Genomic DNA, 134,272 nt, shown 5'->3' with positions numbered 1-134,272 from the left:
CAGTCAGGATCAAGTCATCCAGGGCTCCAGCTTCTGCATGATATGCTCGGCAGAGTATTGAGGTCTGGCAGCTCTAATCTTGGGCTATGTCCTGGAGTTAGGTTCCAAAGAACTTCCTTTGGACTCCAGTTCATAGTTAAACTAAGTCCTGCTTAGCTATACTTTAACCAATCATTTTCAAGTAAAGTACTACAAAGCCGTATTTTTCACCAATCCTAGCCCCTGATGAAACAATTCTTTAACCAGTCACACCCTGCCACCTTAGTTGATTTAAATCTTGCAAAATTAATTATGCAACAGGTAGAAACAATTACAGAATCAGACAGAGTCCATACAGATAAACAATAGAGAAGTAGGGACCATAAAGGCAAAACACTAAAGTATAGATTTCACCGTCACAGCTGTTCAATGATTCCTGGCCAGACAGAGTGCTGTCAAATAAAGTTTTCTTTAACCATCTTAAGATTTGTTCTTTGAAAGTTTGTTAATGTCGATTCCATGCTAAGTGTGTGTGCGTACATGTGCGTGGCTACCAGATACTTTTCGTTAATGGTATCCATAGGGCTGGCTCTGATGTCCTCTGGAGAGCCCAGGGGCGGCAACCTTGAGAGCCCCTAGCCCATCCAAGGACCTGCCTCCAACTCCTGGGAGCGGTAGGGGGCCAGTGTGGTTGATGGCACCTTCGATGCCAGAGGCGTTTCAGGTGGCGAGAGACCTCATGGCTCTCACGGTACCACCTACATGACAAGACTCCCAGCCAGTGGAGATGGCAAAGGTTCCGCAGGCACCATCAATCCTCAGAGACTTGGCACCAGTCCATCACCACGTTCGTGTTCTCCGACGATGTGATTCATCACTGACAAGGTTTCAATCTCTTTGGCACCGACCTGCATCTTATAGACAGCGGTTGCCATCTCCTCAGCGCAGGTCACCCACACCCCAGTCTCCAGTCCGTTGGCTCTCACCACCGTCCCACTGTCAGTCTCCACCTACATGGTACCACCAATTGCCATGACCCCAGCACCATTCTCCAGCCTTGATGGCAGAGGAAGGCTCTGACAGCTCCTCTATGGTAAGCAAGGGAGGAGTCTTCCCCAGAATTCAAAGGGGGAACCATTCACTGGGGGCACCAGACATGGCAGGGCCCGAGATGGGTGCCTGGCCACAGAGCCAGTGGCCTTATTGGAATCCCTGGGGCCTCCCCATAATGCCAGGGCCATACTCACAACATTCCTCAGTGGGGCCCTCCAAGAAGTTGTCTGCAGTACCATCGGCACCAGGCTGGGACCTGGAATCGGATTCTGACTCTGGTACCTGATGACAGACGTCAGTTGCTGGGTAAGACTCTCTTGGGGTAAAAAGAAAAGGAGTACTTGTGGCACCTTAGAGACTAACACATTTATTAGAGCATAAGCTTTCGTGAGCTACAGCTCACTTCATCGGATGCATTACAGCTGTAGCTCACGAAAGCTTATGCTCTAATAAATTTGTTAGTCTCTAAGGTGCCACAAGTACTCCTTTTCTTTTTGCGAATACAGACTAACACGGTTGCTACTCTGAAACCTCTCTTGGGGTAGTGTGTGTGGCCTAGCCCCTCCCCGGTTTACCTTCGTCTTCCTCTTCCCCTGATGAGGTGGTCACGGGCCCATCTCACTCCCTCCCGATGACTTTAGGGCCCACCAAGAACTGCTTAAAAGGGTGGCCTCAAATCTGGGCCTACAAGCTGAGGAGCTTGCAGAACAAGCAGACAGCCTCTTTGACATCTTGGCACCACCTGTGAATAAAGGGGTGATTAAAGGTAGTAAAAGCCCTGTGGCAAACCCTGTCCTCTTTGCTGCCCATATCAAAGAGGGCTTTAAAGAAGTATTATGTGCCCGCCCAAGGGTATGAATACCTATACTCCCACCCACCCTCGGGTTCACTCATAGTATCAGTGGTGAACAAAAGGACAGGAAGGGACAGGCAAGAGCGATGCCTAAAAATAAGGATGCAAAAATGTTGGACCTCTTTGGAAGGAAATGTATTTGACTGTACGTCTCTAGCTGAGGATATCTAAACAGTAGGCGCTGATGGGTAGATATAATTACAACTTGTGGGACTTGCTGGCAAAATTTAAACATTTCCTGCTGCAAGACTTGGGCCAAGGGTACAGGTCTATTCTGGAGAAAGTCAGGTCAGTAGCCAGGGCCTCACTCCATACGGCTTTGGATGCGGCAGACGTGGCAGCCAGGTCTATGGCTATGGCTGTGTCGATGAGGCAGAGTTTGTGGCTGCAGTCCTCTGGCCTCTCCCTGGAGGTCCAACAATCCATTCAGGACCTCCCATTTGAGGGCAATGCTCTGTTCTTGGAGCAAACGGATGCCAGGCTACAAGGCCTGGAAGACTCCCATGTATAACTCCCTCCACTCCGTGGGGCTTTCCACACCGCAGGCTTCCAGGAAGTCATTCCGGCCTTCTCCCCTACCACTGAGGGTCTCGGGCTCCTTGAGACAAGGCTCCTACAGGAGAAGGGACAGAGACAAGGGCTTCAAACACTGTTATCCCACCCTGTCCTCCTCAGCCTCCCAATCAGGCTCTGCATGTCAGTCAGGTGGCCTGAGACAGGCATTTTGAGGGTGCGCCCAAGGACGGAGTACCAGATTTATCAGATCCAGCCCTCCCTCCCCCACCCTTTTATTTTTCAATCGTTTATTCCCTTTCCGTACTGCCTGGTTCTGAATTACTTTGGACCGCTGAGTGCTGAGCACTGTAACCTCTGGGTACACCCAGCAGTTTTTCTCCCTCCCACCCTACCTCCATGTCCCTCTTCAGAGACCCTTCTCTGGGGCAACTCCTTGTCCAGGAGGTAGAAACCCTCCTAAGGATGGGGGTTGTAGAGGAAGTCCCTCAAGACATGAGGGGAAAGGGTTTTTCTCCCAGTATTTCCTAATCCTGAAGGCCAAAAGGGGCCTCAGATCCATCCTAGACCTGCGTTGCCTCAACAAATATCTCAAGAAGTTGAAGTTCCACATGGTTTCCCTGAACTTCATCATTCCCTCTCTGGATCCAGGAGACTGGTTTGCCGCCTTCAATTTGAAGGATGCTTATTTCCATATCTCCATTTTCCAAGGACACAGAAGGTTTCTGCGCTTTGTAGTGGGTCAATGCCACTACTAGTTCATGGCCCTGCCCTTTGGCCACTGAATCGCCCCAAGGGTGTTCAGAAAGTATGGCCATAGTGGCCACTTACCTGAGGCGTCAAAGGGTGTCCTTACCTTGATAACTGACTGGTCAGAGACAGGTCACAAACTCAGGTGCAATGCAGCCTCAACTTGGTGAGGATCACCTCTCAGGATCTGGGCCTGCTCATAAACCATGGGTAGGCAAACGTTTTGGCCTGAGGGCCACATCGGGGTGCAAAACTGTATGGAGGGCCGGGTAGGGAAGGCTGTGCCTCCCCAAACAGCTTGGCCCCTGCCCCCTATCTGCCCCCTCCCACTTCCTGCCCCCTGACTGCCCCCCTCAGAACCTCCCACCCATCCAACCCCCCCGCTCCTTGTCCCCTGACTGCTCCCTCCGGGGACAACCACCCCCTGGGACCCCACCCCCTATATAACTCCCTCCCCATCCCCTGACTGCCCCCCCCATAACCTCTGGGCTATCCAACCACCCCCTGTTCCCCGTCCCCTGACTGCCCCCCCAAACCTCTGCCCCATCCAACTGCCCCCTGTCTTCTGACTGCCCCCCGGGACCCCTTGCCCCTTATCCAAGACCCTGGCCCCTTACCATGCTGCTCAGAGCAGCATGTCTGGCTGCTGTGCCGCCCAGCTGGAGCCAGACTCGTTGAGCAGGCAGCCCCACCGCCCAGAGTGCTGCCCGTGTGGCGGCATGGCTGCGGGCGAGGGGGAAGAGAAGGGGAGGGACTGAGCGCTAGCCTCCCAGGCCAGGAGCTCAGGGGCCGGGCAGGACGGTCCCATGGTCCGTAGTTTGCCCACCTCTTATAAACTAACAGAAATCAACTGTGTCTCCAGTTCAACAGATAGAGCTTATAGGAGCAGTACTCAATTCTACCCAAGCCAAGGTCTTCCTTCTAGAGTCCAGGTTCTGAGCCATGTCAGACCTCATAACCCACGTGAGAACCCACCTGCTCACAACTGCCCGTGTATGGCTCAAGCTGCTAGGCCATGTGGCAACAGGTACTTACGTGGTCCGGCATGCACGTCTGCATTTCAGACCCCTGCAAGTGTGGCTGGCTTCGATCTACATGCCAGGCAGACACGATTTGGAACAGGTGATCACAGTCCTGTCACACATCCTGGCTTCCCTGAGGTGGAGCATGGAACCCCAATCAGTGTTGGAGGGCATTCCCTTCATGAACCCATGTCCTGCAGTAACCTTTGTCTCCAATGTATCAGACTTGGGCTGGGGAGCCCACCTCAGCGACATCAGCATGCAATTTCTTTGGTTGCAGAAAGATTGTTCCTTGCATATAAACATCAGGGAGCTCAATGCAGTTTGGCTGGCTTGCCAAGCTTTCCTCTTCTTTCTGGAGGGCAAGGTGGTCTGAGTCCTGACAGACAATACCATGGTGATGTTTCACATCAAGAAGCAGGGCAGAGCCTGCTTGTCAGGCCTGTGCCAAGAGGCTCTCCAGCTAGGGGACTTCTGCATCCAGCACGCCATTCATCTCACGGTGTCTCACCTGCTTGGCACCAAGAATTCGTTGGCAGATCATCTCAGCAGGTCTTTCTTGCTTGCCATAAGTGGTCTCTCCACCTGTAGGTGGTCAGCTGCACTTTCCAAAGGTGGGGGACTCCCCACGTGGACCAGAACAGGAAGCGTCACCGGTTCTGCCTGATCCACAGGCTTGACAGAGGTTTCCTGTCCGAAGCCTTCCTGTTCCTGTGGTCGGGAGCAAAGGTTATCCTGATAGCTCCGCTGTGGCTTCATCAATTTCAGCACGCTGTTAGAGCTTTTGGTAGCAGCCCCATTGGAGCTCCCGCTCCAGTCGGACCTGCTGTCGCAGAATCATGGCCTCTTCCTACACCTAAATCCAGCACCCCTCCACTTGACGGCATGGTTGCTGCATGGCTGAACGTGGAGGAGCAGGCTTGCTCAGCTCAAGTTCAGCAGATCTTGGTGAGCAGTAGAAAGCCCTCCACCAGGGCTACCTACCTGGCCAAATGGAAGCGTTTTTCGTGTTGGGTCTTGGGCCAGAACCTACCTCCAAACCAGATCTCACTACAATCCATCCTAGACTACCTATTGCATCTGAAGCACCAAGGTCTGACTCTTTCATCAATCAGGGTCCATTTAGTGGACATCTCGGCCTTTCATCCGCTGGTTCAGGGCAGATCTGCTTTTTTCCCATGATATGACGGTCAGATTTCTGAAAGACATAGACAAAGACATAGACATAGACCTTGCAGTGTGGGTTTGTTACAGACCACCAAATTGAACCAAAGAACAGGATGAGTTACTCCTTAAACACTTGTATGTAATGTGCAGGTAAAAATATTATTATGAGGGACTTCAGTTTGGGAGACTTATGCTGTCAGTCTCATGCAGCCACCAGCACAACATCATTAGAGTTTCTAAAAATGTTTACTTTTTGCAAACCTTTTACCCCTTTTGGGTTCATAGATTCATAGATACTAAGGTCAGAAGGGACCATTCTGTTCATCTAGTCTGACCTCCTGCACAGTGCAGGCCACAGAATCTCACCCACCCACTCCTATGAAAAACCTCACCCATGTCTGAGCTATTGAAGTCCTTAAATCATGGTTTAAAGACTTCAGGGAGCAGAGAAGCCTCCCTCAAGTCAACCATGCCCCATGCTACAGAGGAAGGCGAAAAACCTCCAGGGCCTCTGCAATCTGCCCTGGAGGAAAATTCCTTCCCGACCCCAAATATGGCAATCAGCTAAACCCTGAGCATATGGACAAGATTCACCAGCCAAATACTACAGAAAATTCTTTCCTGGGTAACTCAGATCCCATCCATCTAATATCCCATCTCAGGGGATTTGGCCTATTTACCCTGAATATTTAAAGATCAATTATTTACCAAAATCCCATTATCCCATCACACCATCTCCTCCATAAACTTATTAAGTAGAATCTTAAAACCAGATAGATCTTTTGCCCCCACTGCTTCCCTTGGAAGGCTATTCCAAAACTTCACTCCTCTGATGGTTAAAAACCTTTGTCTGATTTCAAGTCTAAACTTCCTGGTGACCAGTTTATACCCATTTGTTCTTGTGTCCACATTGGTGCTGAGCTGAAATAATTCCTCTCCCTCTCCTGTATTTATCCCTCTGATATATTTATAGAGAGCAATCATATCTCCCCTCAACCTTCTTTTAGTTAGGCTAAACAAGCCAAGCTCCTTAAGTCTCCTTTCATAAGACAAGTTTTCCATTCCTTGGATCATCCTAGTAGCCCTTCTCTGTACCTGCTCCAGCTTGAATTCATCCTTTTTAAACATGGGAGACCAGAACTGCACACAGTATTCTAGGTGAGGTCTCACCAGTGCCTTGTATAACGGTACTAAAACCTCCTTATCCCTACTGGAAATGCCTCTCCTGATGCATCCCAAAACCGCATTAGCTTTTTTCACAGCCATATCACATTGGCAGCTCATAGTCATCCTATGATCAACCAATACTCCAAGGTCCTTCTCCTCTTCCGTTACTTCTAATTGATGCGTCCCCAATTTATAACTAAAATTCTTGTTATTAATCCCTAAATGCATAACCTTACACTTATCACTATTAAATTTCATCCTATTACTATTACTCCAGTTTACAAGGTCATCCAGATCCTCCTGTATAATATCCCGATCCTTCTCCGAATTGGCAATACCTCCCAGCTTTGTATCATCGGCAAACTTTATTAGCACACTCCCACTTTTTGTGCCAAGGTCAGTAATAAAAAGATTAAATAAGATTGGTCCCAAAACCGATCCCTGAGGAACTCCACTGGTAACCTCCCTCCAACCTGACAGTTCGCCTTTCAGTAGGACCCGTTGCAGTCTCCCCTTTAACCAATTCCTTATCCACCTTTTGATGTTCATATTGATCCCCATCTTCTCCAATTTAACTAATAATTCCCCATGTGGCACGGTATCAAATGCCTTACTGAAATCTAGGTAAATTAGATCCACTGCATTTCCTTTATCTAAAAAACCTGTTACCTTTTCAAAAAAGGAGATTAGGTTGGTTTGGCACGATCTGCCTTTTGTAAAACCATGTTGTATTTTGTCCCATTTACCATTGACTTCAATGTCCTTAACTAATTTCTCCTTCAAAATTTTTTCCAGGACCTTGCATACTACAGATGTCAAACTAACTGGCCTGTAGTTACCCAGATCACTTTTTTTTCCTTTCTTAAAAATAGGAACTATATTAGCAATTCTCCAATCATTCGGTACTACTCCTGAGTTTACAGATTCATTAAAAATTCTTACTAATGGGCTTGCAATTTCAGGTGCCAATTCCTTTAATATTCTTGGATGAAGATTATCTGGGCCCCCCGATTTAGTCCCATTAAGCTGTTTCAGTTTCGCTTCTACCTCAGATATGGTAATATCTACCTCTATATCCTCATTCCCATTTGTCATGCTATCATTATGCCTAAGATCCTCTTTAGCCTTATTAAGGACTGAGGCAAAGTATTTGTTTAGATATTGAGCCATGCCTAGATTATCTTTAACCTCCACTCCATCCTCAGTGTTAAGCGGCCCCACTTCTTCTTTCTTAGTTTTCTTCTTATTTATATGGCTATAGAACCTTTTACTATTGGTTTTAATTCCCTTTGCAAGGTCCAACTCGACTCGACTTTTAGCCTGTCTCACTTTATCCCTACATGTTCTGACCTCAATTAGGTAGCTTTCCTTGCTGATCCCTTCCATCTTCCACTCCCTGTATGCTTTCTGCTTCTTCTTAATCACCTCTCTAAGATTCTTGCTCATCCAGCTTGGTCTACAACTCCTTCCTATGAATTTTTTCCCCTTTCTTGGGATACAGGCTTCCGATAGCTTCTGCAGCTTTGATTTAAAGTAATCCCAGGCCTCCTCTACCTTTAGATCCATAAATTCTTCAGTCCAATCCACTTCCCTAACTAATTTCCTTAATTTTTGAAAGTCAGCCCTTTTGAAATCAAAAACCTTAGTTGCAGATTTATTTTTGTTAATCCTTCCATTTAGTTTGAATTGAATTAGCTCATGATCACTTGAGCCAAGATTGTCCCCTACAACCATTTCTTCTATGAGGTCCTCGCTACTCACCAAAATTAAATCTAAAATGGCATCCCCTCTAGTCGGTTCAGCAACTACTTGATGAAGGAATCCATCAGCAATCGCATCTAGGAAAATCTGAGCCCTATTATTATTACTAGCACTGGTCCTCCAGTCTATATCTGGGAAGTTAAAGTCTCCCATGATCACGCAGTTTCCATTAGTATTTACTTTATTAAAGACATTAAAAAGAGCTCTATCCATATCCAAATTAGATCCCGGAGGTCTATAGCACACCCCAAGCACTATCGTAGGAGAGGCTTTACTAGTTTTCTTCCCCAATGTAATTTTTGCCCACACGGACTCTGTCTTATCCATTGCATCGCTTCTTATTTCTTTACATTCTACCTCATCATTGATATACAATGCTACTCCACCACCTTTACCTTTGTTTCTGTCTTTCCTAAACAGCACATACCCTTCAATACCTGTAGTCCAGTCATGACTACTGTTCCACCATGTTTCTGTTATCCCTATAATATCTGGTTTCACTTCCTGCACCAGTAGCTCTAGTTCCTCCATTTTGTTACCTAGGCTCCTCGCATTGGTGTATAAACATCTTAATTTTTGCTGTTTGGCCTCGCTCACATTTTGTACCCTATTAGGCACAGTCATTCTACAGCCAGTATAACCTATTAGACTAGTATCCACACCGCCCTCGCTCCTTATATACATTCTCCTACCCACAGCTGTATCCTTTCTTACTTCGTCTTCTTCCCTCTCAATGCTAAAATCTGGCGTGGAGATTTCCTGGACATCTCCCATTCATCTCCCCCTAATTCCTAGTTTAAAGCTCTCTTTATCAGTTGTGCCAGCCTTGATCCTAGAAGTCTATTTCCTTCCCTACTCAGATGAAGTCCATCCCGAGAGAACTGTCCTCTGTCCGTGAATGCCTCCCAGTGGCCATACATCCCAAAGCCCTCCTTATAGCACCACTGCCTAAGCCATCTGTTGACAGTCATAATCTTGTCACACCTTTGTTGCCCTTCTCTAGGAACAGGAAGGATCCCGCTAAAGATCACCTGAGCCTCAATTTCCTTAAGTGTCTTCCCCAGCCTAGCATAGTCTCCCTTAATACTTTCCAGCGAGAATCTAGCCGTATCATTTGTTCCCACATGAAGGATAATTAGGGGATTCTTTCCCGCTCCCTTTAGGATCCTTTTCAACCTCAGGTCTACATCCCGTATCTTAGCACCCAGAAGACAGCACACCCTTCTATTCTCTAAAAGAAAAGGAGTACTTGTGGCACCTTAAAGACTAACAAATTTATTAGAGCATAAGCTTTCGTGAGCTACAGCTCACTTCATCGGATGCATTTGGTGGAAAAAACAGAGGAGAGATTTATATACACACACACAGAGAACATGAAACAATGGGTTTATCATACACACTGTAAGGAGAGTGATCACTTAAGATAAGCCATCACCAACAGCAGGGGGGGGAAGGAGGAAAACCTTTCATGGTGACAAGCAGGTAGGCTAATTCCAGCAGTTAACAAGAATATCAGAGGAACAGGGGGGGGTGGGGTGGGAGGGAGAAATACCATGGGGAAATAGTTTTACTTTGTGTAATGACTCATCCATTCCCAGTCTCTATTCAAGCCTAAGTTAATTGTATCCAGTTTGCAAATTAATTCCAATTCAGCGGTCTCTCGTTGGAGTCTGTTTTTGAAGCTTTTTTGTTGAAGTATAGCCACTCTTAGGTCTGTGATCGAGTGACCAGAGAGATTGAAGTGTTCTCCAACTGGTTTTTGAATGTTATAATTCTTGACGTCTGATTTGTGTCCATTCATTCTTTTACGTAGAGACTGTCCAGTTTGGCCAATGTACATGGCAGAGGGGCATTGTTGGCACATGATGGCATATATCACATTGGTAGATGCGCAAGGCTCGTTCACCTGCGCATCTACCAATGTGATATATGCCATCATGTGCCAGCAATGCCCCTCTGCCATGTACATTGGCCAAACTGGACAGTCTCTACGTAAAAGAATGAATGGACACAAATCAGACGTCAAGAATTATAACATTCAAAAACCAGTTGGAGAACACTTCAATCTCTCTGGTCACTCGATCACAGACCTAAGAGTGGCTATACTTCAACAAAAAAGCTTCAAAAACAGACTCCAACGAGAGACTGCTGAATTGGAATTAATTTGCAAACTGGATACAATTAACTTAGGCTTGAATAGAGACTGGGAATGGATGAGTCATTACACAAAGTAAAACTATTTCCCCATGGTATTTCTCCCTCCCACCCCACCCCCCACTGTTCCTCTGATATTCTTGTTAACTGCTGGAATTAGCCTACCTGCTTGTCACCATGAAAGGTTTTCCTCCTTCCCCCCCCCTGCTGTTGGTGATGGCTTATCTTAAGTGATCACTCTCCTTACAGTGTGTATGATAAACCCATTGTTTCATGTTCTCTGTGTGTGTGTATATAAATCTCTCCTCTGTTTTTTCCACCAAATGCATCCGACGAAGTGAGCTGTAGCTCACGAAAGCTTATGCTCTAATAAATTTGTTAGTCTTTAAGGTGCCACAAGTACTCCTTTTCTTATTGCGAATACAGACTAACACGGCTGCTACTCTGAAACCTTCTATTCTCTGGATCAGCTCTAGTTACAGGCCTGTCTATTCTTCTCAATAAAGAGTCCCCGATCACATAGACCTGCCTTTTCCTGGTGACTGTGCTATTCTCCAGTCTCTCCCCTGTTCCCTCTGGCTGCAAGTTCTTTCCATTCCTATTTTCCCTTATAATCTTCTTCAACCCATCCTGTATCCTTCTGGGGCTCATATTTGGCCTAGTCTCCCTTGACTCTCCCTTGACTTTTCTTATAGGACTAGCCTCTCTTCTCTTCTTCTTTACCCTTCCATCTTCAACAAGTACCTGCTGAGCCCCTTCTTCATTTTCCAATTCTGCAAACCTGTTCCTAAGCTCTATTTCTCCTTCACTAGCCCGTCTTTTCCTCTGCCTGGTTCTTTGAGTCACGTGTTTCCACTGACCAGTTTCCTCACCCAGTCTCCCCTCAAAATTCCCCAGCCCTGCTTCCATCCGTGAGTCTGAGCTTTTCCCTTCAGATACCTCATGTCTTTGCTCCATCATCTGCTCAAACCCCTTCCTAAACTCAACCAGACTTTCCACCTGCATCTCCAAACCTCAGATCTTTTCCTCCATCAGCTCTATCAGACGACATTTCATGCAGAAAAAACTCTTAGCGGTTCCCCCCTCCAGGATCATGTACATACCACAGCTTCCACATCCAGTCATCCTCAATGTGTCTTCCACTACAGGAGTCACTCCCACAGCTGCCTCCATATCTGTCATCACCTTCCCACCTAAATCCTGTTAATCTGGGAAACACAAGGCACACCAAAAAGACCACCCTCCTAGCAAAAGCAAACCCCAAACAAGCACCACAATCCAAACTCCCCTTGCAAACTCCCACTCAAACTCCCCTGTTTAGAGCTCTGTTTGCTAGCTCCTGTGCCGCTGCAGCTGTCTGTTACAAATTAGATACAAATTAGATAAGTGCAACACTTAGAATGTAAGATCTTGGGGCAGGGACCATCTTTTTGTTCCATGTTTGTATACCACATAGCAAAATGGTGCCCTAGTCTGTGACAAGGGTTCCTAGGCACTATGGCAATACAAATAAGAAAGATGATACCTTATCTAATAAAAAAGGTATTGTACCCAACTTTTTGGATCTCAGTGTAAGGGATAAAGATGAATTGATCACTGGACTGGAAGTTGGTGGTTGGCTAGGATCCAGTGATCATGACCTGATATTCAATCTGGGTAAACAGTGGACATTCCCAATAAGTTATTTGGGAATGTCCACTGTTTGCCCATATTGAATGTTATCAGGTCATAATCACTGGATCCTAGCCAACCACCAACTTCCAGTCCAGTGATCAATTCATCTTAGAAGATACGAAGTTTAGAAAATTGATAAGGGGAGTTAAAGACACTAGGGAAAAATCCATGGCTGGCAGGGCTAAGGACAATCAGAAAGAGTTTAAATATATCAGGAGCAAATGAAATCCTAGTAGTGGTCTTTTATTAGTAGAATAGGCCTTTTACTAGCTAGATATGGTAACATTGTTAATAATGCAGAAAAGGACAAGTGTTCAATAAATATTTTCTTTCTCTGTTTGGAAAGAAGTAGGATGATATGCTTGTAGCACATGAGGATGATTAATTACTTTCCAGCCCATTAATAAATAAGGAGAACGTTTAACAGCATCTACTAAGGATAAACCTATTTAAACCAGCAGGACTGGATAACTTGCACCCCAAAGTTCTAAAACAGTTTGTGAGGAGATCTCTGATTCATTGATGTTAACTTTTAATAAAATTTGCAATACTGGGGAAATTCCTGAAGACTGGAAGAGTGCTAATTTGTGCAAATGCTCAGAAAGGGTGAGCAGGATTACCTGGGTAATTATAGGCTGGTTCGCCTTGTGACATTGCACTCCATATGCTTTATGAAAATATGCTTATGAATGTGAATATGATGTAATTGAAATATGCTTTATGCAAAAGGTCTCTTGTAAGGTATCATTAAAAAGCTTATAATCTACTGAGTGTGTTCATCCTATTTGTAAGCATATATCATTCTTGTAGCTGAAGCTAGAAATATGAAGTATAACGCTGAAGTCCTATTTTAATTTTGCAAAGTGTGGGCCATTAATGGTGGTTTAGAATCTTGATGGCTCCCATTGACTAGAACAATTGGTTGTGGATGGTTTATTTACCTGCAAGCCTTCCTGTGTATGTGTGGGCCAGCCTATGGGTAATGAAGAATGAAGTCTTAAAGTGACATGTGACCATGTCACCTGATAATGAAATCCATCTTAAATCTGGTACTTTTCCATTTGGAAGGAGAGGTGGGGACCCAGAGAGACAAAAGATTCCTGCCTGGTGCCAAAGCTATAAAAAGGGGTGGAGCAAAACAAAGGGGGCTGCTAGTCATGAGACAGCCCCTGCTTTACACCTAAGATGTCTGCTGGAACTAACAAGGACTATACCAGGGGAAAGGATTGGGCCCAGACTAGGAAGGAGTCTAGTCTGTGAAAGCAGTTTATTGGAACATCTCTGAGGGTAAGATATTACCTGTAATCAGTTTCTTAATTTATTAGGCTTTATTAGGTTTATTAGGCTTAGATTGGCATGTTTTTGCTTTATTTTGCTTGGTGACTTACTTTGTTCTGTGTAAAAGAAAAGGAGTACTTGTGGCACCTTAGAGATTAACAAATTTATTTGAGCATAAGCTTTCGTGAGTTACAGCTCACTTCATCGGATGCATTCAGTGGAAAATACAGTGGGGAGATTTATATACACACACAGAGAACATGAAACAATGGGTTTTATCATACACACTGTAAGGAGAGTGATCACTTAAGATGAGCTATTACCAGCAGGAAGGGGGGGGGGAAGGAGGAAAACCTTTTGTGGTGATAATCAAGGTGGGCCATTTCCAGCAGTTAACAAGAACGTCTGAGGAACAGTGGGGGGTGGGGTGGGGGGGAGAAATAACAAGGGGAAATAGTTTTACTTTGTGTAATGACCCATCCACTCCCAGTCTCTATTCAAGCCTAAGTTAATTGTATCCAGTTTGCAAATTAATTCCAATTCAGCAGTCTCTCGTTGGAGTCTGTTTTTGAAGTTTTTTTGTTGAAGGATAGCCACTCTCAGGTCTGTAATCGATTGACCGGAGAGATTGAAGTGTTCTCCGACTGGTTTTTGAATGTTATAATTCTTGACGTCTGATTTGTGTCCATTCTGTCTGTTATTACTTGAAACCACTTAAATCCTACTTTGTATACTTAATAAAATAACTTTAGTTTATTAATGAACCCAGAGTAAGTGATTAATACCTGGCAGAGCAAACAGCTGTGCATATTTCTCTATCAGTGTTGTAGAGGGCAGACAATTTATGAGTTTACCCTGTATAAGCTTTCGAAAGAGTAAAATGGATTTATTTGGGGTTTGGATCCCATCGGGAGCTGGGTGTCTTGGTGCTGGAGGCAAGTAACCTGCTGAGCAGTTTTTAGTTAAAGTCTGCTGCTTTGGGGGCATGGACCAGACCTGGGTCTGTGTTGCAGCAGGCTAGCATGTCTGGCTCATCAAGGCAGAGTTCTAGAGTCCCAAGCTGGCAGGGAAAATGGGCTCAGAGGTAATTTCAGCACATCAGGTGACAGTACCAAAGGGGTCTCTGTGACCAAACCTGTCACAAGCCTGACAGTTTTGGGCATAATAATGGAAAAGCTGTTATGGGTTTCAATTTTAAAAAATGTACAGAATGGAATGTTGTCAATGTTGTTTTATGGAAAATAGCTCTTAAACAAAACCTGATTTCATTGTTTGATGAGACTACAAGTCTGATTGATAAAAGTAACTCTGGTAACTACACGTGTTAATAGACTTTTGGCATTCTGATTAAAAAATGCATAATACAATATCAATAAAGCACATGTTAAATGGATTAAGAACTGGCTAACTGAAAGATCTCAAAAAATAGCGGTCAGTGGGGAATAATTATACAGGGGTGTTTTTAGTGGGGTTTCACAGGGAACAGGTTCTAGCTTCAATCCTATTCAATCTTTTAATCAGTGATCTGGAGGTAAATATAAAATCACAGCTGGTAAAATTTGCAGATCCCATAAAGATTAATGAGTGGTAAATACCTAATGATGATGGAGGGCAGTCATACAGAGTGATCTGGATGAGTGGGTAATTCATTCAAACACTTGATTTTAATAAAGCCAAATGGAAGGTCAAACATTGAGAAACAAGGAGTATTGGCCATATTTACAGAATAGGGAACTGTATCCTGGACAGTAGTGACCAGAAAGCATTGAGAGATTGTAGTGGACACAACTCAGCATGAACACCCAATGTGGTGATGTAGTAAAAAAGACTCTGTGGTTCTTATATATAAACAAGTGAGTAGGACTGGGGTGGTGATTTGATCACTGGAGAAGGTGCAGAGAAGAGCCACAAAATTATTTGAGGGCTTGAGAAAATACCCTACAGTGAGAGGGAGAAAGAGATTTAGTTTATCAAAAAGGAAATCAAGAGGTCCTTGATTATAGTTTTATCAGAACCTTCATGGGGAGAAAATATGGTATCAAAGGTCTCTTTAATCTAACAGAGAAAGACATATCAAGAACCAGTGACTGGAAGGTGAAGCCAAATTCAAACTAGAGGTAAGGCATGTATTTTTAACAGTGAGAGTGATTAACCATTGCAACAAACTAACAAGAGAAGTGATGGATTCTCTATGTTTTGAATACTTCAGATTAAGCCTGAATGACTTTCAGGAAGATAAGGTTTAATTCAACACAAGTTATTGGGTTCAATACAGGAGTAACTGAATGTAATTCTGTGGCCTGTGTTGTACAGGATGGCAGACTAGATTTCCTTAAATTCTGTGAATCTGAAAAGTAATTAACACGTTTTATTAAAATTACTTCCTATACTTTTTATAGGATGTATTTTCTGAGAGCTCAAACTAATGTATTTAATTGTAAATTATTCATTTTATAGGGAGTCCTTGAAATTTAACACTGTATGTGATCTTCAGTCCCAAATGATGAGAATAATCTAGTAATGCAGACTTTTCAATTTCCCTATGTAGCTAAAATCACTACAGTCTTGTGTATTGGCTACATTTGCAGACATTTTAGAACTAATGGTCATTTTTTGCCATTCTTCAAAAGTGAAAGTTGTTCCTTCAGCAGTAGCTTACAGATAATATTGTATTACAGAAAATTCTACCAAAAAAATTGCCCTCTGTCAAAATGACTGTAATATCCTATTGTTCCCAATGTAACTGAGACCACAGGCTGCCCTTAGCAGATATGCCCACTGCCTCCATTCACCTGCACTTCACAGTTTTCTAGTCAATCTCCTGAAAGCGTAGTGAGCCACCATCTTTGGTCAGGGTAGATTGTTTTAACTCCTATTTGGAATAATGAGGGGGTGGCCATTTTGAAAGAGAACGGTAACCTGTGGCCTCAATCCTATTGAAAACTGTAGAGAGAGTGGCCATTTTGAAAGATCAGTTCCTAGTAGAATTGGATGAAATAGAGCATTTTTCTGCTGAAGGAGAAACTTTGAACTATGAAGAATAATGACAAAAATGACCATTAATTTTTAGTACTTTTTTTTTAAGCTAACTGTTACACAAGATCTACTCCAGAAGAAAGGCAGTAGAGGGTTGTATGTGCATGGAGGGCAGGAGGGAGGGAAAAGTGTGTGTGTGTGTATGTGTCTGTGTGTGTACGATCAGTTTAATTATCTAGTATGTTATAGGTGCTTTGCACTGTTGCAAGATGACATAATGCAGCCATAGCATTTCAGGGGATCTGGCCATAGAAATTAAAATAAATAATGAAAGGTTGATACTTCAACTATGGTGACTGTCCTGTAGTGCAACTGTAAAGGAAAAAAGAAAAGGAGTACTTGTGGCACCTTAGAGACTAACAAATTTATTTGAGCATAAGCTTTCATGAGCTACAGATGAAGTGAGCTGTAGCTCACAAAATCTTATGCTCAAATAAATTTGTTAGTCTCTAAGGTGCCACAAGTACTCCTTTTCTTTTTGCGAATACAGACTAACATAGCTGCTACTCTGAAACCTGTAATGGAAAAAAATCAACTGTGTGTTTAAATTTAGTTTAATTCAGTTTTGTATCACAAACACTAAAATGTCTGAAACATATGGTTATTGCATTAGTGTTGCTGTGGAGCAGAATTAAGGTCATTTGGATGACTGACCTATGCATTTCCATACTTGAACATGTTTGGATTTTTTTTATTGTAACCTTAACTCTCAAATTTCTTGGCTTTATAATTTTTTGGGAATAATTACATCTGGTTTTTACACTAAATTAATTATATGTATTCTCAACCTTAACTTCTATCTATATGTGTGTATAACATAAATCAATGTGTGTGTGTGTGTGTGTGTGTGTGTGTGTGTGTGTGTGTACACAAAACCCTTCCCCCATTGTTAAAAAATGTTCTTAGGTTGCAAAGTCAAGCACTCCAATATTAAGAAATACAATATTTACAGTTGCCTGGGCAACCTTAATTCAGCCTCCTCGTGTGTATGCATTGTAATAGTACTTTATTACATGATCAGATACTATTCTTTGAGTAGGTTTCAGAGTAGCAGCCGTGTTAGTCTGTATTCGCAAAAAGAAAAGGAGTACTTGTGGCACCTTAGAGACTAACAAATTTATTAGAGCATAAGCTTTCGTGAGCTACAGCTCACTTCATCGGATGCATCCGATGAAGTGAGCTGTAGCTCACGAAAGCTTATGCTCTAATAAATTTGTTAGTCTCTAAGGTGCCACAAGTACTCCTTTTCTTTATTCTTTGAGTAGTATCCCTATGGGTGCGCCACTATAGGTGTGTCTGCATCCCTGTGCCTCTTATCAGAGATTTTAGATAGCAGTCAGTTCAGCTCACACATGCACTCTCCCTGTCTCGAGGCTATCTAACGCTGTGTGGGCAAACCATCCCCAGCTCCTTCTCAGCCACCCTTGGCCTGAGACTGCGTGATTAGCAGTCTGATTTAGTTTGCAGTTTGCCTTGAATTTATAATAGCTGGTAGAGTTTCCATTTTTCATAGCATCTAATAGAGTTTGTTTTAAAATTTTCCCCATTAAAAAAATATATATATACTTTCATTTTTTCTCCCTGGTCTTGTTGACACATCCCCCTCTCCTTTTTGGGGATCAACTCCCCATCAGGGGCTATGCCTGGCTCCTCCAGGTTCAAATATTGTGTCTCCTGTAGGGAGGCAATAACGATCAGTTATGGTCACTCATGCTGTATTTGGTGCCTCAGAGAGGTGCATGTTTCTCAGAAGTGCACCTTCTGCCAAAAATTGAAGGCCAGAATGCAAGAGTTAAAACTTGAGCTACTCATGATGAAGAGTTCCCTTAGGCCTCTGATCCCAGTCCCGAGATTCCCCCAGAGCAACGGTCACTACTAAGACCATCAACTTCCATGGAAGGAGAGCCTAAGGAAATCCTCTGACTCCTCTCAAGGGCTTCTAAGAAGAGGGCCACAAGTTCCCAAACTGAACTCTTGACTGATCAAAGGAGATCTCCGGCACAATCAGTCATTTTGGCACAGGCACCACTACGGCATGGTACCCATAAGGCTCACAGTTTCTTGGGTACAGGTACCACCATCAAACCTAAAGACCTGAGGGGCACAAGCTCAAAAGCATTGGCACCATCTGTCAGAGCTAAAAGCAAATCATAGGATTATAGAATCAAAGATCATACCACCTCTGCAAAATCGGCGTAGATGCATAAGACTACAGTATCAAGGAACGAGCCCTCTTCTGACCGCTCATCACACAAGAGACCTCATCCCCCACTGACTCCCTTGGTACTGATGAGCCAGTATTGACCATCCCTAGTGGTACCAACCACCATCACGGTATCTCAGGAGTTTTGTTTCTCCAGAGACCTTCTAGTTACTGAGACACCAGGGTCTCCACTGTTCGGTACCAGCGCTCTGGTACTGACTGCATCTTGGTCTCCAGGATCACCATCAGCACCAGGACACTCACCACCAGTTTCCCTCTCAGCTCCACCTTTCTCCAGTGAAGACAGTGAGGAGGATGACAAGCTCTCCTTAGCCTTGTACCACAGCTCACTTGTACAACAATCAGGGCTTTCCCAACTGCAGCCACATATGGAGCCTTAACCTACCTGATATACCCATGGTTGCCACCACCCATGTCCTTTCCTCCACCCCAGTGGCCTTACTTGGACCCATGGGCAGCCTACAGAACTCATCCTTCTAGGTCAGTGGTAACCAACCTGTCAATCATGATTGACTGGTCAATCCTAGAGAATTTCCCAGTCAATTGCGATCTCCAGCTGCATAGTGTAGTTGCAGCTAAGGCAGACTCCCTGCCTATCCCAGCCCTACATCATTCCTGGAAACAGCCAGCGCAGCCCTGGGGATGGGGGGCGGGGAAAGGGAAGAACAGGGGTCTCCCTCCACACACTGCTCCTGCCTGCAAACACCACCCCTGCAGCTCCCATTGGCCAAGAGAGCTGTGGGAGCGGTGCTTGCAGAGAGGGGCAGTGCACGGAGCCATGTGACTCCTGCTTCTCGTCCTCCCCCAATAGGGGAGCATTGGCCCCTTCCGGGAGCGGTCTAGGGCCAGGGTAGACAGGGAGTCTGTCTTAGCTGCAGCCACACTATGCCACCGACTGGGAGCCACCAGACATAAGTGCTGCCCAGCAGGAGGCAGCACCCCAATCCTCATCCCTGAGCCCACTCCTGGAGCCAGCACCCCAATCCCCCTCCTGCACCCCAACCCCCAACCCCCTCCTGGAGTCAGCGTGATAAGAAAGAGTTCAAGGCTCTGGTTGAGGAGGGCATGGCTGCCAGGGCGGCCCTTCAGTTTGTCAGAATGGCTCAGAGCCAAATGTCCTGCTCCTTCTTGATCCGAGGTTTGAAGGATCAGCAAATCTTGCAGCGATCACTGAGATGGGTCCCCCCAGACAGTGTAAACAGTCCACGTGCAGATCACTCATGGGCATAGGCCATTTGCAAGTTTGCCACAGATATGGCTGCAAGGTCTATGGTCTCCACGGTGTCCATGAGGAGAGAGTCGTGGCTCCTGCTGTCTGGATTGTCCAGCGAGGCACAGAACTCCTTACAGGACCTTCTGTTTGATGGCAAGGCCATGTTTGTGGAACAAACAGACTTGAAGTTACATGGTCTGAAGGACTCCCGCACGACATTGGCCTCTATGTCCCAGCCCTGGCCAGGACCAAGTTCAAACCGCAGCAGGCTCCCAGTTATGAGCCCCCTTATAAAAAGTCAAGGGACTATAAAAAGCGCCTGCAGAGGCAATCCTGGCCTGTACCTGAGCCTGAGCCCTCTAAGGGTATGTTGACACTACAAAATTAGGTCGATATTATAGAAGTCGATTTTTAGAAATGGATTTTATACAGTCGATTGCATATGTCCACACTAAGTGCATTAAGTTGGCGGAGTGCGTCCTCACTACCGTGGCTAGCATCGAGATATGGAGCGGTGCACTGTGGGTAGCTATCCCACAGTTCCTGCAGTCTCCACCACCTATTGGAATTCTAGGTTAAGTTCCCAATGCTTGATGGGGCAAAAACATTGTCGCGGGTGGCTTTCCGTGCAGATGCCATACTGCTTTCAGCAGACGGTGCAGTAGGACTGTTAACCGTCATCATCCACCACTTCCGCTGCAACTCTGCTCTGCTGCTATTGTCTCAATAGCGAATTTCTCCATGTTTTCTGTCATGGGCTCCTGGGTACGTGTGTTCTTCCTCGGAAAATGTGTGCAGTGCTAACTGTCATACTCCACCGCTTCCACTGCAACTCTGCTCTCTTGCTCTCATGAATCCACTTCGCAGGTCCTCTCATCATTCTCTATAAATATCTATTCTTGTGGCATCTGTCGTCAGCCACCGCTTCCACTGCAACTCTGCTCTCCTGCAGACACCATACCATTGCAAGCATGGAGCCCACTCAGATCAGCACAGCAGTTATGAGCATTGTAAATACCTTGTGCATTATGCTGCAGTATGTGCAGAACCTGCAAAAGCAGGCAAGGAGGCAACGGCAGCGCGGCGACAAGAGTGATGAGGACATGGACACAGACTTCTCTCAAAGTACAAGCCCTGGAAATTTCGACATCCTTGTGGTAATGGGACAGGATCATGCCATGGAACGCTGATTCAAGCACAGGAGAAACAAGCACAGACTGGTGGGACCACATAGTGTTGCAGGTCTGGGATGATTCCCAGTGGCTGCAAAACTTTCGCATGCGTAAGGGCACTTTCATGGAACTTTGTGACTTACTTTCCCCTGCCCTGAAGCACAAGAATACCAAGATGAGAGCAGCCCTCACAGTTCACAAGCGAGTGGCGATAGCCTTCTGGAAACTTGCAATGCCAGACAGCTACCAGTCAGTCTGGAATCAATTTGGAGTGGGCAAATCTACTGCGGGGGCTGCTGTGATCCAAGTAGCCAGTGCAGTCACTGAGCTGGTGCTATCAAGGGTAGTCACTCTGATTTCTGCAGGTCATAGTGGATGGCATTGCTGCAATGGGATTCCCTAACTGTGGTGGGGCGATAGACAGAACACATATCCCTATCTTGGGACCGAACAACCTTGGCAGCCAGTACATAAACCGCAAGGTGTACTTTTCAATGGTGCTGCAAGCGCTGGTGGATCACAAGGGACATTTCACCCACATCAACGTGGGATGGCCGGAAAAGGTACACGACGCTCGCATCTTCAGGAACTCTGGTCTGTTTCAAAAGCTGCAACAAGGGACTTACTTCCCAGACCAGAAAATAGCTGTTGGGGATGTTGAAATGCCTATAGTTATCCTTGGGGACCCAGCCTACCCCTTAATGCCATGGCTCATGAAGTCATACACAGGCACCCTGGACAGTAGTAAGGAGCTGTTCAACTACAGGCTGAGCAAGTGCAGAATGGTGGTAGAATGTGCCTTTGGATGTTTAAAAGCACGCTGGCGCAGTTTACTGACTCAGTTAGACCTCAGCGAAACCAATGTTCCAATTGTTATTGCTGCTTGCTGTGTGCTCCACAATATCTGTGAGAGTAAGGGGGAGACATTTATGCCATGGTGGGAGGTTGAGGCAAATCGCCTGGCTACTGATTACGTGCAGCCAGACACCAGGGCGATTAGAAGAGCACAACAAGGCATGCTGCACATCAGAGAAGCTTTGAAAAAAAGTTTCATGACTGGCCAGGCTACAGTGTGACCGTTCAGTTTGTTTCTCCTTGATGAAAACTCGCCCCCTTGGTTCACTCTATTTTCCTGTAAGCCAACCGCCCTCCCCCCTTTGATCACCGCTTGCAGAGGCAATAAAGTCATTGTTGTTTCAAAATTATGCATTCTTTATTAATTCATCACACAAGTAGGGGGATAACTGCCAAGGTAGCCCAGGAGGGGTGGGGAAGGAGGGAAGCACCGGGTGAGGTGGTGGATGAGGGAAGGATAAGGCCACACTGCATTTCAAAACTTATTGAATGCCAGCCATCTGTGGCTTGGGCAGTCCTCTGCGGTGGAGGGGTTGGGTGCCTGGAGCGGTGCCCCCCCCCCACGTTCTTGGGCATCTGGGTGAAGAGGCTATGGAACTTGGGGAAGAGGGCGGACAGTTACGCAGGGGCTGCAGCGGCAGTCTGTGCTCCTGCTGCCTTTCCTGCAGCTCCACCAGATGCCAGAGCATATCAGTTTGATCCCTCAGTAGCCTCAGCATTGCATCCTGCCTCCTCTCCTCTTGCTCCCACAACGTCTCATCTTGCTCATCCCTCCTGTCCTCACGTTCATTTTCTGCTTTCCTGGACTCTGCCATTGTTTGCCTCCACACATTCTGCTGAGCTCTTTCAGTGAGGGAGGACTGCATGAGCTCGGAGAACATTTCATTGCGAGTGCATTTTTTTTGCCTTCTTGTCTGCGCTAGCCTCTGGGAAAGAGATGATGGGGCAGCGTTAGTAGCTGCAGGAGGAAAAAAAAGGGAGAGTAGTATTTTAAAAGACACATTTTAGAGAACAATGGGTAGACTCTTTCACGGCGAACCAAGCTGTTAACATTACATAGCACATGTGCTTTTGGTACAAGGTCACATTTTGCCTCTTATATGGAGGGCCTGCCAGTTTGGTGTGAGAGATCACACGCGCAGGGCCAGGCAACCAAATTCGGCTTGCAGGCAGCCATGGTAAGCCACAGTCTTTCGGCTTCTTCAACCTTCATAATGTGGGAATGGTTTCAAACTGCAGGACCCTCCTTTTCCATACCAAGCACCCACTGGGTTGGCCATTTAAAAGGAGGGGCTGCGGTTTTCGGGTTAACGTGCAGCACAAACCCAACTAACCCCCCCCCACACCCAATTCTCTGGGATGACCGCTTCACCCCTCCTCCCACCATGTGACTAGTATCAGGGAAGATCCCTGCCAGCCAAATGCGAACAGCTCAGTGTGAATGCACTCCCCCTCCCCCCACACATGGCTAAAAGCGGGAAGGATTTCTTTTCAGCCACAAGGAAACAGCCCAGCAGGAACGGCCACCTCTGAATGTCCCCTTAATAATGTCCATGGAGGATTTCTGCTCCATCCCCAGTCACGTTAACAGACTTTTCCAGTAGCTGTACTGGCTGTGAATGCATCCCAAGTCTTCAGGAAAAATTAATCATTAAACTCGCTTGCTTTTAAAGTGTGTATTATATTTACAAAGGTACACTCACCAGAGGTGCCTTCTCCAGCTTCATGGTCTGGGAGCCCACCTTGGAAGGGTTGGGAGTGTATTCGCTCCAGGGTGATAAACAGTTCCTGGCTGTCGGGGAGAACAGTTTCTCTGCTTGCCTGTTGTGCACTATCCTCCTCATCATCTTCCTCGTCCCCCAAATCCTCATCCCTGCTGCGTGAGACTCCCCCCTTGCATGTGTCCATGGACAGGGGTGGGGTAGTGGTAGGGGCACCCCCTAGAATTGCATGCAGCTCATCATAGAAGTGGCATGTCTGGGGCTCTGACCTGGAGCGGCTGTTTGCCTCTTTAGTTTTTTCGTAGGCTTGCCTGAACTCCTTCATTTTCACGCGATACTGCTGCAGGTCCCTGTTAGCCTCTGTCCTTCATGCCCTTGGAGATTTTTTTCCAAATATTTTGGCATTTCGTTTTTTGGAACAGAGTTCTTGGCATGGATTCCTCTCCTCATACAGCAATCAGATCCAGTACCTCCCATTTGGTCCATGCTGGATCTCTTTTGCAATTCTGGGACTGAATGGTCACCTGTGCTGATGAGCTCTGCATGGTCACCTCTGCTGATGAGCTTGCCACGCTGGCCAAACAGGAAATGAAATTCAAAAGCCCCTGTGGCTTTTCCTGTCTACCTGGCTAGTACATCTGAAAAGTGCTGTCCAGAGCAGTCACAATGGAGCACTCTGGGATAGCTCCCAAAGGCCAATACCGACGAATTGCATCCACACTACCCCAAATTCGACCCGGCGATGTCAATTTCAGTGCTGATCCCCTCGTCGGGGAGGACTACAGAAATTGATTTTAAGAGCCCTTTAAGTCGACAAAAATGGCCTTGTTGTGTGGACGGGTGCAGGGTTAAATCGATCTAACGCTGCTAAATTCAACCTAAACTAGTAGTGTAGACCAGGGCTAAGGTGGGAAAGCCACCAGTTTTGACGGGATGTCTGGGGGCAACTTACTAGTTCATACCAGGGATCCACCCACAATAAAACTTCCCTTCTCCAACCGGTTGTGTGCTTTTCTCCCAGAGTGGTTGCGGCTGACTTCGGACCGTCTGGTCGGTTACACCCTCCAGTTTACTTGTACTCCACCCACTCCCTCTCCATCCCCATCCCTCTTCAGGGATCCCTCTCATGAGAGCCTACTCAAGCAGGAGGTGATGCGGCTCCTTGGCTTAGGAGCTGTGGAGGTGGTGCCAGCGGAGTTCAGACGCAAGGGGTTCTACTCCTGCTATTTCTTTATTCTGAAGGCCAAAGAGCAGGTCAGGCCTATCCTGGACCTGCGAGGCCTGAACCAGTACATGGTACAGCTCAAGTTTCTCATGGTCTTTCTTGCCTCCATCATCCCCTCCCTGGATCCCAGGGACTGGTATGCCACCCTCGATCTACAGGATGCATATTTCCACATTCATATATTCGAGGGACACAGGCATTTCCTCTGTTTCATGGTTGGGCAGGAGCCTGTCCATCGCTCCCAGGTTATTCACAAAGTGTATGTCTGTGGTAACGGCCTACTTCAGACATTGGGGAGTCCAGATTTTTCCCTACCTCGATGACTGGCTGGTCAAAGGCAGCTCCAGGGTGCAGGTACAGGATCACGTATCACTCCTCCAGTCCACATGCACCACACTGGGCCTGTTGGTAAATGACACCAAGTCCGCGTTAGTTCCGGTGCAGTGCATAGAGTTCATTGGGGCAATTCTGGACTTGGCATTGGCAAGAGCCTCTCTCCCACTGGACAGATTTGAAACCCAAAGGGAGCTCATCAGCTCAGTCACAAGATTCCCCGTGACCACAGCCAGAGTGTGTCTCTAACTCCTGGGTCATATGTCGGCATGCACATACGTGGTTTGTCATGCCAGACTCAGGATGTGGCCCCTCCAGCTCTGGTTAACCTCAGTATTCTCCCAGTCCAAAGACAGGATGGACAAAGTCTTCACCGTGTCCGAACTGGTGATAGCCTCCCTGCGTTGGTGGTCCTCCCCGAGAAACATGCTCCAAGGGGTCCCGTTCAGGGGCCAACCCCCATCTGTGGAATTGGTGTCCGACATGTCTGACCTGGGGTGGGATGTCCATGTGGGAAACCTCCAGACCTAAGGTCTGTGGTCTACACAGGACCTTGCCCTGCACATAAACTTCAAGGAGCTTAGGGCGGTCCATCTGGCATGCATGGCCTTCCACTCACACCTGGCAGGCAGAGTGGTCAGGGATCTCACAGACAACATGGCCTCGATGTTCTACATCAACAGGCAAGGCGGGGCCTGTTCCTCAGCCCTCTGCCAGGAAGCCCTCAGACTGTGGGACTTCTGCATAGCCCACGACATTTGCCTGGAAGACCACCACTTACCAGGCATCTGGAACTCTTGGATGGATTGACTGAGCTGAGGCTTCTCCTCTCAGCACGAGCGGTCACTGCACCCAGAGGTGATGCACAGGATTTTCCAAACATGGGACACTCCCCAAGTGGACCTGTTCCCAACACAGCAGAAACACCAGTGTCCCTGCTTCTGCTCCAGGGGAGGGTTGGGCTTGGGCGCGATCTCTGATGCCTTCCTTCTGTCCTGGGTTGGGCCAACTTTTCTATGCCTTTCCCCGATTCCACTGATCAGCAAGGTCTTGGAAAAGATAAAAACAGACAGGGTCTGGGTCCTCCTGACCACCCCAACATGGCCCAGGCAACATTGGTACGGGACTCTCATGAGCCTGGCAGTTGCCCTGCCATGGCCATTGCCGTCCTGCCTGGACCTGCTCTCCCAGGACCAAGGTTGCCTCCTCCACCCCAACTTAGCAGCACTCCACCTCACAGCATGGCTGCTCAATCATTAGGTCAGGAGGAGAGGACTTGCTCGGAAGGGGTTCAGCGCATCCTCCTGGAGAGCAGGTGGCCCACCTGACAAAATGGTCTCGGTTTTCTTGGTGGTCCGCTTATCGGGGCATCTTGCTTGTAGCTGCTCTGATCCAGCTTATATTAGACTACCTCCTTCATCTTAGAGCCTAGGGCTTAGCGCCCTCGTCCATCAAGGTGCACTTGGCGGCCATATCGGCCTTCCACCCGCCAGTGCAGGGCCACACTGTGTTCTCTCGTGCCATGACTAGCTGATTCCTTAAGGGTTTGGATCGCCTCTTCCCCTAGGTTAGGCCCCCAGTCCCACAGTGGGATCTGAACTTGGTGCTGGTCAGGTTAACTCCATTTGAACTGCTAGCTACATGCTCCTGGTCACACCTCTTGTGGAAGAGAGTCTTTCTGGTGGTAATCACGTCCGCTAGACGGGTCTCAGAGCTCCGGGCCCTGACCTCCAAACCCCCGTACATAGTGTTCCATAAGGATATGGTCCAGCTCCGACCACATCCTTCATACCTCCCTAAGATGGTCTCCGCCTACCATATGGGCCAGGACATTTTCCTGCCAGTGCTTTGTCCCAAACCCCATGCATCCAGTGAGGAGCACCGCCTCCACATGCTGGATGTGAGACAGGCTCTGGCTTTTTACCTGGAACATACAAAACCGTTCAGAAAGTCTTCGCAACTGTTCATCACCTCAGCTGAACGCATGAGAGGTCGGCCGATCTCCACTCAGTGGCTCTCCAACTGGATCACCTTGTGTATCCGTACTTGTTATGACCTGGCAGGAGTCCCCCCACTGCCAATTGTGAGGGCACACTCAACTAGGGTGCAAGCCTCGTCGGCTGCCTTTCTGGCCCATGTCCCTATTCAGGACATCTGTAGGGCTGCCACATGGTCATCAGTTCACACATTCACCTCACATTATGCAATTGTCTCTCAAACCAGGGAGGATGCCGGGTTCGGCAGGGCTGTGCTCTGTCCTGAGTGTCTGTGAACTCCTACCCACCTCCAACAGATATAGCTTGGAATCACCTGTTGTGGAATGCACATGAGCAATCACTTGAAGAAGAAGAGATAGTTACCTTTTCCGTAACTGGTGTTCTTCGTGATGTGTTGCTCATGTCCATTCCACATCCTGCCCTTCTTCCCCTGTGTCGGAGGTGTCTGACAAGAAGAAACTGAGGGTGGAGGGAGCGTGCAGCGCCCCTTATACCGCACCATGGTGGCGCCACTCCAGGGGTCACTAGGGGCACTCCCCTAAGGGTACTGCTAAGGGAGAAACTTCTGGCACCGGTGCACATGGCAAGCACACACACCTATTGTGGAATGGACATGAGCAACACATCTTGAAGAACACCAGTTACAGAAAAGGTAACTGTCTCTTCCATCACTAGACCAGGGAGATTGGTTCTCTGCACGGGAACTACAAGATACCTATTTCCACATATTGATTCAACCATCTCACTGGAGATTGCTCATATTCATCTTCTGTCAGGATCATTACCAGTACAGAGTGCTGTACTATCTATCTGTGGTAGCAGCTAATCTACGCAAATTATGAATCATGATTTACCCATATTTGGATGATTGCCTTCACAAGGCTTGTTCTGTCGAAGATGCCCTAAGGGCCACTCAAAAGACTATGGAGGTATTCTCACGGTGGGGACTACAACTGAATAATAGAAATCGACCTTGACTCCAGTGCAACACTTGGAGTTTATAGGGGTTTATCTCGATGCAGTGAAGGCCAGAGCCTTCCTCCTGCTACACAGATTCCACAACCTGACCACCTTAATAGATACAGTTCATGCCAGCCCCCAAATGTCAGCCAGAAATTGCCTTCAGCTTCTTGGACTCATGGTAGAGTATGTACATACATGGTATCTCATGTGAGACTACACATGTGCTGTCTCCCAGCATGGCTCAAATTTGTATACACGCTAAACAGGCACAGATTAAACAAGTCACTCTCAATGTCCTCCATGGTTAAAGACTCCCTTGAATGGTGGAAAGACCCAAAGAATGTCTGTGCAGGGATTCCATTTACACTGCCTCCCCCAGCATTGATTCTCACAACAGACACATCTTTAGTGGGCTGGGGAGCTCACCTGAGCAATCACAAAGTTTGGGGGAAATGGTCCCCACAGGATCAACGCTCCATATCAATCTCCTGGAATTTAGGAGTCAGTCAGGAATGCTTGTGCTCTTTTCCTACTGTTAATCAAAGATACACATACGAAGATAATGACAGACGACATAGCGTATATGTTTTACATAAACTGACAAGGGGCGGGATGAGAGCACCATCCCTATGTACAGAAGCAATACAATTATGGAATTGGCAATACTGGGTCAGACCAAAGGTCCATCTAGCCCAGTGTCCTGTCTTCTGACAGTGGCCAATACAATTCACCACAACATTCACATATCAGCCGCTTACCTATCAGGAGCATAGAATATAATAGCGGACATGCTCAGTCTCACACGCTCACAGGATCACGCATGGGAAATGGACTGGACAGTGCTCCACAACATATTCTGCTACTGGGGAACCCCAACAATAGATTTGTTTGCTGCTTATGGGAACAAGAAATGCCCCCGGTACTGCTCCAGAGCCAGTCTGGAGAGAGACTCATAGGGGGATGTTTTTTGTCTTTCAATAGAACAGAGAGCTCCTCTATGTCTTTCCCCCATGTCCACTCATAATGAAGGTCCTACTCAGAGAGAGAGAGAGAACAAAAGTTATACATATAGTTCCCACCCGGCCGAGACAAATGTGGTACCTATATGTAGCTTAGCTAGCAATGTGCCCACCAATTACTCTTCAGCTCCTTCTTCACCTCCTCTCTCAGAATGCTGGACAGATCCATCATCTGAACGTACAGATTCTCTGACTCCAGACTTGACTCCTACATGTTTCCAATGCACAGAGAACTCCTGCTGTGAGGAGCTGAAAAAGGTGCTGTTACGTAGTAGAAAATCAATGACTCATCACACTTGCATATAAAAGTTGAAAAGTTTCCAAATCTGGTATTTTGAAACAAATTACCTTAGCATCCTCTCCCCTCCTGCTAATACTAGACTACATTCTAGACCTCAAGAAGATGGGACTATTAGATCAGTAAAAGTGCACCTTTCAGCCATAAGGGCCTTCCACCACAAGACAGATGGATATTCAATATTTGCTCATCCAATAATGATGAGATTCCTCAAAGGTATGGGTAACTTTATTCCTACAAATCAGATGTCCCTCAGCAACATTGGACTTTAATCTAGTCCTCAAAGGCCTAACAAAACCACCTTTTGAACCCATGGCCACATGTCACTTACTCATCTGTGCATGAAGACAGCATTCCTAGTGGCCATCACCTTGGCTCGGAGGATCATGGAGATAACGGCACTAATGGCATACCCTCCCTTCACAATATTCTTCAAGAATAAGGTCACACTGAGACCACACCCAAAGTTCCCTCCCAAAGTAGCATTGTCTTTCCATATGAACCAGCTCATTCATCTGCCTACTTTCTGCCCAAAGCTTCACAGTGACAACAGAGAAGCAATATTACATACGCTTGATGTGAGGAGAGCTTTGGCATTTTATTTGGCTAGAACAAAGGAGTTTAGGAAATCTCCTAAACTGTTCCTCTCAGTTGCAGACAGATCCAATAGATCCACAATATGAAAACAGTAAGTCTCAAAATGGATTTCAAACTGTATTAACTATTACTATTGTGCCCACAATCTGCAGCCTCCATCTAGAGTCCAAACTCATTCCACGAGATCCATCTCCACTTCTGTAGCATTTATTAACAATGTCCCCATCACAGAAACATGCAGGACAGCAACTTGGGCATCAGCTCATACCTTTGCAGAAAATTATGCAGTTACCCATGACTTCAGCTTCACAGTACTGACATCATTAATAGACTTGATGTTGAAGCCTCACCCCTCCATAAGTAGTACTGCTAGGGAGTCACCTACAGTGGAGAACCCATAGAGACTCTACTTGAAGAAGAAAAAGTTACTCACCCTGTGCAGTAACAATAGTTCTTCAAGATGTGTGTCCCTGTGGGTGCTCCACAACCCGCCTTCCTCCCCTCTACTTTGAAGTTCTCAATAAGGGGCTCTGTGGTAGAGAAGGAACTGGGGGCGGTTCGCCCACGCAACACTAGTTAGGTTCAAGGCAAGGCACAAGACAAGGAAAGCACATGTGCAGGCCAAACAAACACTGCTATCTAAAATCTCTGATCAGAGGTGCAGGGACTCACACACCTACAGTGGAGCATCCATCAGGACACACATCTTGAATCATCCTTTCTGCACAAGGTAAATAACTTTTTCTTTTTTCACAGGATTCCTATCTCATTTAGTACACAGGATTGATATGTTGCAACAGTTCAATATTATCCTCATCATTCAGTTAGTGGCTCCTTCCTTATATACTACACACCATCCAAACCCCACATTCTCTACAGAATTATGTATTTCCTCATGGTCTGTTCTATGGTGCTTATCACTATCTGAGTGCTCCATGAACATGAATTAACTGAGACATGAGAGTACTGTTATGCCCATTTTACAGGTGGGTAAATTGAGGCAGAGACTTGACTCATGCCACATAGTGAGTCAGTGGCAGAGTCAAGATAGGAACTCCTGCCTCTCCCATAGCTGTGCTCATTCCTCTGGATCACACTGCCTTATTGCTGGAAGTACTGAGCAGGTACCCACTGATGTCAGTTGTAGTTGTGTAAGCTCAGCACTTCTAAAAATCAGGTCCCAGGTATCTCAATTCAGGCACATAGAAACTAAGGAATGCACAGTTAGTGGTCTCCTCCAAAAGTTTTGATTTAAGCAACCTACTCAGCATCACATAGGGACCCTGAAGCAGAGAACTGAGTTCTCCTGTATGGCTTCCACTTGCCTTAACCATGAGAACATCCTTTTTCTTCTTGCAATCCCCTGCTTCATTCACTCCATGCCTTCCAACTTCTGTGAAAATTAGGCATACGTTTTATAGACAACCACCTCCTTTGCAACACAACCCTGAATAATTCCCTGAGCTCCATCCCTTCTGTGAACTGAATGTGGCACGGGTCCTGTGGAAATAATCTATAATCATGTAACTAAATCATGTTCTGTACCTAATGCATACAGAATAGAGGGCAGAATTAATTTTTAATAGGCACCTAAATTCTGGAATTTTCTAACTTTCCAGTGCTTGACTTTACCATCTAAGTCATATTTTTCATGTAATTTAAAACAAAAGAGAGCTTAAAAAACCAAAACCCTGTAATTTCCTCGTGGTATGTAGAAGGAGGTTGGTTGTTCTGTTTTTGGAGAGTTTTTATTTGATGGAAAAGGTAAAAAGAATTACATCATATGCAACTGTAACAACTTTGGCATCATCATTAGAACTTGAATCCTAAACCTTTAGTAATAGAGCAAAGCTTGAGTTATAAACTAACTTCATTAGCTGGCAGTAGTATATTGCGTCTAGCTTTGGTCAAAATGAGATTGAGCAACATTTTTATGATTCCTATGTGTGCATCAGTTACCCTTTGTATTTTGCATTGCTACCCAGTGATTGTAGAAGGGTTAAAACTGCTCTTGGGACAGATCAGGAGCAATATGAGTCATTTAACTGCCTGGAACTGTCAGGAATGAATGTGTCATTAAAGGACTAGCTGAAGCCAACCCATATCAATGAAGAATCTGGAAAGACGATAGGAGCCTCAAGGACAGATAAATTAACACCTAAGAATGGGAATCTTCAGACAGCAGAACATGTGAAGTCAGCATGGGTCAGTAGTAGGTGAGTAAGAGTTGGCCTTTGCAGAGACTGAGAAGCTCTCACCTGGGACTTACAGAGGGAGACAGCCACAAATGGACTCCATGGGAGCTTGGCTGCCTAATGCATCCGATGAAGTGAGCTGTAGCTCACGAAAGCTTATGCTCTAATAAATTTGTTAGTCTCTAAGGTGCCACAAGTACTCCTTTTCTTTTTGCGAATACAGACTAACACGGCTGCTACTCTGAAACCTGTGATCAGGATAGACTGTCTTAACCTTTGATTTGCTATGCTAACCTAAGGACTTCCCAATGCTGCGTTCTAGCTGACTAATAAATCCTACTCTGTTTTGAAAAGACTGCCTGGTGTCACTGCAAATACTTGCTGAGGTGCATTGGTCCCTGAAGAGTGCAAAGTCTTCGACCAGGAATCTATCTCAGGTGGACTCCCTGAGCAGAGGTCACAGTGTGAAACAGAAGTGCAGAAGCTCAAAGGCTCAATATTGGAGATATTATGGTTGCATGGCTTATCCTTATGGGATGGTGAAAACTGTTGGGGTTCTGGCACACTGAAGGAGTGCCTCCAAAGGACAGCTTCCAACCTGGAGCACATCTCAGATCCTGTGGATCTGTGACACCACCTCACCTAGGGAGGGAAACAATAGGATTGGGTGTCAGGCCCAGAACCCCTGAACCAGTGACTGATAGGTAGTGCCATTCCTGGAAATGATAAGGAAATTCAGCTAAAATGGAGAGAGAGAGAGAGAGAGAGAGAGAGAGAGAGAGAGAGAGGTTTTAAAATACCTGCAGTGACACCTATTATGGAAAAGGGGACATTTATGGATCTAAATGTTAGCTAGAACATCCCAGTATGTTTTCCCATGAATAATGATACCTTTATAATAATTCCCCTTCTCTAGCCATCACCTGGTTTCTTGCAACATCACCCATCTAGCCCCTATTCACAGCCTGTCATTCAGCCTTTCCTTGATTTCCAGTACATCGGCGTTGGTGGCTTCTCGACAGCTTTCAGTCCTCACCTACCCACCTTCTCTTTTGTTTCTCCCATTTATCTTCCATGCCTTCATCCTATCCTGGATTCCTCATCTCACCTGCCTGTATCCCTCTCTTTCCCCATATCCCTAGTTTGTTTCCCTTCCAGTTCCCATTCTTTCCATGACTGCCCCAAGCCTCTCATCCCCCACAGTAGTTCCAACCTTGCTCCCCTTCACAAATCCTCTCCTTTTTCCTCTCATCTTCCTTGTTCCCCAAATCCTTTCCCCTTTTGGATTTCCTCTTTTCATCTGTGTCCCTCCCTGCCTGCCCTTTGACCCCCTTTTCTGATCATTCCTACATTGCTCTTGATCCCTTTGCCCTCCACCCTCACTGTGGCTCCTCTAGGGTTCTGACTATGAGGTCGCCACATTCTCATTCCGACAGCCTCTATGTTGGCCTTTGAAATGGGAGGAGTTGGTTGGGAGTTGCAGGCACTGGAGTTAAAGAGAAGAAAATGCTGAGGTTCCAGTCTCTGCCTTGGGCCCTCCTGGTGGGTAAGTGACCTGTGTCTGCACCTCACAAGAAACCCTCCCCTCTGATGTCTTGGCTGCCTCTTCCCTATAAGGTGTCACATAAAATCCCTGAGCCCAGGAAATTCTATTGTTGTCCCTGAGTATCCCTGAAGAGAAAGTACCTCTGCCATCTCTCCCCACTGGGAATATACTCCTGGTATCCTTCCCTCATCCCCATGGGAATGGATCTTCAAGATCTTTGCTCTTGAATGACACCAACACAGGGCACAAGATGGCCTCATTGCTGCACATGTACTTTGCCCTTTGTTTTCTTACTGTTATGAAGTCTCAAAACTCCTAGGATGGGACACATGGTTAGGGAATGGGGCGCAAATTCTACAGGATCAGAGCCTGTATTGCTAAGCAGGTTGCAGGGGGGTAGAGCACAGGGCACAGCTGGTGCAAAATGGGTTAAAAGAACTGGCTGACTCAGGGAGATTAAGGAATGGGATAAAACAGCCTTTCACGTGTAGGGCACTGGTTTCAGTGCAGCCCCAGTTCTGGAGGACTGAGTGGTTATGGAATGGGATATGAAGCCTTTTACCTCAAAGGAACCAGCTCCAGACCAGACTCACCCAGATCTGGGGGAAACCAGCTGGCTTGAGGTGTTTGTGTTTCATTTCTAAGGCACCATTGTGGTCCAGCCAACATGGGGAACAGGGGGAACCTCAGGCTGGATGGGCTTGTTGGGCTGATCTAGAGTTTGGGGAAGCAAGTGGAAACATGGGGACTGACAGGTCTATGAAGTGCTTCTTTATGTCCTTGAGTCACTGATGGCTGTACTCATCACTGTCCTGCTTTCTCCACAGGACTTCTGCTCCCCATAGTGCAGCCTGTCTGCAGCAAGTCATCCCCGGTTCCAGGCAGTCCATTGTCTGACAGCGAGTACCAGGTCTTCTTTTCTGCTTTGATGCCCTCCTGGAAGGCAGGTGTAGCCTGCCAGATCCGACGTACTCAAGGGTGCCACGACCCTAAAGTCATCCGGCTGGACCAGTTTGAGAACCACGGCTGGATCCCAGAGGGTACAGAGCGTGTGGGCGTATTAGGGTTGTAACATTTGTGTGTTGTCAGTGCCATGCAGAAACAAGCTCAGCATTACCTCTACTGACTCAACCTTGATCTGGGCAGTGTGGTTCCTACTCGTATAGCCCAGAAAGAGAGACAACTCCTGCCAAATTTGAGTCAACACATAACCTATCCTGTTCTAGCACAACTTTTTAGGCTGCTGGGCCACTCTTACTGATGATTCAATTGTTGACCTGGCCTGACATTCCCAGCCTACAGAACCTGGTTCTTTCAGGCTGTAAAGAACCAGGGACTAGAACCCAGGTCTGCAGAACCTAGAACAGTTGATGTTCCTACAGTGCCACCAGGAGGCCATGTAGAAAGACAGCCAGGGAGCACTGTGGAGAGTAGGCACCACAAGATATCTCCCAAGAGAACCAGAGTGATGGTGCCCTGCAGCCCTCTGATTGGCCAAGCACCCTATTTAACCCCAGAGGTTGCCCCAACAAGTTGCCTGGGCAGCTGTACAGACTTTGGCCTGCTGCAGTGCTAGACTTTGCTTGATCGCCTGTCTCCTATTCCAGCTTGACTCTGATCCTGATGCATGCCTCCTGATTCCAGCCTGGTAACTACCTCTGATCTCCAGTCTCTGACTCTGACCCAGACTCTTGCTTACAGGACCTGGCACTTGCAATTCCTCCAACTCCTGCTTCGTGACTACTGTCCAAAGTGGGTAGACCTCAAAGTCCAGCTGTGACAGGCCAGAGTGTACTTTATACAGGTCCTGCAGAGATCCTGTAGGATGTCTCCTGTCCTGCATGGAGCATGCTTTTCTCCACTGTTTCTGAGGGCTCTGATAGGACCAGCAGTTCTTTGACTTCAACCCAAGGGGTCTCCCATTAGACCTCCTACAGTTGCCAGCATTCTACCAGGACCTGAAAGCTGGTCTCCACAACCAGGTCCTCTGTAGCCACTGAGAGATGAGGACTTTCTCCTGGAGCCCCTCCTGCCCAATCTCCAGCTTCATGTGCTGGTAGTGTTATCTTCAGTTGACCAGAAGTTGGTCCTCAGAATCAAGAGCTTCTGGACTATAGAAGGACACTGGACTAGAAGGGATCTCCTGGATCACTGAGTCCAATCCTCTGCTTTTGCAGGCAACCCTGTCATATATTCCCTTTCATAAGTTACAGCCGGCAGGACTGGGTGGTCCCCACCATGCTTTCACCATGCGTGGGGCTGCCCACTTCACTCAAACTTTCTGTTGTATGCTCTAGGCAGTGAAAGCCACCCTGTCCCCTACCTCTCTCATGTTCCCAAATGGGTCCCCTGAGAAGACTTATCCAACCCACCCTTCTCTCTTAGCTGCTGGAGTCTGTCAGGCCTTGGTCCCATGACAACTTCCCACAGCTGCTCTCCACATATCACCTAAGTCCGCCTCACAGCCATGCCCAGGGGAATTCTTCATATATTGAGTGCTCCATATCATCCATTTCCTTGCTCTTTTGCACTCCCTCCCCCAGGGACCCAAGTGGTGGGACATTCATGCTTGGATGGAAGGCCTCTGGCGGGAAAGCATATATTCCATCCTGGTTCCACCATCCACCAGTGATGTAAGCTGGCAGATCCTCCATGGAGTTGTGAGCATAGGCACATTGCTGCTGCATTTCATGGATTCCTCCAACATCCAACCCTTTGTGGTGAGAGGCTGGGGCAGCAATTTTCCTTTCACCTGTTTATTTTTGCCGACTTGATCTAAGGTCCCACATAGTCCTGGGACCTCCTCCTGGCATTGACTAAGATGGCTGTGGATCAGTCCAGGAACAGGAAGCTTAACAGGAAGGCTCTCTCTGACTGTGGGACCATTTTCCATGTCTTTGTCAATTCACACATCCAGACAGAGTTCTATGTGGATTCTTGGCTCCTCCAGCACTCACTGTTCCTATGACCTTTTAGATACATAGAGTTTAAGGCCAAAAGGGCCCAGCAGGTCATCTAGTCTGAGCTCTGTATATCACAGGCCACCTGCACCACCCAGTATTTGTTCACTAAACCCTACAACCAAAATGAGACCAAAGTATTACAGCCCTTTGAGGGGTCATTGCTCTTCTCTAAGCAGACTGATGACAAGCTGCATAGACTCACCTTCCCCAAATTAAAAGCCGATCTCGCCTCCACAGCCATACTATCCTTCTTTCATGCCTCACAACCAGGACCTAGTGAGAAAAAAGACTGAAGGTTATAGAAGACCAATCCTTTTGTTTTCTGCAGCAGCTCCTAGTTCTTACCGACAGAATGACAGTTCTACGCAAACATTTTAATGTGTTTGTCAAGGACTACCATCTTCCAGAGTGCAAGCCTCTTCTACCCCTTTTTTGCCAACTGGTTATCCCCCTACTTAAATGCTTGGTCCTGCATCACTGAAGACCAGTGGGTCTTAAGTATAGTGGAATTGGGAGACATCCTTCAATTTATTTCTGCACTTTTCACCTCCTTTCCTCATCTCTTTTCAGGGGCCATGCTCAAGAGGAAGTTCTCCTTCAGGAGCTGCAATCTCTCCTCTGGTTGGGAGTCATAGTGGAAGGTCCTCCATTTCACAGCGGAAAGGAATTTTATTCTCAATACTTCCTAATTCTAAAAGCAAAAGGGGGTCGCAGACTCATTCTAGGCTTGCAAGATCACAAGAGATAGCTAAAGAAAATAAAGTTTTGTATGGTCCCTCTGGCTTCTGTTATTCCCTCCCTGGATCCTGGAGAATGGTATGCCACTCTCGACTTAAAGGATGCATATTTGCATGTAGCAAAACATCAAAGCCACAAGAAATTTCTCAGATTTTTAGTCAACCAATGCCACTATCAGTTTGCAGTCTTACCATTTAGCCTGTCTGCAGCCCCACGTGTATTCACAAAGTAGAGGGCAGTGGTGCCAGTGTTCTTCAGAAAATTGGGAATTCAAGTGTTTCCCTGCTTGGATGGTCCAAGCCTGAGGTGATGTCCAACATGACTGTTGTCCAATTCACCTTCAATGTATTAGGGTTGTTCCTCAACAGAGAGAAGTCAATCCTGTCTCTTATACAAGAGACAGAGTTTATAGAATCAGTCTTGGACTCTACGAAAGTCAAGACCTTCCTTCCCCAGTTATGATTGCAGACGATGCTGACCATTACTTTAGACCTGAAGGCCCATCCTACCATGACAAATACCTTAGCAACAAGAAGGTCAGGGAAAGGGTGGGACCCTTACTGAATGGGGGAGGCAACCATTGTTCCCTCTAATTTTTCCCACCCATGTGCGGAATGAATTTTATGTGCACCAATATGGAAGTGATGTCACACAGCACCTTCATGTTGGTGCTCATAACAAAATGCATGTAGTGGGTGTGGGGCCGAGGGGTTCGGAGTGTGGGAGGGGCTCAGGGCTGGGGCAGAGGATTGGGGTGTAGGGGTGTAAGGGCTCTGGCTGGGGGTGAGGGCTCTGGGGTGGGGCTGGGGACGAGGGCTCAGGGCTCAGGGCAAGGGCAGAGGGCTGGGTGCAGGGGGTGAGGGCTCTTGGTGGGGGTGCAGGATTGGGGGTGCAGGAGAGTGCTCAGAGGACTCCACAGCAACAATACCTGGGCTGGGGAGGAGAGGTGAATCTCTCTTCTGCGGCAGCTCTGGGGCTGGGGCTGCAGGATAGGCACCCCCTTCCCCCCCACCCACCCCAGCCCCAGCAGGTCCAGGCCAGAAGAGGGTTGCTCCACCCATGCCTGGGTCCAGGCTGGGCCTCCCCAGTCAGAGCTGAATCCAGGCCGCCCTGGCCATGCCTGGGGCCAGACTGCTCTGGTCTGAGTGCCCCGGTGGCACCTGGGGATGGGCTGCCCCGGACTGCACCACAGCACAGTTGGGACCAAAGGAGTTGGGGATCTGGGCTCAGTGGAGGCCAAGGGATGGGCACCCCAGCCACGGTAGGTCCCCGGGTGGGTTCCCTGAGCATATGCGCAGCACTAAATAGGTGGCTGCGCAGCTTACAGGGAATTTAGGAGGCAACATAGTGACAGATGATGTGGAAAAAGCTGAAGTACTCAAAGCTTTTTTTGCCTCAGTCTTCACAGACAAGGTCAGTTCCCAGACTACTGCACTGGGAAGCACGGTATGGGGAGGAAGTGAGCAGCCCACAATGGTGAAAGAACAGGTTAAGGACTATTTAGAAAAGTTGGACATGCACAAGTGCATGGGGGCGGATGCAATGCATCCGAGGGTGCTGAGGGACTTGGCTGATGTGATTGCAGAGCCATTGGCCATTATCTTTGAAAAGTCATGGCGATCAGGGGAGGTCCCAAACAATTGGAAAAAGGCAAATATAGTACCCGGTGCAACACTATTTAAAAAAGGGAAAAAGGATAAGCTGGGGAACTACAGACCGGTCAGCCTCACCTCTGCCCCCAGGAGCAGGTCCTCAAGTAATCCATTTTGAAGCACTTGGAGGAGAGGAGAGTGATCAGGAACAGTCAACATGGATTCACCAAGGGCAAGTCATGCCTGACCAATCTGATTGCCTTCTATGATGAGCTCTAACTGGCTTTGTGTATACGGGGAAAGGGGTGGACGTGATATACTTTGACTTTAGCAAAGCTTTGGTCTCTCACAGTATTCTTGCTAGCAAGTTAAAAAAGAATTGGCTGAATGGACCATAAGGTGGATAGAAAGCTGGCTAGATCTTCGGGTTCAATGGGTAGTGATCAACAGCTCAATGTCTAGTTGGCACTCGGTATCAAGTGGAGTGCCCCAAGGGTTGGTCCTGGGCCTGGTTTTGTTCAACATCTTCATTAATGATCTGGATAATGGGATGGATTACACCCTCAGTAAGTTTGTGGATGACACTAAACTTGGGGGAGAGGTAGATACACTAGAGGGTAGGGATAGGGTCCAGAGTGACCTAGACAAATTGGAGGATTGGGCCAAAAGAAATCTGATGAGGTTCAACAAGGACAAGTGCAGAGTCCTGCACTTAGGATGGAAGAATCCCTTGCACTGTTACAGGCTGGGGACCAACTGGCTAAGCAGCAGTTCTGCAGAAAAGGTCCAGGGGATTACAGTGGACCAGAAGCTGGATATGAGTCAGCAGTGTGCCCTTGTTGCCAAGAAGGCTAATGGCATATTGGGCTGCAGTAGTAGGAACATTGCGAAGAGTCAGTGAGACTGTGGGACTTTTTGCATTGCCAGCTCAATCCACTCAAAGCCTCTCACCTTCCTGGTGTTCAGAATAATCTGGCAGACCAATTTAAGCAGATTTTTCTCACCACAAATGGTTCCTCCACCCAGATGTTTCCAGGTTCATTTTCCAATGGTGGGGCACTCCCCAAATAGACAAAAGTCAAAAGGAAGTGTCATCAGTTTTTCTCTCGAGCAGGTCACAGCCCAGGGGCTCTCATGGATGCTTTCCTGTTGCCCTGGACAAACAAGCTCCTATACTCATTTCCTCCAGTTCCACTCCTGCCCAGAATTTTATTGAAAATCAAGCAAGAACATGCTCGAGTAAGACTCATAGCTCCAGCATGGCCTCAACAAGACTGACTTTTCATTCTGCTGACCCTCTCAGATAGAGATCAATTGACATTATCATTGGACCCAGACCTGATCTCTCAGGACCATGGTAGCCTCCTCCACCCTAACTTGCAGGGCCTCCACCAGATAGCCTGCATGCTCTGGGACTAACACCTCAGGAGGATGTTTGTTCAAAGGGAGTTCAAGATTTTTTTTTAAATAGTAGGAAACCTTCTACTAGGTATACTTACCTGGTGAAGTGGAAGAGATTCTACATCTGGTCCCAGAAAAAAGGTGTTTCTCCTGTCCTGGCACTGATCCATCATGTGTTGGACTATTTGTAATTCCTGAAACAGGAAGGTCTTGCCATTAGCTACATCGAGGTCCACCTGGAAGCTATCACAGCTTTCCACCTTCCAATTGATATCCACTCACTTTTCTCCAATCCTATGACAGCCAGATTTCTAAAAAGTTTGGACCATTTGCATCAACCTGGACAGTGGGTGAATTACAAGCTCTAGAGTCTGAACCTCTGTCTACAGTCTTCTACAAGAACAAGATATGCCTATGCCCTCATACAAAGTGGTGTCTCTCTTCCTTATTAATCAGGGTCAGGCAAGTTTCTTCCCTCAGCCTCATGTTCACAGGGATGAGGAGAGACTTCACACATTAGCTGTCAGGAGAGCATTGGCATTTTACATGGACAGGAATAAACCATTCCAATCATCTTCACAGTTGGTAATTTATGGCAATTTCAGACTGTCCGGTCTCCTCTCATAGAATCTCCTCTTACATATGGTTTATGCTATGACTTGACTAATGTAACCCCTCCAAACAGAGTAATAGCACATTCAACAAAGGCACATGCAGCCTCTGCAGCCTTTTTGGCCCAAGTGCCTATTCTGGACATTTGCAAAGTAGCAACTTGGTCTTCAGTGCCTACCTTTGCCTCACATTATGCCATTTCTCAGCAGTCTGGAGATAATGCCAGGTTTGGACATATGGTCCTTCAGTCTTAACTCAAATAGACTCAGATCCTACCTCCAAATGGAACTACTCGTGAAGTGGAATGGACACGTGCAGTCATTTAAAGAAGAAGAACCGGTTATTAACGTGTTCTATAACTGTTGTTCTTTGAGATGTGTTGCTTGTGTCCATTGCACGACCCACCCTCTTTCCCCTCTGTGTCGGAGTCTGTCCAATAAGAAAGGAACTAAGGGGGGCTGGGGGCAGTTCTGCCTTTTATGCCATTGCACAGCAGCACAAAACAGCAGGGGGCTCAAGTGCCACCCCAACAAGTGCTGCTGAGGGAAAAATTTCTGACAACTGTGGCACTAGATGTGCACATACCTGAAGTGGAGTGGCCATGTAGGACACATCTTGAAGAACAACAGTTATAGAACAGGTTAGTAACCATATCTGTCAGCACAGCCCCACTATTTGGAGTGGAACAAGGCACCAACAAACAAATAAGCCCTGATTCTTGTTTGCCGGAGTGTGATTGTAACAGAGAGCTAAACAAAATTCTGAAACATGCAGTGGTGTTTACTTTTTAGTTTTGTTTTCTTCTGTGATTGGAGAGATTCTCTGTCAACAGAGTCATTGATGTTTCAGCAAACATCTGATTGGGGGCCTGTGACATTCCCCACACGTCTCCTAGTTATGCCTCTGGAGTTCTTCCTTCCTGTCTGGCCAACCTGACATAATGACTGTTCTGCTGTAGGAGAAGTGTGAAAAACAGGCCACACGCCTTCAACAAGTGGGTGCATAACTGATTGAAAGACTGCTCAAAGATTGGATATCAATGGTTTGCTGTCAAACTGGGATGATGTATCTAGTGTAGTCCCATAGGGGTCATTCCTGGGTCCAGTACTAGTCAATATTTTCATTACGGACTTGGATAATGGAGTGGAGAGTATCATAGGCGCCGACTCCGTGGGTGCTCCGGGGCTGGAGCACCATGGCTGGAGCACCCACAAGGAAAAATTAGTGGGCGCTCTGCACCCACCGGCAGACAAGCTCCCCTCACCCCTCCCCACTTCCTCCTCCTCTGAATGCACCACATCCCCTCTCCTCTACCTACCTCCCAGTGCTTCCTGCTCGGCTGCTGCCAAACAGCTGTTTGGCAGTGTTAGCATGCTCCGGGAGGGAGCAGGAGGAGCAGGAACATGTGCTCAGGGAACAAGGGGGGGAAGAGGCAGGGCCGAGGCAGGGATTTGGGGAAGGAGTTGGAATAGGGGCAGGGAGGGGGTGGAGTTGGGGTGGGGACTTTGGGGAAGCGGTTGGAATGGGGGCAGGACGGGGTGGGAAGAGGTGGGGCAGGGGTAGGGTCTTATGGAAGGGGTGGAGTGGGGGCAGGGATGAGGGCAGAAGGGGTCGAACACGCAAAGGAAAGAGGGGAAGTCGGCGCCTATGGAGAATATGCATATAAAATTTGCAGATGACGCCAAACTAGGAGGGGTTGCAAGCACTTTGGAGGCCAGGATTAGAATTCAAAAGGACCTTGACAAATTGGAGAATTCGTCTGAATTCAGCAAGATGAAATTCAGTGCAAAGACAAGTGCAAAGTACTACACTAAGGAAGAAAGAATCAAATGCACAACTACAAAATGGGAAATAACTGGCTCAGTGGTAGTACTGCTGAAAAGGGACCCGGTAGTTATAGTGGATCACAAATTGGATATGAGTCAATGTGATGCAGTTGTAAAAAAGGCTAATATCATGCTGGGAGTATTAACAGGAGAGTTGCATGTAAGACATGGGAGGTAATTGTCCTGCTCTACTCAGCTCTACTGGTGAGGCCTCAGCTGGAGTACTGTTTCCTGTTCTGGGTGCCACACTTTAGGAAAGATGTGGACAAATTGGAGAGTCCAGAGGAAAGCAACAAAAATGATCAGAGGTTTAGAAAACCTGACCTATGAGGAAAGGTTAAACAACTGTGCATTTGAGTCTTGAGAAAAGAAGACTGAGAGAGGACCTGATAACAGTCTTCAAATATGTTAAGAGCTGTTATACAGAGGACAGTGATCAATTGTTCTCCATGTCCATTGAAGGTAGGACAAGAAATAATGGGGTTAATCTGCAGCAGGGGAGATTTAGGTTAGATATTAGGAAAAACTTTCTACCCATAAGTGTAGTTAAGCTCTGAAACAGATTTCCAAGGGAGAAACCCATCACTGAAGGTTTTTAAGAACAGGTTGGACAAACACCTGACTAGGATGATCTAATTTACGTGATCCTGCCTTAAAGCAGGGGCTGGACTTGATGACCAGCCGAGGTCCCTTCCAGCCCTGCATGTCCATGATTCTATGAGTGTTTGAAGCACTGTGTCTGCAGAAACCACTTACCTGTCACATGAAGGAATTTGGCTTGGGTGATGTGGTCAGGTTCCTCATGAAACTCCTTCTCTATTCTGCATGCTTTCAAATCAGGGGGCTGGATAATTTCCATCCCAAAATACTGAAAGAACTGACTCACAAGACTGTGAGTCTCTAGTAGCAAGGATTTTTAATTAATCTATCTGTTCAGGATAGTAGCATATGACTGGAGAGTAGCTAATGTATCTAAGAAAGAGAAAAAAAGTCATCCAGGCAACTACAGACCTCAATAGCACGCAGGGATTTAGAACAAATTGTGAGGGAAAAAATAAGTAAATTAATGGAGGTAAATGGTCAAAGGGCTTTAATACAACGTGGGTGTAGCAATGGCAGATCATGTCAGACTAACCTGATTTCCTTGTTTGAAAAGATAACTGATTGTTTTGTAGATAAGGAAAGTGCAATAGACCTAATATACCTGGGCTTCAATAAAGCATTTGACAAGGTACCATGTGGGACATTGTTAGTTAAATTAGGGAAGATGGGGATCAGTCCAAGCATTGTAAGGTGGATAGGGAATTGGCTAACGGGGAGAAGGCAACAAGTTGTGCTGAAAGGGGAACTATCGGACTGGAGGAAGGTTACTGGTGGAGTTCCTCAAGGATTGGTCTTGGAACCAATCTTCTTCAATAATGTTATTAATGACTTCGGCCCGAAACACAGGAGAATGCTAATGAAATTTGCTGATGATAAAAAGTTGTGAGGCCTTGTCAATACAGAGGAGGTTCAGAATATTATACAGAAAGATCTGGATGACCTTGAAGACTAGATTGAAAGAAATGGGATATGAAATTCAATAGTACAAAGTGCTTGCACTTAGGGTCTAATAATAAAAATTTCTGCTACAAGTTGGGGACTCATCAGTTGGAAACCACAGAGGAGGAGAGAGACTCGATTATGTGGGTCGATCACAGGATGACTGAGTCACCAGTGTGATGTGGCTGTGAAAAAGGCAAATGTGATCCTAGGTGTATTAGGTGAGACATTTCCAGTAGACATAGGGACTTATTCAGGGCCTGCTTTAGGGATGGGCAAGCTGGGCCACTGCCCAGGGTTTGGTATTCAAGAAGGCACCATGCTGGTGCCTCCCACCCACCTGACCTGCTGACAGCCAGCAAGACTTAGAGGCAGCCAGGCAGACCAACCTGCAGGGGGGCAGATGGACCAGCTAGGTAACTAATCCTAACAAGTCAGAGCAGATTTCATCACTCTGGGACTCAGTTAAGAGAGACCCAGTTATTTTGCAGAGGAGTGGAAGCTGAATTCCCCCACCCTGCCACGCCTGGCTGTTGGACAGACGCTGGTGATTAACCATCTTATAGATATGGAGTGGAAATTTGGAGTGACTGCAGGGAGCAGTGAACTGGAAAAAGTGGGAAGTATCTTCTTACAGTTGACATTGGTGGTTAAAAAAGGAAGCCAAACGGATCATGTGTATGTAGAGTTAACATTGCCGCAGTTCTACAGTTTTCTGCATGAGCTGGAATGAGTCAAAACCAGTTTGGAATGTTTCAGCGGAAACCCCAAGGGACTGCATTTATACCATGGAGGGGTAATTTCTCCTTATGGGCCAACATGTCTGATCTTAACTCTGCAGATTTGTAACATATTAGATGAAGATTGCACAGTTTAATAAACAACACTGTCAAATAAAAAAAACCCTCCTCTGAAGCAGGGATGCCCCTCCTTCCCTGCTCCACTGCCGTCTGCAGCCATCGCTGCTCCTGTCCCCCCCACCTCCTCCCCTCCATGGAGCTGCCCCTGGCCAAGCTCAGACCTGGAGCCTTCCTCCTGGCTGCTGTGCAGGGGGGAGGGGAGAGTGATGTTGGGGTATCCCCCTCCCTCCACCTGTGTACCCAGGCTCTGCTGAGCTGGGGTGGGGGTCGGGGGAGCATGTCTGTGCTGGTGCCTCTGGGTCCAGAGTGGGAGCTGCCAGTGCTGCTGTTCAGGCTTCTGAATGCTCTACTTAAAGAGGAAGTGCACTGACACAGTCACTCAGGCACACACACACTCCCCTCTCTCACGCTCACATTCCTCCCAACAAACACATTGCCCCCCCTCACACACATTCTCTCTCTCTCTCTTCCCTCCCGCACCAAAATTCAGAGTTGGGTGCCCAACCAGCACCAGCCACCCAGCCAGTGCTTAATTTGTGCTGGGGCTGAGCCTTGGCACCTCTTCCAATACAAATTAATCACTGAGGGGGAAGCAGTGGGGCCTGGAGGAGATGGGGGCAAGTTATGGGGGTCAGAGGCAATAGGAGGGAGCTGTGGGGGTAGGGGTGATGGGGTGGGGTGCCCCTGGATGCGTCAAAATACAAGTTCACCCAAGGCACCATTTCACTAAGGTGGGCCCTGATTAATGCCATTGTAATGCCACTGGTCAGACCTCAACTGGAATACTGTGTACAGTTCTGGTCACTCATATTCAGGAAAGATGAATTTAAACTTGAACAGGAGCAGAGATGAGCTACTGTAATGATCAGGGGAATGGAGGGTCTGTCTTATGAGAAGAGACTTTTTGTTTAGCCTAGCAAAAGATGGCTGAGAGGGGATATGATTGTGCTCTATAAATACTTTAGGGGGTAAACACCAGGGAGGGCGAAGAGCTACTTAAGCTAAAGGACAATGTTGGAACAAAAACAGTCTGCCTGGCCCAGGACTCCCCAAGATGGATTTGGCTGAAAGTCACTGAATTCTGTGCTAACAAGTTCTGTTCTACGCTGTGTTCCTGTTGACTAATAAACCTTCCATTTTATGCTGACTGAGAGTCACATCTGACTGGAGCATAACGGTGCAGGGCCCTCTGGCTTCCCCAGGAACCCCGCCCAGGCGGACTCATTGTGGGAAGTGCACAGTGTGGAAGGGGATGCTGAACGCTCCAAGGTCAGATCCAGGAAGGTCGAAGCTGTGTAAGTAAGCTTCTTGACCTGGAGACAGTATGCTCAGAGAGAGGAGGCATGCTCCCCCAGAGTCCTGGCTGGCTTCATGCAGAGTAGTTCCAGAGCATCGCCCCGGTGACTCCATGACAGGTGTGGCAGGAATTTGCGTGGATAGTTAACAGATCCCACAAAGCTGCCATATGTCTTGCACATTCTGGGGAGAGGGAATTACTCCAAAATGACTTGGACCATCTCAGGGCCTGATTTTAAGCCCTCTGCTGTTAGAAGTTGTCTGATATACAGCTCAGCTGACAGGCCTGGTCCAATTTTTTTATTATTCAGTTTGAGATCCATAAGAACGGCCATACTGGGTCAGACCAAAGGTCCATCCAGCCCAGTATCCTGTCTACCGACAATGGCCAATGCCAGATGCCCAGAGAGAGTGAACCTAACAGGTAATGATCAAGAGATCTCTCTCCTGCCATCCATCTCCACCCTCTGACAAACAGAAGCTAGGGACACCATTCCTCACCCATCCTGGCTAATAGCCATTAATGGACTTAACCTCCATGAATTTATCCAGTTCTCTTTTAAACCCTGTTATAGTCCTAGCCTTCACAACCTCCTCAGGCAAGGAGTTCCACAGGTTGACTGTGCGTTGAGTGAAGAAGAATTTCCTTTTATTTGTTTTAAAACTGCTACCCATTAATTTCATTTGGTGGCCCCTAGAGTCCAACCCCCTGCTCAAAGCAGGACCAATCCCCAATTTTTGCCCCAGATCCCTAAATGGCCCCCTCAAGGATTGAACTCACAACCCTGGGTTTAGCAGGTCAATGCTCAAACCACTGAGCTATCCCTCTTGCCATAGCATATCCTATCATATCCCCCCTTAGTCTCCTCTTTTCCAAGCTGAAAAGTCCTAGCTTTTTAAAAGTCACTGACGTACTATAAAGCAGTGCTATCAGGGTATGATCATGATCAGCATTAGCCTCTTCAAGGGAGTCTCCATAACCAAATCATCATATGCAATTACATTAACCACCTTGAGTTCCTCTAGCACTTCATGTTTCTGGCACCAGAGATTAAAGCCAACTGTCATTCACAGCCATCCAGATCTGCCCAAAGAGTCCAGAAAGATGTTGAATAGGTGCTTTCTTCGTCAAGTGTTACCAGAGAGAAACCATCTTTAACATCTCAACAGAAAAGAACATTGCCTTTGGCAGGATCCCTTCAGTTGTTGGTAAAAAAAAAATGACAGGAGTGTTGTCCAGGTTTATGGAGGTATAGGCGGTCAGTATGCAGGCAGTTTGCCTGTTTTTTATATAAGTACCATGTTGCTTACCCAGTCTGCCAGTCATCTTACTTTCTTTCAGCCGCCCAGCTCTACCAGTTCGTCAGTCTCTCTTTTAAGTTTCTATCAATGTGACATTTGTCTGAACTGGGTGCCTGGGGTGATGCCTGACAGTTTAGTTCTGCAAACACCTTTTTTTGTTTGCATTTCACTGCCCTAAAGCAGTGGGTGGTGAAGACAAATTCATCTGAGGACACATTGTCACTTCCCACTTACTGTACATTATAGGACTGTTAACCATTATATGGCGCTGTTTGCATTCTTTTACAAAATTATTTATTTCCTTGCAATAAGCACATGTAGCAACATATCCCAGACATTTGCTTTTTTGAAGGTTTCTTCTTCCACAATTCGTGCATTGCTTGTGCTTGTCTTCCTTTGCAGACTGTGGTCTTATTTCTTGTTTTAGCCTGTTTGCCTTTGTTTTCAATGTGGTGTATATCTTCCATTATTTTTAATGCTTTAAATTTTTGTAGCTGTTTCTTTATTTCTTCACTGCTATAGCAGATGTCAACAGCTTGATTAAATTCCAAATCAAGACTGGGGCACAAGGACACCAGAATGAGAGTTGCCCTCACTGTTGGAAAGCGAGTGGCGATTGCTGTGTGGAAGCTGGCGACTCCAAACTGCTACCAGTCAGTTGCGAATCAGTTCGGAGTTGGAAAGTCCACCAGGGGGGTTGCGGTGATGCAAATGTGCAGGGCTATTAGTCACCTCCTGCTATAAAAGACTGTAACTCTTGGTAATGTGCAGGAAATAGTGGATGGTTTTGCAGCAATGGGATTCCCTAACTGCAGCAGAGCGATAGATGATACTCATATCCCCATTTTGGCCCCAGACCATCTTGCGATGGAGTACATCAATAGAAGGGGATACTTCTAGTCCTCTAGGTAACAATACAGCACATAAGGGAAATTGAGGCACACATAGGCTGCATACAAATTTAAAAATGTTATTAAAACTAATGTTGAAAAAATTATATAATACTTAGAAGGAGAAAAGAGTGTCTGCACATCTGAGTATAGTTCTTAGATTATCCACAAATACAAAATTTGTTTTTAAAAGCCATATGATACATAGAGTACATAATCAGCAATAACCCAAATTTAGGCGAATAGATTTAACAATACAGTTTAGATATTAGAATCTGAATACACGGGTACATCACTCATGAAAAGTTGTACAGAGATTTGCTTGTGGAAAGCAAAATATATCGATGAGTGGAGATTGTCCCTCAGTAATTGAGAATTAGGTTGGTTGTCCATTCAGAAAATACAATCCATGAGGCAAGTAAACAATTCCCACTCTGTCACAGAGGTCCAAAGCAGGTGGTCAAAGTAGGCTATAAAATGAGGCACTCCCACAGATTGACATAGGGAGCATATATAGCAGCCAGGAGCTGCATGAGCATTAACTGCACAGAGCTCTCTGTAGTTTAGCTCTAAGGGGTGCTTTGGGTCTCCATGCACATTCAGCATTTTCTTCTACATCGAACAAACAGGTGCCCTTGCCTTAATCTGGTTAATTCACCTGTGGGCAGGGGAGTGAGTTCCCTGTTAATATTGACACCCCTTCTCACCATGTTTCTAGGCCCCGTCTGTTCTGACCTCCCAGATGCCTCATGGTTTCAAACCTTTTGCCAGTTTGCACAGTATCGCTGCTCCAATCGCAAGTACTACACCAAGGTGAGAGGGAGAGGTGGGATTAGAACAATGGCAATGATGGCTTTTTGGGGGGGGATTATCACAGTGGAGCAGAGGGTTTTGGGGGGATTATTGCAGTGAAGGGTATGGGGTTTGGGGGATTATTGCAGGGGAGGGGATTTGGGGGGATTATTGCAGAAAAGGGGTGGGGATTTGGGGGGATTATTGCATTGCAGAGGCAGGGATTTCAGAGTGTGATCAGGGTCCTAGTGGGGATCAGCTGTGGTCACTCAATTAGGGCAGACTGCAAAAAATGGGCAACCAAACCCCAAAAAGCTGGTGGATATTCCAATACTTGGATTTACCAAGACAGCATGAAACAGCTTCTTTATTACTTTATTGGTTACTCAGAAGTCCAAACAACACAGGTCCCTTAAAGTGATCCAGCCTCAGGCCTCCATCCAGGTACCCACGTCAAATATGATGAAAATTTCTGTAAATCTTATTTCATCATATAAAAGAAAAGGTTCTCACAATCCCAAAGGATTGGACACATTACCTCCCAGATTAATGAATGTTCTAGATCTTACCCAAATACACGCTACAGCCAATTCTTATTAACTAAACTAAAATTTATTAAAAAATAAAAGAGAAAGAGTATGGTTAAAACAGGGGTGGCCAACCTGTGGCTCCGGAGCCACACGCGGTTCTTCAGAAGTTAATATGCAGCTCCTTGTATAGGCACCGACTCCAGGGCTGGAGCTATAGGCGCCAACTTTCCAATGTGCCAGGGGGTGCGCCCTGCTCAGCCCCTGGCTCTGCCACAGGCCCTGCTCCCACTCCATCCCTTCCTGTCCCTCCCCTGAGCCTGCCGGGCCCTCACTCCTAACTCCCCCCCTCAGCCTCAAAACAGCTGATTGGGAGGGAGGAGGTGGGGAGCTGATGGGGCTGCTGGTGGGCGGGAGGCCCTGGGAGCGGGCAGGTGGGGAGCTAGTGGGGGGCTGCTGTTGTATTACTGTGGCTCTTTGGCAATGTACATTGGTAAATTCTGGCTCCTTCTCAGGCTTAGGTTGGCCACCCCTGGGTTAAAAGATCAATATACATACAGATATGAGTTCAATTCATTGAGGTTCAGATTCACAGCAGAGATGGTGAGCTTTGTAGTTGCAAAGAATTCCTTTAGAATTCAGTTCATAGGTCATAGTCCAATGTCTAAATCTCATATTCAGGGCATACCAGCATAACTGGGACCTCAGTCTTGCCACTCAAACTTCCCCTGATGAAGTCTAAGTAGATCTGAGATGACAGAATCAGGACTCAAGGATCTTTTATACAATTTCATGTCCTCTTGAATTGGGATTTCCTAGGGGAACAAACTTGGGATTTCCTAGGGGAACAAAAGGTAATTAGGATGACTTTGAAGGAGGTCCATCACCAATACTTAGCTATACGAATTAACATAAGGCCATTTGCTTGTTCCTCCACCATTCACACACATTTCAAAGAGAGATGAATATCCCATGTTTACAATTAATTTAAATGATAGGATGTTCTTTTGACCTCTGAATTATCAGAATACAGCATAGACAGGGACTGTTGATTACATAGTGGACCCTACTCATACATATGTAAATACACAAAAACACAAACATTATCTCCGCACATGTCCTCTGTGGGTTATTTATTTTGCAGGATATTTAACCCTTTCTAGCCATGTGTAACAGGGGGATTATTGCAGTAGAGGATATGGGGATTTGGGGGGATTATTACAATGGAGAGGTGGGGATTTGTGAAGATTATTGCAGTGGAGGTGTCAAGTCTGATTCCCCACTCTGGCACTTGGACTGCAGAAGGTGGTGGCCTGCAAGGACTCTAAAAATTAATACTGGCCACTCCAGGCTTGTATTAGACTCCCAAGGTTATAGCTTTTCTCTGACCTTGGATTGGTAGATGCTGCCACCACCCACGTGCAAAACCTCTTTGAGAACCCAGGAAGGTGCACTTGGGAATTCCTTCCTGTGGGGTACCCTCAAGCCCTTTCACCCCTCCTCTGTGGAAGAGCTAAGAAATAAAAAAAGGAAATCAGCTGTTGCCACCAGCTAATTAAACATTATATGCACAAACCTCTTAGGGGACAAAAATCCAATTCTGTTCTTAAAAAAGGTAAATTTTATTAATTTAAAATAAAAGAGAAGAAAATACATCTGGGACTTAGGCTTTTGCTAGATTTAAAAAAAAAACAATTACAACATTTAAGCATCAAGAATAGCTCTCTCGAAGTCCAGTTTAAAGGTTACACGCAAAACAAAAGCGTCTGGGGTTAGCACAGAGTAATCCACAAGCCATAAAGAAATAAAAGGGATAAACCTAATCGCATCTTCCTAAACATTTCCTGATCTACTTACATGTCTGGAGTTTTAGATGAGTAGTCTCTAGGTATGATACTGATAATGTTTTATAATTGGCCCAAGCTTCTCACAGCATAACTGCTCCCTGTCCGCCTCTTCCCCCAGAACAACAGACAGACAGACAAAAGGGGAGTCTTGTTTCAATTTTAAAAAGTTCTAGTTTTTTTGTTGGAGTATTGCGACTTTTAGGTCTGGTCACTCAATTACAGACATAAAAGTCTCAATACTCCAACAAAAAAACTTCAAAAACAGACTCCAACGAGAAACTGCAGAATTGGAATTAATTTGCAAACTGGACACCATTAAATTAGGCTTGAATAAAGACTGGGAGTGGATGGGTCATTACACAAAGTAAAAACTATTTCCCCATACTAATTTTTCCCCTACTGACACCTTCTTGTCAACTGTTGGAAATGGGCCATCCTGATTATCATTACAAAAGTTTTTTTTCTCCTGCTGATAATAGTCCACCTTAATTGATTAGTCTTTTTATAGTTAGTATGGCAACACCCATTTTTTCATGTTCTCTGTGTATATATATCTTCCAACTGTATTTTCCACTGCATGCATCCAATAAAGTGGATTTTAGCCCATGAAAGCTTATGGCCAAATAAATTTGTTAGTCCCTAAGGTGCCACAAGTACTCCTCGTTCTTTTAGAATACAGGGACAATTTTACCAGTCTGATTCTGGGAAACCTTCCTGGGAAAGAGCATCATCCACTTTGTTAGAGGCTCCTGAAATGTGTTGTATCTCAAAATCAAAGTCTTGAAGAGCTAAACTCCACCGAAGAAGTTTTTTGTTAGTCTCTCTGACTGTGTGAAGCCACTTCAGTGCACCATGGTCAGTCTGCAGGTGGAAATGCCATCCCCAAATGTATGGGTGTAGCTTCTCCACAGCATACACAATGGCGTAACATTCTTTTTCTGAGACTCACCTGTGGCTTTCCCTCTCAGAAAATTTTTTTGCTGAGAAACACAACAGGATTGGATTGTTGATCTGGTCCTTCCTTAAAACTGCTCCTACACCACATTTGGACGCATCTGTGGTTACAATGAAAGGTTGGTCCAAGTCCGGGGCCCTTAGGACAGGGTCAGACGTAAGGGCTGCCTTAAGCTGGTTAAAGGCTTTCTGACACTTCTCAGTCCACTGAACTGAATTTGGCTGTTTTTTCCTGGTTAAGTCTGTCAGTGAGGTGGCAATTTGGCTGTAGTGTGGTACAAATTGTCTGTAATACTCGGCCAAGCCCAAGAAGGATTGGACCTGCTTCTTTGACTTAGGGACAGGTCAATTTTGGATAGCATTTACTTTAGTCTGTAGGGGGTTGATAGTTCCTTGATGCACCTGGTGTCCAAGGTATGTTACCCTGTTTAGACCTATTTGACACTTTTTGGCCTTAACAGTTAATTCTGCCTCCCTTATGCACTGGAAGACAGCTTGGCAGTGTTCCAGGTTTTCTGCCTATGAATCTGAGAATATGGCTACATCATCAAGGTAGGCAACTGCAAATTCCCCAAATCCAACCAGATTTCTAGATATCTACCAGTCTCTGGAAGGTGGTGGCTGCATTTCGCAGCCCAAAAGGGAGCACATTAAATTCATACAGTCCTACATGGGTGATGAAGGCTGACCTTTCCTTTGCAGGGTCATCTAGCAGCACTTGCCAGTACCCCTTAGTTAAGTCTAAGGTGGAGATTAACTGGGCATGTCCCAGTTTTTCCAATAGCTCATCTGTGTGTGGCATTGGATAGTTCTCTGGATGAGTTACAGCATTTAGCTTACGGTAGTCCATGCAAAAGCGGATTTCTCCATCTGGTTTGGAAACCAGAACCACTGGAGAGGTCCATGCACTCTCAGAGGGGTGGATTACACCCATCTGTAACATGTCTTTGATCTCCCTTTCTATTGCGGTTTAGGCTTGAGGAGTCATGCGGTAGGGTTGGGCTCTAATTGCATGAGCGTCACCTGTGTCAGTGGAGTGGTTCACCCATTCTGTCTGTCCTGGGGTGGCTGAAAACATTGGCACGAAGCTGGTGCACAGTTCCTGGATTTGCTGTCACTGCTTACACACAAGGGTCATGGAAAGGCTCATCTCTTCTACGCCACCATTGCTTTTTCCTTCACAGTAGACTTCTTCAGGCCACTCAGGATCGTCTCTCTCCTGGGCTGTAAACTGGAGAAACGTGATTCCTCGGGAATAAAAGGGCTTTAGAGAATTAACATGGTAGACTTTAGGTTTTAGGGTAGGATCTGGGAATGCTATGAGGTAATTAACAGCTCCCAGGCACTCTTGGACCATAAACGGCCCCTCCCACGATGCTTCCATTGTATTAGCCTGGAGCACTTTCAGGACCATGACTTGGAACGCTCTCTGGCATGTTTATCATACCAGGCCTTTTGCTCTTGTTGAACATCCTGTAGGTTTTCTCAAGCAAGGGCTAGAGAGTCTTTGAGGGTGTTTTGCAGGTTGATTACAAAGTCGAAAATGTTAGTTCCTGGAGAAGATGTAACCCCCTCCCATTGCTGCTTCACCAACTGTAATGGCCCCTTAACTTCATGGCCATAAACGAGTTCAAAGGGTGAAAACCCCAAACTGGGATGTGTGTACAGCCCTGTAGGGAAAGAGCAACTGCTGCAACACTAGGTTCCAATCATTAGAGTGCTCATTTACAAATGTATGTATTATGGCCCCCAAAGTCCCATTAAACTTCTCCACTAGGCCATTTGTTTGATGGTGGTAAGGGATGGCAACCAAGTGGTTTACCCCATGAGCTTCTCAAAGATGTTTCATGGTCCCTGCCAGGAAGTTAGTTCCCAAATCCATAAGGATGTCGGAGGGCTAACCTACCCTGGCAAAAATGTCTGCCAATGCCTGGCTCACGCTTTTAGCCCTGGTGTTGCTTAGAGCTACTGCTTCTGGCTATCAGGTGGCAAAATCCATGAAAGTCAGTATGTACAGCTTTCCTCTGGGTGTCTTCTCAGGAAAAGGACTCAGAATATCCACAGCTACTTGCTGAAACGGAACCTCAATTATGAGGAGTGGCTGGAGCGGGGTCTTGACCTGGTCTTGGAGCTTTCCCACCCTCTGGCACACCTCACAAGGCCAGACATAGGTAGAAATGTCCTTGCCCATTTCCTCCCAGTGGAATGACTTCCCCAAATGGTCTTTGGTCCTGTTCACCCCAGCATGGCCACTAGGGTGATCGAGGGCTGAGCTCAAGAGCTTTTCCCAGTACTTAGTTGGAAATACCAGCTGTCTCTGAGGATGCCAGTTCTGCTTGCATCTACCAGAAAGGGTTTCTTTGTATAGGAGTCCTCCTTCTACAACGAACCTGACCTATTAGAAGAGCTGAGAGGTGCTGGGTCATTCCATGCCACCATCCAAGCTCCCTTGAGACTTTCATCTGCTTCCTGCTCTGCCTGGAATGGCTTCCTTGATGCTGGAGACATTAGTTCTTCGCGTGTTATGGACTTGGGCTTGGTCCATGGAAGCGATGCAGGTGATGGGGATGTCTCTGATGACTGTGAACCACTCTCCACTGGTGCAGTAGGTTGTATTTCAGGCTCCGGTTGAGCTTCTTGCACCGGTTTAGCTGCTGCTGCAGGTGAAGGCTCTGTGGCGCCCTTTGGTACTGGCTCCCCTGACTCTGGTGGGGATGCAAGCATGGGCTCTGGTGCTGACTTCTCCACTAGTTCCAGTCCTTGGGCTGGTTCTGGCTGGGTCCCAGGAACTGGATCTGCCATAGACTCTGGTCTGGGGTTTGGTTCCACCACCTCTGGCTGGGTTCCCTGGCCTGTGGTAAAAGGGGACAGAGACTGGGTTCTTGTAAGAGGCTCAGGAATGGGGTTAGGTGTGGAGGCCTGTTTAGCCTGGTTGCGGGTGACCATCCCTGCTCTTTTTGTTAGCCTCACATGATTGGCAGTCTTCTCCCAGCAGCATGGGAATGGGCTAATTGTCATAGATAATAGTCATAAAAGTCCGTATTCTTGACCAGCCCTTGTACTGGACAGGAAACTCGGCTATAGGGGCAAGTTAAAAGAGTTGGCTTTAATGGGTTGCTCCGTCACTTGGGCCTCTGGGTCAATGAATTTGGGGTTCACCAGGGGTTGGTGAATAGCTGACACCTGTGCTTCAGTGTCTCTCCATGCAGTAATCTTCCTCCCACCCACACTCACAGTTTCCCTTTGCTCTGGGGGTATTTGCAAGGCATCTGGGCCTGAAGGCTCTTGGTGGGACCTTGGGGTGATGAGTTGCAATCGGTTGGTGCTCTTGGGGAAGTTGGCCTTCACATGCCCCAGCTCATTACATTTGAAGCATTGCCCAGCTGACTGTGGGCTGGGGTGAGGTGGGTGGTTGGAGAGTAGGGTGGTGGGACAAGAGAGCATCTGAGGTTTCCCTGGCTGTGTGGAGGGCTCCTCCTTGCGAGGTGTGGCCTTGGGCTAACTCCAAAGGTGGGGTGTCATCTCAGGTTGCTCCTTCTGGTATCCCCACCAACTGCTACTCGCTTTCTTCTGCTCCGCCACCTCCACCCATTTGGTTCCAATCTCCCCTGCCTCAGTTACAGTTTTGGGCTTCCCATCTAGGATGTACCTTTCTATTTCCTCAGGAACACCCTCTAAGAACTGCTCCATTTGCATTAGGAGAGACAGATCTTCCAGAGATTCAACGCTTGCTCCTGATATTCAGGCATCTCAATTTATTGCAATGTGGTCAGCATGTCGGGAAAATGCCACGTCTGGTTTCCACTTTAGGGCTCTGAACCGCTGACGGGCATGCTCGGGTGTTAATCCCATGCTAATTCTGGCCTTTTGTTTAAAAAGTTTGTACTCATTCATGTGTCGTTTAGGCATTTCAGCTGCCACCTCTGCTAAGGGTCCACTGAGTTGTGGCCTCAGCTTCACCATATACTGGTTTGGAGGGATGTTGTACCCAAGGCAGGCCCTTTCAAAATTTTCTAAGAAGGCCTCTGTATCATCGCCTACCTTGTATGTGGGGAATTTTTTGGAATGGGGAGCAGTACCTGGAAGAGGACTGTTAGGGCGACGTGGTAGACCCAGCTTAGCCTTTTCCAGCTCCAAGTGCTTTAGTTCCACTTCTGCCTCCAAGCGCTTTGCCTCTCTCCTTTCTTCTGCCTCCAAACGCTTCAGCCACACCCTCACCAGTTCATTCACCTGCACATCCACCAATGTAATGTATGCCATCATGTGCCAGCAATGCCCCTCTGCTATGTACATCGGCCAAACTGGACAGTCCCTACATAAAATGGACACAAATCAGATATTAGGAATGGCAATATACAAAAACCTGAGGGAGAACACTTCAACCTCGCTGGACACACATTAGCAGATTTAAAGGTAGCCATCCTGCAGCAAAAAAACTTCAGGACCAGACTTCAAAGAGAAACTGCTGAGCTTCAGTTCATTTGCAAATTTGACACTATCAGCTCAGGATTAAACAAAGACTGTGAATGGCTAGCCAACTATAAAAGCAGTTTCTCCTCCCTTGGTGTTCACACCTCAACTGCTAGAAGAGGGCCTCATCCTCCCTGACTGAACTAACTTTGTTATCCCTAGCCTGATTCTTGCTTGCATATTTATACCTGCCTCTGGAAATTTCCATTACATGCATCCGACAAAGTGGATATTCACCCATGAAAGCTTATGCTCCAATACGTCTGTTAGTCTATAAGGTGCCACAGGACTCTTTGCTGCTTTTACAGATCCAGACTAACATGGCTACCCCTCTGATACTTGACATCTATAGGAAGAAATTCCTGTCTTCCGCAGTTAGGATTCGGTCTGGGTCGGGGCATCCTTCCATCCTGGCACTGGGATCTTGGATTGGGAAGGGCTGACCCTTCCCTCCTGGGAAATCCCTGGTCCCCCACCCCCTCCCTGCATTTCTGTCATGGAACTGAATGTCTGGGCTTGATCTGGGTCTGTCTTCTCCATGGTGTGCTGCTCTGGGAAGACTGGTTGTTCTAGGGTTTCGGTGCCCGACTGCAACCTCATACACAGGGCTGCCCTACTTTAACCTAGCTATTTTGTTGCCACAAAGCTAGAAAAAAAACCCTGCTTGTTGGACTCCCTGGCTTGGTAGGTGGAATCTTTGGCGGCCTGTTCCCCCTCAGGCAGCAAAGAAAAGAAAAGTAAGAAAAAAAACCTCCCTGGCTTTGCTGGCTGCCAAAAGGAAAATGTATCCTTTAAAAATCCTGAGATCTGTGCTTCTGGTTCAAAATGATCCCACCACTGCCACCATGTCAAGGCTGATTCCCCACTCTGACACTTGGAGTGCAGAAGGTGGTGGCCTGCAAGGACTCTAAAAATTAATACTGGCCACTCCAGGATTGTATTAAACTCCCAAGGTTACAAGGCTCTCTGACCTTGGATTGGTAGATACTGCCACCACCCACGTGCAAAACCCCTTTCAGAACCCAGGAAGGCGCACTTGGGAATTCCTTTTTGTGGGGTACCCTCAAGCCCTTTCACGCCCCCCTCTGGGGAAGAGTTAAGAAGAAAAACAAAGGAAATTAGCTGTTGCCACCAGCTAATTAAACAACATGTGCACAAACCTCTTAGGATACAAAATCCAGTTCTGTTCTTAAAAAAGGTAAATTTTATTAATTTAAAAAAAAGAGAAGAAAATACATCTGGGATTTAGGCTTTTTCTAGATTAAAAAAAAACAATTACAAGGATTAAGCATCAAGAATAACTCTCTTGATGTCCATTTTAAAAGTTACAAGCAAAACAGAGGAATTAGCACAGAGGAATCATAGAATTATAGAAGATTAGGGTTGGAAGAGACATCAGGAAGTCATGTAGTCCACCCCCCCTACTCAAAGCAGGACCAACAGAATCCACAAACCATAAAGAAATAAAAGGAATAAACCTAATCACGTCTTCCTAAACATTTTCTGATCTACTTACATATCTGGAGTTTTAGATGAGTAGTTTCTAGGTATGATACTGATAATTTTTCATACCTGGCCTAAACTTCTCATAGCATAACTGCTCCCTGTCTGCCTCTCCCCCAGAACAACAACAGACAGACAAAAGGGGAGTCTTGTTTCCATTTTAAAAAGTTCTAGCCTTCCCATTGTCTCATTTGGCCAGGTGCCCACTCACTTCTTTTTACCTATGGATAGCAGTGAGACTTTTTAACCCTTTACAGGTAGAGCAATTAGAGAACAGCAACTGAGAGGGATTTTATAGCTATTGGCTGGCTGGGTGTCCATAAAAGGGAGCTACTCTTCCCCCCCTCACCCCTTGCCTGCCCTTCATTTATCACAGAAGGATATGGGGTTTTGGGGGGATTATCACATTGGAGAAGAGGGTTTTAGGGAGTTGCTGTTGCAGTGGGAGGGAGTGGATTCAGGGGGATTATCTCAGCGGAGGGAAGGAGTTTCAAGGGATTATTGCAGTAGAGGGGAGGGGTTTGGGAAGGATTATAGCAGAGGAGGGGAATGATTTGTGGGGAATTAAGGCAGTGAAGGAAAGGGTGTTCAGAGGGAATCATTTCAGTGGGGGAAGGGGGTCTCAGTGGGTTTATTATAGAGGAGGGGAGGGTCTTCGAGGGTATTATCACATGGGAAGGGGGAGGGGTTTTGAGGGGATTATCGCAATGGTCGGGAGAGGATTCTATGGAATTATTGCAGTAAAGAGAAGGGGTTTCGGGGGGATTGTTGCAGTGGAGTGGATAAATTTGAGGGGGTTATCACTGTGGATGAGAAGGAGAGATTATTACAGTGAAAGGGAGGAGTCTGAAGGATTATTGTTGTGTAGGGGAGGGTCTTGGGAGGATTTTGTAGTGGAGCGGGATTTCAAGGGGATTATCACAGTGAAAAGTGATGGCTTCTCTGAACATTATCACTGGAAGAGAGGGGCTTCTGGGAAGGTAATTGGAGGTGGGGATTTGGGGGCAAATTATTGCAGTGGAGGGGAGGGATTTCAAGGACATTATCACAAAAGAGTGGAGGGCGTTTGCCAGGGGATTATTGCAATGGAATGGAAGGGTTTGGGGGTGAATTATGACATTGGAGGGGAGGGGCTTAAAGGGGATAATCACAGTGGAGAGGAGGAGTGTTGTGGGGATTATCCTAATGGAGGGGAGAGAGTATGGGAGTGATGAATGCAGTGGAGGGACCTTAGCGGGGATTTTCACAGAAGAGAGAAGGTTTTTCAGGGCATTACAGCAGTGGAGGGGATGGGATTCTGGGGAGAGGGGAGGGGTTTCAGAGGGATTTTGCAGTGGATGGGAGGATGTTCAAAGGGGAATAGTGCTCTTGAGGGGAGGAGTTTCATGGGCATTATTATTGCATTGGAAAGGAGGGTTTTCAAAGTGATTATCACAGTGGAGGTGAGGGGTTTGGGGGGATTTTCATAGTGCACTTTAGGGGGAGGGGAAGGGGTTGTGGAGATTATAGAAGTGAAGGTTTGGGGTTTGAAAGGATTATTACAGAGGAGGGGAGGAGTTTGGGGAGGATTAATGCAGTGGAGGGGATGGGATTCCAGGGGTTATGACAGTGAATGGGTTTTGGAAGAATTATCTTACTGGAAAGAAGGGTTTTCAAGGGGATTATTGCAATGTGGGGAGAAGTTTGGGACAGATTATTGTAGAGGAGGGGAAGGTTGTGGTTTCAGGGGAGATTATCACAATGGAGGGGAGGGGCTTCAGGGGAATTATTTTAGGAGAGGGCAGGGGTTTCAATGGGATTGTCATAGTGAAAGGAAAGTGTGACAGGTTCCCCGGGTGCAACCTGGAATGGGCGTATCGCTGAGCCCTTTGTCTCACCAACCTGGGCTCCCTCTCACACTGTGATGCTGTGACAAGCTGCAATCCTCTCCAGGTACTGCACTTTAGGAACACAGCCATCCACAGGCAGGGACACCCAGCTGAGTTACATGAATATTTCTCCAATCCAACTCATGAACTAACAATAGAGAGGCTCCATCCAGTTCTGGCAGCTCCCAAGTTTAGGACCCCAGAGCTGTACCATCTTGCCCTGGTCAAGAGCCTGAATTGATTAACCAGTCTGCCCCTTCTGCAAAGGAAAGTGGACATGCACCAGCTCTTGTTCTTGAGCAGATTCCCCAACCACTTCAAACAACACACTGTTTTAGGTAAAATATAAAACAGATGTATTAACTTTATCTTTAGAAAGATAGATTTTAAGTGATTATAAGTGGCATGTATAGAGATCAAAGCTAAGAAATAAAAGCAAAACTGTAATCTGAGTTCTATAAACTGTACAGGAGTTGAATCAAGCAATGTCTCACCCTAATGATATTATTCTTTAAGGCACAGGCTGGGATTCTCTTTTCCAGCCTGGGACCACCTCCCCAGTTCAGTCTTTGTTCTACAGACCTGTTTCCAGTTGTTGAGTAGTGGAGGGAGAGAGGCCAAGTCACTTCCCCTTTTACAACTTCTTCCAGCTTGGTGGAAAGATCCTTTGCTATGATGTGAATCAAACAGTCTCTAATGCCTACATGCTATCTTTGAGAAGTCTCCATTGTATACGGTACCTGGGACAGTCCTTGTGAGTGTGTATTCCCCTTAATGGTCCATCATCAATTTCTGGCTGCCCTATTGTTATACCTGAAAGGCTGATTGTGGGTGTTTCCAACTTCATAACATATTTCAATAACACACACATAGCAAAACTTTATAATTCCACATACAATGCTAGTACATACAATCCAACAGGATATTAATGTTCAACAGATAAAGACTTTCAAAATGATACCTCACAAGGCATACTCTGTACAAAACATATAATAATCAAATCACCATGGTAACTATAGGGATGCCAGGATGTTGCTTTGAGGCACAGAGTGTCACAAGAGGTTCTTAAAGTGGATTATTGCAGTGGAGGAGCGGGGTTTCAAGGGGATTATCACAGCGGAGGTGTGGGGTTTCAGGGGGATTGTTGCAGTGGAGGTGGGTATTACAATGGTTCAGGGATGGATTATCTCAGTGGAGGGATGGGGTTTCAAAGGGATTATTGCAGTGGAGAAGAAATGGTGTGGTGGTGGTTATTGCATCAGAAGGGAAGGTGTGACATACCAGGGGTACAATTCACACTACTGGGCGGCTTTGTCATCCCTGTCCCATAACCTGGGGTGCCCTTTACAATGCCTTGCTGCTGCAGCCTCCAACCTGGACTGCTCACAAACAGTCTCGAGCATGTAAGTCACTCCCAACCATGTCTGTGTGTGTGTGCTGCAGCCAGCCTGCCAGACCTTGGCTTTTACCAGCCTTGGTTATACTGCAGGGTGACCCAAACACAGCCCTAGTCTTAGATTTCCCACCAGAGATGTATGTCCTGTACTGCCCAGTCCTCTCCTGGACAGTACAAATATATTAAGTCTGCTATTTCTTTAAGGGAATAATATGCACATAACTTGTTACCGCCAAGTGGAGTTACCCAGACACTTCATCTTGAACACACTCGATTAGATAAAACACTAAAACAAGTTTATTAACTACAAAGAGAGAGATTTTAAGTGAGTACAAGGAAGGAGGAATAAAAGTCAGAACTGGTTACAAGTTCAAGAAAAATGAAGATAAAATGCTTTCTATGTCTAGCTTAACAAACTATGTTAGATTCAAAGCAAAGTTTTCTCACAACTTGCTTTCAGCAGTCTTACTGACAATCTCTTTAGGTCAGGACTTACACCCCCACCCCTGAGTCCAATGGCTGCTTCCTTTGTCTCTTCAGGTGCAGTGAATGCAATAGGCAGGGAGAGAGTTGGGGGGGGTGTATTGGGATGTTTGTCCCTCCTTTTTATCGTTTTGGTCCCCCTCTTGAAAAACATTTCCAGCAGAGATCCAGTAGCCAAAAATTCTGTGTGGGAGGATATTTCCTGCTGGTTTTTCCCCCCTGTTTAAACTTCTTTTGTTTCCCCTCTCTGCACAGTAACTCTGTTTACTGCTTAAATGCACATTAAGGCAAGCACACATTCCTTCTTTTGCTTGGGCAGACCTGACTTCTGCCTGGACAGGGCTGTGGGATTTGGAACATGGGTTAATAATATCATACAGGGAAATCTTATGACTTCACACAAAGTATTGCCACACATATTTTACCAGGACAATACTGACCAACAAATGAGTTTTTTCAAATGCTTCCTTACAAGGCATAGTCTGTACAAAGGTTATTACTATAGTGTGTAGGGTGTGAATAGTTGAGGGTTGGGGCTTGAGGGAGAGTATCAGTGGAGGGAAGAGGATTCGGGGGATTGTCACAGTGGAAGGGAGGCATTTCTTGGGGGATTATTGCAGTGGAGGGGAGCGGTTTGAGAGGTTATGGCAAGGGACGGGTTTGGGAAGGATTATTGAATTGGAAAGGAGAGGTTTCAAAGGAATTATTGTGATGTAGGGGAGGGGTTTTTGGGGGGATTTTTCATAGTGGATGGTAGGGATTTGGGTGGATTATAAACTGGAGGGTTGACATTTTGGGGGAGATTATTGCAGTGGAGAGGAGGGTGTTTTGGGGGATTTTCTTAGGGGAGGAGAGGGATTATTGCAAGGGTGGGATTTCAGTGAGAGAACCACAGTGCAGGGGAGGGTTTTGCAGAGGGTTATAACAGTGGAGGAAACTGATTGGGAGGGTATTGCAATGTATGGGAGGGGTTTGGGCAGATTATAAGCGTGAAGGGAAAATAATTACAGTGGAGTGGCCGAGGTCTGGTGGTGATTAATGCAGTGGAAGGGAAGGTGTTTCGGGGGCATTTTTGCACTAGAGGGGAGGAGTTTCAGAGAGGGATGTTACAGTTGAGGGGAGGAGTTTCCAGGGGTAGTTGTATTGAGTGGATTATCACAGTGGAGAGGAGGCATGTAGAGGGATTATTGCAGCAGAGGTGAGAGCATTTGTTGGGATTATCTCAAATAGGGATTACTGCAGTAGGGGGAAGGGGTCTTATTTGGGTGTAATGCAGTGGAGGTGTGGGCTTCAGGGGGGATGGTTGCAGTTGAGTCTCTAGATTCACCTTCCTTGCCCCCTGTTCAGCGGATCCTGTGTCCTGAAATGGCTCCCCACAAAGAACCTCGTGCCCAAGGAGAGGTGTTTGATACCATGGGCTTCTGGGCAAAAAGCAACTGGTCTTCCCGTGCTGGGTCCACTAGTGAAGCAGGTACCATGATGCTGGGTGAATTCTATATCCACTTCTGGTTCTTTCTCCACGTGCCCATCTCATCCCCTCTCTTCCCCAAGGCCCTCCCCTGCGTCCTGATTCTTTGAGAAGCTCTCTGCAGGGTTTGGGCCCAATGGGAGGGAAGGGAACATGTGTGAATGCAGTGGGCCATGCAGGTGTGCATAATGGAGCAGGCCAGCATGTTACAAGGTGGGTGTAGGAGTGCACATCCCTGGCATTGTGGGACAAGGGTTGTGTGTGTGCACAGTGTATGGACACATGGGTGGACATGCACCTATCACAAAGAAGTGTGTGCAGTTCAGCAGCCAGTGGGGATGTGAGAGTCTGTGCAAAGCTAAGGGAACATGAATCTGAAAGAGGCCCAGCTGGACAGGGTGTGTGAGCATGTGTACATGCAGTGTGTGTGTTTATTCATAGGGATACACTTCCAAGAAATGAGGGTGAGGTTCAATCCCTTCTTCACTTGCTCTCTGTCTGCTCTTCCCCCAGCACAGAGTCAGGCAGTCCCCAGACCCATGAGTCAGGCTTCCCAGCTGCATCCGGACATCCGTCTCCACTCCAATGTGAACACCATTCTGAAATATGCCTATGCTGTCTCAGGCCAGGAACCAGTGATCAGGAGCCATATCCCCGGCATGCCAGCCCAGAGAAGTCTCGAGCCTGGAGTGGGCCCAGAGGTGGCAGGCCCCCTGCAAGTCCAGTCAGTCACAGCCACCCCTGAAACTTCCCCGTCAGTCATAAGACCCAGTAACAAGACTGGAAGGGCCGCAGAGCAGCACATGCAGAAGAGCATCCAGCAGCTGATCAACTCAGCTCTCTCCTTGGAGGGCTCTCCGGAGATGGAGACCACTCAGGTGCCCCCAGGCACTACACCAGATTCGAAGGGCTCATTCAGCAGTGCCCAGGAAGAGATCTCAGATGCAAGCAGCAGTGGCAGGTAAGGTAAAAAAACAGCTCACAAGTGGGTCAGGGCAGGTGTGGCAGCTCAGCTGACCCCGAACATGCACACCCTGCACACATACACAGTGGGCATTTCTACACTGGAGCTAGTAGGTGTAATTCCCAGCACAGGTAGACAGACCCACACTAGCTCTGATTGAGTTCATGCCAACAGTAGAAATGTAGATGCCATGAATAGTGGCAGGGGCTCACTACCTGAGTAGGTGCCTAGCATCACAGACAGCTACACTTGCACTGCCACGGCTTCACCCTATTGTTAGCATGCTAGCTTGATCAGAGCTAACATGGGTATGTCCCTCGAACTAGGAATTACACCTTCTAGTTCCAGAGTAGACACACTCAGCGAGTGCCTCACAGACACATGCACAAAGAGCTTTCCCCACCCCCCACAGTCATGTACGTGCATAGTGAGCTCCCCACGAACAGCCACATACACACAGTCATGGATGTGCACAATGAGCTCCTCACAAACATGCCCCCCCAGTCATGCACATGCATGGTGGGGTCCCCACAAACACCCTCCCACACCCACAGTGAGCTCCCTACAACCCCCTCTTGTGCAACACCCCCCCATCGTGCATGTGCATGGTGAGCTCCCCATGCTCCCCCTCTCCCACTGTCATGCATGTGTATGGTGAGCTTCCTCATACACACAGATCAGTTATTAAGTTCAATTCAATGAGACTTGATTGGCAGAACATGCTATACAAGTGTGGTCAAAGTGTAAAAAAAAAGAGACAGTCTCCACAGATATCTGCCTGAGGCAGGTAAGATGCACTCAGAATGGGGCTACATGCTGTGTCTGAGGCTTGCTTCTGTGTGCGTTTGTTATTTCTGTTCATTCCTGATCTAGTGACAGGTTGCTACATTATGTGCTGCTATTTTTGCCATTTCTCTCCTTTTCTCCCTGAGTCAGGCCCAGTTTTTCCTTATCACTTTTTGACAAGAAGTCTGTTCTGGTTCTTGACAATTTGTGGAAATATCTTTCTTGCAATTCCTCTTATTTGGGGCATTGGAGTGACAGGAGCCTCTCTGTCTCCTCTCCCATTAGGTGCTCTGTCACTTCCTTTCTGGGTTTAGACTCTGCTTTACACCTCCCCATTTCCATAGCTGCCTTACGGTCACTTATTCTGTGTTTGGTGAGAGTCTGTATTTGTTTGCCACATTTCACAGGGGTAAGGTAGCCGGATCATATGATATTTCTCTACAGGGACCTGTAGCAGTCTAGCTTGTTCCTATTTGCTTTTCCTAGTGACCCATATGTTGGTATTTTAGGTGCTGGTTTAGTTGTTATGCTTATAAGAAGCACACCGAAAGGGGATAAGGCAATATGCCACATTTATTGAGAGTACAATATAAGCATTAAAATCAGGATATGCTTCCATACTCTCTCTCTCTCTCTCACACACACACACACACACACACACACACACACACACACACACACACACACACACACACACACACACACACGTTCTGTGGCTGGATCTAATAGTTACCAATCCTTAGTGTTGCTGTGTCAGTTCTAGCAGTCAGCTGAAACTGCACACAAGGAAGGGGGAAGCTAGCTCTCTGTCAAACACGTTCGAAGCTCCGATGTTGATGAAGAACAAACCCAAAGTCCCATGGCAATACACCCTTCTTTTATAGTAATGAGTTCCCATATATGGACCTTGCTGTGTCACACCGGAGCTGTCAATTCAAAGTTGCTCTTAATTAGCATTATTTTGAGTTGTTACCAGGAGGATCCACAGCTGTTTCTTATCTCATCCCTCTGGCTCAACTCCTTATCTTGTTCTTGGGGTGTATGCCTTTACTTTAGGGTCGTCAATCTGCCATCCAGATTGATTGGATTCTGATAATAAAGTTGGTTCCTCTCGACTCCTCCACTCCCCTCTTGACCATCTAGCCCAGCTGTCTCGTCTCAGTTAATTAGTAAACCATACATTCTTCACTCACACATCAAACAAGTAAATAAGGCAATAATTACAGGCATAAAATTTCTATCCTTCTAAGAACAATCATTAATACAATCAGCAAAGAATAAACTCAGAACAATTTCTTCTTACTAATTCAAGGCTACAATTTCTTCTACTAATTCAAAACTAGCAAAATGGAGTATAAAAGTAAAATAAGCAGAATGGAGTACAATTTACTCAAGACAATTTCTTTTGGCCTACATTGTATCTTGAGTACTTTTCAGTTTTGACAAGACCTGTTTGCCCCACTGCTCAGGAAGCTGGGGTTACTGAGCAAGGTGGGTGATGACACACACAAGTGGATTTTGTTTTAATTTGGATTTGATTTTGGATCCTCTAGCATTTTGTGGCTGAGGGAAGTTTTGCTGCTTTGGCTGAGGTCAATAACCATCTCTGAATGTTGGTCAGTAGGGAGGTCACATCAGTTCGACTCTGCGGCTGCTGTTGCTGGAGTTCCCGTGCACATGCAGAATTTGTTTGTGGAGCTGCACATGTGAGGTTTCTACTGAAGTTTTATTTCAGTCACTGTAGTCAGCTATTAAAGTTGGGCCCCAGATTTCATTCCCAAATAACAGAATGGGTTGGATTATACCATTGAACGTTACAGCAGTCATTTTATTGGTGTGTTATATCTACCTAGCAGTTTCTTCATGTCATAGAAAGCTTTTCTAGCCAATTAGAAGTTTCCTAATGCATTTATTACAAGACTAAGATATGTGTGACTTAGGGTCTGTCCAATAATCATGTTTCTGTAATAAAATATTACTTTGCTTTAGATGTTTTGGGACTGTATCTGAAATATCATGGATTGTTTTGAGTGAAATATCATGAGTTGACCTGTGGGGCCCATGTATTGCAGTAGGTTTATGGGAGGTATAAGTTTCTTAAGAGATCATCTTATATGACCTGGATTACGAGAGTGCTCCAGGGCTGTGTATATGTGAATAGTTAAGGTGCCAGTAGATGGTGCTCAAGAATATGCAGCATTTGTTCCTGGGGCTTGTAGGACCAATAAGACTTCTTGCTATGCATTGCAAATGGCTTCTTTTGTCCGCTCATTACAGCAGCTTTTCACATGGTGTCAGAAGTAAAATATTTTCACTACTTTAATTCTTTGTTGGGGACTGATCTGAAGCAATGAGGTCCAGATCCTCAAAGGTATTTAAGCTTCTAAATTAGAATCTTCTAAATTAGAAGCCTAAATACTCATTACTTTTAAATGTTTGGGGTTGGCAATATTGTATATGAGAGGTATATTTTATAGATTCCAAGGCCAGAAGGGACCATTATGATAATCTGGTATGGCCTCATGTATAACACAGACCAGAGAACTATCCCTAAATAATTCCCAGAACACACATTTTAGAAAATTGTCCTATCTGGATTTTAAAATTGTCTGTGATTAAGGCTACGATTTTCTCAAGGAGGTTGCAGAAGTCACAGATTCCGTGACTTCCAGAGACCTCTGTGACTTCAGCCTGTGGTGGCCAGGAGCTGCAGGGTTCCCCCGCCACCTGTGGTGGCTGAGAACTGTGGCGTACCCCCACTGTCCCCGAGCTCCAAGCCACCATGGGCAGTGGAGGTACCCTGGAGCTCCTGGCTGCCATGAGTAGTGGGAGTGTCCCAGAGCTCTGAGCCACTGTGGGCAGTGGGGGTGCCCCAGAGCTCTGAGCCACTGCGGGTGGCTGGGGTGCCATGAAGTTCCCAGCCAGTGTGGGTGGCAAGGGCCCGCTGCAGTTCCTGGCTGCTCCAAGCTGGGGGGCAGCAGGGGACCCCAAAATCCAAGCCACCAGGAGTAGGGGAATCCCTCAGCTCTGAGCCAGAACTCCCCGGGGCTGGTGTGGGGACCGCGCAACTGCCCATTTTGTCATGCATATTTTTAGTAAAAGTCAGGGACAGGTCTTGGGCTTCCATAAATTTTTCTCTATTGCCCATGACCTGTCTGTGACTTTTACTAAAAATATGTGAGACAAAATCTTAGCTTTATCTGTGATGGAGAATCCACCAGGAGCTTTGGTAAATTGTTCCAGTGATTGATTACTCTCAAGGTTAAAAATATATACCTTATTTCCAGTCTGAATTTGTCTAGCTTCAACTTATTACCTTCCTTGAACTGTTGGATCATATTATACTTTTCTCTGCTAGGTAAGGAACATATCAAGACCACATTATTAAATATTTCTTCCCCCATCTATTTACTTATAGACTGTGATTAAATAACCCCTTATTCTTCTCTTTGTTAATATAAATATATTGAGCTCTTTCAGTGCATAAGACATGTTTTTTAATCCTTTAATTATTCCTATGGCGCTTCTCTGAACCCTCTCCAATTTATCAACATCCTTCTTGAACTATGAACACCAGAACTAGACACAGTATTCCAGCATCGGTTGCACCAGTGCCAAAAACAGAGGTAAAATAGCCTCTATACTCCTACTCAAGATTCACCTGTTTATGCAATCCAAGGATTGCAACTTTTTGCCACAGTGTCACACTGGGAGCTCATGTTCATCTGATTTTCCACCACAACCTCTACATCTTTTTCAGAATCACTGCTTCCCGTAAGCACGGCCTACACTCTTTGTTCCTAAATGGATACTGTGACCAGGGTCCTAGTCAGGAGCCAGCTGTGGTCACTCAATTAGGGTGAACTGCAAAGAATGGGGCAGCCAAACCCCAAAAAGCTGGTGGATATTCCAATACTTATATTTACCAAGACAGCATAAAACAGCTTCTTTATTACCTTACTGGTTACTCAGAAGTCCAAACAACACAGTTCCCTTAAAGTGATCCAGCCTCAGGCCTCCATCCAGGTTCCCACATCAAATATGATGATTTCTGAAATTCTTATTTCATCATATAAAAGAAAAGGTTCTTCCAATCCCAAAGGATTGGACACATTACCTCCCAGGTTAATAAATGTTTCAGATCTTACCCAAATACATGCTACAGCCAATTCTTATTAACTAAACAAAAATTTATTAAAAAACAAAAGAGAGAGAGTATGGTTAAAAGATCGATATACATACATACATGAGTTCAGTTCATTGAGATTCACAGCAGAGGTGGTGAGCTTTTTAGCTGCAAAGAGTTCTACGAGAAATAGTTCATAGGTCATAGTCTAGTGTCAAAATATCATATTCTGGGCATACCAGCATAACTGGGACCTGTCTTGCGACTCATACTTCCCCGATGAAGCCTAAACAGATCTGAGATGAAGAATCAGGATCTAAGAATCTTTTATACAATTTTATGTCTTTTGACAAGTTGGAATTCCTCAGGGAACAAAAGGTAATTAGGATGACTTTGAAGGAGGTCCATCACCGATACTTAGCTATACGAATTAACATAAGGCCATTTGCTTGTTCCTCCACCATTCACAGTACGTTTCAAAGAGAGATGAATACTGAGATATCCCATGTTTACAATTCATTTAAATGCTAGGATCTTCTTTTGACCTCTGAATTATCAGAATACAGCATAGACAGGGACTGTTGATTATATAATGGACCCTACTCATACATATGTAAATACACAAATACACAAACATTATTTCCCCACATGTCTTTTGAGGGGTATTTATTTTGCAGTTTAACCCTTTCTAGCTATATGTCACAGATATATTTACATTTAGCCATATTAAAACACGTATTGTTTGCTTGCACTCAGCTTATCAAGTGATCCAGACCACTCTGTATCAGTGATCTGTTCTCTTCAGTATTTACCACTCCCCCAATTTTTGTCATCTGCAAACTTTGTCAGTGATGATTTTATGTTTTCTTCCAGCTCATTGATAAAAAGGTTAAATAGCACAGGGCCAAGAACCGAGCCCTGTGAGACACCACTAGAAACACGTGATCAATGATGATCCCAATTTACAATTATGTGTTGAGACCTATCAGTAAGCCAGATTTTACTCCATTTAACATATGTCATGTTGGCTTTATATCATTCTAGTTTTTTAATTAAAATGTTATGTAGATTCCATATTTAAAGAATCCTTATTGAGATTACAGGAACAAACCATCCCGATGTGTAGAAAGAATAGTAAATATGGCAGGCGACCAGCTTGGCTTAACACTGAAATCCTTGCTGATCTTAAACACAAAAAATAAGTTTACAAGAAGTGGAAGATTGGACAAATGACCAGGAAGGAGTATAAAAATATTGCTCAGGCATGCAGGAGTGAAATCAGGAAGGCCAAATCACACCTGGAGTTGCAGCGAGCAAGAGACATTAAGAGTAACAAGAAGGGTTTCTTCAGGTATGTTAGCAACAAGAAGAAAGTCAAGGAATGTGTGGGCCCCTTACTGAATGAGGGAGGCAACCTAGTGACAGAGGATGTGGAAAAAGCTAACGTACTCAATGTTTTTTTTGCCTCTGTCTTCACGAACAAGGTCAGCTCCCAGACTGCTGTACTGGACAGCACAGTATGGGGAGGAGGTGACCAGCCCTCTGTGGAGAAAGAAGTGGTTTGGGACTATTTAGAAAAGCTAGACGAGCACAAGTCCATAGGGCCAGATGCATTGCATCCGAGGATGCTAAAGGAGTTGGCGGATGTGATTGCAGAGCCATTGGCTGTTATCTTTGAAAATTTATGGTGATTGGGGGAGGTCCTGGACGACTGGAAAAAGGCTAATGTAGTGCCCATCTTTAAAAAAGGGAAGGAGGAGGATCCTGGGAACTACCGGCCAGTCAGCCTCACCTCAGTCCTTGGAAAAATCATGGAGCAGATCCTCAAGGAATCAATTCTGAAGCACTTAGAGGAGAGGAAAGTGATCAGGAACAGTCAGCATGGATCCACCAAGGGCAAGTCAGGCCTGACTAATCTGATTGCCTTCTTTGATGAGATAACTGGCTCTGTGGATGAGGGGAAAGCAGTGGATGTGTTATTCCTTGACTTTAGCAAAGCTTTTGATATGGTCTCCCACCAGTATTCTTGCCAGCAAGTTAAAGAAGTGTGGGCTGGATGAATGGACTATAAGGTGGATAGAAAGTTGGCTAGATTGTCGGGCTCAATGGGTAGTGATCAATGGCTCTATGTCTAGTTGGCAGCCGGTATCTGGAGGATGGTGTGGACTGCACTCTCAGCAAATTTGCAGATGACACTAAACTGGGAGGAGTGGTAGATACGCTGGAGGGTAGGGATAGGATACAGAGGGACCTAGACAAATTGGAGGATTGGGCCAAAAGAAATCAGATGAAGTTTAACAAGGACAAGTGCAGAGTCCTGCACTTAGGATGGAAGAATCCCATGCACTGCTATAGACTAGGGACTGAATGGCTAGGCAGCAGTTCTGCAGAGAAGGACTTAGGGGTTACAGTGGATGAGAAGCTGGATATGAGTCAACAGTGTGCCCTTGTTGCCAAGAAGGCTAATGAAATTTTGGGCTGTATATGTAGGGGCATGCCAGCAGATCGAGGGACGTGATCATTCCCCTCTATTTGACATTGGTGAGGCCTCATCTGGTGTACTGTGTCCAGTTTTGGGCCCCACACTACAAGAAGGATGTGGAAAAATTTGAAAGCGTCCAGCGAAGGGCAACAAAAATGATTAGGGGACTGGAACATGTGACTTATGAGGAGAGGCTGAGGGAACTGGGATTGTTTAGTCTGCAGAAGAGAAGAATGAGGGGGGATTTGATAGCTGCTTTCAACTATCTGAAAGGGGATTCCAAAGAGGATGGATCTAGACTGTTCTCAGTGGTAGCAGATGACAGAACAAGTAGCAATGGTCTCAAGTTGCAGTGGGGGAGGTTTAGGTTGGATATTAAGAAAAACTTTTTCACTTGGAGGGTGGTGAAGCACTGGAATGCGTTATCTAGGGAGGTGGTGGAATCTCCTTCCTTTTAAGTTTTTAAGGTCAGGCTTGACAAAGCCCTGACTGGGATGATTTAGTTGGGGATTGGTCCTACTTTGAGCAGGGGGTTGGACTAGATGACCTCCTGAGGTCCCTTCCAACCCTGATATTCTATGATTCTATGAACCCTGTTACCTTTATCAACCTAACTTCTAATCTCAAACAGAGATATCAAGTTAGTCTGACAGGATCTATTTTCCATAAACCCATGTTGATTGGCATTAATTATATTACCCTCCTTTAATTCTTTATTAATTGAGTCCCATATCAGCTGCTCCATTATCTTGCTGGGGATCAATGTCAGACTGACAGGCCTATAATAACCTGGGTCATCTCGTTTATCCTTTTTAAATATTGCCACCATTTTACTCATAGACTTTAAGGTCAGAAGGGATCATCATGGTCATCTAGTCTGACCTCTTGAGAACCTCACCTACCCATTAGCTTTCTTCCAGTATTCTGGTACTTTCCCAGTGTTCCAAGACTTACTGAAAATCAACATTAGTGGTCCAGCAAGCTTCTGCAGCCAGCTCTTTTAAAATTCTTGGATGTAAGTTATCCAGACTTGCTGATTTAAAAATGTCTAACTTTAGTGCCTGCTATTTAACATCCTCAGGAGATACTAGTGCAATGGAAATCATCTGTCTTTTTCCCAAATGCAGAACAGAAACTTTTATTGAACACTTCTGCCTTGTCTGCATTGTTGTCCTGCCTGACTGCACAAAGTTAAAGCAAAACAGGCTGTTAAGGGAGAAACCAACAGGAAATGAAACAATGGCAAAGATAAGACATCTAGAGGAAACAACTTCAAAGGAGTTCAATGGCTGGTCCATGGATTGGGAAGTAGGTACCTGCCTGACACCATTTAGGCTGGCATGGTTTATTCTTCCCAAGGCAGACAGCCTAGGATCAGACGGGATCCTAAACCTTAAACCTGCTGGCTTTGGTAAGGAGGGGACTGAGTGAGTTGTCAGCAGACTGAGGCTGGCACCCAGACTAATAGAAAGATACAGGCACTGCAGCAAGCAGGCTGACTCTCCCAGCCCAGAGAGGGAATAAACTGGACCTATCTGAGCAATGGTTATGCCTAGGTAAAGAAATATGTGCATAGGAGTCTTTGCTGTTAGCCCATTTTCCTAAATGCTGTATTCCCTTTGGCAGTTAAATGCTACTTTAATCACCTGTTCTCACAGGTGCCCGGAGAAAAAGGACTGAGGGGTGCCAAACCCAGTTGGGCCTGTTATATTAACACAAATAGTAAACAGGGGACTGCACCCCAGAGATCCAGCCCCAGAGTGGTTGGACTGCCAGTTTCCACGGAGAGAGGTGAAGGAAGGCAGGCCTGCCATCTGAAGGCTGAATTCAAGAGAGACTAAAAGGAGTCTAAAGTACAGCTCTTGCTTCACCACCACGCACTGCACGGAGGCCATGAACTATGAAGGAAAGCTGTGGTTTGCAAAACTAAAACTTCAGGTATGGCCCAACTCTGTAATTCCTATGGCAAGGCAAAGATTACCATAAAATTTCACAAGATAAATCACTCACATTACTGGAAAACAAACAACTCCAGGCTAAATCTCTCCAATGGCACATTAATTTAACTCCTGAGATTATTCATATTTGAAATACAGCAGAACCCCGTAATCTGATTCTCCATTATCATTACACATATTGAATCTATTTCCTTAAGTTAAGTATCCTCACACCTTCTTGTCAACTGTCTAAATGGGCCATCTTGATTATCACTACAAAAGTTTTTTTTCTCCTGCTGATAATAGCTCATCTTAACTAATTAGCCTCTCACAGTTTGTATGGTAACTTCCAACTTATCTGTATGTGTGTGTATGTGTATATATCTATATCTATATCTATATCTATATCTTACTATATGTTCCATTCTATGCATCCAATGAAGTGGGCTGTAGCCCACAAAAGCTTATGCTCTAATAAATTTGTTAGTCTCTAAGGTGCCACAAGTACTTCTGTTCTTTTTGCGGATACAGACTAACACGGCTGCTACTCTGAAATCTCCATTATCTGGCTCTTGGTATTAACCAAACAACCAGCTCACACTGGTGCAGAAGCAGGTGATCTCTCCTGTGGCCACTAGATGGTGCTGCAGACTCTCACTTTCCCATTCTTCAGATTATCCCAAATAATTTTTGATTATCTGATCTGGCTCCAGTCCCAAATAGATCCAATAAATGGGGTTCTGCTGTAACTGAAATTCCACAGGTGCTTCAGCAGAACCAGCTGGTTTTTGCCAATGACAGATAAGCATTGTATTAAAGAGTCTCTATCATTGGGATGCTTTTACAGGCCTTGGATGCCTTCCTGGAGAATGGCCCTTGGAAATCAACCCAGGGGTGAAACTGCAACAATGAGCATGACACAGAACAGCAGTTCCATTGAAGAAGATACTTTAAAAAACAGACTGACAATCTCATGGAGATGGGAGTCTGAAAAAGAGTTACGTATCTAACAGATATGGTACCTGTAAAAAAACAAGCAAACTCTGTTCCTGTTATCATTTATCAACAATTGAAGGGATCCTGCCAAAGGCAAAGGTCTTTTCTTTGCCATAGATGGTTTCTGGTGCTAACACCTGATGAAGAAAGCCCCCATTTGATGTCTTTCTGGACTCTTCTGGTCAGATCTAGATGGCTGTGAATGCCATGTGACTTTTCTCTGGTACTAGAAGCATACCAGAGATGTCAACATGAAGTGCTAGAGAGACTCGAGGGGGTTGATGTAATTGCAGATGACACCTTAGTGTTTGGTTGTGGAGACTCCCTTGAAGAGATTAATGCTGATCATGTACTGCTTTATAGTATGTGTGATAGACCCAGGCCAGTTGGGTACAGCAGCGTAGCTGTATTGGGATCCAGGAAGTGGGCGGGCGAAGCCCGTCCACTGCTAAAGGACCCTCCCCCAGCCAAGAGGGGGGTCCACAGGACCTGGAAAGCCAAATAATTACGGGGGACAACTAATGAACAATGGGGACAGGGGTGCGGTTAAAGGGTCAAACTAAGGGAACCGGACGGCGACACCAAGCAGAGAACCCCGGACAGCACCCACTGCTCCTCGAAGGAGTCAAGGGAGTACAGCAGCGTAGCAGAAGGCAGATATATTGGCCACTGGATTAACAGTTTTCTGCTCCCTGACTTACCAGAGCAGGGGCTGCTCCAGGCTAAGGAGAACACCTGACTCCAATTAACCTGCAAAGAGTCAGGTAAGGCCATTAAGCTAATGTGACCACCTGACTCTAATTAAGGCCCCTCTGATAAAAGGGCTCACTCCAGTCAGGCAGAATAGAGCTAGGGAGCCAGAGGAGAGGAAGTGTGGCTGGTTAATGAAGACACCCTGGAGTCATTGGTAAGGGAGCCCTAAGGTAAGGGTAAAGAAGAGAGAAGCAGGAGAGCTGTGGGGAAGTGGCCTAGGTAAATGTAGCAACTCTGGCAGTGAAAGGTTGGCTGCTAACAGCTGCTACTATTAGGGTCCCTGGGCCAGAACCTGGAGTAGAGGGTGGGCCCAGGTTCCCCCCAACCTGCCACTACAGAAATACCTCCTGGGAGGGGAAGACAGACCCCTGTGGGACAGGAGGCTAAACTGTTTGGGAATAAGCCCATAGGGACAACAGAGACTGTGAGAGTTCTCTCACCAACCTCCTTGCTGGCTTATGATGAAAAGGGCTCAGTAGACTGTAACCTTGGCCCTAGAGAGAGAGAAGGGCTACGTGGAGGGTCACAGTGAGCCTCTGAGGCTAGCATAAACTGCCTAGAAGCACGGGACCCACGGGGACAAGGATGGAGCTCTGCCACATATGTCAGTGAATCTCAAACTGAGTGAGGGAAAAAAATGAGATCATACCCATCAGCTATGTTGTATATCAGACACCTTCTAACAGTACAGGGATTAAACCCAAGCCCTGAGAAGGTCCAAGCTATGTGGGGCATTCCTTCTCCATAAATGTGCAAGACATACAGCAATTTGTAGGATTTGTTAATTCATAAATGCATAGAGACCTTAAGGTCAGAAGGGACCATTAGCTCATCCAGTCTGACATTCTGTCACAAAAGTCATAGAAATGCAGGATTGGAAGGCCCCCAAAGAGACCATCTAGTCCCTCCAATTCTCTTCCCCCCCCCCCACCCCCCCATCGAAGCAGGATTAAGCATACCTAGATCATTCCTGACAGGTGTTAATGTGTCACAGGTCAGAAAATTTCACCCAGTTACTCCTTTATTGAGCCCTATAACTTGTATTTGATTAAAGTCTATCTTCCAGAAAAGCATCCAGCCCTGATCTGAAGACAATAAGAGATGGAGAATCCACTGTTGCTCTTGATAGTTTGTTCCAATGGTTATTCAACCTTACTGTGACAGTGCCTTATTTCTAATTTGAAATTGTCTGGCTTCAATTTCCAGACATTTGTTCTTGTTCTGCTTTTTACTGCTAGATTTAAGAGCTCTACAGTACCAGGTATTTTGTTCCCATAAAGGTACTGGACTTATACACTGTATTCAAGTCCTCTCTTAGTCTTCTTTTGGCTCAACTAAAGAGAGTAAGCTCTTTAAATTTCTCACTCTAAGGCATTTTCTTAAGCCCTTGAGTCAGTTTTGTGGCTCTTCTCTGCACATCCTCCAGTTTTTCAACAACCTTTTTAAAATTTTGGCATCAGAACTGGACACACTGTTCCAGAATCGGTCTCACCAATGCTGTATATGGAGGTAAAATCATCTTCCTACTACTCACTACTTCTCTGTTTATACATCCAAGGATTGCATTAGCCCTTTCTACCACAGCATCACAATGGGAGCTTGTCTGAGTTCTTTGTTGCTACTGTCCAGACTACAGTCCCTCATTCCGTAGGTATGGCCTGCACTCATTATTCCTATATGTCTGAACACACCATTTTGTTTGAAAGGGCACCCAGTTTACCTAAAATATTATGTAAAATTGTGAAGGAACTTGTAACTATTCTATGTGATGCTAGCGAGTGAGCATTGGAAGCAATTTTATAATAAGATTATCAGCCTGGAGCATTTGTATAGTGGGAAATCAAGTCTACCTTTTGATGGTTGATGAGTATTTGGATTACTGGGAAATAAATTCCCTTATATGCAACAGCAGCAGCCTCTGTCATTGAATGCTGCAACGCTCAGTTTGTCTGGCATGGAATTTCAGGGCTCTTGTAATAGATAATGGACCTCAGTTAGCATGTTGGGAATTTGAACATTTCCCATCCTCTCCCTATCACAGCCAGTCTAATGGCAAAGCAGAAGCATCTGTCAAGATTTCCAAGAAACTACTAGAAAAGACGACAAACTGGGATAGTGAAGATCCATGGACAACTCTACTGGGCTGAAGAAATACAGCAACAGAAAGCATGGGTGCATGAACAGCAGCCCATTATAGCATCTCATATCCTGTAGACCCTGGACTCCACTGCTCACCTCAAATAAGCTTTTGAAGCCAGTAGTGGTGGAAAAGGTGACAGACCAAGTTAAAGAGTAGTGACAACAAGCCAAATACTACTATAGCTAAAAGACAAAGAGCTCCCTGAGCTCCATATACAACACCTAGTCAGAGGATAATGAGCTCCTAATGAGAGAGACAAGAGGTGGAGGACTGGGACATGTATGCTAAGAGTAGCAAACATCATACAAGATGATAGTATAAAAACAATTCCACCATTGCAGCTGTTTCCTGAGATTAGCCAAGGAACAGCTGATCTCTTGGAATGATTTAAGTGAGTCCACATGGACGCAGCTACTAGCAACCCTAATGATTTGTCATAATGGTGATGCCAGAAAATCTAACAGCACAGAATTTTCCTGCAGGCAAACAGAGAGAGGGAAAGAGACTCAAAATATCATCACTTAGAATGGAAGAGCAATAAAGTTGCCTAATAAATTCAAAGACTAATTTAAATGATTGTTTCTTTTATGGGAAGAGAGATGTTACTAGTATGCTATATGTCTGTATATCTGGAAACAGTTAATAAAAATGTGCCAGCAGATGGTGCTTAAAAATCTGTACTATTGGTGAGGCCCATGGGCTGTTGAACGGTTGGATCACCTCTAAAGCCAGCATGTCCTTGACCTCTTTCTCCAGATTCTGAGCTGTTTTCCCAGTGACTCTGATAGGGGACACCTGATAGGAGGATTCACTCCCATCTCAGGGAAGAGATCCACCAAGGGGATCCCTTCTCCTTCCCCTTCCCCTCCCAGCCGTCCCTTACCAGGTCCAGGGGTCCCCTCACTCTCCTCCCATACAGCAGCTCGAAAAGGAAGAACCCTGTGGATTCCTGGGGTACTTCCCTGTACCGGAGGTGGGGCAGGTACTTGTCCCCGTCCTGCAGATGCTGATTCATAAGTCCTCAGCATCATCCTCAGGGTCCCATAAAATCTCTACCAGCCTGTTGGACTGAGGGTGATATGCAGAGGCCCAGGTGGGCCAGACCCCACATTTCTCCCACAAGCCCTGGAGCAGGGCTGACATGAAACTGGACTCCTGGTCTGTAAGGACCTCGTTGGGGATCCCCCGACTCTGCTGAAGATGGTCAGCAGCGCATCTGCCATGGTGTCTGCCTCGGCAGAGGACAGAGCCACCACCTCTGGGTAGCAGGTGGTGAAATCCGTCACCACCAGGATGTATTTCTTCCCTGACCGGGTCGCCTTGCTGAGGGGCACTGTGTCCATAACCACCTTCTGGAAAGTTTCCTCTATAATAGGCAGGGGTCTCAAAGGAGCTTCACCCTTATCCCGGGCCTTCCCCACCCTCTGGCAGGGGTCGCAGGACCTGCAGTACTGCTTGACTGCGTCACAGAATCTGGGCCAGTAAAAGCTCTGCAGCAGCTGCTGCCCAGTGCGCTGGATTCCCTGGTGTCCCGAGAGAGGGACATCGTGGGCCAGGTACAATGGCCTGTGGCAATACTTCTGGGGCACTACCAGCTGCCTCCTGATTCCCCACAGTTCTACTTCCCCTTGGGGAGCCCATTCCCAGTCCAGGAATCCCTTCTCCCACAAAAAGAAAAGGAGTACTTGTGGCACCTTAGAGACTAACAAATTTATTAGAGCATAAGCTTTCGTGAGCTACAGCTCACTTCATCGGATGCATTTGGTGGAAAAAACAGAGGAGAGATTTATATACACACACACAGAGAACATGAAACAATGGGTTTATCATACACACTGTAAGGAGAGTGATCACTTAAGATAAGCCATCACCAACAGCAGGGGGGGGAAAGGAGGAAAACCTTTCATGGTGACAAGCAGGTAGGCTAATTCCAGCAGTTAGAAGAATATCAAAGGAACAGTGGGGGGTGGGGTGGGAGGGAGAAATACCATGGGGAAATAGTTTTACTTTGTGTAAAAAGAAAAGGAGTACTTGTGGCACCTTAGAGACTAACAAATTTATTAGAGCATAAGCTTTCGTGAGCTACAGCTCACTTCATCGGATGCATTTGGTGGAATGACTCATCCATTCCCAGTCTCTATTCAAGCCTAAATTAATTGTATCCAGTTTGCAAATTAATTCCAATTCAGCAGTCTCTCGTTGGAGTCTGTTTTTGAAGCTTTTTTGTTGAAGTATAGCCACTCTTAGGTCTGTGATCGAGTGACCAGAGAGATTGAAGTGTTCTCCAACTGGTTTTTGAATGTTACAATTCTTGACGTCTGATTTGTGTCCATTCATTCTTTTACGTAGAGACTGTCCAGTTTGGCCAATGTACATGGCAGAGGGGCATTGCTGGCACATGATGGCATATATCACATTGGTAGATGCGCAGGTGAACGAGCCTCTGATAGTGTGGCTGATGTGATTAGGCCCTATGATGGTATCCCCTGAATAGATATGTGGACAGAGTTGGCAATGGGCTTTGTTGCAAGGATAGGTTCCTGGGTTAGTGGTTCTGTTGTGTGGTGTGTGGTTGCTGGTGAGTATTTGCTTCAGATTGGGGGGCTGTCTGTAAGCAAGGACTGGTCTGTCTCCCAAGATCTGAGAGAGCGATGGCTCGTCCTTCAGGATAGGTTGTAGATCCTTGATGATGCGTTGGAGAGGTTTTAGTTGGGGGCTGAAGGTGATGGCTAGTGGCGTTCTGTTGTTTTCTTTGTTGGGCCTGTCCTGTAGTAGGTGACTTCTGGGTACTCTTCTGGCTCTGTCAATCTGTTTCTTCACTTCAGCAGGTGGGTATTGTAGTTGTAGGAATGCATGATAGAGATCTTGTAGGTGTTTGTCTCTGTCTGAGGGGTTGGAGCAAATGCGGTTATATCGTAGCGCTTGGCTGTAGACAATGGATCGAGTGGTATGATCTGGATGAAAGCTAGAGGCATGTAGGTAGGAATAGCGGTCAGTAGGTTTCCGATATAGGGTGGTGTTTATGTGACCATCGCTTATTAGCACCGTAGTGTCCAGGAAGTGGATCTCTTGTGTGGACTGGTCCAGGCTGAGGTTGATGGTGGGATGGAAATTGTTGAAATCATGGTGGAATTCCTCAAGAGCTTCTTTTCCATGGGTCCAGATGATGAAGATGTCATCAATGTAGCGCAAGTAGAGTAGGGGCATTAGGGGACGAGAGCTGAGGAAGCGTTGTTCTAAGTCAGCCATAAAAATGTTGGCATACTGTGGGGCCATGCGGGTACCCATCGCAGTGCCGCTGATTTCAAGGTATACATTGTCACCAAATGTGAAATAGTTATGGGTCAGGACAAAGTCACAAAGTTCAGCCACCAGGTTAGCCGTGACAGTATCGGGGATACTGTTCCTGACGGCTTGTAGTCCATCTTTGTGTGGAATGTTGGTGTAGAGGGCTTCTACATCCATAGTGGCTAGGATGGTGTTTTTAGGAAGATCACCAATGGACTGTAGTTTCCTCAGGAAATCGGTGGTGTCTCGAAGATAGCTGGGAGTGCTGGTAACGAAGGGCCTGAGGAGGGAGTCTACATAGCCAGACCATCCTGCTGTCAGGGTGCCAATGCCTGAGATGATGGGGCATCCAGGATTTCCAGGTTTATGGATCTTGGGTAGCAGATAGAATACCCCAGGTCGGGGCTCCAGGGGTGTGTCTGTGCGGATTTGTTCTTGTGCTTTTTCAGGGAGTTTCTTGAGCAAATGCTGTAGTTTCTTTTGGTAACTCTCAGTAGGATCAGAGGGTAATGGCTTGTAGAAAGTGGTGTTGGAGAGCTGCCTAGTAGCCTCTTGTTCATACTCCGACCTATTCATGATGACGACAGCACCTCCTTTGTCAGCCTTTTTGATTATGATGTCAGAGTTGTTTCTGAGGCTGTGGATGGCACTGTGTTCTGCATGGCTGAGGTTATGGGATAAGCGATGCTGCTTTTCCACAATTTCAGAAACAACTCTGACATCATAATCAAAACGGCTGACAAAGGAGGTGCTGTCGTCATCATGAATAGGTCGGAGTATGAACAAGAGGCTACTAGGCAGCTCTCCAACACCACTTTCTACAAGCCATTACCCTCTGATCCTACTGAGAGTTACCAAAAGAAACTACAGCATTTGCTCAAGAAACTCCCTGAAAAAGCACAAGAACAAATCCGCACAGACACACCACTGGAGCCCCGACCTGGGGTATTCTATCTGCTACCCAAGATCCATAAACCTGGAAATCCTGGACGCCCCATCATCTCAGGCATTGGCACCCTGACAGCAGGATTGTCTGGCTATGTAGACTCCCTCCTCAGGCCCTTCGTTACCAGCACTCCCAGCTATCTTCGAGACACCACCGATTTCCTGAGGAAACTACAGTCCATTGGTGATCTTCCTAAAAACACCATCCTAGCCACTATGGATGTAGAAGCCCTCTACACCAACATTCCACACAAAAATGGACTACAAGCCGTCAGGAACAGTATCCCCGATACTGTCACGGCTAACCTGGTGGCAGAACTTTGTGACTTTGTCCTGACCCATAACTATTTCACATTTGGTGACAATTTATACCTTGAAATCAGCGGCACTGCGATGGGTACCCGCATGGCCCCACAGTATGCCAACATTTTTATGGCTGACTTAGAACAACGCTTCCTCAGCTCTCGTCCCCTAATGCCCCTACTCTACTTGCGCTACATTGATGACATCTTCATCATCTGGACCCATGGAAAAGAAGCTCTTGAGGAATTCCACCATGATTTCAACAATTTCCATCCCACCATCAACCTCAGCCTGGACCAGTCCACACAAGAGATCCACTTCCTGGACACTACGGTGCTAATAAGCGATGGTCACATAAACACCACCCTATATCGGAAACCTACTGACCGCTATTCCTACCTACATGCCTCTAGCTTTCATCCAGATCATACCACTCGATCCATTGTCTACAGCCAAGCGCTACGATATAACCCCTCAGACAGAGACAAACACCTACAAGATCTCTATCATGCATTCCTACAACTACAATACCCACCTGCTGAAGTGAAGAAACAGATTGACAGAGCCAGAAGAGTACCCAGAAGTCACCTACTACAGGACAGGCCCAACAAAGAAAACAACAGAACGCCACTAGCCATCACCTTCAGCCCCCAACTAAAACCTCTCCAACGCATCATCAAGGATCTACAACCTATCCTGAAGGACGAGCCATCGCTCTCTCAGATCTTGGGAGACAGACCAGTCCTTGCTTACAGACAGCCCCCCAATCTGAAGCAAATACTCACCAGCAACCACACAACAGAACCACTAACCCAGGAACCTATCCTTGCAACAAAGCCCGTTGCCAACTCTGTCCACATATCTATTCAGGGGATACCATCATAGGGCCTAATCACATCAGCCACACTATCAGAGGCTCGTTCACCTGCGCATCTACCAATGTGATATGCCATCATGTGCCAGCAATGCCCCTCTGCCATGTACATTGGCCAAACTGGACAGTCTCTACGTAAAAGAATGAATGGACACAAATCAGACGTCAAGAATTATAACATTCAAAAACCAGTTGGAGAACACTTCAATCTCTCTGGTCACTCGATCACAGACCTAAGAGTGGCTATACTTCAACAAAAAAGCTTCAAAAACAGACGCCAACGAGAGACTGCTGAATTGGAATTAATTTGCAAACTGGATACAATTAATTTAGGCTTGAATAGAGACTGGGAATGGATGAGTCATTACACAAAGTAAAACTATTTCCCCATGGTATTTCTCCCTCCCACCCCACCCCCCACTGTTCCTCTGATATTCTTGTTAACTGCTGGAATTAGCCTACCTGCTTGTCACCATGAAAGGTTTTCCTCCTTTCCCCCCCCTGCTGTTGGTGATGGCTTATCTTAAGTGATCACTCTCCTTACAGTGTGTATGATAAACCCATTGTTTCATGTTCTCTGTGTGTGTGTGTATATAAATCTCCCCACTGTATTTTCCACTGAATGCATCCGATGAAGTGAGCTGTAGTTCACGAAAGCTTATGCTCAGATAAATTTGTTAGTCTCTAAGGTGCCACAAGTACTCCTTTTCTTTTTGCGAATACAGACTAACACGGCTGCTACTCTGAAACCTTCTCCCACAGGAATCTTTCCCTGCAGCCTTCCCCAAGCGGGTCTGCAGCGCTGTAACCAGCAAGTTCCCTCAGCTTCTCCAAGGAGGGATCCTTCTGCAGCTCAGTCTGGAATTCAGCTTCTGGGGAAGGGTGTGGAACCTGTTCCCTCTCGCTGACTGGGCCTGGGGTCACCGCTCTGCTGAGCCCTGTCCCTAGTAGCTCCCTCCCTGCTGTGGGATTACTTCCCAGCAGCACGTCTGGACAAGGCAAACCTGGTTGGCAGCCGACCTGCCCTGCCTGTATTTCCCCCACCCCCCCTCAGCTGGGGTCTTAGCTCCCACTGTGCTCAGCGCTGCCCTTGCTGTCCCAGTGGGGGCAGGCAGCGAGCTCACTGCTTTAGTCACAGCATCAGAGCCAGCATGAGCCCCCTCTCTGGTGTGCAGGGGGGCAGGGAGCATCTTTCCCTCCCACTCAGCCCAAGGGATCTGGATGGTGGCAGGCAGGTATCCTGAGCCTAGAAGCTCCTCCCCACTGCCAACCAGGTCATTTGCATTTCCACTGACAATTTCAGTCTCCCCTGATTGGTTTCCTGGATTCAAATTCAAATCCTTGGCCATTACAGGAGCAGGGTCTGGATCCTGTCCCAAATAGACACAGTCATCCCCCAACAGGACCTCACAGCCGATATCTTGGAGAACCCCAACTACCAGCCAGCCTAACTCCTCCTGTGTCTGCATAGGGATCTGGGTCATAGGCAGGGTGAAAGGCTGCATACCTGGGACCTTCACCGAGGTCACACAGCCCTGCAGCATCTGGTGGGGCTGCACCACCTGGGGCCTGACAAGGGTTCTCTCTGTCACAGAATCTTGCCACCCCAGGAATGTCTCCCCATTGCCCATCACCTTCTGCTCCCACTGTGGGTCCGAGGGGCCTGAGCCCAGGAGAGTCCATGCAGACATATAGGCCAGACATATAAGCCTGTCCACCACCCACCCATCTGGCTGATGGCATTTATAGCCTTGGGACCCAGCCAAGGGAGCTAGATACCAGGCTTTTCTGCAGGGTCCCCCTGGTTCAAATTGCCAGCCTGCTCAAAGGCAGTGAGGTGGGCATCCACATCCCTCACCTTATTAACCAGGGGCAGCAATTTAGTATCAAGGTTCCCTGCAGAACAGGCACCCCAGGGTATATCCCCACTCACCCCGGGAAGTCTCCTATGTCTCTTCTCTCCACCGTCGCCAATTCATGTTGCTGCTGCTTCCCCTGCAGCTCTCTCTTGGGCTCTCGTTGTCTCTCACGGTCCTCTCGCTCCTTCTCACTGTCCTCCAGTTCTCTCAGATTCAGCTCCAATCCCATCCATCTCAGATCCCCTGATGGGGAACCCGATCTTGAAGATCTCCATCGGGTTGGGGACAGGAGTCATGGGATGCCTGGCTACCACTCCAGCTGCTCCCATATCCTCTTGTAGCCCCATTTGGGTTAGGAATCTGCTCCTTAGAGTGGTCATCGTCCTCCAGCTGCACAACTAACTCTGCTTTGGTGAACTTTCCAAAGCATAATCCTCCCTTTTTGCACAGGTTTACAATGTCCTTCTTAAGGAGATGGTGATGGGAACAGCGAAGTGATGGCCTAAGTTGTTGTGGACTCACAGGCCTGCATGCTCTCAGCTCCCTACGGTTTCCAGGAAGAACCCCTACTGTGCCAACCCTTCTCCAGGTCACCACTTCTCTCCCACGGTTAAGCCGCAGACTCCTGCACCCCTGGGATCGCTCACTGCAGTCCCCAGGGGCCCCCTGTTACTGCAACAGTCCTTCTCGCTGGTCACACACTCCCAGGGGTTAAGCGTAGCTCCTCCGCCCCCCGAAACCGCTCCTCTCTGAGTCTTCAGCATACCTGGTCCTCATTAATCTCCCTTCGTTTTACTGCTTCCCCAGTCATTTACTGCAGGAAAAGCCATCCACGGGGTGCAGTACGTCCCACCGCTACCACCAGTTGTCAACAGAGTGTGGGGGAGTCGGGGCCCTGCACCCCACACTTCCTGCGATTCACTGTGACTCGCAGCCAGCCAATAAAACAGAATGTTTATTAGACGACAGGAACACAGTCCAAAACAGAGCTTATAGGTACAGAAGACAGGATCCCTCAGTCAGGTCCATCTTGGGGAGTAGAGAGCCCAGACCCCAGGGTTGGGCCTCCCTCTGTTTCCCCAGCCAGCTTCAAACTGCAACTCCCTCCAGCCCCTACTCTGGCCTTTGTCTCTTTCTCCCCCCGCCCCCCGGGCAAGGAGACCACCTGATTTCTTTGTTCTCCAACACCTTCAGTTGGCACCTTGCAGGGGAGGAGCCCAGACCATCAGTTGCCAGGAGACAAGGTGTCGGCCATTCTCCATGCAGACCCCTGCACACCCCTGCCCTCTAGGGCTCTGCAACAATCACACACCCTTATCCCACCACCTAAATACTTAAGAAATGCATAGGGGAAACTGAGTATTCAGAGAAAACATTAAGAACATTCCCACTTCGTCACCCAAGGTCAGGCTAACCAGCCTCTTGTTACCTCAGTCATCTCATTTATCCTTTATTATATTGATACTTCACATTTTTCCTGTCCTCTGACACTTCCCTAATATTCTAGATTTGTTAAATACTATTATCAATGGCTGAATGAACACCTCAATACTTCAAAATTCTTTTAAAACTCTTGGGTGAAAATTATCAAGTCCTGCAGTTAATATTATTTATATTTATCTGCTGCTTCCCTCCTACTTATTGTCAGAATATAAAGTATTTTGTTATCACTGCAAGCTATGAATGTCATCCAGCTTCTTTCCAAAAACAGAAGTATTTATTGAACATTTTCGGCTTTTTCTGCATCATTGACCATTTAGACCATCCCTTTCTAGTAATAGGTCCATACCATTGCTAGTAATCCCTTTCTAGTAATAGGTCCATACCATTCTTCTTGATATATGTTCTTCATTGTCTTTAATCCTACTGGCCATAGATTTTTCACTGGTATGTTTAGCTTCCATAAGAACAGCCATCCTGGGTCAGACCAAAGGTCCATCTAGCCCAGTATCTTGTCTTCCAACAGTGGCCAGTGCCAGATGACTGAGAGGGAATGAACAGAAAATCATCAAGTGATCCCATCCCCTGTCGCCCATTCCCAGCTTCTGGCAAACAGAGGCTAGGGACACCATCCCTGCCCATCCTGGCTAATAGCCATTCATGGACCTATCCTCCATGAATTTATCTAGTTCTTTTTTGAACCCTGTTATAGTCTTGGCCTTCACAACATCCTCTGGCAAAGAGTTCCACAGACTGACTGTATGTTGTGTTGTGTGTCACTACAGCTGACAATAAGCAGTTCTCCAAGATCTAATTCCTGTATCTTCAAATAAACAAAACTAGCAAGAACTGCAGTAGTGCCTCCTGATAATGCTCAATAATGCTCCTCATTGTAGAAATTCCCCTTCACATATTGATAAATATACACTAAATAAACCCCCACAAACGTATTACACATACAAACACTGCACACATGCCTGCCACTTGTACAAACACGCAGAACTTCTGGACTATGAGCCAGTGCAGCACTCTCCGCTCATCCCTTAAAGAACCAGCAGGAAACTACAGATCCCAGAAATTGACTTGCTGTTCCTTTCTCTGTTTCTTTCTCTGCATTAGCCTCTTAGCTCTGGAAAGGGATGAGGCTCTGGTGATTCTCTGCTATGCAATGCTGGAGGGCATCTGCCTCTCATCAGCCATTACCCAGGCTTGGAAGCGAATGGAGGCAAGAACCCTTGATTTTGGGGATTCGGTAAGAATCACTATCTAGCCTCTGTGGCAACACTCTCTAATCCCTCTTAGCAGTTCTTCCTGACTGTAGCATCTCGTACAGGAGTATATGAGAACTCCACAAATAGGCAGTGCTCTGGCTCTGCTCTCTACAGTCCCTCTTGGTGGAAGAGGCTGGGGCTGGAGTGACTAGATTATACATTAGTTGGCCCTTGAAGCATAGGAGGCCCTTGAGACCAGCTCTCTGTCTCCCCATGCCCCCTTCCTCCCTGCCCCATTCAGTCCACCACAGCCTCTTCACTTTGCAGTTGTCTTCCTCTCTAGGTGTGCGATAGTCTTGGAAGGCACCACATGGATCTGTGCCCTGACTGTGCCTTCTGCTCACTGAAGAGGGAGCAGTGCCATGCGGTGTCAGATTTGAGACGTGTTCACTGTGATGCTGGGACCTTCACTACCTACATCAACCCTGAGATCTCTGCCCAGTATCAAGCTGTGGGCAATAAGGTACAGACCTGGCTCTGCGGCAGATTTTTGGATTAAGCACAACCAGGGCATTGCAGTAGGGAAGTTTACCTATCTCTAATCCTCCCCTCCGTTTGCAGGTTGGTTCCCTGGAGGCAATGGGGTATTATGGGATGGAGGTGTACGGAGGGCTGCGTGCACATTATTGGTGTGACCGCCTGGCCACACATGGCTGTGATGACCCCCGTGTGATCCTTTGGCTGCAAGTGGAATATGCTTTCTTCCAAGGAGGAGACTTCCCAAACAAAGTAAGTGCCGAACTCCACTGTCCCCTCATCCCTTCTCCTCGCCTCTATTTTCTCTCTAACATTTCACTCCTCTCCCCAGATCTGTGACTCAGACAGAGTTCAGCACCCTAATTACTGTGCATTCAAGAGCCACCAGTGCCTACAGCGCAGCCTCAGCAGCCAGAAGGTGAGGACCAGCCCCACTCCCCAGGGATCTGCCCCGTTCCACACTGACCATTCACTGTCCAGAATGGCAGCCCTCCCAACTTCAGTTTCCCCATCTCCTGGCTCTTTCCTGCCCCAAGATTTTCCCCTCCTGCAGGACTTGAATTGGGGGTATGTGTGGTGGTACTCTCCTAAGCTCCACCCAAAAATCAAGCTTCACCCACTTGGGTTTCCAAAAGGAGATGCCACTTGCAGTAGACAGTGCAGATGTTCAAAACATGATCAGACATCCTCTGCTGAACTCTTCAGGCTTGACTCCTCAGTGGGATTTGGTTATACCTAGAACCAGGCACATACCATGTGCCTTAGACTCGTGATAAAATTTAAAATTTAAATGTCTATCAAAAAGGTTTTCTAGTCTTTATGATTTTGAAGAAAAATCTGAGTGTAATCGATGCAATGGTGCCATTGGGGAGAAAACAGCGGAGGAAGGTGCACCAACCACTAAGGCGGAGGAGAAATCCACCTGACCCCATGTCAAGGCTGAATCCCCACTCTGTCATACCAAGTACAGAAGGTGGGGACCCGCAAGGATTCTAAAAATTAATACTGGCCACTCCAGGCTTGTATTAAACTCCCAAGGTTACAGCTTTTCTCTGATATTGGCTTAGTAAAATTGGCTTGGTCGGGAAAATGCCACATCTGGTTTCCACCTTAGGGCTCTGAACTGCTGACGGCCATGCTCGGGTGTTAGCCCCATCCTAATTCTGGCCTTTCGTTTAAAAAGTTCGTACTTATTCGTGTGTTCTTTAGGCATTTTAGCTGCTACCTCTGCTAAGGGTCCACTGAGCTGCGGCCTCAGTTCCATCATATACTGGTCTATGGGGTGTTGTATCCAAGGCAGGCCCTTTTGAAATTTTCTAAGAAGGCCTCTGTATCATCGCCTACCTTGTATGTGGGGAATTTATTGGAACGGGGAGTGGCACCTGGAGAAGGACTGTTAGGGTTACCTGGTGGATCCAGCTTAGCCTTTTCCAGCTCTCAGCGCTTCAGCTCCATTTCTGCCTCCGAGTGCTTCATTTCCGAGTGCTTCATTTCCAAGCGCTTCTCCTCTCCTCCACTTCCAAGCGCTTTGCCTCCACTTCCACCACTTCCACTTCCAAACACTTGTCGTCCTCTTCCAAGCGCTTCATCTCTAGGAAGAAATTCCTTTCTGCCTCAGTTAGAACTTGGCCTGAGTTAAAGGCATCCCTCCATCCTGGCACCTGGATCTTGGGTTGGGGAGGGCTGACCCTTCCCTCCTGGGAAGTTCCTGGTCCCCCATCCTTTCCCTGCATTTCTGTCATGGAGCTGAATGTTTGGGCTTGATTTGGGTCTGTCTTCCCCGTGGCCTGCCATTTTGGGGAGATTGGTTTCTCTAGGATTTCGGTGCCTGACCTCAACCTCATGCACAGGCTGCCCTACTCTAGCCTAACTATTTTGTTGCCACAAAGCTAGAAAAGAAAAAAACAACTGCTTGTTGGACTCCCAGGCTCCTTTGGTGTGCCTGTTCCCCCTCAGGGAGAAAAGAAAAGAAAAGAAAAGAAAGGGAAGGGAAGGGGGGGGGGAGATTTCCTGGCTTTCAAGCAGCCAAAAGGAAAAATGTGTCCTTTTAAAATCCTGAGGTCTGTGCTTCTGGTTCAAAATGATCCCACCACTCTGCCACCATGTCAAGGCTGAATCCCCACTCTGTCACTCTGAGTGCAGAAGGTAGGGGCCTGCAAGGATTTTAAAAATCAATACTTGCCACTCCAGGCTTGTATTAAACTCGCACGGTTACAGCTTTTCTCTGACCTTAGCTTGGTCAAACACTGCTACCACCCAAATGCAAAAAAAATCCCTTTGAACCCAGGAAGGAGCACTTGGGAATTCCTCCCTGTGGGGTACCCTCAAGCCCTTTTACCACCCCCCTCCGGGGAAGAGCTGAGAAAGAAAACAAAAGAAATCAGCTGTGGTTTCCAGCTAATTAAACAACATATGCACAAATCTCTCAGGACACCAAAAATCCAAACCTGTTCTTAAAAAAGGTAAATTTTATTAAAAACAAAAAGAAAATACATCTGGAACTTAGGCTTTTGCTAGATTTTAAAAGAGCAATTCCAAAAATCAAGCACCCAAAATAGCTTTCTTGTTCAGTTTAAGGGTTACAAGCAAACAAAAACATCTGAAGTTAGCACAGAGGAGATCCACAATCCAAAATAAAGAATAAGCCTGATCAAATTTATCTAAACGTTCCCTATCCAAATGATTCCTTCTAGGGAAGATAATTTTTCATGCCTGGTTCAAAACTTACACAGCATTGCTGCTCTGTCCCTGCAGCCCAGAAAACAGACAAAGGGGAAGTTTCTTTCCCCATTTTAAAAAGTTCTAACCTTCCCATTGGCTCTTTTGGTCAGTTGCCCACTTTTTTTTTTCTTTACCTGTAGGAATTTTTAACCTTTTATGGGTAAAGCAATTAAAGAACAACTACCAAGAGGGATTTTACAGCTAACAGGCTGGGTGTCCATCAAAGGGAGCTATCCCACCACTTTATTATCACACCCCATATCCACCACCAGAGTCAACTAGCCCCCCCCCCCCCGGGGTCCACTCCTTCTCTAAGACCTTTGGCTTCACAGACTGGGGGCAGAAAAGTTGTGTCTCTTCCAGGCACCGTGCACTAGGGGCACAAACTGAAAGGTCAAATTTTGCACAGTAGATTATGCAAAATTCCATAAATTGATCCTCCTCCTTTCTTCTTATTCACAGCTGTAATTAGATATAAAACAAATACCTTGTCACGCTAATATCCTGGGACTGACATTGCTAACAGATATTACCACACCCACCTTGTCTCTCAGAGAACAATGCTGACATTTTAAATCAGCATAATTGGACATGTGAGTTAGCACCCACTGAAATAAACATGGCAGGTTAAGCCACTCAGAGCCCTTGTTTCAAGCTGTCTGCACATTCAGGCAGATGTCATGAGTTCATATTTTGAAGGTTTTCTTCACAACCATCAGGGCTAGAAACTTAGGTCATAAATTTGTAGAGTTTAAGGCAGAAGGGACCATTAGACCATCTAGTCTGACCTCGTGTATATCTCAGGCCCTTAACCTTCAAAAAGTTATTTTTAATGAAATCTGAAATTATGGAGAACAAAATGGGAGAAAAATAAATAAATCCTAGGTCACCAACCTAGTGCAGCCCAGCCACATTTCCCATCAGGAATCGCCCCTCTGCCACTTTGATTGGTTCTCCCTACCCAGGATCTCCACCCTGCAGTGACCTAGGAACAGGACCCTCTCTTCCAGGCCCTCCATTGGTCAAGGGACAGGCTCTCATACTTGCCGGGCTCATGTTACTGGGAGACAGCGCCTTTCACTCCCAGGACTCCCTTTGGCTGGCGTTTGGGTCCCTTGACTCTAGAGTGGAGGGGAGAGAGGGGTCTGCACCAATCTCTGGGGATAAGGTTGTCTATCTCTCTATCTATCTATCCAAATGCATCCGATGAAGTGAGCTGTAGCTCACGAAAGCTTATGCTCTAATAAATTTGTTAGTCTCTAAGGTGCCACAAGTACTCCTTTTCTTTTTGCGAATACAGACTAACACGGCTGCTACTCTGAAACCTATCTCTCTATCTATCTGCTCAGGTGCTTCGTCATGGTTGCCGCAGGAATGAGACATATCAAGTGCTGAGTGAAGAGAAAGGCGAGGAGGAGGTGCTGCTCTGGAGCCAGAAATTCTTCAGCTTGACTGAGGGATGAGTGGAGGAGAGAGGACAGAGGGAGACCCCAGGGAGGAAGGCAAAAGGGGGCATAGAGCATTGAATGGACCCTATGGAGGCAGAGAGATGAGGAGAAACTTGATAGGACCTGAAGCAACTTTTCTCAACCTCTGTCTGGCTCTCTGGTGCCCACCCCTACTTTCATCCAAGAGCCACAGTCTCCTCTCTGCTCCATACAGCAGTGTGAATGACAGCACCCCAGAATTCACTGGGGAATCCCTGAACTTTGGCATTTCATTTGACACCAACCCAGGCACTGTACAGTTTCACCTGTCCCCCAGGTGCCTCCAAGGCTCAGCAGCTGGGAAAAAGATTCCAGCAACAGAAGCAGCATCAGCCCTGGGGTGATCCACTTGGAGTCTCTGCCAGTTTCCAGGTTCCTGCTTGATGGCCCTTGCCCAAAGCCCACAATGTCTTTTACCCTCAGGCCTCCTGCCATGGGCACCACCAGTGGGGCTGTTTCCTATATATTATGTTTTGTTTTATAAAGAGCCTGTTCAGCCCATGCACTTCACTTTCTCTGTTCTTTTAGCTGCTGTTCTTTTTTGAACCACATGGATCCTTTCCCTACTACTCCTTCCTCCACACTAGCTTTGTCAGCAGTGTCTCTTGCACTCCTACTGGTTCCCCTTGTGCAACCACACATTCACCAATGACCCTCATTTAACTGCATACAAAGGGCACTGGAGTCTGGACCTTCAGAATGGACTCTGAGCGCAGTCTCCCCCACCCCAGTGCACAAAAGTTCCCACCTGAAGGGCCGGTGGGTGCAGCACCCAGGGTTTCACACATACAGTAGCTAACACTCACATCTTTTGCTAATACAATAATTTTATTCCTAATATTTTAAGGGTTTATTTGACTCGGTGTTCAACCACTTGTCCCTCCCCGGCACACACAAAAAATACAGAGAATGCCATCACAAGCGAGTAAATCCAAATCCCTTGAGCCACATCCCAGACAAACCGCTCTGTAACAGGGAAACAACCTCTGTGCAGCCCCACCAGAGATACCTCCTCTGGAGCAATCCGCTCCCTCTTCATCAGGATGGTAAAGGGTGTTCCTTCCCCACACATGCTTTGTATATTCCTCTCTGGAGCTCTCAGTCCCTATCTCAGAGTCATCCCCTCCCCATGTCTTCCCCAAGGTTCCCCTGCCTCTGGGTGCTAGCACACTTGCTCCCTGCCCCCGGCTCAGCTCCCTGTCACCGGCAGGTGTGCACCTCCACAAAGTGGCGGCACTGCTTGCACATGACTGAGCAGCACCAGCGGAACTTGCAGCTGCATCTCTCCACCACCTCAGCCTGGGCCGTGCGGAAGCCTCGCCCACAGCACAGCAGCTCGCAGCCATCCATGGCGTGGGACGTCCGGTTGCACTGGCGTCCAGAGGTGCCAAAGACCCCACTGTGGGGGTTCCAGTCACAGAAATCTGGGCTGGCCACTAAGTAGACCAGGTCATGGGCTGTGTAGGGTTTGAAGCGGGAGCTCTTGGGCACCAGGAGCTTGCGGGACCCAACCCGCTTTGGATGAACCTCTGTGGCCCCCTCAAATTTCTCTTTCAGGACATTGCCCACCTTGCGGAATGGGGGCATCACCTTCCAGCAGGTGCGGACCTCGCAGGAACCTGACACTCCATGACACTTGCACTCTACCGTCATGTGGGACAGGATGGCCTGGCAAGCAGAAAGTGTGTCAGCAGGAGGTGGAGGGCCTCATGCAGCCCACCAGAGGGAGCCAGGGAGAAGTAGACCTAAGCCTGCAGTGGAACTTCTCCTTACTATCCAGGGGGTGCTGCATGTGGGGAGTGTGACCCAGAGAGTCAGGGAAAGGGAGGCCTGGGGAAAAGGGGTCTCTCTAAGGTGTGTGACAGGGAACAGAGAATGAAGCGAGGCTGCTCACAGGAATATGAAATATAACTGATCCATTCATCAACTGAAGGGATCCACTATGAGGAGAAAGGACCTGCCCAGAACCACAGTGATCCCTTTGCAGAGGGATATGAGCAGGCCTTCTCAAAAATGAGAAAGGGATCCACTCTGAGGTAATAGGAGAAGAGATCTACTCTGCCACAAAGGAAAGGAACGAGCCACTGTGAGCCAGAGGGAGGGTCAGGGACTTACTCAGGAGGCAGTGGCTGGGGAAAGTGATCCATTCATTCAAAAGAGGTGAAGGGATGGGGAATCTCCTGAAGGCAGAGTGAGGGAAATGGATTCACTTTAAGAAAGAGGCAGAGGAAGGGGAATCCACTTCTAGACTTCATCGGATGCATCCGATGAAGTGAGCTGTAGCTCACGAAAGCTTATGCTCTAATAAATTTGTTAGTCTCTAAGGTGCCACAAGTACTCCTTTTCTTTTTGCGAATACAGACTAACACGGCTGCTATTCTGAAACACTTCTAGACTGTAATAGGGAAAGAAAGCTGTTCTGAGGGAAGTGGAGCTGAGGAGTTGGGATCCATTCCAAGGTATATAAGGAACAGGCTCTGCTCTGAGACGAGCAATGATAGACTCTGAAGGAAAGGCAGGGAATTGGATACAATCAGAAGGGAAGGGGTCTCCTCAGAGGTAATCAGTTTGTGGGTGCCACTCTAATCTGGACAAAGGGAGTGGGGGATGGGACTAGCTCTGGCCCCCAGTGCGGGTCCCAGACATCTGGGTATGTTCCCCAGCACATGGTACCAACCTTACCTTCCTACCAGCCTCATTGTTGTGCAGGTTCATGAGTGCTTGGCTGGAGGAGATACCACGGCTCCGCTCGGGGTTATCCACAAAGGCTTGAGAAAAGGCAATACCATAGGACAGGTTGTCAGAGCAGCCTGACCACTGGAATCCTGGGGAAGAGAGAGAGTCCATGAGGCAGAGAGGCTGCTCCAGGTGTGGGGGCAGATCCAGAGGTGTTCAGGCTTCCCAAACAGCGAAAAGAAGAGCACTCTGCTGATCTTTCCCTGGCCTCTCCCTTCCTATACTCTTTTCATCCCAGGGGCATGCAGGGGCAGTACTCCCCATCCCCATTTATTTCTCCGCTCTCCTCTGCACCTTCCCAGAGCTATGTAGCTAGCTTTGTGGTCTGCTCCCGTTCATCCTTCCACTTCTCCCCATGCCAATGCGGGGCTTCTTTCTCCAGCATCAACCACCTTCTGTTACCTTCTGGGCTGACTCCACGGATCTTGCGATCACATCCACACTTCTCCAGCTCCCCACGGCTGCAGGCCCGGGTCACAGCAAATGCCACTCCCGCAGATGAGATGGCATGAATGAAAGCAGACTCTCGTGTACCTGCAGAAGAGACAGAAGCAGCCTTTGGAAGAAATAATTTCTTCAAGATATGTCTAAGGAATTTCTCCTTCAGTTCATTTGCGGAGAGAGAAAACATTGCAGTTTCATCATTAGACACAGGGAGGCAGCCTGAGATATGCAGGGGCTATGTGATAATGCTGTGTCATTCACAGAAAGGAGACATTCAACAGAGATCAGGCTGGGTAAATCATTAAGGGGAGTTTTGCTACATCCTCAGAGGTCTTGGATCCCATAGCAGGGAGAGGATAGCCCCTCCTGGGAGGGCACTAGGGAGATCCCACATGGCATGCATGCAGCTGTCTCATGTCCCCAACAGCGAGGGAAGGGGATGGAAGTCTCAGAAGGAATTTTTTAGGGGGAGAACCAGAGAGCTTGCAGTGAGATTGAGGGGGTCATCCCTCCAAGTGAAGGGCCTGGAGCCTCATTTCTCAGAACTAAAGCAGGGCAAATAACTAATTTTTTGGTTTGCTGGCAGTTCTGAAGAAAAAATAAATAAAAAGATTTGGGTCAAACTGAAACAGTAACATATTTTTGGAGAAGCAAATTAGGGAAAAATCATTTTGGGTCAAACAAAACATTTTGTTTCATTTTTGGAAATTTTAAACCTTTTTAAAAAAGCAAAGAAAATGAAGGGCTCTGTTCACAAACAAGGAGTAGGCAGTGCCCCCCATAATAACCTTTAGCTCAGCAGTTGGGGCACTTATCTGTGGGAGGGAGAAAGGAAGGCTCCCAGGTGCGTGCTCAAGCCATTCTGGGGTGGAGCTGTCTTGAGATCTCCTACTAAAGCTGTTCCACTGTGTATAAAATACTTAAATAGTCATTGAGCCACAGTGAGAGACAATGAGAATGACTCTTTCGCCCAGTGGTTAGGCCCCCCCAACCTGAGAAGTAGGACATCTGTTTCCAGTCCCTGTGCTAATACATTTTTTATTTGCAATTATATAATTTATATTTTAATAATTATTATAATTATCCACAGTAGAACACCTTCAACAGGAAAGATTGAGTGAGCCCCACATCAGAATACCCTGGCGATTAGGATACTTTTGTGGTAAGAAGGACAGCTGGGGTCAAGTCCCTGCTCCTGAGCATGATTTTGAACCTGGGTCTTCTACATTCCAGGTGACTACTCTAACTCTTGGGTGAAAAGGTTTGGGGGGAGAGGGAACACCTCCTCCTCCTGTTTTGTGAAGGATACCTAAATCCCCTTGTAAAGCTAGCCCAGAATATTGAAACATTTTCTTTTCCTTTTTTGTTTCAACTGAAACAATTCACCAAAATCAATACAAAATCACTGTATCTTTCAGTTGATCTGAATCTACTTTCCAAACACAAGCACTTCCCCTTGGGTTTGGTGAGCATTAGGTTTAATAGTATGCATGACCATTAGGATGAATAGTCTAGGTGAGCATTAGGATCAGTGTCTGATTGACCATTAGGGGTAGACTTAGGGAGAGGTTTAGCCAGAGTACTAGTGTTAGTTATAGCATGTGTATATAGTTTAGTGTTCCTCTTACTATTAGAATTAAGATAAGCATGGTAAGTTTAGGGTTTGATTTGGGGCTAGTGTGAAGTTTTAAAAGTTAGGTTTAGTGTGAGCATTAGGGTGGGGTTTGGACATGAGCCAAGAAGTTGGGCATTGATGGCAAATGTTCCAAGCACTGCTCAGATCTGCCTAACTCTTGACCTCTGACCTTGTATGGCAACCTTGCCAAAGACCTGTAGCCCCTGCAGAGTGGAGCAATTCCATCGGCGGTTGTGAAATTGGTGCTGACACTCCTCTATGGCCAGCTCTGCTCCGTGCTTCACTGAGTCCATGGCTTCCGCTTGCCGCTGGCAGATCCGCACCTGCTCCTCCACCAGGCCCTTCAAGCCCTCACAGGCACTGGAATCTTGCAGAGTCCCTCGTAGGGAGGGCTGCTTTGCCAGGTGCCTGCAGAGAGGGGTAGAGGTAGTTAGCCACACTCAGAGATGGGCTATGGACACACTAATAGCTCAAAGGGAGAAATACTCCTTCATAGCAAAAAGAAAAGGAGTACTTGTGGCACCTTAGAGACTAACACATTTATTAGAGCATAAGCTTTCGTGAGCTACAGCTCACTTCATCGGCTGCATTCCTTCATAGCCTCATTCTTAGAAGAACCCATAGGGATACTCTCAGACTCCCTCTCCCCCTGTGATCAGACTTCCATCCACCCCCGGGGGATCCCCCAGCCTCTCTCTTTGGGGTGCTGAGGTCTCCCACACCTCCCCTTTCCTGTGAGATCTGCCTATCATCTCTTTTGTGGGGATTAGGGTCCCTCACCCTCCCTAGGGGACCGTTAGGTCAGGCAAACTCCAGACCACACCATACTTACAGCCAGGTCACAGCAAGGATGTGCCGCACTGAAATTAGCACAACATACAGCTGGACAATCTCCATCTTCTTCCTGGAGAGATCTTAGCCACAGCCCCTCTGCCTTAGCTGCACAAATGCCTTTCCCTCCTCCCCAGCGCCTGGTGCCACAGTCACTCCCAGGGCAGTCCCAGTCCAGCACTGTGGAGAGCAAGTACCCCCACCCTCCACAATAACCATGAGCTGTCTCTGGGTGCCTTTCAGCACGGGAGCCCTGGGGGACGAAGAAATCTCCCAGGTTAGCACTGTAGGGGCATTTACAGCACCACTGTCCTCTAGGGACTGTGAGACATCACTGGAGGGTCAGGGACAGGGGCTCCACGACAGCTCTCCCAGAAAGGGGGCTCACATGGTAGAGTTCAACGTGAACAGCAAGCAGCCCCTGTACACACAATTCCACATGCAGAGTCTTTAAGTCCACTCCTCGGATGAATGCTTTATACTCTTGCCCTCTTTCCCCTGCAAATCATGCTGCCCAGAAGCCAGCAGGGGAGCAGAGTGAGTCCCTATTGGTAACTAATAGGCTCCTCTATGCAGTGAAGTCCCAGTGGCACCAATCTGCTGTTATGTGGTGATTCAGTTCTCCGGCATCTTTTTCTACCACCAGTCCCTTTGAGAAGCTGGGGCGTGTCCCAGTGCTGGTTCCCAAGAGTGGCGCACAAAGAGAGCTGGTGCTGGTCTGGGCCTCCTTCACCTCCCAGCTGCCTTTCTTGGTAACTTTCTCTTGTCTGGCTCCTCCGGGCTAGAGATTCCTCTTTTCTGTCCTGCAACCCTCATGGCTACAGCAAACACACACAGCTCAGGCTGCTGCTTTCTGGCTCTCTTAACTCTTTCCCTGGCAGCTCTCCTCCCCGCCTTCCCTCCGCCAGACTGAGGTGAAGGGACAGCCCTGGAAATGGGGTGGGGGGGTAATACCTCTCCCTGGGTGGGCTATTTGTGAAAACTGACATGGTCTAGGTTGGTAAATATACCTCCCTCCAAAAAAAAACCCTGCACTGTGGAACCTCTGAGGGATTAGGCAAATTTAACTCTTGTGTGCTGGGCGCAGAAACATCCTGAGAGAAAGATCTTTCCCCTAAATAGGACTGGGAAACGCCCACCCTCCTGTAGGCTAAAGAAGGTTTAATTCCTCATGTAGTTAGTTACAACTGGCTACACTTCTGGCTGTGGCTCAGGACTCATGTCATACATATGAGGTAGTCTTTTTTGTCACAGTCTTTACTGAAATTGCCCGCCATACAAACAAGGCTGGATAGTGCTCTGTACTATGGGTCCCTCTTTCAGTCCCCCTCCCCCCAACTTTCATGTCTCCATCTCTCTGTCTCTTCTTCCCTCCTCCCAATCTTGGTTTTATCTGTTCTGAGACTGAACTCCCAGGCCAAAGGCATGTTGGGGTCTGCAGCTCCAGGGCGTAACCTCCAGCACTCCCCCAGCAAGCTGGTCTGCTGCCGACTCAGTCAGGGGGCAGGGAGGTGAGGAAATGCAGGTGGTTATGCTACTTTCCCTAGTGAGCTGAGGGTCCATGATACAGCTCAGAGGCATAGCTTGGTGCTTCCTGACCCTGCCTGGGACAGCACAAGAATGGCAGTTCATGGGCTGAAGTGTCAGAAAATCAGAGAGGTGGGTAAAACTTTCCAAAAGGGACAGCAGAGAACTATATGCCAAAATTAGGGACCCACAAAGATCCCATGACCTGGAATGCACATGGTGGTGCATGGGCTGCTATGCTCAACTGGGACAACTCTGTGTGTGTGTGTGTGTGTGCGCGTGCGTGTGTTTGGGGGAGGGGAGGGGAGGGTTGTTCCCACAGAGCGGTTAAAGACTCTGACTGCCCTGTAATGGGGGAAGTGCAGATTCCTCCCCAGCCAGTCTCTCTCTCTCTCTCTCCAAGCCTTTAGTGGTGCTGGATTCTCAATGGTAATTCAAAAGACACTAAAAGTAGTAAGAACAAAGATCCCAGCAACAAGGAAACAGGAAAGGGGGTTTAGCTCAAAAAAGTAAGCACTAAAATGAAATTGGATGAGATCAGTGGCTGGGCTGCCATTGTATCCTTGCAGGATTTATGAGCAGCAGAGACATATATCCCTGGAGTGTCACCCACTGAATCAGGAGGCAGTGACAGCCAAACAAGGGCCATACAGAATGAGAAAAACAAACACAAGAAAGAACATCCAACAGGCAGAGGAGCTGGACAGAACAACAGAGAAAGAGTTCAGGCAGTGATGAGCCCGCAGGGGCTGGGAATAGCTTCACAGCCCCAGAAGGGGGTGCTCTGACTAAAGCAGGAGGCAGTGACAGACTTGTTGGGAAGAAAGCATAGGGCTCAGAGTGTGGCAGAGAGGAGTGTCTCCCTGGTCCCAAGAGCCTCCCCAACATGAAGGGCTCAGATACAACAGGAAATGAGACCACAGTGTTAAAAGGCACCAGAGATTATTACAGAGGCTATGGAAAGAGGCAGAAACCTCTGCTACTCTCCTTTGAATCCACCGTTCTCAGGCTTCCTGCTACCCCTGAATTTCCACCCTCCAAGCATTGCACAGAGTCTCACATCCTGCAACTGATTCAGCTAGTGTGGGTTTGGTGTGCAATTAGTGACAAACAGACCCATGCTGTGGGGTTACTGGATGGATGCCAGCTTTTCTTTCCTCCTCTTCAGTCCCAGTCCTCACACTGTCTTCATCGCTCCCTCTGGCCCATCTCCCTCTTCAGCAGTTCCATTCCAGGGATACGCAGCTGGCTTTGCTCTCCAGGGGTTTCTTTCTTTAGTGCCATGATTACTGGGAGCCCAGTGCACTGACAGGAGTCTCTGGACCCTTGTGCAGCAATTGCTGGGTAATGATTAATTTCTTCTCCATCTCACTTCCTACCCATTTGTCACTCTCATCTACTGTAGCTGGGAATATCCAAGGACAGGTGACTTTTTTTTTCCCCATTGACCATGAATAACTTGGGGTGGGGGGAGTGAGGAGAAGCAATGGTCAAAAGTTAATGTGTCCTTATGTTTCCAGAGTCCCCATGTTTCAGCGAATCTGCTGCTGCAATCTGAGGGAGTTACTTATATTTCACAACTGCTTTCACTTTCATAGAAGTGTGGCTCGGCAGGCATATCACCTGCAAACAGCAAAGTCCGTTTGCCGAGGCCAACCCAGCAGGGCATCAGGAAGAAGATAGAATGGGAAAGGAAAATGAAGGAGAGAGGGAGAGAAAAGCAGCAAGCAACGAAGAGAGTGTAAAGCAGCCACACGCAGAGAGTAAGGGGGAAGTAGTGCCTCTGTGTGCAGTTCTGGTCACCAGTGTTCACTAAAGACCTATTCACTCTGGAACAAGTGCAGCAAAGAGCTACCAGAATGATCAGGGAAATGAAGCACCTAATCTTATGAGAGAAGACTGGAAGACCTTGGTTTGTTTCAGACTTCATTTTGTTAGTCTAGAGGAGATAAGATTTCTCTCTGTAAATACATATCGGGGTGTAAAGGAAGGGAGAAGAGCTATGTAAGCTAAACAGACAATGCTAGCACAAGAACAAGTGGGTATAAACTGGCCTTGAATACATTCAGGCTGCAAATCAGAAGAAGATTTCTAACCACCGGAGGAGTGAGGTTCTGGAAAAGTCTCTCAATAGGAAGAAAGGGGGAAAGAAACCTAACTGGTTTTAAAATGGATCTTGATACATTTAGGAATGGGATTATATGACAGATTTGCCTGTAACAGCAGAGGATTGGACTCAGTGACCCAGCAGTTCCCTTCTAGTCCTACATTGGATGGGAGGTGCAGGGGCTAGTTTCCTATCTGCCTTTCTACATCCACCTTGTTTCTGCTCTGCTTTCAGTTTTGATTGCTTAATTGAAGTCTCCACAGTGTCTGTGGTCATCAGGACAAGGGCATTCACCTGCTTCCAGCTCTGCTCGGAGGAAGGTAAGGAGACAGGAAGCGAGTTTTTGGGTAACAGACACAAGCAACCCTCTGAACATGTGACCAGAACCTGCCCTTTGGGCCTATAAATATGATGTTCTTCCCTCTAGTGATTTAGGGTAGTGGTTCTCAACCAGGGGTACATGTATCCCTGGGGGTAAGTCATCTCACCTAGGTATTTGCCTGGTTTCACAACAGGCTATGTAAAAAGCATTAGCCAAGTCAGTACAAACTAAATTTTCATACAGACAATGACTTGTTTATACTGTTCTATAGACTGAACTGTAAGTACAATATTTTATATTCTAATGGATTTATTTTATAATTATATGGTAAAAATGAGAGAGTCAGCAATTTTTCAGTACTAATGTGCTGTGACTCTTCTGTATTTTTATGTCTGATTTTGTAACCAAGGAGGTTTTTTTAAGTGAGGTGAAACTTGAAGGTATGCAAGATGAATCAGACTCCTGAAAGGGTATAGTAGTCTGGAAAGGTTGAGAGCCACTAATTTAGAGAACTAGAAATAAAAATGGGAATCTCAGCTTTCATGTCAAATACAGATGTATAGGCCTTTGAGTTACAAAAAACATTGATAACGTAATTGATTCAAAGGGGGTGTCAAGGCTGAAGTTCATCAGATTGCCTGTGCAGTACCTTTGGTCAAGCAAGATGATCTGCTGGTCCATTCTGAATTTAAACTCTAGGACTCCAAAAAGCATCCACAATTTATTTGACTTTAAAATAATGAGATGATTTTAAATCAAATTTCATGGGGTTTTTTGGAGGCTGATTCAGGGTCTTTTAACTCCTGGGTTTGGAAATATTAGATCAGCCTTGGTGAAAAACTACATACACAGCTCACTGCACAAGGGCATTCTCAGGGACAGAGTGGTATAAAGAGAACTTATTGAAACTGAGTGTGGGAGCATGGATTGCTGCACCTTTTGCGATGGGGAGACACTGCATTTTCTCCAGGAAACTTTACTTTGTTTCTTTCATTTCTTTTCCTTCCTCTAAGATAAAAGTAGCTTGTTTTGTTCCTGGCACTGGGTGTTGGTGGAGGTGAGTGTGTCAGAAGGCACAAGTAGTGTGTATAGAGACAACTCCTCTGTAAGCCCTATTTTCACAAGTGAAGCAGGATTGGTGCAGTCAGAGCTTTGATAGACCATTCTGCAGTGATTGCTGTGGGTGAATCGGAAGGGTATATGTTCCTCCAAGAGTCGGTACTGATCCCAGTGCCTCACTATGAGGCCAGAGATTACTAGGCAGTTGAAAATGTCCGTTGTTAAGCTAAAACAGATACCTTCGCCCTTTGTGGTCATTAAATACCCTCTACTAGCCTGGTCAAATACAAGCTTAGGTTGATTCCATTTTACCTTCCAAAATTTCCCCCTGTGCTTTGAATGGGTTATGGGATGCTCCTTCACTCCCTGTTTTAGACTTGTGCTGTGTTGCTGTTAAACAGCTACTTTGTCATACCCCAGAGACATCGGCATGTCAGGGATGGGCAAGGTGACTATGGATTACTCTTTGTCTTTTTCACTAGTGGTGGTAGCATAAGGCTCTGTTAATTAAATGTTAAGTGCTTTGGGATCCTCAAGTGAAAGCAGCCACTTATGTTATTGATGATCATCATCCTCATTCTTTGTTGTGTGGCCTCTGCACATTCACACTTGGAAATCCACTCCAAGTGCAATAGACCAGTGGTACCTTCTGGAACTCTTACCCATTGGGGAGCCTGTTCACCCTGTCCCTCATGGCTCTGCGCAGGCAAGGGTATAAAATGGAGCTGCATGCTCCATATGCTGCCGTTCCTTTCAACTGCAGACCTGGAGCCTCTGCCCCATTCTGTCATTGACTTTGTTGATTATTCTGCTGATTTGTTTTTGTTGTTGTTGAAAATGTTTTTGCAATGAGTTATTAGATATTTGAGGTTAGGGTATAGTTATTAAGTAAAATTTTAGACAGCTACAGGGAATACATGAAATTCCCTTTGAGCCCACACCTGTGACTATTTCCAGCAGGAAATATAATAACAGACCCCATAGTGACGTGATCCAAGTTCCAATGCTATGCATCTCATCCATGGGTCTTTCCTATTAAAGATGCACATGTTTAGTGCCCAGCATGCTTTGGTGGGGCAAACACCCCATCTCAATGGTCTGCGTATCAGTCCTTTTCTCCATGGGCAAGTAGATGAGACAGAGCCAGCAACAGGAGGTACTAGCAGCTAAGTTGATTCACAAGGGGGAATTTCCAGCATTGCAGTTCCTTGCCCCCTAATGGAATTCCCAGGCCCAAGTTAGGCATCCCAGGCTTGCTTTACAATGATGGAGAGAGTTAGGCACCTAAGAACTGAATTCACAAAAGCCAGAAAGCTGAGCAGGGAGCAGCCTAGCCAATAGAAAATGCCAAGGGTGGGGTGGAGCCATAAGGCCCCTCCCTCCAGCCCACAGGAAGGTGCCATCTCCACATGGGATTCACAGCCATGAGTCCTATCCTGGAATTAAGCCCCTAAGCCAGGTCAGTCCTCTTTCAAGAAGAAACTGAGGTGGCAATCACAGTGGTAGAGCCACAGTATGTAAATTTAGGCTGGTGGTTAGGGCACTCGGCCAGGAGATGGGGAAACCCAGAATGAATTCCTTCCTCTACCTGACCTGGAGCACAGGGATGCTGGAACAATTTGTGTAGTGGGGGTGCTGAGAGCCATTGAACCAAACTGTAAACCCTGTATATAATGGAAACCACTTCAAGCCAGGGAGTGCTGCAGCACCCCCCATACCTCTAGTTCCAACACATACAGCAGAGCAGAAATCTTAACTTGTGTCCCACCTCTCAGGTTAATGCCCTAGACCAGGGGTGGGCAAACGATGGCCTGTGGGCCAGATCCGGCCTGTGAGCCATTTTAAGAGGGCCCACCAAGTCCAGCCAGGGCGCCAGGTCAGGGGCCACATCATGCAGCTCCCAAAGCAGCTGCATGGGCCCAATCCAGCACTAGCAGGGTCGAGGGCTGCTCCATGCATAGAAGCCAGAGAAGGAACGTGCCGCTGCTTCTGGGAGCCGTTTGAGGTAAGCACTGCTCAGAGCCTGCACCCCAGCTTCTCCCCAGTCCTGATCCCCCCCCCCATGCTCTCCAAACCCCTCGATCCCAGCCTAGAGCACTCTCCTGCATCCCAAACCTCTCATCCCCAGCCCCACTTCAGAGCCCACACCTCCAACCAGAGCCCTCACCCCCTACAGCACCCTTGCCCCAATTTTATGAGTGTTCATGGCCCGCCATACAATTTCTATTCCCCAATGTGGCCCTCAGGCCAAAAAGTCTGCCCTAAACACTAGGCTAAAGGCTATAATGGAGGGCATCCCTACCTCCTCCTCTGTCCGTTTTGTGTGGTTTAGATGCGATCAGACTATGACTACGGGATTGGGCCTGAAGGCCAGATAGATAGGGCAGTGCCTAGTTTGTGAATCCTGCTAGGGTTTAGACATGTGTTAGGTGCTGAGCTGCTGGGTAGTGTCAGGACTTGGGTAGCTGTGTACATGCCCAGATGCAGAAATTGTAGGTGTCTTGGGGACTTCAGGGATCTGTAAGAGACTATCTTCTGCTCAGAGTTCCTTTCAGGATCTAAGAAACCAGGTCTGGGATCCCTGTCAACCCCTAACTCTGGATACAAGGCCAAAAAAAAAAAGTTGGTTCAGAACTAGTGACCATGTCCTGTCTATGGTTCCAAAGGTCCTTCTGCTGAGAGAGGCACTCTGCTCCTCCCCCAATTCCATCCCTTCCTCAGGGTTCAGCCCCAAAAACTCCTTCTGATTTAGAATGAGCTGCATTCTATGAAACAGAGCTGAAACCTTCATGACCAAACATGAGTTGTCTCTAAAACAGTCAGTAGCAGACTGGATATTTCATAAACGTGGGTGGCCAGGTTACAATACCAAATTCAAGAGATTCTGATGGACAGAAAACCTGGACAGTTAGTAATGGATACTTTCCTCCTGGACTGGGGAACAGGCCTCTCAATGCCTTTCACTAATTCCTCTAATACAGTAGTTTTCAATGGTCCATGAACCCCCCAGTTGTCCACAGACTAGGTCTAAGTTTTTCAAAGAGGTTCGCGCCTCCATTTGAAATTGTTTAGGGATCCACAAATGGAAAAAAAGGTTGAAAACCTCTGCTTTAATATCCAAGGGAGCTATGGAGAATCAGACAGGACAACCCATTGCACCAGCATGGACCAGACAATGGTGGTATTCTGACTTACTGCAGGTCTACCATGGGAATCCTCTGTTCCTCCTAGTCTTGCTGAATATACTAATTCAGAGGGAGAGACAGATTCAACATCCTAAGAGTCTCTCTATCTTGCTGTTTGAGCTATGGGACTTCGTTGCTCAGCCCAAGTTCAGGAGATTCTGCTGAATTCCAAAAAAGTCTGATCTCACTGCCGAGAAGGCTTTCTGTGGATGACCAATACTAACCTCTCTCCAACAGCAGGCCCAATGTCAGAAATCCTGTAATACATATTGCATCTCAAATCACTGGAGCTATCCATATCTTCAGCAAAGGTTCATCTTGCAATTGTTTCAGCCCATCATCTAGACATGGACAACAAGAGTGGATTTAGTCACCCTATAGCATAGTACTTGCTAAACTTCCAATAGTGGGAAAGTTCTTGTCTGCAACTTCATTTTCTTATGACAGTAGAAGCCCTATTCCTAGATTTTTCTCCCTATTCTCCTGGGGTGGCTCATGAAAGAGACCTTGAAAAGAGTCAAGAACAGGAACTGGGAGTCGGAGCTAAGGGTCAGAGCTGGAGCAAGGAACCAGGAGTCAAGTCAAGGGTCAGAGCCAGAGTAAAAAAAAATCAGGAGATAAGCCAAGGGTGAGTCAGGAACTGGAGGTCAATGATAGAGACAGAGTTGAGAGTCAAGCCAAGAGTCAGAGTCAGGAATTGATCCAAGGGTCAGAGCCAGGGCTAGTAGCCAGGGGTGGGGAGTAGAAGCAGGGATCTGGAACCAGGCAGGAGTGCAGAAACAGGACAAATCAGGAGAGAAGGCAGAGTCTGATGTAGCAGCCAGCCAAGGATACACCTAGTGGCTCAAACAACTTTTTCTGTCTCCTTCTGACTTGAATAGTAAATCTGAGCCAATAGGAGAGGTCAGACAGCTTCCTCAATTGAGATCTTCATGGGTGGTGCTTATGGTGAGCTAGGGTCCACCAGTCCACACTCCCTGCTGGTACTAGTGAGCTGCCAGGTCATAGCTGTGGTTTGAGGCCTGCCTGGGGACCCACAGACCTGGGTTTGAGACTCATGATCCCTCATAACACTCCCCACTTAAGGTGCCCTCTAGTTGTCAGTGGGCTGGGTTTTCCAGGATGCTTCTTGTGGAAGGTCTTTACTAGGTTGGGGCATGGACATTTTCTGTGGGTTACCAGGAGCATTCCTTGGGACTGTAACCCTCCCAATCAAATAGTAGAGTTTACCCCATTTCATTCTTGCATCAAGGATATAATGGATGACATATTTGTCATGGCCTTAAACATGTATTGGTGGGGTTAGTGGGGACAGGCAGTTGAGAACGGTGAGAAAACGTGTCCTGTATATGGAGCTTTAGAAGCAATGTGAGAAACACTGGGTGGATTTGTAGGGATCAGGGCAGGAGGAGTTCAAAGGTAAGTGGATTGATTTGTCAGCAAATTCAGTAGGCGGTCAGGAAGTAGTAATCTAGTTTACAAGATGGCTTGTCTGCATGCAGATGTTTGGCCAAAAGCCACACCATTTGACCTATGGAAAAAGTGGGCCGTCCTTGTCATTGACAGGCTGCATATTGCTTGTAGCTTCTTCTAGCCTCTAAGTGGGTTTTCAGATCATCTTGGTCCAATGGATCTGTTGCACCCAATCAAAAGCTACAGGGTTGTGGGAGGTTGTGGGTAGTTCTTGATAGAAACTAGTGTGGAACCCATAGTTTGGGGTGGAAAAAGGAGGGAGGGTTTTGTCTTGTAGACCCACGTTTCTCAAACTGGGGTTTGCAGACCCCTGTGGGTCTGTGAGGGTAATCTAGGGGGTCTGTGGTCCCTGCTGATCAACTCCTCCCCCTCCATCCCAGTGCTTCCTGCATGCTGGGGAACAGCTGTTGAATGGTGTGCTGGGAGGGAGGGGGAGGAGCAGGGATGGGGTGCATTCGGAGGAGGGTGTGGAAAGAGGCAGGGAGGGGTGAGGCCTTGGGGGAAGGGTGGAGTGTGGGTGGGACCTGGGACTGAGTGGGGGGCACAGAGAACTGAAAAAAATCTTAAAATCAAAATGGGGGGGTCCTCAGGTTGCTAATGTTTGAGAATCGCTGTTGTAGACAATTGTTCCACGTTATAGTACGCAAACTCCACGTGTGGTAGTAGTGAGTACCAGTCATCCTGGTGGTAGTTTATATAGCACTGTAACTACTGTTTCAAAAGTTGGTTTGTTCTTTCTGTTTGACTGGGGATAAGTGGAGGAGAGAAAAGCAAAAACACCCAACATCCAGAGAACTTCATGCCAGAAGCAGGAGATAAATTGTGCACAGTGATCAGAGATGATGCCCTCTGGGAGGCCATGGAGTCAGACAACTTGATCCATCCAGAGCTGGGTGATTTCCTGGGAGGAGGGCCGGCCAGTGCAGGGGATGAAGGGCAGTGAGGGGGGTGATGTGCTCTGAGTACATTGGGATGAATCGCCAATAGAAATTCATGAATCCCAGGAAGTGCCACAGTTCTCAGATGTTCTGTGTAGCTGCCTAGTCGAGGACTGCTTTCACCTGATGAGACTCCGTCCTGATACCCTTGGGGATAAGATGAACCCTAACAATTCTATGGATGCCTGACCAAAACTACATTTCTTAAACTAAGGGTAGAAGGCTATGCCAATATCACCTCCAAGGACAGAACAGACATGCATGGTATGTTGCTCAGCACTGTCTGGAAGTAGGTTATCCAGATGTACCACCACATAATGGTCCAGAATATCCCAGAGCACACTGTTAATAAAATGTTTGAAATCTGGCAGGGGCATTGGTTAAACCAGAAGGTATACAAAATGTCCATAGTCTTTCAAAAATGCTATCTTCCACTCCTCCCCAATTTACGTGCCCAGCAAAGGTCCAATTTTGTGTATATTCAGGCATCCCACACGTGGTCCAATAGTTTGGGAATTGGAGACAGGGTACCAGTTCCTAACAGTGACCTGATTCAATGCTTGGTAGTCCATGCAAAGTTGGAGGCTACTATCTTTCTTTTTAACAAAGAGGAATGGTGTCCAGTAGGTGAGGTGGACTTGCGAATAAAGCCCTTGGCGCAGTTCTCCTGAAGGTAGGTTCACAGGGCAGCCGGTTCAGATATGGCATAAATGTAACTTCTAATAAAAAAGAAGCTTACAAGAAGTGGAAGGTTGGACATATGACCAGGGAAGAGTATAAAAATATTGCTCGGGCATGTAGGAAAGATATCAGGAGGGCCAAATCGCACCTGTAGCTGCAGCTAGCAAGAGATGTCAAGAGTAACAAGAAGGGTTTCTTCAGGTATGTTGGCAACAAGAAGAAAGCCAAGGAAAGTGTGGGCCCCTTACTGAATGAGGGAGGCAAGCTAGTGACAGAGGATGTGGAAAAAGCTAATGTACTCAATGCTTTTTTTGCCTCTGTTTTCACTAACAAGGTCAGCTCCCAGACTGCTGTGCTGGGCATCACAAAATGGGGAAGAGATGGCCAGCCCTCTGTAGAAATAGAGGTGGTTAGGGACTATTTAGAAAAGCTGGACGTGCACAAGTCCATGGGGCCGGACGAATTGCATCCGAGAGTGCTGAGGGAATTGGCGGCTGTGATTGCAGAGCCCTTGGCCATTATCTTTGAAAACTCGTGGCGAACGGGGGAAGTCCCGGATGACTGGAAAAAGGCTAATGTAGTGCCCATCTTTAAAAAAGGGAAGAAGGAGGATCCTGGGAACTACAGGCCGGTCAGCCTCACCTCAGTCCCTGGAAAAATCATGGAGCAGGTCCTCAAAGAATCAATCCTGAAGCACTTAGAGGAGAGGAAAGTGATCAGGAACAGTCAGCATGGATTCACCAAGGGAAGGTCATGCCTGACTAATCTAATCGCCTTTTATGATGAGATTACTGGTTCTGTGGATGAAGGGAAAGCAGTGGATGTATTGTTTCTTGACTTTAGCAAAGCTTTTGACACGGTCTCCCACAGCATTCTTGTCAGCAAGTTAAGGAAGTATGGGCTGGATGAATGCACTATAAGGTGGGTAGAAAGCTGGCTAGATTGTCGGGCTCAACGGGTAGTGATCAATGGCTCCATGTCTAGTTGGCAGCCGGTGTCAAGTGGAGTGCCCCAGGGGTCGGTCCTGGGGCCCGTTTTGTTCAATATCTTCATAAATGATCTGGAGGATGGTGTGGATTGCACTCTCAGCAAATTTGCGGATGATACTAAACTGGGAGGAGTGGTAGATACGCTGGAGGGGAGGGATAGGATACAGAAGGACCTAGACAAATTGGAAGATTGGGCCAAAAGAAATCTAATGAGGTTCAATAAGGATAAGTGCAGGGTCCTGCACTTAGGATGGAAGAATCCAATGCACCGCTACAGACTAGGGACCGAATGGCTCGGCAGCAGTTCTGCGGAAAAGGACCTAGGGGTGACAGTGGACGAGAAGCTGGATATGAGTCAGCAGTGTGCCCTTGTTGCCAAGAAGGCCAATGGCATTTTGGGATGTATAAGTAGGGGCATAGCGAGCAGATCGAGGGACGTGATCGTTCCCCTCTATTCGACACTGGTGAGGCCTCATCTGGAGTACTGTGTCCAGTTTTGGGCCCCACACTACAAGAAGGATGTGGATAAATTGGAAAGAGTACAGCGAAGGGCAACAAAAATGATTAGGGGTCTAGAGCACATGACTTATGAGGAGAGGCTGAGGGAGCTGGGATTGTTTAGTCTGCAGAAGAGAAGAATGAGGGGGGATTTGATAGCTGCTTTCAACTACCTGAAAGGGGGTTTCAAAGAGGATGGCTCTAGACTGTTCTCAATGGTAGCAGATGACAGAACGAGGAGTAATGGTCTCAAGTTGCAATGGGGGAGGTTTAGATTGGATATTAGGAAAAACTTTTTCACTAAGAGGGTGGTGAAACACTGGAATGCGTTACCTAGGGAGGTGGTAGAATCTCCTTCCTTAGAGGTTTTTAAGGTCAGGCTTGACAAAGCCCTGGCTAGGATGATTTAACTGGGACTTGGTCCTGCTTTGAGCAGGGGGTTGGACTAGATGACCTTCTGGGGTCCCTTCCAACCCTGATATTCTATGATTCTATGATTCTAACCAACAGAGTGAACAGAATTTTTGCTCCTGGCTGCAGTTCACCTGGGCAGTCGTCATCCCTATGCAGAGGTAGGGGGTGTGTGTGTGTTTTGTTTTTTGTTTTTAATAAATACAGTGGCAAAGTCACTGTACTGGAAAGATCAGCAGGTGAGTCTGTGAGATCACCAGCAGCTTCAGCTTGTGACCATCAGGGCTCTACTATGCGTACTCTACTTCCTGGGGTCAAGCAGTGCTGCCCGCAGTGTTGTGAAGAGAAGCTGGCCTTTCATTCACTAGCATGAACTAGAAGATTATGGAGGGTCAGCCAAGAACTTCCCAGGATCAGGGGAAAATGTGCGGGGAGTGAATGGAACTGAACTGCAGCATCTCTTGGTGCACTTGCACAGTGACCTCTACTAGGTCTGGAACAGGCTTGAGCCTTAGGAAAATCTGTAGGGTCTGGACTGCATCCAGATAAATAGTCATCCATTGCACCCAAGTTAATGAGAGCCTGCTGCAGAGAAATTGGAAGGGAGCACTCTAGGACACAGAGCTCATCCGGTACTTGCAAACATGGTGTTGGTTGGTGGACTGCATGCTGAATGCCAGTCATGGCAATGGCTTGACACTCAAGCACATTTTGTCAAGGTGCTTGGGCCAGCACCCTTTGCCAGGCCTGGGCTGGCTCATTTTCCTCGTTATCTCTGATCTGGGATCCTCAAGGAGCAATCAGTGTTGCATGACCTGGTTCTCTGCACTAGACACACAGGTTAAAATGTTGCCGGCACTCTTTACTTGGTGGTGAGTAGTGGGTAGGCCAGATCAACTGGCATGAGCTCAACTTGCAGAGCGGGCCCCAATAGCAGTGGGCATGGCTCCAATGCCACTTATCATCTTTCTTCTTGCTGTTCATGCAGCCAACTGTCAGTCTGGATGACAAGATTGATAAAGGCACCGGATCCATCAGGGTCCCAACGTTAGCCTCCTTTAACCTGTCCAGCAGGCCCCCCAGAACAGCAAGCCCACCTCATTTCACTCCATGTCCAATGTGAGATGGCAGAAGTGTGCCACACAGGAGGCGGCTGTGCCTAACCCCCTGTCAGAGCTTCTGCTCTGCAGAGAGAGCACAATGTGGATCCCCAAAGATGGTTGATAGTGCCTGCTGGATGAGTATATTTGAGGGCAAAGCAAGAACAATAGGCAGTACTAGTTCATGAAGCCTCAAAATGGGGAACAATCCCCACTGAAGTACTCTGGGAGGGGGATAACAGGTCCTGGCTCAGGTCAGGATGTGGTCAGTAGTGGGCCCGGGGTGCAATGTTCTCTGCACAGAGTTGATGGACTTGCCCTTGCAGTGCCTGATTCTCAGCAACCAGCTGTGCCATCTGCACCTGCATAGCTTGGTTGTCTATTTGGAGGTAAGACACCTATTCATAGAGCACCAGCACTCCTTGGGGAAGGGGGCGCTCTGCTGGGGCCATACCTGGCTGGGCCCAACTCGGAGGGGTTGGTGGGCTGAGCAAACTGTTCTAGACTAGAACATAGGCAATCAGGCCTCATGGTTTGAGCAATGGTGGTCATGCCTAGTGGCCAAAGCAGGAGTCAGAAGCCAGGAACTGGAGGTCAGTGATGGAGACTGATTTGGGAATCAAGCCAAGTGTCAGAGCTGTGGTCAGTAGACAGCAGTTAAGAAGCAAGGGATCTGGAACAAGGCAGGAGTGCAGGTACCAGGAACAGGACAGAAAGGCAGGAATCGGGAACAAGGCAGGGCTTGGGAATTGGGCGAGAAGGCAGTGTCCAATGTAGCAGCCAGCCAGGGATGCACATAGTTGCTCAGACAAATTTCTGTTCCTACTTCTGGCTTAAATTGTGAGTCTGAGCCAATCAGAGGCCAAACATCCCGTCCAATTGGGAGTTTTGTGGGCAATGCCTAAGGTGAACTAGAGTCCACCAGGCAATGCTCCTTGCCAGTACCAGTGAGCTGCCTGGTGGTAGCTGCAGGCTGGGGACCCATGTTTGAGACTTGTGATTCCCCACTACCTATGGTGGGATCTGTACAGACAAATGTTGAAGGAAAGAGAGGCTATTTACCTCACAATAATTGGATGCTTTTATCCACATGGATCCCATGACATGCCCTCCTTTCCCACTGATATGGAGTCCTTTAGTGGGAAGTTTTGTAGGAACTGAGTGGTAGCAGGGGCTGCTGCACTCCTTATACTTTTGGGAGTAGGAACATATGCAAACTCAGCTGCTGCTGCTGGCCAAAAATATTCTGAGCTCATGGAAATGCAGCCCTTCAGAGGGATCTGTGTGGACAAAGCATCTTGAAGAAATCCCATTATTGTAAGGTGGAGAACCTGTTTATTTACCAATAAATGAATTTCCTTGATGGGAGCCTTTGCACATTCACATTAGCTGCCCGCTTTCCCTCTTCCTGAGAGCCCAGTTTCCCCCTGATCCTCAGATCTGGTGGAGCAAGAACTGAGATGTTTGGGGTCCCCTGTCCCTCTTATATTCTCATTTCCTGAATGTTGGGAACCCCAAGGGGAAAGCGCACAGATGCCACAATAGGGATTGCTTGCAGAAGGTTCCATTGGTCTGCTGCACATGCCCAACTGAGTTGTCTCATTTTGACCTGAGTGGTTAGCCGTTATTCAAGATCTTGTGGGCCATTCCGTTGGGAGGAGAAATTGAAGATGGGTACTTCTTGGTAAATTTAACAGGATTTCATCAAAGAACGTACAAAGTCCTGTTTCTCCTGACCACAGTAGGAGACAGTCTCTTTGCTCACAACTCCAAGCCTCTTTTTAGCCAGTGCTCTACCCAAAAGCTCGCTCTCATAGCTTTTTCTCATGTGAATGCTACAAGTACTTCTCTGACTGTCTGAGGCTTCCTTGACACCTTCTTTGTGTGCTTCTCTTGTGGTTTTTCCTCCTGCTTTACTACACACACACACACACACACACTGCTACAATCCAAATAATCTTTCAAGTTTTCATTGTTCCAGCTATCACCAGGCAAAGGGGATATTAAATTGTTCCCTCATTTAGTCTGAATGGCAGGCGGCTAGCACACCCAACAGCTCCAGTGAGATGGTGTCTGCCCAGTCTCCTGCATAACCGTGTAGAGGTTCATCTCAAAGAAATATAGTCTCTTCATGTCTGCGTGTGGGGAGGATATGTGCATCAGTTTTTACCCTGTGGGTTTGTCTAGACTACGGTAAACTGATAAATTTGTATCCTGGAACAAACATTCATGGAGCACCTAGAATAGCATTTACAGTTGTGTTGATTAAAGTTAAAACAAGAGCACAAACTCTAATCTAAACAAACTTTATCGTTCTCTGAAGCTCAGGCTTGTTTTCACAGAAATTGTTTATCATTCAATCTTGTCTTAGACTTTGTCCACCCTGTCCCATCCCCTTCTATTATCTTTTTGCTCCTTCCCTTACTTCCTCCATCCCTCTTTCATCTCTTCTCTGTCTTCTGGAATGCTTATTTCTCAGTCTGTTTTCTTTCTCTGTGTACTAAGGGCAGAAGCCAACACCCTGGAGCTCTTACTCCCTTACAAACTAGATTTGTCCTTCTTGATTTTTCACTCTGATCAGGAACTGTTGTCCTGCCACATCCGGCAAGAACCCGGCATTGCATCCACATCACCAACTGCTGGAAAGAATCTGTGAAATGTAACCAGTGATTGACCTCCAAACCACCGATTCCAGGAGACGCATTGAAGACCTGGTGACGGAATCTGCAGAGAGAGACGCCCATCCACTTCCGAGGGGCGGAGGGGATGACCTGACCCCTGCTCCCCTGAGAGTAATGATCTTCCTCCATGCCCCTTAGTGTGCCCCATTTGCTTACCAGTGGCCTGAACTACATCACTGAGACCCTCTATCGGTTCTGCTGGGCATGTCAAATGCCAGCACCTCTCAAAGTCTGGACCAATGCAAAGATTACAGCTCCAACCACCAGCTGCACCTGGTTGGGTACAGCCTGATCTTTGTGGCAGGTTTGATGCTCAATGCTATGGCACTCTGGGTCTTCCTGCACTACTTGCACCTCAAGTCTGTGGTGAGCATCTATATGTTCAACCTAGCAGTAAGCGACCTGCTCTTCACACTCTCGCTGCCACTACGGCTCTATTACTACTCCAACCAGCACTGGCCATCTGGCAATTTCCTTTGCCAGGTGTCTGGCTCCCTCTTCCAGATCAACATGTATGGCAGCTGCCTCTTCCTCATGTGCATCAACCTGGACCGCTATGTTGCCATTGTCCACCCACTCCGCTGGCGCCACCTTCGGCGGCCTAAGTTGGCCTGGCTGCTCTGCCTGGTGGTGTGGGTGCTTATCCTGGTGGGCTCTGTTCCAGCTGCTGGTGTCCACCTGTCAAGTTCCTGCATCAAAGGGAACCAGACCATCGTTCTGTGTTTTGAAAGCTTCAGTAATGACCTGTGGCAGAAGAGCATCTTCCCACTGGTCATCCTGGCGGAAATCCTGGGCTTCCTCTTACCACTGACCTCTGTGACATACTGCTCAATTAGAATCTTCCAGAAGCTATGCCAAGCCAGTGAGACACAGAGCCTGCACCAGCAGAAGACTATCCGCCTGCTTGTGATCAATCTGGTAATCTTCATCATCTGCTTTGTGCCCTACAACACAACTCTGGCAGTGTATGGGATGATAAAGGCCCATGTGATTCAGGCTGAGCCACCAGTTCAGGACTCCATGCGCCAAGTGCTTATTGTCACAGTGCTGTTGGCCAGCATGAACTGCTCTCTGGACCCCCTAATTTACTACTTTAGCACCGAAGGTTTCCGGAACGCTTTCAAGAAGCTCCAGCATCGCCAGGCATGGGACTCTGACAAAAGGATGGCCAAGACTCGGGTCACAGAGAGGGAAACCCGCTCCAGTCTAGGAGTAAACCTGATCCTCCCCAATGAGGACTTGCCACTGACTCCCATCAAAATATTTTTGAATGGCCCGATCGAGGACTCTGAAATATAATCCTGGAAGCATGGGGTTGCTGCATTATAAGGTAGCCATAAGATGCCAGGAAGATTGTGGAAGTTGGCTAGAGTGTACTCTGATCAAACTGGAGAAGCTCAGTAGGGTGGTAAGGAAATGTGAGAAGCCATGTGAGGATGGTAATCTTTGTGATGCAAAAATTATGAAAAATCTTTTACAACAAAATGAGATGGTGGATAGATATTTCTAAAACACTATATTCTGCTATGGGAAACATACAGTGGGAAATATGTACCTAGAACGAACACACACTCTGCAATTTTATTTTGTTCTTTTCTACATACGTTCTTGTACCATGCTCATCATTGCAGAATCTGAGTGCACACTTGTTATAGAGGTCTCTAGAACACCAGATAAGTTTGTAGTTAGTGCTGATGTACCTAAAATACACATACTCCTAGGATGTATACTTGTTAAAGATGTACTGAGGGCAAGATTGTTCCAAAACTGGAAGCTAGATGCACAAAGGGACTTAAATCCTCTCTCCTCCTCCTCCTCCCACCCCCCCCCCCCCAAACACAGTTGGAGGGGAGTGAGGGTGGTGGTGTGCCCTCTTATATAGTGTAGCCCAGTGGTTAGAATGCTCACCCAAAATGTGGGAGACCTGGATGTGGAGCAGAGACTTGAACATGTTTCCCAACTCCCAGGTAAGTGCCTTCATGATTACAGTGAGTCCTTCTGAATCTACCCTGTTGAAGTTGTTCCACTAAAATATTAATGAGACCAGTGATAGCGCAAGACTGATTCTATTGCTTAATGGTTAGCACACTCACCTGGGAGTTGTGGGTTCCAATCCCAGCTCCAGTGAATATTTAAATATTTGAGTGACATACCTTATAGCCTAGTGTTTAGAGCACTTGGCTGGGAGGTGGGAAACCTGTATTCAAGTCCCCACTCCATATCCGACAAAGTGAGAATTTGAACTCTTGTCACTGTATCTTGGATGAGTGCTCTAACCACTGGGCCATGGAGTATAAAATGACCACAGTTCATTAATGCACTTTGATCTACTCCTTTTTCAAAGGGGACTAAATCAAAGTACATTAACCTACTTTGTGTGTGGACCCTGTTGACTCACATTAAGTCTGTCGCAGTCTAATGTGGGCTAGCTTCACCTCCCTTAGGTTTTCTCCACTCCTTTTTGAAATTACAGCTACTAATTTAAAAATAAGTGAACAAATTTTAAAATTGTGCTAATTCCAAAAGCTGTGATTTGAAGAATATACTAACATTTGTCAATGTATAATACTGCCTGCAAAGTGGAAATTATTCCCATGTTGCATCAAACTGAGGCACAGAGAGAGCAAGGCTAAAACTGTCAAAAATATCCACTAATTTTGAGCACCCAATTTGAGACACCTAGGTCCTGATTTTTCGGAGTTCTTTTCTCTCATCTTTCAGTCAGCCAGCATCACTGTAGCCAACTTTTTCCCCTCTACTAACTTTCATTTCCGCCCCACGCCCCCAATCTCTTCTCTTTTAAGGACCTCAAAAGGGAGTGATGGGTGGAATAGTCCATCCCCTCATTATTTTGGCCACAAACTAGATCTAATTTCCAAAACCAGTTTTTGAATCATTTATTATCACTCCTCTCTTACTCTTGTTTATCAGTCATCTGAACACAGCAGTACCAGTAAAGCCCTTTTTGTTTAAATTAATTCAATCTTTCTATCTCCTTAAACAATTTTATATTGTGATAGGTTAGACCCCTCCCCCTCCCCTTTCTGGGATGCCACCTGATGTACTGAAATTTCACTGAGCCTGCCTGCTCCATTAGCCTGTGCTCCCTCTCCCTGTTTTGCTGAATCAGCACACAGACACAGGTAGGGATGCACCAGCGGTAGAATCACACAGAGTCTGCAAACAGCTCTCTATGAGAAGACTCAGCTAGGAAATCACCCAGCCCTCAAGTGCAGCACCCCTCTGGAAAGTACACCCAAAATAATGACTTGCACTGTAAAGAAATCTATACAACGTAAGCTCATAAATTTGGCCCCTCCCACAACATGGAGGAAGATGTGCACAACTTCTCCCCCCCCCGCCCCGCCCAGTTAAACTTGTTTTGTTGATTATTAAACCCAGTTTGTGCAATTTTTAACTATAGACAGCAGATTTGAAGTGATTATAAGGGATAGCAAACAGAACAAAGCAGATTACCAAGCAAATAAAACAAAACATACATACTAAACTGAAGGTCTTAAAGAGACTGATTTCAAGAAGTAATTTCTCACCCTAAATGTTGACTTAAGCAGGATGCAGAGTTTCTGTAGCTTAGAATTCTAGTTATTTCTCTTTACAGATTAGACTCCTCTGTCTCAGTATGGACTCAGCCCTTGCCTTGCCCACTGCTCAGTTCCTTTGTCTCTTCAGGTACTTTCAGCAGTCTTTCTTCTTGGACAGGAAGGCAATGGAGAAGAGTCCTATTTGCCTTATGCCCCAGCCTTAAATAAGATTTACATAAGGTGAGAATCTTTTTGTTTCCCAGTCTTGACCTCCCCCTCCTTTTAGTGGAAAATTACTAAAGTCCAAGGTGGTGTTTAGTACCAGGTGACACGACCACCTGACCTACTAGTGTCACTGCTACATCTCAAGACACCTCTCGGGAAGGAGAGAGATTAGTATCTTCAAAGTCTTGTTTCTTCCTAATGGCCTATTAAAGCTGATGGCCCATTTTGTTGCCCTTCTCTGTACTTTTTCCAGTTCTAATGTATATATTTCAATATATGATAAAAACTTCATGTGGTATTCAAGGTGTGGGTGTATCATGGATTCATATAGTGGCATTATGACTTTTTCTGTCTTTTTTTTTTTTTTTTTTTTTTTTTTTTTTAATGTATCCCTTTCCTAATGGTTCCTAACTTTCTGGTCACTTTTTTGACTGCCACTGCACACTGAGAGATGTTTTCAGAGAACTATCCACAATAACTCTGAGATCTTTCTTGAGTGGTAACAGCTAATCTAGTACTAGTCACTTTGTATGTATAGTTCAGTTTGTTTTTTTCCAATGAGCATTACTTTGCATTTATCAACACTAAATTTCGTCTGCCATTTTCTTGCCCAGTAACCCAGTTGTGTGAGATCCCTTTGTAACTCTTCGCAGTCTTCTTTAGATTTAGCTCTTTTGAGCAATTTTGTATCATTTGCAAACTTTGACACATCACTGTTTATCCCTTTTTCCAGATCACTTCTAAATATGTTGAACAGCATTGGTCCCAGTACAGATCCTCTCTCTACTGTGAAAACTGATGGTTTATTCCTACCCTTTGTTTCCTATCTATTAACCCAGGGGTGGCCAACCTGTGGCTCAGGAGCCACATGCTGCTCTTCAGAAGTTAATATGCAGCTCCTTGTATAGGTACTGACTCTGGAAAGTTGGCACCTGTAGCTCCAACCCCAGTGTGTTGGGGGGGGTGCTCACTGCTCAACCTCTGGCTCTGCCACAGGCCCTGCCCCACTCCACCCCTTCCCACCCCCTCCCCTGAGCCTGCCATGCCTTCAGTCCTCCCCCTCCCCCAAGCCTCCTGTATGCCATGAAACAGCTGATCGGGAGGGAGGGGGAGGTGCTGACTGGTGGTGCTGCCGGTGGGTGGGGGGAGTTGGTGGAGGGCTGCTGACATATTACTGTGGCTCTTTAGCAATGTACATTGGTTAAATTCTGGCTTCTTCTCAGGCTCAAGTTGGCCACCCCTGTATTAAACAGTTAATTGAGTCGTGAAAGGACCTTCCCTATTATGACTCCTTACTTTGCGTAAGAGCTTTTGGTGAGAGACCTCTTCAAAGACTTTTTGAAAGTCCAAGTACACTGCATCCCCTGGATCACCTTTGTCCACGTTTGTTGACCCTCACAAAGAATTCTAGTAGATTGATTGATTGAGGCATGATTTATTTCCTTTTACAAAAGCTGTTTTGACTCTTCCCCAGCATATTGTGTTCATCTATGTCTGATAATTCTGTGAATGTAAAGTGATACTGTTCTGATGTGCAAAGTGCATGTAAAACACTATCACAGGCATAAATGACTGTGCAAGGTGCATGGTAATGATGAATTAGGCCCTGATGCCTACTCTATCCTGGGCAAAATTTTCAAAAGCACCTAAGTGAATTAGGAGCCTAAGTTCCCTTGACTTTCACTGAGTCTAAGGCTCTTGGTGCTTGTCACTTTTGAAAATAAATCACTTAAGGTCAGATTCAGAAAGGTACTTAGGAGCCTAACTGTCTCTTTAGGCACTGAAGTCTGATATTTAGCCCCCATTAACACTCTCCAAACCACTGCTCAACTTCCATTTAACCCTGTAGGTGTCTAAATTTTCATTGGTGGGTGTGTGCAAAGCTGCCTCGGTCCTGATGCCACCACACAGTTAATCATCTTCTTGGTGCTCTTACCCATGCTTAAGCCCCAGCAGAATTCTCACACTAGGTGTTTTCCCCGTCTCTCCCCAGAGGGGCCTGAGCTAGTAGCCATGCTGTGCACTCACCTAACCAAAACAAAAGACAGCTGAGGTAATCAGGCCACATCTGTGTCCCCAGTAGTCTAGTGGTTAGGGCACATCTGGGAGATGCAAGTTTAAATCATAGCTCTGCATGATTTGGAGCAGGGACTTGAACTCTAGTCTCCACATCCCAAATGAGAGCAACCACCAGGTTATTAGGTATTCTGGTTATGGCTTTCTCTCCGACTGGAGCTGGTCCATTTCATATAAACAATTTAAATATTTATTGGCTCCAGGGTCTGAACTTGGGCTATCAAGTCAATTTCTTGCTTTTTTTTTTCTCTCTATTTGGGAATGTAGTCCAATTAATTATTTACACAAAATGGGAACTGCTCTCGAAGGAGAGACTGAGAAAACCCTCCGCCTCCACCCCCACCACAGGATACCCAATAGCCCAGTGGTTTGGGCATTCACCACAGTGGTGGGTTCAAGTCCCTCCTACTCCAAATCAGGCAGCCCAGAGATGTGGTCTTGAGTCTTCTGCATTCTGGGGGAGTGCCCTAACTACTAGGCTACTGGCACTAAAGGGGGCTCTCTCTTTGAGAAAGGGCTGCCTTGGCTTAGGTATCGAATTGGGCCAAAAGAAATCTGAGGTTCAACAAGGACAAGTGCAGAGTCCTGCACTTAGGACGGAGGAATCCCATGCCCTGCTATAGGCAGGGGACTGACTGGGTAAGCAGCAGTTCTGCAGAAAAGGACCTAGGGATTACAGTGGACAAGAAGCTGGATATGAGTCAGCAGTGTACCCTTGTTGCCAAGAAGGCTAATGGCATATTGGGCTGCATTAGTAGGAGCATTGCCAGCAGATCGAGGGAAATGATTATTCCCCTCTATTTATTTAGCACTGCTGAGGCCGCATCTGGAGTACTGTGTCCAGTTTTGGTCCCCCTACTACGGAAGGGATGTGGACAAATGGGAGAGAGTCCAGGGGAGGGTAATGAAAATGATTAGGGGGCTGGGGCACATGACTTGAGGAGAGGCTGAGGGAACTGGGCTTATTTAGTCTGAAGAAGAGAAGAGTGAGGGGGATTTGATAGCAACCTTCAACTACCTAAAGGGGGTTCCATAGAGGATGGAGCTTGGCTGTTCTCAGTGGTGGCAGATGACAGAACAAGAAGCAATGGTCTCAAGTTGCAATGGGTCAGGTCTAGGTTGGATATTAGGAAACACTATATCACTAGGAGGATGGTGAAACACCGGAATGGGTTACCTAGAGAGGTGATGGACTCTCCAGCCTTAGAGATTTTTAAGGCCCACCTTGACAAATCCCTGGCTGGGATGGTTTAGTTCAGGGGTCTCAAACACGTGGCCCGTGGGCTGCATGCAGCCCATGGGGCTATTTCCTACAGTCCGCCAAGCAGCCTGCCCCAGCCTACCTCCAGGCCAGGGGGGGCAAACTATAGCCCAGGAGCCGTATCTGGCCAGAGGGATTGCCCACTGCGAGCCCCGCACCGCTCCCTGAAGCAGCCGGCACAACGTTCCTGTGGGCCGGGGGGGGCAGAGGGCTCCGTTCGTTGCCATGGCTTCCACTGCCTCCCACATCTCCCCTTGGCCGGGAAAGGGGAACCTGGAGGAGCGGCAGGGCAGGGCAGGGAGTCCTGGGCCCTTGGCTCCCCCTCCCTGGGCCACAGTTCCAGCCACTTCCCAGAGCGGAGTGGCGGAGCAGCGCAGGGGCCAGGGCAGGCAGGGAGCCTGCCCTGGCCCTGGTGCGTGCCACTGCCACACCAGATCCCTCACCCCTCCTGCACCTCAACTCCCTGCCCTTTGCTCCCTTCCTCACCCCTCCTGCACCCCAACCCTCTGCCCTGAGCCCCCTCCTGCACCCTGTTGGGGTGGGGAATTTGGGGAAGGGGTTGGAATAGAGGCAAGGAAGGGGGGGAAGAGGTGGCACAGGGGTGGGGCCTCATGGAAGGGGTGGAGTGGGGGTGGGGCCAGAGGCATTGAGGTGGGGGATGTCAGTGATGTGGCCCTCAGGCCAAAGCACTAGTCCTCATGTGGCCCTTGTGGTCATTTTGAATTTGAGACCCCTGGTTTAGTTAGTGGTGTTCCCGCTTTGAGCAGTGGGTTGGACTAGATGACCTCCTGATCTTTTATGATCTAACTCCAGGGGAGGGCTGACGGCTGAGAATCCTGAGCAGAGGGAGGTGCTGTCATGCAACCAACTGATGGGCTGGTGAAGGCCCAGATCAATGGGAGTTACATGCCTAAGGACCTTTGTGAATCTGGGCCCAACATTTCCCCCCCCTTTTCCTCTGCATTGCACTCCTAGCTATTTTAAGCAGCTCCCTGCTCAGCTTTCTGGCTTCTGAGACTCCCTTTCTTAAGTCCCTTACTCTCCCACACATGCTATGAGGGTCCTGGGGCCTGATTCAAGGCTGAGGATGAGGCAGGTGCCCAGAGACTTTATGCATTGCAATGCCCAACTCCTTTGTGAATCAAACCCTTAGGTGCTTTTGAAAATGTTACCTTTTATCACCAATGGGGATGATCTCAATAGAAACTTACGCCCCCTATAACTGACCAAAAGAATTCCAGAATCGATGGCCGGAGGTTGGCCAGGAAACCCGGGGCCGGGACCAGGGTGTTGAGCCGGTACCAGAGCATGGACAGGACTAGTTGATTAAGCACCAGCGTTCTCCCTCAAAGAGAGAGGCACTGGAGTAGTCCTGTCCATTTCTGGAGCCACTCTGTCACCCCGCCCTCTAAATTCTGCCAGTTCTCCGGCAGAGAGGGATGTGTGGCAGAAAGGTAAATGCCGAGATAGAGCAGAGGGCCTGTGCTCCACTGCATGGCCTGAAGCGTGGGTGGGAGGGAGCTCGCCTGCCACCAGTCCCCTACCACCAAGCCAGAGCTCTTGACCCAGTTGACCCGTGCAGAGGAGGCAAGCCTCCACCCGCGCCAAGTCGCCCGGGTCCTGGACCATGAGGAGCACGTCATCAGCGTACGCCGACAGGACCAGCCGCAGCTCCAGCTCCTGCAGCACCAAGCCTGTCAACCTCCTTCGGAGGAGACAGAGGAAGGGCTCGATCGCCAGAGCGTACAACTGGCCCAAGAGGGGGCACCCCTGCCGTACTCCTCGCCCGAAGCTGACCGGTTTGGTCAGGGTCTAGTTGAGCCTGACCAGACACTCTGCGGAGGCGTACAGAGCCCGGAGAAAACCCACAAACTGGGGTCCGAAGCCAAACACTTGCAGAGTGCTCAGGAAATAGCCATGATCCACCCTGTCGAATGCCTTCTCCTGATCTAAGGACAGGAGGGCGAATGACAAACCATCCCTACACCCAAGTTCCAAAAGGTCCCGGACCAGATATAGGTTGTCGAAGATGCTGCGGCCCAGGACGGTGTAGGTCTGGTCTGGGTGGACCAAGTCTGCCAGCACGGACCCTAGCCGCAGCGAGATTGCTTTTGCCACGACTTTGTAGTCCGTGCTGAGGAGCGAGACGGGACGCCAATTTCGTAAATCATAGAGGTCCCCCTTCTTCCGCAATAAGGCAAGCATGGCTCGCCTGCACAAAAGAGGGAGGACCCCGCTGTGCAAAGACTCGGCCCAGACGGTGACTAGGTCTGGGCCGAGGACATCCCAGAACATGCGGTAGAACTCCATGGTCAGCCCGTCCATGCCCAGAGATTTATTGGTGGGCATGCGATGGAGGGCTTCCGAGAACTCTGCCAGAGTGAGAGGCAGCTCTAGCCGGTCTTGGTCGCCCGCGCTGACTGGCGGGAGCTCCTCCCAGAGCACTCTGCAAGCGTTAGGATCGGTCGGATCCGGGGAGAAAAGGCTTGTGTAGAAGGCTCTTGCCCTCCCGCACATCTCCACCGGATCCATGAGGGGGGTGCCATCTTCTGCCAGTAGGCAGATGACATGTTTTTTAGCCCCCCTCTTTTTCTCCAGGGCGTAGAAGAAGCGGGAGCCGCGATCCATCTCCCGAAGGAGACGGATGCGGGATTGAACAAAGGCACCCCGGGCCCCATGGTCCTCGAGGGCCCGGAGCTCCTCCCGCTTCTCTCGGCACGCTCCACAGAGGGGTGGCTCCTCGGGGCTGGCGGCCAGACGCCTCTCCAGCTCTAAGACCTCCCATTCCAACTGCTTTATCGCCGCATCCCTCCGTCGGCTGGCGCCCCAGATGTAGTCACGGCAGAAGAGCCAGGCGCACACCTTCCCTAGGTCCCACCACCACCGCGCCGAGGGAAAGGCACGCCGCTGCCCTCGCCAGGCCAGCCAGAACTCCCAGAAGGACGCCATGAAGCCCACATCCTCCCGCAAGCTGTTGTTAAAATGCCAATAGGCCAGCCCTGGCCTCTCCGCACAGAGGGAGGCTGTCACGGTGGCTAAATGATGGTCAGAAAATGGGGCTGGCCGGATGCTGGAGGAGTGGGCTCATGAAAGATGAAAGCGTGATAAATAAATGTGGTCCAACCGGGAGTGGCACGACCGATGGGCCTCCAGCCGGACAAAGGTGAACGTGGAAGTGTCATTCGGGTGGTAGTCGCGCCAGACATCCACCAGGGAGTGGTGTTCGACTATCTCCTGGAGGCTCGGTCCCTGAGCGGTCCCGCTCCTCGAGGGTGATGTTAAAGTCCCCTCCCAGGACCAGGCACTCATGAGGATCCAAGGTGCCAAGGAAGGCGGACGCCTGCTGATAGAATTGCAGCCGCTCCGGACTCACTGCCGGGGCATAGATGTTGACAAGGTTGACTGTAAGCCCCTCCATGCGGACCCGGAGGTGCAGCAGGCGACCCGGCACAGCCTCGGCGACCCCCAGCACCTCGGGTCATAGGTCGGGGGAGAACAGGGTCGCCACTCCAGCCGTACGAACTGTGAGATGGCTAAAATAGACCCTGTCCCCCCAATCCAGCCGCCAGCTGTCTTCGGCGGTCGGGTCCATATGGGTCTCCTGCAGGAAAACCACAGAGTACCCCCCCTCCCGAAGGAAGGAGAGCACCTGGGATCTGCGGAGACCCATCCTACCGCCGCGGGTGTTCAATGTTGCGATAGTAAGAGGTGCCATGAGGAGGGCTGGGGGGGATCCTCACTGGCAGGGATGCTTGCAACTCCCGCCGCGCAGCAATTCGTGACCTACCCCATAGGTGAGTAAGGAGTCACGGAAGAGGCGGACCCCCTGGTAGGCCGTAGCGCCCTGCCTCCCGGTCCTTTTATCCTCCCCCATGCGGGCCCTTGCGGCCCGGAGGATTTGATGAAAGTCGCCCCATCGCTGGAGAGCAAGCTGTACTTTGTTGCAGGAACCACGGATGTCTTCTAAAAACTCCCGCAACTCCTCTCGCAGCGCATGGGAGGCTGGGGTTATGGTCTCCTGGTTACTCCCAAACAGGGCCTTTGGTACAGCCCTGTGGCCAACCGAGACAGGCAGACAGGGTGCGGAGCCCCAACGGGGCTCCTGATGGGTTGGCCCGAACGCTGGGGCGATGGGGTGGCGGAGGGAGGATAGCAACCCCTAGTGAGTCGGGACAGGTTAACACAAAGGCCACTCCCTGGGGGTCATCTATTGGAAAAGGGAAGGAAGCAGCCCCAGGGGCGGCAATAACATCTCGGGAGGTGGACTCGCTGCCGGGACAGGGGCAGGGGCAGGGTTAAAGGCAAGATTCTGGGCGGGTAGAGGGCTCTCGGTGAGGCCGGGCGCAGGCTCTATGGTGGATTTGGCAGCCACGGCATCAGGAGCTGGACTCTCTTCTGTAGGGCCCTCTCCTGGGAAGGAGGTGAAATGCTCCTCACCAACAAGGGATGCCCTTGGTGGCTCAGGTCCCGGCCGCATGGCACTGGCCGTTGCCTCAACAGGCTTGGCGACTCTCAGCGGGGTGCCACCTGCAGCCGCGTTGATGGAGGAGTCCAGGGGCTCCTCGGAGATGGGAGCGGAAGCAACGGTTAGGGGGAGGGAACATGGGGAGAGGGGGCTGTAGTGAAGTCGCCCAGAACGAGGCCCGCTGGCATAGGGTCGTCCTCCCCCTGGGTGACCGGGGTCAGACCCAGGGCCTCGATTTCCTCATATATGGACAGGAGATCAGTTTCCGCTACCCCGGGATTCTCCCTGCCGGCACCTGACGCAACGGTCTCCTCGGGGCATGCTGAGGTTTCAGATGGCGCCCAAGGCAGGGGGGGCTCCCTCAGGGGCCTCGGAGGGGAGGGACTCCCGTGGAGGGGAGATACTGCCTTCCAGTTCTGCCATGTCTTCCCCAGCCGGCACCAGTGGATGGAGCACACCCGTGGGTAGAGCGGAAGGCTCGGCATCGGTGCCCCCCTTCCTGGTCTTCCGGAGGGCCTCCGCGTCAGATGGGAGGAGCGGAGCTCAAGCCTTCCGCTTGCCCCGCTTCCCCTGGACTAGGGCCCAGCCCTCCATGGCATCATCCAGGGGCGGGCTAGCAGGGGTTGTGTCAGGGGGCAGAGGCCATGGCTCAGGGACTCAAGGGGATAACGGTGGGGCAGCACAAGGGAGGGAAGATTCCCCTTGGGGCAGGCCCTCTCCCATGCCCGGCGGTGTCCCTGCCGCTCCCTCCTCCACAGGCCCCGCCAGATTGCAAACAGCGGGAGTGGGGCTCTCCCGCTCATCTGGGCATAGTTGGGGAGGTGCGGGAGCAATGGTGGACTGGGAAGGAGGAGGGGTGGTTTCGGGTGCCAGGCAGCCAGGGGCGCCGGCGATGACGGGGCTGGTGCCCTGCCGGGGCTTGGGGGTCCCGGATGCCCCTCCGTGCCGGGCCAAGGGGCAGTCCCTCCGGACGTGCCCTATCGCCCGGCAGAGGTAGCACCGGGCCTCCCCCGTGGAGTAATGCACCCGGTAATGGGCCCCCTGGTAGGGGACTAGGAAGGACCCCTCCAGCGCCTCTCCATCACGCACCACCGGCGGCAGTTGAAGCTGCACTTGCCGGCAGAACCAGAGGACGTGACGGAGGGCGGGGTCTTTGCAGCCCAACGGGAGAGGGCTGATAACAGAGATGGGTTTCCCCAGGGTAGAGAGGGCGGGTAACAGGATGGCATTGGGAAGAAAGGGAGGGAGGGAGGTCAGGACCAGGCAGACTCCCAGGTCCTCTAGCAGCTCCAAGGGGACGAACACGCCCCCTACTGCCAGGCCCTTCTCCACCGCCTCCTGGGTGGTGGCCTCCGATGTTAAGAAGAAGACAACCTTGCCATACATTTTGGAGGCCGCCACAATGGCTGTGGGCCCCACCATCCTCACCAATGCCCGCACATAGGTCTCCACGTGGGGCGAGGGGGGCACCAGGAGGCAATGGACGCCGTGCTTCCTGGTCATGGTGGGAAAGGGGCCCGGCTGCTATAGATGATAGCAGAGGCGATGGGCGGGAGAGATGACATAGAGGCAGGCCGGGGGGCTGCCGCCACCTGGGCATATGCCCTGGGGGCCGGGGGAGGGACACCCGCAGAGCTGGTGGAGAGAACAGCGGGAGGGACGCCCCAGCTGGTGGTGGGGCCAGGGCATTGGGGGAAGCCCCTGCCATGGAGGGCCTGGTCTTTTTAGCAGGGCCCTTCCCCTTCTTCTTCCCCTGGCCCTTCCCGCCGGCTGTGGAGGTCCCCCAGAATCTGAGTGGGGGAAGGACGTGGCAGCAGTGGAGGTCACCCCAGTGCCCATCGCTGCTGGTTCCCCAGCGGGGGCGGTGGCAGATGGTTCGGCAGCGGAGGTAGAAGCTTGGGGGGGTGACGGAGGGGCAGACGAAGGAGCGGTAGCTAGGGCTGCTGGGGGGGCCCCACCCGTCTCGTACCCCAGCATCGTGAGTAGGGAGGGAAGGGGAGATACCAGAAGAAGGAGGGGAAAGGGGAAGCAGGCCAACCGCTCCTCCCCGCTAGGCTACAGGCAGGGGAGGAGGGCACCAAAAGGGGTGGGCTGGACGGGGGGCAATCAGGGGTTAGGGGTCAGTCGCCAACATAGGGTGGAATTCCGGCTCCTCTTGGTACACTAGGGTTGGGGGGGATAAAACAACATTGGGAGTGCAGTGAAGAGGTTTGAAACTAAAATCGGGAGTGGCACAAGCGCATGGGAGGGGGCATGGGTGCACGGAGCGAGGGCTAAGCGAGCTAGAGGTAGGACAGGGAAACCAAGGGGCTAGCTTCAGAGGCTGGGGCGGGGCAAACAAACAAAGGCTGCAAAAGGAAATGGGTGGGGCAGGCAAACAAACTGAAGCTAGTAAGAGGGGCTGGGGCAAAGCTGCAAGTGGCAAATGGGGCAGGTAGTAAAGGGCAAAGCTGTGGGGTGGGCAGTCGGGGGGGGACACATGCACCCACGTGTGCTTGCACAAGTCTTTTTAGGCTGGCTGCTGCTTCTGGCCCAAAGGGTGAAAATAGGGCGTGGCAAGCCAAGCAAGCAGCTGAGTCCAGAGGCAGGAGCTGAAGCAGCTGGTATACAGCCAGTGGGGGTGGTGGAGGGGGCAGCGGTGGTGGTAATAGTGGGGGGGGGTTGGGGGGACACACAGATGGATCGGGGGATAACTCCACACCACATCCCCTGTGTCCCTACAAACACAGTCAAGACCCCCACCACAAGAGCACAGTTTGAAAGTTACTCAGTCTTAGGGCCCCCTCCATGGTGGTCTGCAAAGTCTCTAGGTGCTCCCCCTCTGGTAGATGGTCCTCTTCTTCTCCTCCTCGGGCTCCAGCAGCTCCAGGCAGCAGACTCCCCAGCAGCAGCAGCAGCTCCAGGAACTCCAGGTGGTGGTCCAGGCAGGCAGAAAGGACCCCTCTCAGGTGATGGTGGTGGTGTCCACAACAGCAGTGGCTGGGGTCCCTCACTCCTCCTCTCTGGGGAGTGGGCTAGCAGCCTTCCCCCGGGGCTGCAGTTGGAGCAGTAGCAGCAGCTGAGAGTGGGGGGTCCAGCAACCAGGTAGCAGAGAACGGGTGGGTGGGTGTCTGGCCCAGCCAGGGGCACAGCAGGGAGAGCTTAGGGCCTAGCAGCAAGAGTAGCAGCTTCCCACCTCCCTCCAAGCTAGAAGGCTGTGGGAGAGTAGTGTGAGAGAGAGAGAGATTAGATCCAGGCTAAACAAATCCCTGGTACCAAGTTAAGTGAAATGGAAGCTGCTCCAGGTCAATTAAGACACCTGGGGCCAATTAAGAACTTTCCAGAAGGCAGGGAGAATGCTAGGTTGATTGGGACACCTGAAGCCAATCAGGGGCTGGCTGAAACTAGTTAAAAGCCTCCCAGTCAGTCAGGTGGGTGTGCATGTCAGGAGCTGTGGGAAGAAGTTGCGCGGTTGGAGAGGCTGAGTAGTACACACCGTATCAGGCACAAGGAAGGAGGCCCTGAGGTAAGGTTGAAGTGGAGCTTGAGGAAGTGAGGGCTGCTGTGGGGAAGTAGCCCAGGGAATTGTACATGTCATGTTTCTAAAAGGTCAGCTACCATAGCTGATACTATTAGGGTCCCTGGGCTGGAGCCTGGAGTAGAGGGTGGGTCCGGGCTCCCCCCCCCACTTTTGCCCCTGATTGCCACTGAGACTGGGAAACAACAGAGACTGTGCAAGGAAGGATAACTTCTCCTCACCTCTCTCGCTGGCTTATGATGAAAAATGGCTCAGTAGACTGTGACCCTTGTCTCTAGAGAGAGAAGGGTTACGTGGAGGGTCACAGTGAGCCTCTGAGGCTAGTGAAATCTGCCAGAAAACGTGGGACACATGGAGGCAAGGACAGAGCTTTGTCACACCACACAGACAACACCCACAATTGCAAGAGAAAACAGACATTGATATCCCAGGAAATAAAGTGGGTGGGGAGAAATGTTAATGTTTGTCTGTTTCTCCTTTTTCTGTCCTTCCCTGAAGAAGCTGTATGATGGGGACTACAACAGAGACAAAGGCAGACAGAGCAAGAAAGAGGTTTCCTGCATACAAACCTTCCTCATAAAGGGGCAGATCTTTGGCCTCTGTTCCATATACTGATGTAGGGGACTCCTCAAATTGAGAAAAACAAAGTGCAGTCAGTTCTAAATTACTGTCTTCCCACTTCCACATAGGGGCGTGTAATGAGGGAGAGGTCATCTCAGGACAGGAGGGGTTGGAATTTGGAGCCATTAGTAACAGCTGCTGTAGGTTCATCAGGGTGTGTTTCAGCCCCTAGTGTCTCCAAATTCAGGAAAGTAGTAAGGTAGCATAAGGCCACTTCTTCTCTCACCCTCTTCAAAAGTGACTTACAGCTCAGCAGACTGAGTATATAGCCCAGAATCCCTCACCTCCTTTATTCATAATGCCAAATCTTTTGTTGTTTATATCCTAAATAGAACAAATCTAGGGGAGTAGTGGTCTTCCCCTCCTCACGCTATCATCCCACACTGTAGTAGGATTTGGGGAACCCAAGCAGCTGCTTGGCTTTTGCATGTTTCTGTGTGTCAATTCTGAGCTTTACAGGAGCAAAATGACCTCTAGTGGCCAAACGTGAACACAACCTGTTAAATTCTATTCTATTGCAGCACAGCCTTTCCTCCGGGCATTGAATTGAGCCGCATTGCGATTGGTTGGCCACCAGTTTTGTTTTAAAGGCTTCCATCTTGTTCTCCATAATTTCAATTTGCATTAAAAGCCATTAATTTTCTATCCCGTACGGGTGTGAAGAAACCTTCAAAGTGAACTAGTGCAACTGACGCAGTGATGGCTGTCTGGGTCTGCCATCTTAGTCCTGTCTTTTCTCCTCACCTCAGCCTTCATCACAACCACCCTTGGTGATGAAAAACAGGCTCTTCATCCCAGTCTATGTATACACACCCAGCTTCTCATCCTAGTCTCCACACCGAGCCAATACCAGTCTCTACTCCTTCGGTTTCTTGCCGAGCAAGAGCTAGTCTCCTCCTCTGAGTTTGTCTGCCCTCCCCCACAACACAGCTGTCAATCCCAGACTCCTCATCCAGTCTGTCACCTACAGCTTTGTCTCAAAAAGAAAAGGAGTACTTGTGGCTCCTTAGAGACTAACAAATTTATTAGAGCATAAGCTTTCGTGAGCTACAGCTCACTTCAGTCTCCTTGCCTAGCTAGTCCCAGTTCCCCTTGAATTCCTTGTCTGATGTGTCTTCTCCATCTCACTAGCTCTTTGTTCCTCATTCACTCCTGTTCCCTCTCCAGCTCCCAGTCTCCATGCCCAGCCAGTCCAAGTCTTTGTCCACCCCTCAGCACCCAGTCCCTGTTTCTCCAGCTCCTTGTCCTCCCCCAGTAGGGTGACCAGATGTCCTGTTTTTATAGGGACAGTCCCATTTTGGGGGACTTTTTCTTATATAGGCACCTATTACCCCCCACCCCCGTCCTGCTTTTTCACAGTTGCTATCTGGTCACCCTATTCCCCCAGCCCAAACAGGTGGTTTTCAACTTCTCACTGCCTAACAGGAGGAGTATTGAAAGCTCAGTCGCCCTGACCAGCACCACAGCAGCCCTCCAGCAGCTGGGAGGAGCAACTCTAGAATAAGTCACCGAATTTAAGGGCAGAAGGGGCCACCAGATTATTTAGTCTGACTTCCTGTATATTACAAGACACCAACACCACCCAGCACCTTCACATTAAACCCACTATCCTTGGACTGCAGTATAGACAAAATCTTTGGAGATTTTATCTTGCAAATTCTAAGAAATCCCTATGGAGCACATGTGATCTGGAATTCCAAGTGCTTAGAACCTGGCCAAAATTGGGTGCCTTTTCAGAGGAACAGCAAACAACACATCCCTGACACCAGGGCAACCTCCCTGACAAACTTCAAGTCCCTAGGTGCTAGAGCTTCTCAACACAATGGTTGTAAGAATTTAACATGGCAAAATAGCATTTCCCTTAACCACCTTCTGAGATGCAACTAAACCGTTTTTTTCTGAAACTTTTCACAAAAATTCAGCCTGAGGCACACAACTGGCATGGGAAATTTCAGCCAGAATGGTTTTAGTTTAATAAAGTTACAAGCAATTGAAACCAGGTTCTTATCACTGGAAATGTCAGGGAACCTTAATTATAGGTGGCACTACTGGCTCTGCCTATAAGAAGCATTACCCCTGACACACTCCGTGCTGGGCACCATGGACATTTGAGCACCATCACTGTTGGGTGGCTCTACCAATTTTGCCGCCCCAAGCAGTCACTGCTGAATTACGACCACTGCAACAGCGGCGGAGCTGCCGCCGAATTGCCGCTGCACCCAGAAGAGTGGCAGAGCTGCCGCTGAATTGCCGTCATGGGACACGGACTGCTGCCCCATTCTGAATGCCGCCCCAACCACCTGCTTGGAAAGCTGGTGCCTAGAGCCAGCCCTGAGCACTGTCATGAACCTTGGGCAAATCTGGTAGCCTTTGGGGAGTTAACGTATGTTGACCATCGTCTGGACTCTCCAGTGTCAGTTACACGCTTCAGCACCAGCTCAAGCTTGGTGTATTGAGGACTGTATCGGAATTGCACACTGTTGCTTTAAGAGTATATGGGTTGGTGAGGGCACTCTTGGTGCTTAGATCTGCTTGCAGGCTAGGGGGTTCTGTAGCAAAGCATGCCATCACGTCAGAGTCACTCTGGAAAGAGACAGTTTAAAAGAAGGTGGGGTGAGCTGCGCCTCGCTGCCTCATGGAGCAGTCTATTTTGGGGCTCTTGTGGGTTATTTTCTGAATTCTAACCTTCCAGTGAGAGTATTTATGTTTTTATATAACTCGCCTGTGTGTATGCTGTGAACATAACACAGAGCTGACCAACAAGGGGGCTTTTGGCTTTGGACCACACAATCCAGAACTCCCTGGAGGATAATGGACTTGCATGCCCTTACAAAACGATGCTGGCTGCAGCCACTGGGTCACTGACGCCAAATTGCACCCTCTATCCCCATAGATTACTTTGGTTCAGATGGAATGGGAGGGCAGAAGGCTGGAAAGACAGTGTCAGAAATCCAACAGCAATACAAGGCATCTCATCTAAACCTCTCTAAATTGAAACAATAT

At 47.6% G+C, this 134,272-nt stretch overlaps 3 protein-coding genes across 8 annotated transcripts; 2 read left to right on the top strand and 1 right to left on the bottom strand.

The window, feature by feature from the left end:
* Nucleotides 1-19,900: 19,900 nt before the first annotated feature.
* Nucleotides 19,901-93,649, top strand: LOC119853686 (acrosin binding protein). Its single transcript, XM_038397104.2, has 12 exons — nt 19,901-20,039; nt 24,614-24,888; nt 26,718-27,192; nt 34,593-34,805; nt 49,506-49,600; nt 63,975-64,098; nt 64,609-65,056; nt 88,108-88,240; nt 88,543-88,722; nt 88,821-88,988; nt 89,068-89,154; nt 92,807-93,649. Exons 1-12 carry the CDS (start codon nt 19,901-19,903, stop codon nt 92,918-92,920), a joined length of 2,451 nt encoding a protein of 816 aa, XP_038253032.1. The 3' UTR covers nt 92,921-93,649.
* Nucleotides 93,650-93,786: 137 nt separating this feature from the next.
* LOC119858592 (protein Wnt-4-like) lies at nt 93,787-99,928 on the bottom strand. The gene is made up of 5 exons (XM_038409574.2): nt 98,593-99,928; nt 97,930-98,168; nt 96,083-96,214; nt 95,627-95,769; nt 93,787-94,612 (listed from the first exon to the last, which is right to left on the bottom strand). The coding sequence occupies exons 1-5, from the start codon at nt 98,655-98,657 to the stop codon at nt 94,145-94,147; spliced, it is 1,047 nt and encodes a 348-aa protein (XP_038265502.1). The 5' UTR covers nt 98,658-99,928; the 3' UTR covers nt 93,787-94,144.
* A 210-nt stretch (nt 99,929-100,138) lies between these two features.
* On the top strand, nt 100,139-119,674 carry LPAR5 (lysophosphatidic acid receptor 5). 6 transcript variants are annotated; one of them, XM_043501307.1, is made up of 3 exons: nt 100,139-100,250; nt 102,460-102,545; nt 115,463-119,674. In XM_043501307.1, exon 3 carries the CDS (start codon nt 115,767-115,769, stop codon nt 116,859-116,861), a length of 1,095 nt encoding a protein of 364 aa, XP_043357242.1. In that variant the 5' UTR covers nt 100,139-100,250; nt 102,460-102,545; nt 115,463-115,766; the 3' UTR covers nt 116,862-119,674. The 6 variants fall into 6 exon arrangements, with proteins under 6 accessions (XP_043357242.1, XP_038268169.1, XP_043357240.1 ...); XM_038412241.2 differs by lacking the exon at nt 100,139-100,250 and adding an exon at nt 101,709-101,881; XM_043501305.1 differs by lacking the exon at nt 100,139-100,250 and adding an exon at nt 101,709-101,956.
* The last annotated feature ends 14,598 nt before the right edge of the window (nt 119,675-134,272 follow it).

This window comes from Dermochelys coriacea, chromosome 1 (genome assembly GCF_009764565.3).
Source record: "Dermochelys coriacea isolate rDerCor1 chromosome 1, rDerCor1.pri.v4, whole genome shotgun sequence".
Lineage (NCBI taxonomy): Eukaryota > Metazoa > Chordata > Testudines > Dermochelyidae > Dermochelys > Dermochelys coriacea.
Note: the sequence above shows the minus strand (reverse complement) of the source record. Positions and strands in the feature narration are given on the sequence as shown.

Coding starts and splice junctions, on each gene's coding strand:
- LOC119853686 (XM_038397104.2), top strand. CDS start 19,901: ATGGTCTCCACGGTGTCCATGAGGAGAGAGTCGTGGCTCCTGCTGTCT. Junction 27,193..34,592: donor CTGGATCACCTTGTGTATCC/GTACTTGTTATG, acceptor CTTTCTCCACAG/GACTTCTGCTCCCCATAGTG. Junction 64,099..64,608: donor TGGGTCCACTAGTGAAGCAG/GTACCATGATGC, acceptor CTCTTCCCCCAG/CACAGAGTCAGGCAGTCCCC.
- LOC119858592 (XM_038409574.2), bottom strand. CDS start 98,657: ATGGAGATTGTCCAGCTGTATGTTGTGCTAATTTCAGTGCGGCACATC. Junction 95,770..96,082: donor CCGTGGAGTCAGCCCAGAAG/GTAACAGAAGGT, acceptor TCTCTTCCCCAG/GATTCCAGTGGTCAGGCTGC. Junction 94,613..95,626: donor ACAATGAGGCTGGTAGGAAG/GTAAGGTTGGTA, acceptor TCTGCTTGCCAG/GCCATCCTGTCCCACATGAC.
- LPAR5 (XM_043501307.1), top strand. CDS start 115,767: ATGTCAAATGCCAGCACCTCTCAAAGTCTGGACCAATGCAAAGATTAC.